General features: G+C 38.3%; 4 protein-coding genes and 1 non-coding gene across 12 annotated transcripts; 3 read left to right on the top strand and 2 right to left on the bottom strand.

Annotated features, from left to right (window-relative positions):
* Positions 1-6,175: 6,175 nt before the first annotated feature.
* On the bottom strand, positions 6,176-36,726 carry Gabpa (GA binding protein transcription factor subunit alpha). Of its 6 annotated transcripts, none has more exons than XM_042676720.1 (10): positions 36,667-36,726; positions 29,419-29,521; positions 27,206-27,350; positions 25,271-25,355; positions 22,799-23,044; positions 16,489-16,683; positions 12,514-12,567; positions 11,309-11,449; positions 10,867-11,059; positions 6,176-9,472 (listed from the first exon to the last, which is right to left on the bottom strand). In XM_042676720.1, exons 2-10 carry the CDS (start codon positions 29,493-29,495, stop codon positions 9,244-9,246), a joined length of 1,365 nt encoding a protein of 454 aa, XP_042532654.1. In that variant the 5' UTR covers positions 29,496-29,521; positions 36,667-36,726; the 3' UTR covers positions 6,176-9,243. The 6 variants fall into 6 exon arrangements, with proteins under 6 accessions (XP_042532654.1, XP_042532653.1, XP_042532651.1 ...); XM_042676719.1 differs by having other exon boundaries at positions 36,634-36,719; XM_042676717.1 differs by having other exon boundaries at positions 36,139-36,711.
* Positions 36,727-36,737: 11 nt separating this feature from the next.
* Atp5pf (ATP synthase peripheral stalk subunit F6) lies at positions 36,738-43,671 on the top strand. 3 transcript variants are annotated; one of them, XM_042676724.1, is made up of 4 exons: positions 36,738-36,845; positions 39,403-39,573; positions 42,728-42,852; positions 43,490-43,671. In XM_042676724.1, exons 2-4 carry the CDS (start codon positions 39,410-39,412, stop codon positions 43,525-43,527), a joined length of 327 nt encoding a protein of 108 aa, XP_042532658.1. In that variant the 5' UTR covers positions 36,738-36,845; positions 39,403-39,409; the 3' UTR covers positions 43,528-43,671. The 3 variants fall into 3 exon arrangements, with proteins under 3 accessions (XP_042532658.1, XP_042532659.1, XP_042532660.1); XM_042676725.1 differs by having other exon boundaries at positions 36,781-36,866; XM_042676726.1 differs by lacking the exon at positions 36,738-36,845 and adding an exon at positions 36,881-36,894 and having other exon boundaries at positions 39,394-39,573.
* A 3,725-nt stretch (positions 43,672-47,396) lies between these two features.
* Jam2 (junctional adhesion molecule 2) lies at positions 47,397-102,455 on the bottom strand. The gene is made up of 10 exons (XM_042677008.1): positions 102,327-102,455; positions 73,970-74,035; positions 66,839-66,946; positions 65,636-65,788; positions 63,028-63,230; positions 59,088-59,187; positions 54,443-54,550; positions 53,537-53,552; positions 51,355-51,397; positions 47,397-49,887 (listed from the first exon to the last, which is right to left on the bottom strand). Exons 1-10 carry the CDS (start codon positions 102,391-102,393, stop codon positions 49,855-49,857), a joined length of 897 nt encoding a protein of 298 aa, XP_042532942.1. The 5' UTR covers positions 102,394-102,455; the 3' UTR covers positions 47,397-49,854.
* Positions 102,456-122,692: 20,237 nt separating this feature from the next.
* On the top strand, positions 122,693-136,837 carry Mrpl39 (mitochondrial ribosomal protein L39). Its single transcript, XM_042676988.1, has 10 exons — positions 122,693-122,807; positions 124,554-124,760; positions 126,336-126,475; positions 128,917-129,016; positions 130,604-130,671; positions 132,272-132,384; positions 132,930-132,995; positions 134,135-134,288; positions 134,765-134,812; positions 136,730-136,837. Exons 1-10 carry the CDS (start codon positions 122,735-122,737, stop codon positions 136,775-136,777), a joined length of 1,017 nt encoding a protein of 338 aa, XP_042532922.1. The 5' UTR covers positions 122,693-122,734; the 3' UTR covers positions 136,778-136,837.
* Positions 136,190-136,312, top strand: LOC122105720. The gene has a single exon (XR_006147078.1). It is a non-coding gene; the product is annotated as a U11 spliceosomal RNA (small nuclear RNA).
* Positions 136,838-144,179: the final 7,342 nt, after the last annotated feature.

The following is a 144,179-nucleotide window of genomic DNA, read 5'->3' on the forward strand; positions in this document are numbered from 1 at the left end:
TTCTTTGTTGTTTTGTATGTCCCTCCCCCACAGTGTAACCCCTGCTTTCACTATATTTGATGTCAGTATAACATGTGGAGGAGACGGGGACAAACAAGTCGTTTAAGGATTCAGGTGGACCTGTTGCAACAATGAGAAGTACAAAATGTCATGTCAAAACCAGCTTTGGGTGGGGGGGAGGGGGGAGGCTGGGAAGGGAGGTGAAGGGTAAACAAAGGAGGAGGCTGCAATGCTTGGTAAGAAATGTATGCATTATCCTGCCCATGTAATTGTAACCCCTCTGTACAGTATGTTCTCAAATAAAATAAAATAAAATTAAAAAAAAAAAAAAAGAATTCTTGACTGCATTCTCCCCCATTCGCTTTATGCATCTACCCTCCTCCACTTACCCTATCTCATCCTTTTCAATGGTTCGTTTCCTGGGTTTTGTTTTATTGAACTTTGTCTTTCTAAGGAACTATGCTATTTGAGTTCCCTCTTGAATCTACCATATTTCAATTAATACATTTGAATACATTTCCATGCTACCAAGACATTCACTTACATGTTAACAAACTAATTTTAGCTTATGTGTTTATAAACGAATTGCACATATGGGGAAAGACATGTAATCTTTATCTCTCTGGGCCTGACTTACTTTATTTAACATAGTTTTTTCCTGCTCCTTCCATTGCTATTCAAATGATATCCTTCTTTCTATTGGACAAAATTCTACCATGTATGTATATCACATTTTCTTGATCCAATTGTCCAATGAAGGGCATCTGGGCTGATTCTATACCTTTGCTATGGTGAATGGTGCTTCGATGGATGTGATTGTGTTGGTGTAGCCAATAACAAATGCTGGATGTGGGCAAAAGCAAACTCTACTACACTGTTGGTGGAAATGTAGACTTATTCTGGAAAGCAGTATGGAGGGTCCTCAGAAAACTAAACATAGAACTACCCTATGACGCAGCAATTTCACTCCTGGACAAACCAAGATATTGGCTTCTGGTTGAAACCTGTTGGGATCTGAGAGCTCACTTTATATGACTTTTAACTTTGAAGGTTTTTAAAAAAACAACGCATTCCATGGTCCGTTGTGGAATACGTTCTACATAAACTTGGTGTCTATTCTGTGTAAGGACACTGTGAATTCTCATGTTTGGGATGAAGTAGTCCATAATCATCAGTTTGATTCAGTTCATTTATGCCATTAAGGCTAACTACATCCTTACTGACTATGCCTGCTTGAATTATAAAATTACTCGATCTATGTTAGTGGATTTGTCTATCCTTCCAGATCTATTAGTTTTTGCTATATATATTTTAACACCCTGTTGTTAGGTGCATAAAAGATTGCTTTGGAAATTTAGTCACTTTATCATTGTACAATGCCTATCCTTCTTTCTGATAATTTTCCTTGCTCTGAAGTTTAATAATTTTGCTTGAATGTCCCCAACAAAATTTTTGTTGAAATTAATCCCCATTTTGAGGTACTCAGAGGAATACTTCATTTTCTTTTTTTTCTTTCAGTAATCTACTTATGCATAGTTTAACTTTTGATATTATTTCAGAGGTGTTATAGGCTCTGCTTCATTTGATTATTATTTCCTTTTTGTGTTCTAACTTAGGAAATTTCTACTAACAAATCTTTCCTTGGTTATGTTTAGTCTATCGATAAGTTCATCAAAAGTATTGGCCTTTCTGTGTTTTTAATTCTAGAATTTATTTTGATTCCTTTCTTAGTTTCCAACTCTGTGCTTATACCCACCCAGTGTATGGTTTGAATTTCTCACTGGCTCATGTATTGAAGCCCTGAGCCCTAGCTGGTTTTGTTCTTTGTGGAGATGCTGGAAATGTCAGGAGGTGTGGCCTAACAAGAAGGTCTGTGAAGTTGTGTTTGGGGGAAACATATCTTGTCTTGCCCCTTTCTTGTATCTCTCCTCTCTGCTCCTGACTATCATGTGACAAATAGATCTTCGCTGCTATGTACTACTATATTCTATCATACTTAAGGTAAAGTAAAGCAATGGGCACAGAAATCATACCTAAACCTCTGACACTTATAGGCTAAAATAAATCTTTCCTGTTTGTTTCTGTCAGTTATCTGATACCATATAAAAAGCCACCTACTACAATCACCTGCTACTGACATTTATTTTTTCCATGACAAATTAATAATAGTTATGTTGGATGATTCCAAAATCTGTATCCTAATTAAACCTGGATCTGGTATGTTTTGCCTTTGAGCAAAGGCAAGAAAAAAAAATACATGTGTGTGTGTGTGATCATTATATTTATACATAAAAATTTATGTATATAAAGATATTTATATATTATACATAAATTATATTAAAATATATACTTATACAAATATATAAAATTTATATTTATACTTATATATTTAGTTTGATATTAGATAATTATAATTATAATTTGTTATATGTTATATAACACATATAATTATGAATTATAATTACATATATTATATATAATTTTATTATTCCCAGATATTGGAAAGTTTAATCCAGCCATGATGTTGTTAGGTTATAGGAGCTGAGATATTAGGGATTTCAGGTGGGTTTTTAGGTTGATCTGACTAGAAATTGGGCTATGTTTAGTGTTTACTATAATGTAGGTGCCAAAGGATGTGAATTCCCCTAGGGACCTCCATTTTTACCTCCCTGTCAGCTTTGAGTTGAGTAGAAGTATGTGGGAGGTTTTATGCAAATACCATCCACTTCACAGGAAGCTTAAACATCCTCAGTTTTCTACCTGTGGGAAAATCCTGAAATCAAACACTCTTTGTGTTAGTTTTATCATTGTTTTTACCAAATAGTTGAGAAAACAAATCTAAGGGAAGACAGCATCCTGATTACATCCTGATTCAGTCGATGATGGTGGGAGAGCGAGGTAGAGCTCACATCATGAAGGCTAGGAAGCAGAGAAAGTCAGAATGGGTCTTCCCCATTAGTCAATTCTCTCTGTAAATACCCTCATGGATGCACTCAGAGGTGTGTTTTACTAATCTCCTAGGTGCCCCAAATGCAATCAAGTCGACAAGATTATCCATCATACATACCTATGAATACCTACAAGAGTTTTACCTGTACGACCACTGAAAGATTTATTTTCTCCTCTTTCTGTCCAGCTCACACATAAGTGTCTTTCCTACACAGCCTTCTTCCCGCTTGCTGGCTGCTGTGTGCCTTACCTTACCAGCAGTCCGTCAGCATCCAAGCCCATAGATGTCGACGAAGGGATGGACAGAAGCACAATTCCAAATAAGTGTCCTCAGGCTGAGCATTAGTATTATTGGCACATAAGTTTAAAACAACATGGATTTTTAGCTGATGTGCTTTACAGTTAGAGCTTTCATACTGATTACTTCTCATAAGTCTTTCCTGGATTTCCCTTCACCTTTTTAACTATTTTCCTTTACTATATTTATCCAGTATTGTCAGAAGGAAAATTTAATTTTTAAACAAGATTCACTACTTTTAGGCAGGAATAAAAAGGTTAACCTGAAGTATAAATTATGTCAATTACAAAAATCATCTTGCATACAAATGTGATTTCTTGGTGACACCGAGAAACAATCTCAAATAAAATCCCTCCTTGAAAATCATGGCCTAGGACAGGCAGATTCCTAACAGGTAACATTTGTGGAATCTCAGCTCCAGAACCTTCCACTTACAAATAATCACAATATGCTCTGCAGGGAGTGTTAATGAACACATCTGTCTGTGCCTTGTGTCCTTGCGCAGCTCAATAATATCTGAAAACATGTTTTTCAAATGCAGACGAAATACTCAGGAGATCCTTGCTGATGAATAACAGTGTTTAGTTACCTAATTTGTTTTACCTTCCCACTTAAACTAACAGTGAAAGCAGGAGTTCTTAAGCAGCCAATGGAATTCAAGGACATCGTATTTACTTTGAGGCCATAAAGTGTCTAAGTAGCCATTTTTATCCTCACTCCTGTTACTGTTCAGACACTGTGAACCATTATTGTTCCTGGAAACGCATGGAAAGAAAAATGGTACATAAGCTGCTAGCCAGAAATTTCTACAGCAGAGCAACTTTTCAAGATCAAAGGCTGTAAGTAGTGCTGCAATGAATTACTGCAATGCAGAGGAGGAGGATTTACTTGCCAAGTCATTACAAAGATCAGCCATTTCACCAGCATCCCAAACCATCAGGACTTGGGTTATTTCACCAATTCTTATAAACTCGTGTGGATGTGTTCACTCAGCCACTGCTTGCACAGAATTCTGGTTTCACTGATCCCCTGCTTCCCCCCCCCCCCCCCCCAGCCCCATTCAGATTCCACTATTAGGCTTGCATCCCTGTCCTCCTACTGCTTTATGCCCGAAGAAGGTGTAGTGTATAATTCACAGAATACTTCTCCATTCATACTTTGTTCCCTGTTCATACAGATTAGACACCCATACAAATACCCACTGCATGTGTATCATATTCAGTTTGATCTGAGAAATTGCAATACAAATAACAAAAACTATCATTGTAAAAATGTATGTTAATGGATATGAGAAGCAACTGGTCCACATATTTTGTTCTTACTTTGGGAAATATACTGGCAATAATAATGCTGATCCTAACTTAGCTTTTGTATTTTTAAAAAGTGGTTTTATTGGGGCTGGGAAGGTGGCTCAGTGGTAGAGTGCTTGCCTTGCATGCATGCATGAAGCCCTGGGTTCAACTCCTCAGCATCACAGAAGCAAAGAAAGCAGGAAGTGGCGCTGTGGCTCAAGTGGTAGAGCACCAGCCTTGAGCTGAAAAGGTGAGGGACAGCACCCAGGCCCAGAGTTCAGGCACCATGACCAACAAAAATAAATAAATAAATAAAACTATGCAAGCAAATAGGCAACTCAACTTGAGAGTTCTCAAGTTGGTGGGGACAACTCTCCTCAGTCCTGTGTCCTCTCTGAAGATTCTTTCCTGGGCTCTTTCCAGAGATTATCCCACAGCTTTCTTCTCTGCTCTGAAAACTCCCACTGCTTTGGTCTCCCAGTGGTCTGTCTGTTACTACATCCTGGAGCCTCATTCTTGACAGTAAGCTGGGATGTAGCTGTTACCTCTTCTGTGTTTCCCTTGGGTTTCCTGTCTTGTACTGCTTGATGTCCAATGGTCCAAATGTTGGGAAAAAAATTATTTTTTTCTCAGTGCCATTGATACATGGCACTCACTGCTTCTTTGGATGAGATGTGCTCATTATTTCTTTTACACAAGAAAATTCAAGAAAATGCAACTCTAAATGTCAGGGAATCCCCCTTCACCCCCACTCCCACCTCAGAGAGCATGCAAGTTTATCAACTACATATCATGAAATATTTTAACCCTACGTCTACTTGGCTAATTTTACCTCTGAAATCTTTCCAACTTCCCCTTGAAAATTCTAAAGGATATGCCTCTCAAAAACTTTACTGGCAGACTTCAGTCCTAAAATCTCGACAAACTGGTCACTGAAAATTTTGCTCAGTAGTTTTGTTGAAACAAGAAATGGTAGCCAACATGGACGGGTGTGGTGGTGGCACACGTGTGGTGTTCCATCACTTGGACAGTGTAGGCAGGCGGATCACAAGTTTGCAGCCAACCAGACCAAGAAAGCACACTCTGGGACAGCGTGGAACACATAGCAAGACCCTGTTTCAGGAACCAAAAACAAAAGCAAAGCAAGGATCTGGCTTGTATTTTGACAAATCTTCAGTTTTCCTAGTCAACTTACTACTTTTTATGTTCAGTACGCAGTCTGGTTGTGTGGATGAGATTTCACTAATTTTCTTAAGAGACTGTCCTCTACCAACTAGTTTCAGTGCAGTGAATCTGTCCTTCCCAAACTCATAGGGTGTTTTGGCTTTTCAATTATTTGGGGAGGGGAGTGAATGTGTGCTCAGAATCACAGGGTTTTTAGGTAGAGAAATATATGAGAATCACATACACCACATCAGAAGTTCACTCAGAACTTCTTCCTCTCAAGTACTCTTGGAACTTGAGATGGTTTTCAGAAAAACAAACAAAAAAGAACTTCGACGCAGGAATATATTGTATAATAGTTTTATTTTTCTCATTTACTATTTTTACATTTTATGCACAAATATTTTTATCTGAGTAAAAATAGAAAATAACTGTTTTATGTAAAATTACAAAAACACAAAGAAATACATAATTGTTATTATGAGAGTAAAAGCGTCTTTATTTAAAGAGTAAAAATGTATGCAAAAATCCTCCTCCTTTTACAAAAGATTGAGAGTATTTTTTTTCCTGGAAAGTAATGAAATATTGAAGTATCCATATTTTTATAAGCTTTAGGTCTAAAGACATTAAGTTAGTATCAGGTTCATTTTGTAATTAAGAATTTTAAAACATTCTTGTGCTATTTCAAAGATACACTAGTTCTTTATAAAAGTAGCAAAAATGATGAATGCAGAAAAAAGCAGACCTCACCAAAAGTATCTGGAGGCACAGCCCTTTAAAAGAAATATCATACTTGAGTATCACTGTTCATTCAGGGAAAAACAACTAATTAGTTTTCCTAATTTTTGACATGGATTAATACCAAAACGAATGTGAACAGTTGATGTATGTGATGATCAACCACACATGGTAATTCTGTATATTTTGTTTGATTTTTCCAATGGTAACACAAATTTTCAAGCTAGCAAGACAGTATGGAAGTTTGTTAAATATAAATCTCACATGGAAAAAGATAGCTTTAAGACAAAAGTGAACATTTCATTATCTTGTACTCAGTACAAAAGATGATCAATAATATATGTCTTCTTTGAATGTATCATTCTACAGAAAAAGAAACAACTAAGCATGAATTACAGCTTCTTAACACAGTTATAGTTAATAGAAAACTGTAACCTCAATAAGGGCAACAGAATATTTTATTCATCTGTTGAGAAGCAGAAAAGCTTCTTGAATCAGTTGGAAAAATGAGACATGTCAGCTGTGGGTGAGATGGCGAGCTGGTGTGAGAGAAGCCAAGAAAAGAGCATCTGATCACGCTCTAAACTCCTCACACGAGAAAGAACATAACTCAAACTTCCCAATGGGGGAAACACAGAATACAGCTTAAAAAGAAGAAAAAAGCATTTGAGGAATGCTTAAAGGAGAAAAAAAACTTTGATTTTATTCCTTTCCTTCAAAACACATACATAAATTTAAGATATAAAAATCTGTTGTCTGCTTTGCTAAAATTTTAACATAATGTATCAAAAGAATTTCAAATCTAAAAGTCAAGATTCTTAAGCTCTTGAGATACCAGAAGATTATACTTTAGTATTTTTTAAAATGAGAAATGACTTATCAATTCCCTAGGACTTAAAAGGATGGCTTAAAACATTGTCAGCTACTTATATGTGACCAGATGCTAGGGTTTCTATATACTGTTACATAGCATAACACTCTATTTGGACATTCTTAAAGTCACAGTGCCCAAATGAGTGCTAATAATTTGTCAGTCTACTTTCTGTACTTATAAATGAAAGATACAGATTTTCTTTTTTTTTTTTTCAGGTATTTACTGCAGAATCTTAAAGGACTTATAAATGAACTAACAGTGCATGTTGAAGTCCTATAGCCAGTATTCAAAATGACTTCAGGTTACCGAAAAAGGAAATCAGACCTACCTTCTCTTCCTTGTCCCTAGGATCCTGAATGTGGTGTTCATTTAAGCCACCAATTAGTGCTAGTACCACCTGGCCCCTGCTAATCAACAGTAATAACCAACTTCTAAAGCTGTTCTGGGGATGAATTTAAAAGGAAATGATAAGGGAGGTTTAGAAAGGATTATTTGAGGATGAACTTTTTTCATAAAAGCTCCCTCCAGTCTTTCATTTGACTTGTGCATGACACCTTAGAAACAACAAAAGAAAGAAATGACAGATTGTTTTTTAAAGCTATCTCTGTATAGTGTTAGCTTGTAGTAAGGAATTTCACATACAAATTATTTAATTAAAAATAATTTAATAATCTTCCTTTTGAATATCTTTAAGCCTTCATATATATGTGTATATGTATAAAGTGGTCAAAGGACATATATTGATATTTGTACATACACATATGATTCAAAAGGAAAAAAAATAAGGAAGTGGGAAGTTTTTCTTTAAAGAGAAGACTGTCAATAATGGAGTCTAGGTTTCCCTTTGATGATCATTTGAAGTAACTTACTAGCATCTTGAAAGGGTACTGTTATCTGATCTAAAGTACTTACTTATCTTATCAGAATACATGAGTGGTGCTACATGAACTGGCTACAGAGTAGTTTTTTGTTTTTCTTTTTGGAAAAGGCATTATACCAAACTATACCAAACTTTTATTTTCTAGCTGAGGTATACTTCTTTTGGTTTTTACAATCTCTGATAGGAAAAACAGAGATAAATTCCTGTATGTATGTGTGTATGTATATATATATATATATATATATATATATATACATACACACATACATATGTATATACATATATATATATGTATATATATATATACATTTGCAATAGCTGGTTTATTGGAATGCCTCTCTCAAAATAATTTAAATTCTTGGTCTAACATGAGTCATCTACACAGGAAACAATTAGTAATGGCTTAAGCCAGACTTAAGCCTGGATCTCATTCTTCAGTACTGCTCTTTTGCCAGTCAACTTATTATGCTTTTCTTACAAATAGGTAAATTATTTTAATAACCTGATAATCTTAGTTGAGGAATTTGTTAATATAATTTTATCCTTTATGAACATCTTAACTCCGCTTGATTAGATGAAACAGGCACACATGCTTTAGCTTAGCAATTCCATTTTCTGATTCTATGTAAAGCAACATCTAAAGTAGCAGAGAAAGGAAACAGCAATATTTCAAAAAATAGATAAGCCAGGCTGTTTCCTGGAGACATGTTACTTTTTTTATCTTCAGATGCTACTGGCTATTTTTGGTAGGGCTAGGCATTAATACTGACCACTTTAGCTTTTCTGACTGTTAAACTATCCCACAAAGAACCTGCTTTCCCTGCAGATAATTGTGGCGATCCTTTAACATATGCATTTTGTAAAATATACGCTCAAAGTAAAAAGATCCAAATTCACAAGAGTATGAAATATTTATAAAAAAATCATGCATCGGATTGTACAACCTAGAAATAAAAGAAGATTCAAATTTTGAAATAAAGGTAAGAGCAACTGCTTGCTCTAAGTATGTAAGAAAGACCTTAGGCTCCCAGAAAGTCCTGGGCCTCACTCAATTATCCTTTTCTGTTTGTAGAGAAGCAGTAGCCAGGGCTACAGCTGTGACTGGCTGGGCAATTCCATGGAGCTGCATCTTTGCAAGTTTCTTCTGTTCACATTCTGTGACCAACCGGTTCAGTTCTGCTGCACTGTATCCGATAAGAGTCTTCAAGTCACAGACAAACTTGTACACAAACCTCTTGCCTTGAACTTTACAAATCATGTCCCCATCATAATAATACCTTTAAAAAGAGACAATCACGTTAGGACGATAGAAAAATGAAGAATTTGGACTCCTTACAGTTCAGACTATTCCATAAGCAGAAGCTTAACTAAGAACTGCACCCCAGAGCAACAGCAGTTCACACTGCAGTTACATTCAGTATTTAGTGTTTCCATCTAAGGAAACTCTCAAAATATTATGAACAGTACTCCAAAACCTTGTATATTAAACTTTCAAAACAACTATGCATAACACTGCTTTGAAAACAAATGTAATTATTAAAACAAGAAAAATACAAACCTTGGGAATAGCAGTAAAAATTACAAGAGCTTTTAAGTCAGAAAGGCAAGTCTCAAAGCTTAATGTATCTAGACTTACTACCACCTCTGTGACCACAGGAAAGGGGCATTTCCTCTAAGCTTTTATTTCTCATCCACAAAAAGCTTAAAAAAATATACTTACCCTCACAGAACTGCTGAGGACTAAAGAGATAAACTTTATATATATAAAGTGCTCAGCATATAGTGACTCATGGTGCTCTATAAAACATAAGTTGTTAATAAGGACCCAGATTTTTAAAAAAATTAAACATTCTAAGGCTGGGAAGGTGGCTCAGTGGTAGAGTCCTTGCCTTGCATGCATGAGGCCCTGGGTTCGATTCCACAGCATCACATAAGCAGAAAAAGCTGGAAGTGGCCCTGTGGCTCAAGTGGTACAGCACTAGCCAATGTAATAAAAAACTTTGTATTATTACTGTGTTAGGATGACAGAATGGAGTGTTTATATAGTGAAGAAGCTAAATCATAATTTCTCCATGTAAACTCCATGGAAAATAGTAGATGATAAAGAAGTAGTCAAAGTATATTACTTAGAAATAGAGGTATATTACAGAATTATATTGTATTCACTCTCCTAATAAATTACTATACATAATTCTATGACATCCCTACTATCCTCCCTCTCAGGTACAGATAAAGTAAATTTACATCTCAGTATTAAGTATAATTTCTTCTAGTAAGTTATGTAAAAAAATTTCACACTACTTGGAAAATTATAAATAATTTGGTTTCAATTTCTATCGTTAGCTATTCAGAGTTAGGCAGATATAAGAATATATATGATTTTTGTATATACTTACAAAAAAAAACGGAAAATGATACTGACAATGTCAAAAATGTATACTAACTCCATTTACCCATGCAAATGACATCATCTTTGTCTGGTATGCAAGTAATTAAAAAGCTCGAAGAGCAAGCATGTTGATTTTGAACAAGGAATTACACACCTTTAAATCTAATAACAATCTCCAAATTATCTTTTTAAAAGTCTGTTTAAATTTAAAAATCAATGTTTACATGAAGAGTAAGAAGCTGAAAGAGTGGATCTTAGGAAAAAGGAGTAATAAACGGTTACCTTAGTGCACGACTGAGTTTCTCATAGTTCATCGTAGGCTTATTTTTACGTTGTCCCCATTTCTGTGCAACCAGTTCAGGTTGATTTAGCTTAAACTCGCCTTCATCTCCAACCCAAGAAATACAGTCTCGAGCATCCTTATCGGTAAGAAGTTCTAGCAAAAACTGCCACAGTTGGATCTGACCATTGTTTCCTAAATTAACAAAAGAAACAATTATTAGCCAACATTGTTATAAATTAACACAGGGCAATGCAGCACACAGAATTCCTGGTATAGAGCTCAGCCATGGCAAAAAAAAAAAAAAAAAAACCACTTTGTTTTTATATACTGTTTAAACACAGCCAGAAGAGCAGTTTATATTCACATGTTATATGGTGAATGAAATGACAAAGCATACATAACTGGAAAATTTTTACAAATACAAGTTAATGCAAAAAATACCTGTTCTGTTCCCAGGTGAGCTTCTATCTTCTCCTGATATTCTTGGGGCTCTTTGTACTTTTGCTGCCTTTGTACTACTATTTATAACTTTAATGGTAGTTGGTGTAGCAGATTGCACTGATGCTGGAATAATTTGCACGGCTACATGAAAAGACAGGGAGAAAAGATATTTTTATTCCTAATACAAAGTGAAAAAATTCTTAAAAGGCATTTAAATGCTATCAATTTAACTGTTCCTCTGCATCACAAGTTCTGAATAAAAATGCCTCAATTTCTGATGATAAAAGTAAACTGTTTGTGTTGTAGTTTGTGAGTGTTAGCTTAGTAAAACTAATTTCCTTATTGATATAATAACAGTAGTGCATAAACACTTGACAAATAATTACAAGACAAACATGCAATCATATAAATGGCTTCCCAACCGTTTATTTCTTGTTTTTTTTTTTTTTTTTTGTCTTGTTTTTTAATAGCACTAGAGTTTGAATTCAGGCCCTCACACTTGCTCAGCTGGCACTCTACCATGTGAGCTATGATCCAGCTTGGCTTTTTGCTAATCATTTTGAAAGTAGGTCCTGGTGACCTTTTCTGCCGGAGCAGGTCTCAAACCCTAACTTGTCTGCTCTCATCTCCGTGAGTGACTAAGAGCCACTGGCACCCAGCAACTAAATTCTACTACAAAGGAGAATATGAACTCAATCATTTCAAGAAAAAACTTAGGCACTACCTAAAATTATTGAAAGGGTAGACACCCTGCAATGCCATCTCACACCTCAATGAATGAGGCTCATAGGACTTAAAAGAACTACTACTCAACAGTAGTTGAGAATAAAATTGAGTAACTAGTTCTTATGTTAAACATAAAAAACAAGCTATAAAAAAGTTATGCACATTATCATTGTACTACAAACCTCTGAACATATATAAAATAATGCTATGTTTATAGTTACACAGTTGGAAGATACAAAATATACAGAGACAACACATCCAGTTGAGATTAGTTCCCCAATCAGAAAGAGTACAACAGGATATACATAGGGAACCTGAAATTATAGTTTTATTTCTTATGATATACATGTAGTTGTCTGGATACTTTCTTTGTATATATAAAACCTATAATTAATACTTTTTATAGTTTTGCTTATAATATCAAATAAAAAAATTTCTTATCAGTTTTATGAGCAAATATTATAGCAATGACTACTCACGTTGATCAATTGTAACTATTTCATTCATCTGTTGTTCTTGGCTTGCCAACACATCTGAAGAACACATAAAAGATAGTTTTTATTTAAAACCAGAATTACAACCAGTAAAACAGCTTAATAAATATGAACTTTTTAGAGAAACCACAAAATTAAAGTAAAGCAAAAACAGCAAATTATTAAACTGAAACTTCCTGGGATAGAAATCTTTACAAAATACATGATGGTTACTTTATAAGGCAAAAATACCTTTAAGAGATGTAACATACAAAAAGTTCTTTCTTTTAGTGTTCAGAAACTATTTCAAAGCACCATGATTTTAAAAATATAATTACCTGTACCTATGTCTATTATCTGTCTACATACAGCCCTAATCAGATCAGACAAAGATTACACACCAGACTATTTACATACCTATATAACCCACAAAAAACTTCCTCTGAGATATTGTTAGTTTTGTGTGGGATGTTCATGTGTGCACACATGTGTGCTTGTACTAGGGGACATGAACTTAGGGTCTGGACCCTTAGCTTTTTTCAGACAAGATAGTGCTCCAGCACTTGAGCCACAGCCTCACTTCTTGCTTTTGCTGGTTAATGGGAAATCAAACTCTCACAAACTTTCTTTCTTGAGCTGGCTTTGAACCGTTATCCTTAGATTTCAAATCTCAACCTCCTGAATAGGTAGGATTACAGGTGTGAACCACTCTCACCTGGCTATAACATCCATTTTTAAAGAAAAGCTGCTCAGCTTTGCAATGCTCTTGTTTAAAGATAGCTAAATTTCTAATAAAACTTTACTAAATGTCACAATTAAACTAAGTACATTTCTATATCTCTAAATACAACTCTCAATTTGACTTATACTGTGTAATGTCTTCACATAACGCTTCACAGAACCATTCATTATTCATGTTACCATTCATCATTCATCTCCAACACTTTCACTTATTAAACCATAATTACACATAATTGTTGCCTAATAATTAAGCTCATTTAGTAGTTATCATAAACTATGTTTATGTCTTGAATCCTGTCTACTGGATCAAGTTTTCTTCATGTGATTATGAATTTGTCGACTTACTGTTATATGGGACTAGCTTCAGCTCAGACCCTAGGTCTATGATCTTAATAAATCATTTTACATCTCTAAACATTAATTTCCTCATGTCTAAATGAGATACCAACAACTACCACGTGAAAAAGTTGTGTGAGGATAAAAGGCATAGTAGGAAGTTAACTTAGTAGGCTGAAGATGTAAACTTCAGAACTGCTGTCTCCCTTGAAGAGCCATCAATTCCTTAGGTTCATCATATATTTTCATCAGAATTTTCAACATACTCCAGAGAATACTACTGAAACTGAAATTGTTCTATTTATGATTAAATAAATGGAGGTCCCCTAACCTCAAAAGAGACAAGTAAGAAAGTAACTATCACAAGAATGATCAGCCCATAAATCAGCTTTCAAGTCCTGATGTGTGGTTCCTGGAGAACTTTCAAAATAAAAGGAGAATATGAAAAGAGAGGAAATTTTAGTCCAAGAAAACACATGCACTCTGAATGTCATATTTTCCCCAGAAGTCCCCAAATACTGGCCATGCACAAAGGAAGCAGAGTCCTCAGAGGTAAAGTCCTGAAAAGCCATTAGGCACTAAATGTGTAAAGCAATTCTTTTTTCTTAAACAATACCGTCAACAAACTGAGACCTTTGCCTTTAGTGACAGAAGACAGACCTTCACATTAAGAAGCTTGCTGTACAACTGGTAGTACTGGCACGTTTCCTAATACTCTTCTCAAGTAAAGAACAACTTGGATAAAGTTTTGACATAAGGGGAAGGAATGCAAGTGGTGGCTCCAATGGGTATTGAAGAAGTTTATCTGCAAATGAAACTCTCTTCAGCATTACTTCTTGATAGATCACTAAGGATGAATAGATAAAGGTTGGGTCAATAACAGTTTTGTCCCAGGAATTAGTGCCTTTCAGATCTAGGTTGCAGACTTGGCTCTATAGAAGGGACCAGAGTATCAAACTGCCCAAATAACCCCATTCAGTTGTGAGGCTTTATCCTTTTTATCCCATAAAAGCTGAACTGAGTCTTTCACCCTCAAATCAAATGGGACTTCCCCTCGGGGCAGGGCAAAGAAACACAGCTAGACATGCAAGGAATTCTGTGGAGTGTTTATCTAGAAGGATGTGGGACTTCGTTGCTTTTGAAAACCAAGCAGCAATTTCAGAACAGAGCTTTTCTGTGGAATAATCTCTCTACTACATGGAAATGGGAAGACAGAGAGGAATCTTTGGCTTGAGTAGGGAAAGTGTATGAATGAGTACACTTTACAGTTTGAGAAGCATTAGTAGAACCAGACAGAGATACAACAAAGAGTTAATCTGGCAATTTGGGAAAAACTAGATTCTGTCATCATCCTTAGTGTATTCTTGAGAATTTCTACAAGAAAATGTCCTACTAAGATGAGATTCAATGCAAAAGCCTGAAACAACCCATAATTTACCTTATTCAATTGAAATACTCTGCAGAGAAAATGTAAAAACAACGAAAAAATTTCAAATGAGACATCTGAATTATTTATCTGTAAGAACTGAAACTGGAAATGAAATCTAAATGAGTGTTTCTTTTATCTTTTTTTTTTTGCTGGTAAGAGAGTTTGAACTCAGGGCTTGTTGGATCAACTGGCACTCTACCACTTGTGTAACACCTCCAGACTAGAGTTCTGTTGGTTATTTTAGAAATGGGGTCTCAAAAAATTTATTATTATTATTTTTTTGTGTGTGTGTGAGGGCTGGCTTCAAACTGCAATCTTCTAGTCTCAGCCTCCTGAGTTGCTAGGATTGTAGATGTGAGCTAGCAGTGTCTAGCTTTGTAGTCAGCCTTTAGTGATATTTATATAAAGGCTCAAAAAAAAAAAAAAAACATTGAGGAGTACAACTATGGATAAATGCTGAATAAAAGCCTCTTAGCAAAACTCTTACATTCAACAGCAGTGAAAACATGTTGGGTAAAAATGCTAAACATGAAGTTACTGTGAAAGATTCTCCACCCGAGTTTTCCCTCACTGAGTATACAGTTTAACAAAATCTAGACAGACCATTACACTAGCATTCGTAACTGCTACAAAAGTAGAGTCAGTCTGTCCTACTATTAGGCTGTAAACTATGGGGATCAGGTTAGCATCTCTACAAAATATTTCTACAAATCACTGCTATGGAAATGGCTTGCAGTGAAGATGTCTAGTCACGAAAATTTAAGATAAATTAAAATTCAAATAAATTTACATTTATTTGAACTTTTTAGGCAGCCAAGCTCTTCTAATTTTCCTACAAGGTCACTTGATCATATTGTCTGTCACAAGTTATAAGCGGAAAGACTTAGAACCAGTATGTTTAAATTAGAGATGTTGGGTACATACTTAAGCTTCTTTCTCTAAATATCCTATAGAAGTCATTTGTGAACAAATCATCTCAATGTTCTAGAAGAGCATTAAATGGAAGGACTGATGATACATGGAATATTTTAAAAGGGCCATGAGTAGGCCACAGAACCTGATTTAAACAGTTGATTCTAGCTAGTGTTGGTGTTGTACACTTGTAATCCCCACTACTTAAGTCTGAGCCAGGACGATTCTTTGAGGACAGCCTAAACAACACATAGCAAGACCTGGGAGTCTAGTGTGAATTTTGGGTTAGAATCCCATCTTCATCACACCCTACTTCGGTCACTCTGTGGCGATCCTAAAGCTTCAATTCCCTATCTAAAATTATGTAAAGTAATGATGTGTGGATTACAGGAACTAATGAGGTAATACAGAGTTCTCAGAATGCTTTATATAGTAAATTATTATTGCTTAACTGATTATTAACTGCTTGTTATTACTTTTAGCAATGAACAAGATGATAAAGTTGTAAGGAAATGAAATTAATCTTAAGTTACAATGAAAATAGATAATAACTATTTTTATACATTTTCGAAGTAGCTCCAGATGACTCCAAAGAATTTCTCCCCGAGGAACCCGCTGAAAAAAATCTTCTTGGCTGAGACTACATAATTCTCTTCCCGAAATGTTGAGTGTGGTGAGGTCTATATCAGTCATGCTGAACTCCTTCATTACCCAAACCACCCAATGCAGGACTTGGTCTGTGGACCACTGAATAGGATCTAGAAAGAAAAATATTACCTTTAGCCTAGGTCCATGTTAGATATTTGTACTTACATTTAACTTGTCAATACATAGATACACAAGTAAAACCCACACAGATTTTTTACCCCCAAGTGAAGTGAACTCATAGGAAGTATGTTTTAATAAGTACATGTTTTCCTCAACTCCTTTTCAATTTCTCTGACTAAATTTTTGATGGAGTCAGTTGGTTCTATATAAGTTGGTCTGGAATTTTATCAAGAAAACAAAAGGGTTAACAAAGGAGGAGGCTGCAATGCTTGATAAGAAACGTACGCATTATCCTGCCCATGTAATTGTAACCCCTCTGTACAGTATGTTCACAAAAAAATAATAATAAAATTAAAAATTAAAAAAAAAGGCAAAATAATTCTTCAGGGGGTAAATTGGAAGAAATACATAACCATCTTGGAGCTACTGGAGTAAATATCCCACTCAAAATACTATTTTGTAGCCTTCTCTGATTAGGTACATTGAAAAAAAACTGTAATAGGAATCTAGGGAACTAAGCTTATTCTCAGAAATTGTGATCAATGTACATTTTTTTTTCTTTTCCTTCTACAAAAGGTTAGTTGCGCCTACACTTAACTTGTATGGTGGCACTTAAAAGCTAACTTACTTACTACCTGTTTATTCAGCCTTTACTATAAGGATTGTGATTGGAAACTACCTTCTGAGTCCATCACAATGCCTTGCACATATATCTGTTAACTTTACAAAAAGGCATACCCCAATAATTTCATATGCCCCATCATTATTTACTATTTAATTGAATTCACAATTCTAATTGAAACAGATGGCTAGCTGTATAAATATTACTTCACTGCTTGCCTGGCACTCTTATGAACACATTATTTGTATTTAATAAATTCTAGCTGAAACAGCTATAGCAAAAGAACTTTTCTTTTAAGATAGAAGTATACCCAATAATTGAATGCTATTTAATTAAATAAGTTGAAAAATAACAGTCAGGTATTTATGTAGTGACATTTTATAGAGTAAAAGTAAATTAAATATATCAATATAGGGTAGGTCACCGGATTTTTTTTTTACTTAAATGTTTCCACAAAGAATGGGAAGAAGCATTCTAGAAAGATGGTAGTAAAATTTCATAAAGAGAAAAAAAAAGCAACTAAATAGCAAAATAACAATAAAAACCATGCATGTTTATAACAAAAGTAGGTAAAATAAGATATACTCACAGACTCACAATATACATAGGTGAAAACAAAAAAAGTTTTAAGAAAATGGATATAGGACTCACACCTGCAATCCCAGCTACTCAGGAGGTCAGTGTAGGTAGATCCAAACCTTGAGGCCAATGTGGGCAACATAAAAAGAACACACACACAAAGTACAAGACCTCCATCTTTGTGCAAAAGAAAGCAAAAGGACATCTGATCTAGTCTAAGCATAGTTTAAAAACACCAAACACAGCCAAGAAAAGTAGTCACTGACAGCACAAAAGATCAAATAAAAAAACCAAAAGCTAAAATATAGTTTTCCTCAAGCAGTCCAGAGTAAGAGAATGGATATTATATAGAAGTAGGAATAACAAAATAGTAAAGGAAAAAGCTAACCAAAAATACATTCAGGAAAAAGAAACAAAAATAATCAATTCTGTAATACTAACTTGAAAACATTAGAAGAATGGTTAAAGTTACAAAATCTATCCTGAAGCCTCTTTTAAGAGTCTAAGAGCTCAAAATGGACAAATAATTAAGTTCAAATAAGCCAGGAAAATATAGTAACCTATTTATTTTCATAAGTAATATCAGGACAGACCTACTTGGTTTGTTAAACCAAGTGAAATGAATACTAAAAGAGTTATTAAGAGATAAAATTATAGGAGACCATTCATGAATAAAGTGACAGACACAGGTAGATTTCAATTAGCTTTCTGAAAACAGCAAAGGGATGATGAATTTAGGAGAAGAGAAACTGACCCGATATATCTACTCAGAGAATAACAATAAGAAGTGATAGAATTCTTCCCTGTAGAACCCCTTGCATTGACAGTGGTCATTTAAGATAAAAGAAATTGAAAGATAAAAATGAAGGGATTAAAAGTGAACTCATTCAGCAGTGATATTCACTAGACACTATGTTGGATATGAACTGATAACTTGGGGAGACAGGGAGGGTGGGAGGAAAAAACCTGGGAGAAAATGAGGGGGTGACATTGTTCCAAAAGAAATGTATTTATCACCTCACATATATAACGTAATCTCTCTGTACATCACCTTTACAATAAAACAATAAGCATAAAAAAAGAAAGGACTTATTTAAAGTAATGATATGGTTATTCATTTAAACCGTATTATAGTAAATACATATATAATAAAACATGAATAATAAACACCATCACTAAACCAAAATAAAAGCCAGACAAAAAGGGTAAACAGAGAAAAGAGCTATACATAAAAACTAGAATCAAGATTCTCATGGCTAGCACTCTAACACTTGAGCCACACCACCGGTCCAGCTTTTTGCTGATCAATAATTAGAGAGTCTCACAGACTTTCCTGTCCAGGTGGCTTTGAAACATGATCTTCAAGCTCTTAGCCTCCTGAGTATCCAGGATTAAAAGTGTGAGCCACTGGTACTTGGCTAACAGTTTATTAAAAATTATTCAAACAGGAAGAAAAATTAAAAATAACTTAAGCATTGCTATCTTTTTCATTATTTTTATTTAATACAGGGCAAGAATAAATGTTTTGACTCTGATTTTACTTTTAGTTAAGATGTGTGTGTGTGTGTGTGTGTGTGTGTGTGTGTGTGTGTGTGTGTGTGTGTGTGTGTGTGTGTGTGTGTGTGTGTGTGTGTGTGTGTGTGTGTATTACTGGGGATTGACTCAGGACTTCACATGCTTAGATTTGCTTGCTTGGCTGGAGCTCTACCATTTGAACCATGCCTCTATCTCTTGTGATCAGTTTTAGCACTTCATATAGCCTCTTTGACAGACTATACATTATTATGTATTTATTATCAGTAATTTCATCTTCATCCTAATGTTTGATATAAAACACTGAAAAATTAGCAAGAAAAAACACTATATAGTTATATATTAAATATATGTACATGTGTATCCATGTATTTACAGGAGTTTTCTATACCTATAGAAAACCTACACACACACACACACACACACACACACACACACACACACACACACACACACACACACACACACACACACACACACACACACACACACACACACATATATACTGCTGATATATATATCAGTATATCAGCATATCACACACACACACACACACACACATACTGCTGACAAAAAGCAGTAGGAAAAAATACATAAGTATTATATGTGCATGTAGTTATATATGCATACACATGAAACATTATATACATATATGTACCGTCAAACATATATGTATATAGTTATTTGTATTTGTATGTACCGCCACACATAAATGAAGTGGCTCTATCCTGCTGCCAAGATGTAAGACTATGTGTGAAGTTAATTTTAGAAGATTTTCAAATGCAGACCAATATTTTAAAGAGACTAAGAAAAATAGAAGACTAAAATTAATCGTATTTCAATGTTGCTCAGAGTTAAGAAATCAGTTATGGAATCAACTAGGCAAGAGAAAAATAAAGTATTAATCACATGTAAATCTTTCTGGCAAGTAACACTTTCATACCAAAAAAAACAAAATAAAACAACAAATCAATGCCAAATTTCAAGTTTTTACCATGAACGTTTCTTAATAATATAGTTGGTAGGAACTTTAAATCAAAGTTACAATCTTGCTACTTACAATTTATTTTTATTATTTTCCATAAATGATTCTACTACTAGGAAGTTCTTGTGAAAAATACAGTACAGCAATCTCTGTAAGACTGTTTCAAACTGTATGCTCCCTTCTAACAATTCCCCACTCAAAAGATGATTCTTAACTTGCTAACAAAAGGCAAATGCTAGTGTTTGCATAAAATCTATATACATTATTCCATGTAATTTAAATCAACTCTAAGTTACTTAATGTAAACACTATGCAACAGCTGTCATAATATGCTGTTAAGGGCATAAAAAAAAATGACAGGACAAGGTCTGCATATGCTTACTATGGATGTAATCCCTCCCATCCCTGGAAACACATTTCTGGAGTGGAAGAATACAAGAGTATACAATAATCAGAACTTATTGACATGACCAACTGTCCTCGCAATCATTTTATCTTTTCTTCTCTCATATCTTTCTGGCTATATATCATCCTCAGAATGCATTCTTTTACCTTATTTAATTCAATTAACAACTGAATAAACAATACTTTATCTATAAATAAATTCAAGTGTCTACCAACTCTTAGAATCCTGAGTATAATGTTTATTATTATTATTCTAGCACTTTTATCAACTTCCACCTTCCCCTCACAAAGTTTATAATAAATGTTCTCCATTTCTAAAACGGTTATTGTCTCTATCTCTCCCCCACCCTCCCTTGGTGTACCAGGGCTTGACCTCAGGGCCTTCCACTCTCACTCAGCTTTCTTGCTAATAACTAGTTCTCTACCACTTAAGCCATATCTCCAGTCCAGCATTTTCCTAACTGGAAATGAAGTGAGCCTGGACTGACTTTAAACCACAATTCCCTAGGTCTTAGCCTCCTGAGAAGCTAGGATGATAGGCATAAACCACTGATGCTTGGCTCTACAGCAACTTTTATCTAACTTTAACAATGACTCTGATTCTACTCAATATGCTTTGAGTAGAGGCAGTATCTGAGTCTGAAACACTATACCTAGTTTTTTCATTTTCTTTCTCTCTCTTCAGCTTTTTCTCATCTCCCCTTCCCTATCCTTCCCCCTACAGGTATGCAGACTTAAAACTAGTGCCCCTTTCCATTTCCTTTCTCTCCATTCACTATATATACATTTTACTTTAAATACAAATTCAGTATGAATGAATCCTATATAATATCTCCAGCCCAAATTTCGTAGATTGAAACTATTCTGAGCTTATGCGCTTTCTTTCACTTTAATATCAAGTGTTATCAACACTTTGACTTGAGGAATCTTTCACATAGCAGGCTTCCCTCCTTTCCCCAGTAAAGTTTTCGAAGTCACGCTCTGTTCTTCTCTCCACCTAAGTCCCGCATTTAACAAGATGTCTGGAATATGACACTGTATACTACACAGCCAACCATTTTTGTGAAGATTATTACCTAAAACTTGCAAAGTTAGATCAGTATTTTAATTTGCCTTCTCTTGCCTCACAATCTGCCAATCAATTTTCTTAGTCCTGTGACTGACTTCAACCACCTCATCCTTTTCACTTCCAAAGAAATGACTTAGTGAAAGCCAGCCTGAACATTATCGCTATTGCATAGATTATAGTAACATGCTCCTTTCCTTTCCAACCAGTCTTTAACTGTTCCAACTTATGAGATATACCATGGTTACATTCATTTACCACTTCTGTTGATCAAAAACAGTTCTATAAGCTATAGAATCATTTTATCCACTAAATCTTCTCATTATTCATGCATGCTTACACTTACTTCAGTTACTCCAAATATTTCCTACTTAAAATGTTCTCTGCACTGTATTTTCTTGTGTATAATAAACTTTCCCTTCATTTTCTCTTAGACAACTATAATCCCTTCAAGATTCCTTTTTTGTTGAAATGGTCTTGCTATATTAGCTGAGGCTAGATCAACTATTTCATCTTAGCTTCCTAAATGCTGGAATTACCAGTATGTGCCACCATATAGTCTGAACCCTTCAACATTCAGCATGTTTCTTTTGTGAGTTACTGATAGCTTCAATGTTACCCTTTTTTGACAATTTTGTTTTTATTGATCTTCTCTTTAACTATACTATAAACACCTTAAGGGCAGTATTGTTTTGTTTTTTTCAATGTTTAGCTATATTCCTAGCACCCAGGACAGTACTCATTCATCTTTTAAATGTTTAAATGTGTTGCAGTTCAAAAAACAAAATCAGAGGAAAAAAAAAAAAACACTAAAAAATTAACATTTAAAGCAGATTTTAACTTACTCATCCTAGTGTTTTCTAAGTCAAGCTTAATTCTTAGTCTACCTAACAAATGTTTGTATATTTTTATTACCATACGGTATCCCGAGGCGTTCTTGTTCCTTTCTATAACCTTCCAGTGCAGCAGCCCATCTTGTCACTTGTTCTGAGGTTTCATCGGTAATTGTTGTGATGTGTTTTGTGCCATCAAGGGTTATCACTTGGGCTTCTTCAACAAGATGGGCTTCTGCTTCAGCCTGGTGTTCATCTGGATCGATAACGACTTCAACTGTTTCCGCAGTTTTAACAATTTCAAGGATATTTAGCTTTGGCTCAATTCCTTAACAGTGCATAAAAAAAATATAAATGTAAATGAAAAGACACAAAAAAATAAAATTTAGTTTATGTTCTCAAATGGTAGGAAAAAACTCTATGTTTTAAGTGTTTTTAACCAGTATATCTAATGATTTTAACAAATAACAATAAATATAATTCAGTACAACTTCTGTAGGAACAATACTGACTTAATACTAATTTCCCAATTCTGAAAATTGTACTGTGGTCCTATTAAGGAATCTTTGTGGTAGCTTTCTCCTTTTGTGTGTGTATGTGTGTGTGTTACTGGAGAATGAGCCAAGGGTCTTGTACATGCTTATTCAAGAGTTTTATGCTATATCTCCAGTCTAGGATCCTTATTCTGAAGGAAACACACACAATGATTATATATTTAACAGAAAGGGATTATGTCTGCAAATCTACCCTTATGCAGTCATAATAAAAGTAACACCTGAGATAGCTGGGATCATAGCTTAGTTATAGAACACTGTCCCAAGTTTGATCCCTACTTCGCCGGGAAAAAAAAAAAGTTAACATCTGAGAAATACAAGTGAAAGATATCCAAGAAATCATTCACCAGCTGCCAACTATGTAAAATGATTCATACACACACGTACACACATTCACGTGCACATACCCCACAAAACTTATTGTAAACATCATTAGAAAAAAGGTACCAGTTCTTAAACAGTAAAGCCAATATGGAATGAAAATAAAAATTATGTTAGGGGAAGCAAAAATTTAGTTAACTATCTTAGGAACTATAAGCATATTGAAGTTACAAACTGTATTTATTAAAGAACAAAGTACATGTGCTCAAAATGATGACTTCGTTACAAATTAAATTTCTATCATCCAACTCAAGTTCTGGAGATGATCAAACACTAGTTAAAACTTACTAAGAATTGTAATTCCTATGGAAAAGGTAAATATAAAGATGATTCAGATGATTTATTAATACAGCCTCCTTAATATTTACCCAGGAAAATTAAAACTTTCAGAAACTAGAATTCAGCTAAGAAATACCATAAAAGCAAGCTGTAGATTCTATTTATTCAAATTGGAATCAAGTAGCCCTTTATGAAATAATCTGATAATTATGTTAAGAAAATAGATTATCATTTATTGGTGGCATTAAAAAAACCCTCACTTTTTTCAAATTTACATGACAAAAATGAGAATTGAAAAAATATTGATACTATTTCTTAATCTCCAATGCAATTTTCATATTTCATGGCTTCAGGTCAATTCTTTTTAGAACTCGCAGTGAGAGGTCATAGGACTTATAGGAGGAGCTGGGTGCTGGTGGCTCACACCTGTAATCCTAGCTACTCAGGAGGCTGTGATCTGAGGATCATGGTTCAAAGCCAGCCCGGGCAACAAAGTCCGCGAGACTCTTATCTCCAATAAACCACCAGAAAACCGAAAGTGGCGCTGTGGCTCAAGTGGTAGAGTGATCACCTTGAGCTGAAGAGCTGAGGGACAGCCTCCAGACCCATGACCAACAACAACAAAAAATTATAGGGAAGTAGAATGACTCTGATGAAGGGAGAGTGAAGGAGGGTGAGTTTAATAGGATATATTATACATACATAAATACATACGTGTATAGAAATGCTACAATTAAACAATTCTTATACTAATGTGTGTTAATTTTAAGAAACCCAACAACAAAACCAACAAATTTCTTTCCATATTTGGAATGATTAATCCTGGGGAGAATTAAAGACCAGAGTAAGTAATTTTTATTTGTAAAATCCAAAGGGAACTTTTTATTTACAGAACACAATTATGAGCATTTAATACCTTCATCTAATTCAAGTCCAAAATCACACTTTTAGAAACTAAAATACTGTGGTGCATGTAGCTGGTGACAGCTGTACTGAAGCTCCAGGGGAAGCTTTCAGATCACGACAGAACAGCAGCTTTCTTAGTGGTAGAGTGTTGTACTGTAGCTCAAGGTAGCTAGAATTCTCTAACATTCCTGCCATCTTATCATTCTATTTACTACAGTGAGACATAATCCCTTCATTTAAGTAAGTTAGGTGGAATGTGTTATATTATCTACTTCACCCTGATAGAGACAACTGAACCCAACGACGAATATCTGGCTATACCACCACATTATATCATTAATACAACCATCTAAAAAACAACATTAAAAAAGTGAGTTAGTCTATCCGGAGACATGTGCTAGACTTTTAAGTAACTGTCACTACAAGTAACTTACCTTGATAAGAAATTACCTGTACACTAAGCTGTACAGTTCCATCTGTCTTTACTCCCTGGTCAAATAAGCTTCGTTCTGGATCCAGCTAAACACAGTAAAATGAGTACAATTATTTTAACTAAATACTTAGATGAAGTTCACTGCCTCTGATTTAGCATAAATGGATATGCTAAAGAAGACTTAATTGCTGACCATATTAAATTATGACACATTTTCTTAGCTAAGTTGTCTAATTATTTCTTTGTAAAATTAAAAATATTCTGATTGAGAGTTAAACCACCAAATTATTTTAAAAAGTAGTTTTCTCTCAGAGATAAGGAATCTTGGTTGAGATCTTAAATAATGCCAAAAAGCAATTTTCCATTCTTAGAATATATTTAAAATAGAAGATAATACAGTATATGCTATATATTATCAAGAATAATTATTAGAAAAAACTATATATCTAAATTTATTCATGTTATGTTACAGTTCTCCCTCTAATGTGACATATATGGAGATTAGAGTTCATTGCAAATCTCTGATCACAAAAGTGGTAAAATAAAAGCATTTTTGACATTACTACTATATCTTTAATCATAGTACCCCTTGAACATTGGTGCTTTTTTCCCTTCACATTAACTTATAGTGAATACATTTCACACAATGGTAAATTGGTGAGAAAAAAAATCACATATGTAAAACATAGAATCTTAAATGATTACACATCTAACTTGAACAGGGATAATACAAACCAGGAAATCCAGGAAACCCATGAGAAGTGCAATTTTATTCTTATAATAGTGTCTGCCTGACATTTTCTTACAAATTCTTGTAACAACAAGTTTTTCCCCCTTGTTTACAGAAACTAGTGTTAGCAACTAGAAGGTATGGCATGTACAGCTCCCAACATTAAGACTGCAGGTACAGAGAATATACTACTGTAGTAGAAGCTGGCACAAAGTCAGAACTCAAGCATATTAGGTACATGGGCAGATGGAATAAGGGCAACAGAGAACTGGAAAAAGCAATCATCTAAAAGATGACAGCAATACATTTATATAAGTTTATATTAAAAACAACACGACTCTAGTAGACTGATTTTATTAAAGAAAGATCCCAGAGAAACTATATGAGCAATCTTATTTACACTACTAATTTTCATACACATGAAACATAAATGTGAATATGGTTCAAGCATAATATATTATTATAATACTATACTGGATAAATTCCAAGAAATATCAGATAGTATTTAAATCTTATTCAAAATTTACCACCAAAGGGGGGGGAGAAGGGGAGCGGGAAGGATTGGGTGGGCAGGGGGAGGATGAGAAGGGATGGGAAGGGGAAACAAAGGAAGAGGCTACAATGCTTGATAAGAAATGTACTCATTATCTTGCCCATGTAATTGTAACCCCTTTGTACAGTATTTTCACAATAAAAATAAATAAAATAAAAATTTACCACTAAAGAAATGGAAAGAGTTGAGAAAACTCATTTCACCAAATGATGTCATTTTAGAGGTAAGAAAACTGACGCACAAAAATGTCAAAGTAAGTGAGAAATATACTTCTTCAGTTCAGGGTGAATGTGCTTCCAAGCACTCTTTTTTTTTTTTTTTTCAAAGATTTAATGAGAATTCTTTTTTTTTTTTATTGTGGTAAAAATACTGTACAGAGGGGTTACAATTACATGAGCAAGGTAATGAGTACATTTTCTATCAAGCTTAATCTCTGATTTATTTAAACTTCCCATTTTATACTAGTGAAAGGGAGTATCTGATTTAGTACTCAGTCTTTGACATATACAGGAAGTTGGTTAAAAGTATTCTTTTTATTTCTCAATGCTTAATTTAATCACAGTACTGGTCAAATCTATGTACAGAGATGAGACTAACAAAAATATTTCTATGCAGTGAAATGCTAAAATTCAAATCTAAAAAAAAAAAAATACCTGGATATCTTGAAGGCAAATTTCATGAGCATCCAACGAACATTGTAATCGTGGCTCTAGTAATTTCTTTAAGTTACCTATTGGCTCATTGATGTCTATAGCCTGGCTTATACATTCAGCTGGCGTGTAGGTTTGTTCCACAATGCTAAATGTTAAAGAATATAAAAGTTAATGATGATTAGTTTGGATATTAAAGTAACATTATGCTCTAAGCAAACTACAATACAAAAATACATTTCTAGTCTTTGAGAACCCATTTCAAGTAAACTAATGTTTTCAAAATAAATCAACTAATGTTTTTCAAATAAATACTTTTATGCATACATTTATGCATATACTTATGTATGCATATGTGTATATAAATATTACATATAGAGTATTTAAGGAAAAATACTTGCACTGACACATATCCAAGTTATTTTGAAGAACTTCTGGCCCAGAGAGGACACTACCTTCTCAAATTGTATGTCATCTCTACTAGACATCTCCTATTCCCAAAATAAACAATCTAATATATGTAAAATAAGATATAAAAATGAAAATATTTTATGCATTAAAACAGTAAACAGTATTTCTCCTTAACTTTCTTAGGGCTCTTTTTAAAAATTATTTCATATTCTGGGTTTAAAAGGGTTAAAATCTTTGGTATAAGTTCTACTTAATTATATTATTGTATTTTTATTTGCTTATATTTTATTATATTACACTGGATACATTGTATATGTATTTTAGTTATATATTAATTATAATTAATAAATTCTACTACTACACATACTTATATAAGGCTGAATGGAAAACAGAAACCAAATAAGTATTACTTGCTGAATTGATGAATGTAGAATTAAATTAGGTTTCACCACACATTTAAATATGATTTAAACATCAGTTGTAATAGTCAAAAGCAATTATGTACTAAAAAGTTTGCCAAGTTCCATTTTACATAAATTCCAAGTAAAAGAAAATATACATGATATTTAACAAATGTATATAGCACAAAATTTTCCTAAACCATTTAAAATGCATAAGACTAGACCGTTCCTAGTTGAAAACATAGCACGTTTTAAAATATTCACTATTATTATGTGTTAAAGTAAAAAAAAAAAACTTTACGCTAAGTGAATCATTTTTTCTTGAAAGCTCTTTCACTAATGAACACAGTTGGCTATGATTTTTAAAAGATTCAAATACCATTATAAAACATTGTTTGTAACAGTTGCACCCATCAACCCCTGTACTGGGTTTTGAATCTAGAGCCTTGCACCTGCTAGGCTATCACTAAGCCATGGTTATTTTTTACCCTGGTTATTCTTCTTATTTTTTTAAATGCCAGTCCTGAGGCTTGAACTTAGGGCTTAGGTGATGTCCTTGAGCTTTTTTGCTCAAGATTGTGCTTCACAACTTGAGCCACAGTTCTACTTCCAGGTTTTTGGTGGCTAATTGGAGTAAAGATTACAGGTGTGAGCTACTGTTACCCCAGTTATTTTTGAGATAGGTAGGTCCTTGTTCCTTGCCCTGGGGGAAATACCTGGGCTGTGATGTTCTCTTTTTATCTTTCCCCCCCATAGCTATGTGTTGACAGACAGGTGCCACTATTTCATTCAAATAATCTCATTTTATTCATTTAATCCAAACAATTACTAGTTTATGGTAATTGCTCATAAATAAGTATGTGCTAAATTTGTTCAGGATGAATTTAAACTCTAAGAAATAAAAGTAGCCAACACTAAGCTAAAGTATAAAGCATCACATCAAATAATGTATTAAAGAGGTAAAATATTACTGCTTGGTGATTATCAGTTAAGCTAACTGCCACTTTTAAGAATGTCTGCAAGGCGGCTGGGAAGGTGGCTCAGTGGTAGAGCGCTTGCCTTGCATGCATGAGGCCCTGGGTTCGATTCCTCAGCATCACATAAGCAAAAAGAAAAAAGCTGGAAGTGGCGCTGTGGCTCAAGTGATAGAGCTCTAGCCTTGAGCTGAAGAGCTGAGGGACAGCGCCCAGGCCCAGAGTTCAGGCCCCACGACTGGATGCGCCCCTCCCCCCCAAAAAAAGAATGTGTCAGCTACAAATCTATTAAGTCAGAGGCAAAAAAACTACAATACAATACCTCCTAAAATGCTGAGGTAAGTTAGCAAACCCATTTGAACTATAGGTTGATTTAGGATTTTAAGTAGGCATATTGATAATATAAAAGTGTTAAATTCAGAATACTAACCTTTCCTCTGTACATTCTGTTTTCTCAGTTCCATCAATCTCAATCTCAATCAGCTCCTCTGCTTCTCTTTTAGTCATGGTTGAAGTATTTCAAATACTTAGTTCTATAAGAGTTAAAATTTTAAGAGATTGTGAAATTGTACACATAAAGAAAAATGATATGACCAAATCCAATAAAAGCAGAGAACAAGCAGAAGAGGCAAAAAGTAATCAAAGTTATTTCAGAATCAAATGAATGTTAGATTAACTATATTAAAGCAATTCAGACCAAAGCCTAAAGGTAAAAAGTTCTTATTAGGAATAATCACTATAAAATGCTCTATTGGAGATAATATAAATACCTCCAATTTCTGTTATAACTGCATACCCAACAGATACAAGTACAATATTCCAAAATAGCAAAAAAAAAACAAAAAAGTTAACAAATTATAGATTGTATAATATACAATCTATAGTTTAGTTTTCAGTTATTTCATGTACAATTATCTACTCCTTAACACTGTAATTAAGAAATATTAAGTACTGCATAATATTATCTACATTGATATTTCTTTGTACTTACTTTCAGGTATTAATGCTGTAAGTTCTGTTACAAACTACCTCATTTAGATGCTTATTTTTGGACTCATTACCTCAGTCCACAGCAACTTCAGAGTACAGTTTTCAGTTTACTCCTACATCTAAAAAGACATCTTGGATTTATAAGGAATGCTTCCCCAGGTCTGATACTCTAACATTTGCAAAAGAATCTGTGCCCTCACAGATCTGAGGTAGCAAATTCAAATATTCGTATTATTGACTATCATTCAGTGAGTGCCAGGCATGGCACTCAAATGCTTAAGACAATCTCCCCCGCCCCCCGCCTCCCCACCCCCCTGCCTCCCCACCCCCCCCCACCCCCGCCTCCCCACCCCCGCCCCCTGCAGACAAATCTTACTATGTAGTCAAGACTGGCCCTGAACTCAAGCTCCTCCTGCTTCTAACTCTCAAGTGTTGGGAATACAGGAATGCACCAGCACACCTCACTCTGAGCAATTTTATTTTAAACCCACCACAATGTGAAAATTATCCAAAGATTAGTCTAAACTGCCTGTATTGTCACTTTAGATGGGTCAATCTAATAATATTCCAGTTGTGGTCAAACTGTAGTTTTGCTCAAAAGCAGTCTCCATAATGAAAATACTAGTGCAAAAGTTACTTTTACTTGAAACACGACAACAGCACTATTAAAGGGTTCTATGAGGGCTGATGGTGCGCCACAGTGGTAAAAGCACCTGCCTAGTAAGCAAGAAGCCTTGAGTTCAAATCCTATACTGCCCAAAGAAAAAACACATTTCTATCTATTCTCAGTCAATTCAACAGCTAAAATGTGATTTTTTTTAAAAGTGAAATTAGATCATAGTACTTTCTTCATGGATACATACTGCTCATAGTAAAATCCAAAGCCTTCTCAATGTTCAAAGATTCCACAAGATCTCACACCCCATTCCTATAACAGCCTCCAAACATCTTCCTGTTAGGTGTGCTTTTCTCAACTGTTCATACTGCTTGGAATCTGCCCAAAATGTCACCTTAAATCTCATCTTCTCAGCAACACACTGACAAATCCCTACAAATTCTGTCTTTTTTTAAACCTTTTCCACAGCACTTGTCTTTTAGCATACTATTTTTATTTATTGTTTACTGCCCTATGCTGTGAGATCTTCATGAAGTGCAAAGATCAAAATTTTCCAACGATTTTGTCTATACTAATAACATCCCCTAGCTTCTTGAAGTAGGAGGCGGCTCACCAGGTCTTAAATTCTCAAGAAAAAGGCCTCTGGCATAGGAGAAAGACTCAGAACCTATGAATCTATTCAGTTACACAGCAAGGAAAATAAAGATGGCATGTGGACCTGAAGTTATTAATCAGCTTGTGGTGCCACATGCCTATGATCCTAGCAGCCAGGAAGATGAGGCAGAAGGGTCATGAGTTTTGAGGTTAGCCTGGGCTACAAAGTAGGGAGCTATTTCAGAAAACAAAAGCAAATTAAACTCTCCAGAGAGTATACTGGTTTAGCAAGATGGGACCAATAAAATCACCTTAAAAGATAACAGAGAGAGGGAGCTGGAGTTATCTGTGAGAAGGACTCTGTCATTATGATTGCCTTTGAGGATAGAAAGAACCACAAGCCAAGGAATGTAGGCAGTATCTAAAAGCTAGGAAAGGAAAGAACAGATTCTTCCTCAGAAGTTCTACCAGAAACGAAGCCTTGAAAACACCTAATTTAAACTTGAGACCACTTTCATCTGTTAGAGTAGCAGTAGGAAGCGAATACAATCATCTTCTATGCTTTCCACTTAAGAGCAGTAACTTTCAAATCCCAACAGCTGCAACTGCTAAAGAGGTGGTTTTCCAATCACTTAAACAGAACACAGTTGGCATCTCAATCTAGAATGCTCAGTATAAGAATGACCTGATCCCTTTCATCATTGTTAAAAGTTGCTACCAAAACTGTTCCAAAAGACAAACAAAGTCGGGCACCAGTGGCTTACGCCTGTAATCCTAGCTGCTCAGGAGGCTGAGATCTGAGGATCACAGTTCAAAGCCAGCCTGGACAGGTGAGACTCTTATCTCCAATTAACCACCAGAAAACTGGAAGTGGCGCTGTGGCTCAGGGGTAGAGTATGAGCACTGAGCTGAAGAGCTCAGGGACAGTACCTAAGCCCAGAGTTCAAGCCCCTCTCATCTGCAATAAAGGATGAGCAATAAGCGGGTAGAGTTCTCTCAGTTATCATACATGTCCAACAAACTAGATAAGCTCCAGCTGGATTCTCTTTCAGATGATGAAAGGATGAAGAATATTTTCTCTTCTGGCTGATACTGCTTTAGAAAGTGTTCCTTTCCCCCCTTTCAGGAAAAAGAGAGGGAGGGAGGGAGGGGAAGAGGGAGAGAGGGAGGGATGAACAAGAGAATGAGAGAGGGGGGGGGAGGGAGGGAAAAAGGAAGAAAGAAAAACTATTCTTTAAACAGTACTATGAAAATCTGTGGAATTCACCTTCAGCAAAACAGGTGGTGATCCAGTAGAGACCACCCTCAAAGAACAACATACACTTTACACGGGGACAGATTTACTCAGAGATATGTATTTCAGTGTCTCAATCACAGCAGACAATACATTAATCTATGATTATTAGTCAATGATTATTAGTCAATGATTATTAGGGCTTTCTCAAACCATCATCTGGACTCCAGATGCCTTAAAGGCTTATGTGAAGGGCAAACAAAAGCAACTTTTCTTGTGGTCTAAGGTTAGAAAATTTTTAAAATTCCTCAGACATAAGTCATAAAGAGAAAAACTAATGGATCTGATCATATAAAGATTAGGATATGGGCTGAGTGTTGTGGTGAAGCCTAAGGAGGTAGAGATATGAGAATTCTTCTTCTTCAATCAAAGCCAGCCCAGGTTAAAATTAGCAGAATAATCTATCTGAAAAATTAAAAAAAGACTAAGGAAGTAGTGCCCTTAGTTCAATCCTCAGTTAAGGTGGGGGGCCGGGGAGAGACCCTTTGATTTATGTTTGATGCACAAGCTATAGACTGGGAAAACATAAAAATTATAAGGGACTAATATTTTCCATACCTGTCTCCCCAGAAAAAAAAAAAAGGTCAGTACAAATAAGAAAAGCATAGGAAAGGGACAGCATCCAGGCCTAGAATTCAAGCCCCAAGAACATAAAAAAGCATACAAAAAGGATTAGGGAAAGCAAAAGGTTTCTCGGTATCAAGAAATGATCAAATATAAATCCTTTATCCAAGCAATTTGAAATGTACCACCTGATACTGATACTATATCTATGGCCAATGTCTGACTGCTGAATAACAGGAAGAGTTAACAAGGACATCAGGGGCATAAAACTCTTGTCTTCAGTTTACAAGGTACAAAAGGGACTAGATACTCTGGAGATTACCCAGTAAATCTCAAACTTTCATTCACTTATCACAGTTTTACTCTTAGATAAGCATTCCAAAGAAACTGGTAAGATGTTTGGGGAAGCAATCCAAGTCATAAGAAAGTAATATAGGAGAAATGGGAAAGGACATACTTTCCTTATTAGAAACAAGGAAAGAATATTCACACAAAATGTTTGTTGTTGTTCTGAGATAAGATTTCACTATTGTTCCCAGGCTGATCTGGAACTCTGGATCCTCATGTATCACTCCAGGTAAATAAATCTCATATAAGATATAAGGCTAAACAGCACTCAAATAAGTTAATTTGCTTTTATTTTAGGGCTTATAAAGAGGTCCACTCCCACCTCCATAACAACTCAGGAAACTGAAGTGGAGCTGTGGCTCAAGTAGTAGAGCACTTGCCTTGAGTTAACGAGCTGAGGGACAGGACCAGGGCCTAGAGTTCAAGTCCCATGACTGACAAAAAAAGAAGAAGAAAAAAAAAAGATACACTTGGAGTGCATATAAAGGAGTTTAAAAAAAAATTCTACGATCTTCCAAAAATGTTACATAGATCACTCCTTCCCTAAAAGGTGACAAATAGGGGGAGGGAGGAGTCTTACACACTTTTGTACAAATTGTATTATTCATAGCCTCTGAATCAATATTTCTAATACAAACTAGAAAAGCACTGTCCACGGTTTCTGTGTTTGAGATTGCTAGACAGGTGCTCTTGCCCAAGACCCATGTCTCCAGCTCTGATTTTCCTCTTTTTTGAGATGGGTCTCACTTCCTGCCATGGAATCCTTGGTAGCCACCCACCTATGTTAGGTTTCAGAGTAGCTACAGTAACAGGCACACCCCTATGTCCGGCTCAGAAGACGCCTTGAGGACTTTATTTCTGACAAGGCTGGCCTTGATCTGAGATGTCCACTATCTCAGCCTCACAAGTTGCTAGAATTGCATGTGAACACCAGTACCCAGATGTGCAAATTTTTATTATCAGTTCTTAAGAGGGTTCTTAGCTCTTTTTCTGGAACAAATTACCCAGTGATTCTATATTTGTAAGAAAACAGAACTGATATCACATAATGGTAACTCTCCAACTCAAAAGCTGGTCCTCTGTCACACTGCATAAAACAACTTCATATACTTTCACCAACACCTCAATTCTTCTAGATTAATCCAAACTTCAGAACATTTCACAAAATGGATACAAACTAAGTTCTAGTTTCATTAAAAATTCTGGACAAGGCTAGTGTTGTTTTGTTTGCTTTACAATTCATATATATTTAAGATTCCTTTTTTGGTACTACAGATAAATTTGAGGATGGTTTTTCTGCACTGGAATTCAATTGCTTTATAGAGTTTAGAACATTTTTTTCAAGGAATACAATCAGGAAGTCCTTGCATATTTTCTCAACCTAAATCGATGTTCATTGTGTGATTTTTTTAAAAAAAAATTAATTTTCCTCTAATTCTGAAGTTCATAGTTGGGTCCAAGACTAAAATGAAGTTTTAATTTGGTCCATGGCCTCATCTGGTCTCATAGCTTGTTTCAACTTAAAATCTACTCATTACTTTCATTACTTCACAGCTATGACATATGCTCTTATATAAGCCATCCAAGTAAAACTAAGTCCGCTAGCATCAGCAATTGCATAGAAGTTTGAAAGTCTAGATAAAATCCTGATAGCAGCTAATCCCTTCAAAGTAAGTGATGTGCACTTTTAATCCCAATTAAACAGGTGGCAGAGATGGGAGGACCTCTGTTTGAAGTATAACTAAGTTAGCAGGACTGTATCTCCTGTGCTTATAATCCCAGCTATGTAGGGAGAGGCGGTAGACTGCAGTCTTCAAGGCCCTGCTTCAGGCAGAGTTCTAGATCCTATCTGAAAAATAAACCATGAAGGGTTAAAGAGTGACTCAACTGGTTACCAATGCAAAGCCCTCATTTCAAAGCCCTGCTACTGCCAAATATATGTATGTATATACATATATATGTATATATATGTGTGTGTATATATTTTAAGTTATGACAAGGGAACTCCCTAAAGTTTCTGCTCCTCCCACTAGCTAAAACTACTTGATTTTATTTCTAAACCAGTATGATCATCTTACAATACAACACTGGGTACTGTCCACCTTATGCCTTATGACACTAAGCACGTACACAGGGACACACATACACACACACGCCCTCTAGTCCAGCGAGTTACGTAAACCCCCTTTCCGCGTTTCCTGGGTTAAGCCAAGCGCTCCAGGCTTGTGAATGGCTTTAGTGCCAACTGTGAGGCAGTTCTGGCGTGAGTGGATCGATGGCCGGAGTGCCGCCGACCGGGCGGTTCCGCAGCGTCCCCACAAGTCCTGGGGGCGTTCGGCCCGGCGGGCCGGGCTGGGTACAGGGGCGGGAGGGCCGGGGCGGGAGGGCCGGGCCGGGCCGGGCCGGGGGAGCGGCGCGGGGGCCGGGCCCGGCCGGGGGAGCGGCGCGGGGGCGCCCGGCGGCGAGCGCGGCCCCGCCGCGGCGGCGCGCCGTCCCGGGCCCCGCGCCGCTCGCCCCCCGCCCTTCCCTCCGCTCCCCGCAGCCTCTCCCGCCCCTCCCCACCCGGCTCCCTCAAGTCTCCACGAACGGAAATGGGAGTCGCAGCGTCGGGGACCAGCGGAAACAAAACACAGAGGCGGCCGCGGGGGGGCTGCCGTGGGGGACAGGCCCCGGAACGAGGCCGGAACGAGGCCGGCCCGCGCGGGCCCGCGCTCCGCGCCGCGCCGCGCCGCGCCCGCACTCACCCTCTCTGGGATCGGCCCGGTAGCCGGCTGGCAACGGCAGCGGCGCGGGCTCCACGTGCGGCGTCTCTGCGGGTGAGACCTGCAGCTCCCACGACGCCAAGCGGGAGGCCCCCGGACCCGGCCCGCCGAACAGGCTCCGAGAAACCCCGGCCCCTCTCCCGCCTCCCAGGCTCCCCCGGTCAAGGACTACAACTCCCAGCAGGCAGCGCGAAACGAACGCTCGGAACAACGGGGGCCCACAAGGGTCAACACGCCAATCCGCTTTGTTTTACTCTCGCTTTCCCTTCACAATTGACACCACAACCCCGAGGAGCAGGACGCTGACTTATTCGGATAAGAGTTTGAACGAGAGGTGGGGGAGGCTACGCATAGCGCACATGCGCACAAAGCAAGTTGTCAAGAGGAAAAATAAATAAAACATTAAAAAAAGAGAGCGGTCAAAGCAAGAGAAGGGAAAATGGCGGAGTCTACGCAAGAAGACCCGGAAGCACTTACCCACTACTTCCTCCTGTTGGGCTTCTGTCTCACCTAGAGCGGTCCGATCACAGACAGTCTGGGAGGCGCTTCCTGTCCGGTGAGCGTAGAACGATTGAAATGGAGGCCCACAATGCACTGCGCTGGCGGGTAGCCGCGCGGGGGCGGGGCCAGGGCCGGAAGTAGGACGGCGGTAGCGGTGCTAACTCTGGCGGCTCGGGACTGAGTGCGAGGTGACCGGGGAGGGTTGCTAGGTCAGCCCGGCCTCTGGGGACCAGAATCTGGGTTTCTCCGTAGGAGTTGGGCGGCCTCTCACCCCTACCCTACTGGGAGGAGAGGGCGGCCTTGTGTCCCTGGCACCTTCACGGCCTTGGCGCGCGGTCGCCGCTGACCTCGGCGCTTCTCGGCCTTGAAGTGGGCCTGGTTCCCAGTAGATGGGGGCCGCTGGCAGCCTCTGCGGAGGGCGCCCCCGGGGCGGCGGGTGGCGGCCTACCGGAGCGGGGCGCGGACCCGGGCACCCGGGTCTGCTGTCGGCCGGGGGCAGCTCAAGGTCAAGCGCTTAGCACAGGGTTTGCGGCCTCGCCTGCCCACGCTGGCAAGCGAGGGACGCTGGTGAGCGAGGCTTGGGGCGGGTGGCGTGTGCACTCGGAAGACGGGACGAGGGCCGTCGTCAGTGCTGAAAGTGCATATCCACCCCCCCCCCCCCCCCAAACACTTCGTTAGGCATCCTTGTGGGTTGACTTTAGACACAGCCAACCGTCTGACCCACTTGGGTAGCCAGCCCTCATTATAAACAGGACTCTGCCCCAGTGGACAAGACCTCTGTCGGACTGTATCCTTCTCTTAATAATTAATCCACCTTTTGGGGTCCAGTCCCTGACGTTAGCCCCTGATAGTACCTGAGCGAGGCATCTATCATCAGTGGTATTCATGACTGTTTGTATACTGACATGTGTCTTCTGCATGACGGGGCTTCACACAGAAGCAAAGGGTTTTTAGAATTTAAAGTATGCATATGTAGCTGTGTAAATATATATATGTATATATATACACACACACTATATGTATTTGTGTTGAATTCTTGGGTTACGTATTGAACCTCTAGGCCTCGGTTTCCTATGGGAGCGTTAATACATGACCTCTTAGAAGGTTATTTGTTGTTTGCTTGTAGTCTCTTCCCAAGCATTTTTCTCTGGTGCAGTTTAAGAGTGACATAGCAATTCTTTTAGTTTCCTCACATGCCTTGTTTTTCATCCTGTTCAGTAATTATCCCATGTGTGACTGCATGAGCACTTTGGGTAGTGTTTGTCAACATTGGCACTATTGTACTGTTGTGAGGAGTTGTTCACTTTTGATTAACATCCTCTAAGATATTTAGTGGCATCTCTGGTGTCAGGCCAAGAACTTTCAAACAATCAGACACTAACAAAAGTGTCCCAGAAGATTACCCCCTCCTAATACCTCTCAAACTCTGGGTAGAAAAGACCATTCCTCCCCTCTTTATGAACACTTTTGAAGAAATGCAGTCAAGTTAGCAGAAAAATGAAACTAAAAGGCGGCCCAGAAAATACAAATTAATTTTTTTTATTAAATCCAAGACATAAATTACTTTGTTGAGTTGCTAAAGAAGTTTCTAAAACCTTGGTCACAATTTCTCTTAGTACTATAGATGGGTGCAGTTTGTATTCTTCCACTGGTTCTATCTATTTAAGCTTGGTAGCAGTCTCTTGTCAGTGATGGTGGTGGCAGTGGTGGTAATGATTAAATACTCTGGGGATGGACATGGGAAGCATATTAGTATGTCAGATTTTACCTTTTAAGTTTCAGAAATGTTGCTAGGCTGTATGTCCAGCTGTGTATCTTCTATTGCCATTCCAGTTTAGGGCTTGATAAACCCTTTGGATTTATGAACTTAAGTACTAATTGTAGCAAAATTGTCTTCTAATTGTTTATGACTTGTTTATTCCCCCCCCCCCCCATCTAGAATTCTGTGCATGCATTTATTGCAATATGAAATACTTTTATCTTCAAGTCACCAAACTCAGGTCTCTAAAGGAATTATCCATTATTAAGTTGTTTTAACTTGAAAAAATATTTCACCTAATTATTTTAAAACTTGGATTTTAGTCTGATTATTTTTAAAACTTGTACTTCACTGATTAGAGTATATTGTTTAATCTTCTCTGTTATTGTAAGCCTCACTTCTGTGATTACTGTTTTCATTTATTATTTTGGTTGTTGATTTGGTTATGACAGTGTTCTTGAATGGCCAGAATACTGCAGTTGTAACAGGCAAAGCAGTTTCTCCCCGATAGGCCTATAAAATAGAAACTTCCAGCCTCATTATCTTGGCAGAAGCAACTATCTCCTCTCTTTGCCCAGCTCCCTTTTAACCTTTTGAGGGGTCAGGGAAGCCTGGCACTTTTGAAGAAATGGTCTTTTCCTGCTGGCAATGGGCAGGGTTCCAATGGCCTTGTCTCCTCTTTTCTCTGTCCACTTTAAATTCATAGAAGAGAAAAATTTCAGTTGTGTGCTTTCTTTTGGCTCTAACCCTAATGGAGCCTAAGGCTTGAATCATTCCTAATTGCTCTTAAGTCCCTAGGGCCTTAAAAGGGTTAAAAGCAAAGGACTTGTAAGCAGGAGTGAGATAGAGACTATGGTCACATAGAGTGCAATTTGATAGGATTTAGTTCCGTAGCAATTAGTAGAGTTAGATTTCTGCCATGATATATGTAGAGGTATGTTAAAGAAAGTACACTAATGTTCCTGTGCTGCCTCTCTGTACCTTAGAACCACCATGATTCTTCAGAGACTCTTCAGATTCTCCTCTGTCATTCGGTCAGCAGTCTCTGTCCACTTGCGGAGGAACATTGGTGTTACAGCCGTGGCATTTAATAAGGAACTTGATCCTATACAGAAACTCTTTGTGGACAAGATTAGAGAGTACAAAGCAAAGCGACAGTAAGTAAATAATTAAACCACAGTACAAATATATATATATATATATATGCATTATATATATATAATATATAATTATATATGTATTTATATATATATAATATATATGTGTATATATAATATACACACATATATATATATCAATTCAAGATACCAGTCCCAAACTGTATCTTCTTTGAGGAAGACATTCCATTAAATCAATTGTTACTTAAAATCTATTTTTATTATAATGTCATCATGAACTAAGTCATAACCTGATATGTAGACTCTTAGCATCATTTAGCAGCTATATTTGAGAAAATTAAGGTAGCCTAAGTTTATAAAATTAATTGTGATAAAACATCAGAGTACTCTCATTTTGTGCCCTCTGGTGACTTGACTTGGGTAATTACATAAAGGTAGTGATGATTTTTGTTTATTTTCTTTATTAAAGACTGATTTCCTACTTTGGGAATATTAGAGAACAAATAACTCTGAAGTGGCATGAAGGAAGCTGGGGAAGACAGAGTTATAAAATCCTGTCTTTTGGAGATAGGTGCTATTGTCCATCAAGTGCAAACTCCAAGTCTTAGGAAAAAGTGGTGTACATTTACTTCCATTCTCTTGTTTAGTTGTCTGCTGTGTATAAAGCACTAGACTTTTCGCTGTGGTGGACACACTTTTATGAATTGCAGATGATGAAAATCTGATAGAGGTGAAACACTTACATGCCAATACAGTATACAATAATTGGCAGTAGGTGCTAAGTGACAAGTTCAGTATTTTGAGAATTCCTAACTACTTCCTAGCTGTGCCATTTTGGAAGGCATCTTGGTAAAGTAATGTTTAATTGTGGCTTTGAAAACATTATTTGGGATCTTTTTTTTTTTTTTCTCAAGAATTTTATGAACAGCAGTAGATCATCTTCCCTGTGTAAAAAGAAAAAAAAATAATTTACTCACTGCTTATTTTGCTTGAGCTTGAAAGGTAGGACACTCATACCCAGGGTTCAACCCCAGGTTAAGACCCATTTGGGTTCGCGTAGGAGGAGAATGAATGTATTTTAGGATGGAAGAACAGTGTGAAAGCTAGAAAGCACAACATAGAAGTCTGTTTCCCTGGAATAGCAGGCATATGAGGAGTCCAATGAATGGTTTAGACAGATTCATCTTGATTATAGGAGTAAAGATACTATATGATATGTTTTAGTAGGAAATTGAAAGTGTTTAAAGCAGTATATATAAGGATATAATAATACTACTCTTAAGTGGGGAAAGTAGTTCAAATTGGTATTGTTGGAGTATTGCAATAAGAAGAAATAAAGAGACTCTGTGAAGATTGAATAATCAAAACATTCCTTAGTGATAACCTCTATAGAAAGAGGAATGTAAAAGTGACAGTGTTGAAACAGAACTGGTCTCAGTGACCTGGTAAAGAGCCTGAAGGAACATTAAAAAATTTTTTTAGAAAGCTGAGTGTAGTGACTAATGTCTAGAGTCTCAGCTACTCAGGGGGTAAAGATAGGTTTGTGGTTTGAGAACAGACCAAGCAAAATGTTACAAAGAACCCATCTTGACGAACAAGGTGGGTATTGTGGTGCATATCTGTAATCCCAGGTACATGGAAGGCAGAGGTAGTAGAATCTCAGTCTGATGCTGCCCTGAGCAAAAAAGCATGAGACCCTAGCTGAGAAAATAAAGGGAAAGGGCTCAGTGTACAGCTCAAGTGGTAAAGTACTTGTTGAGAAAGCACAAAGTTCTGAGTTCAAACCCTAGTACCATTGCTACTGCCGCCCCCCCCCCCCCCCAAAAAATAAAACAGACTTTTGAGACTTGATAGCTTACTAGTGTTACTACCTGTGAGGAGAAATAGTGAAGAGATTAAAATGTATTGCCTTACCTTGTACTTTATTTTATTTTTATTTTTGTCGGTCGTGGGGCTTGAACTCTGGGCCTGGGCGCTGTCCCTCAACTCTTCAGCTCAAGGCGAGCGCTCTACCACTTGAGCTACAGCGCCACTTCCGGTTTTCTGGTAGTTTATTGGAGATAGGAGTCTCACGGTCTCTCCTGCCAGGGCTGGCTTTGAACCGCGATCCTCAGATCTCAGCCTCCTGAGTAGCTAGGATTACAGGCGTGAGCCACCAGCGCCCAGCTTTCCTTGTACTTTATTATATACAAATATTAGAACATTTTATATAAGAAAACTAATGTTGGAATTTTAGAAAGTATCCTGTTTAGTAAGTGTGTATACAACTTTTTAGGAAATTTGTCCTCTGCACACAGATGTTATAAATGTCTCTGTGTTAAGGCTGTTTGTATTGTAACTTGTCTTACAAGCACTTAACTAAACAATCTAAGGAGTGTGAAATTTTACCTTATAAGTCTAGCCAAAGAGTCTTTCCTCAACTTGAGTAGCTTTCTGTTAAGCCATATGTCACACATATGAGTGCTGTGTACACCCACTGGTAAAGCATGTGTTTGGAACATAATGATTTAATTCTCTTAAACATAGGTAAGGATCATTTTGCTTATGAATTTTTGCAAAATTGCTGAGAGTTTGAAATAATTTACTTCTTTTGATAGGTCCCTATTCTAGGGACTTTGAATTACCAGGATTTTTATTTTTATATTTAAAAAATAATTTGCTGTTGAGGATAGAACCCAGGACTTCACACATGCTGAGCATGTGCTGCTCTGTCACTGAGTTCTTAACTCCCACCCTAATACCTTTTAAGAGTCATTTAGTGATGGCTGATTTAAAGTAGGTGATAAGAATGGATAGCATTTACTAGTCCTAACTATGTTAATTGTCTTTAATTCTCTTAAGATCTCTGCTTGATAGAACCTTTATTTTTAGATATAGAAAGTAAAGTTTAAGGGTGATTCTTGCCTTGCCATGATCTATGAATTTGCTAAATGGCACAGCTGACATTCCAAAGGAACTCATCTTTGAGTCTTTAATGTTAGAGATTTCCTTGAAATTAACCCATTGGTATGAAATCATGTGCTGATATAGTGTGGCTTGAAGTTCAAGTGCACAGACTTGTTCTCTTATTTTAAAAAGTCAACTTTTCCCAACATGAGTAATTTAAAAAATTTAGTGAAACTTGATAGTGAAGAGAGATATGGCTTTTTGAAACTAGTGTATAACAGTTTTTATTTGCTCATTTGCACAATAGGTCATCTCAAGGACCTGTTGATACTGGCCCAGAGTATCAGCAAGAGCTGGAGAGAGAGATTTTTAAACTTCAACAAATGTATGGGAAAGGAGACATGACAACGTTCCCCACCTTCAAATTTGAAGGTAAGTCTCTAATCACAGATTTTTTTCTGTAGGGTATTATTTTAGATGGAGGATATTAATTTTTTGTGTGTATAGTGTGATGGTGCTAAGGATGAAACCTAGGGCTTTGAGGATAGTAGGCAAACTTACCAGTGAGCCAAACTTAATATTCTTTTTTGATTTTTGAGGCTTAAATAACAGGTACATGTAAATTCATTGGGACTATGACATGTACATGGGAAGATCTCAGAATATTGATTGCCATTAGCATAGGAGACTGTATGACATACAAATTAAATGATGGGAATCTGATTTCTTAACTGCTCGATCTCAAATCTTGACAGGGTTCACTTACTAGCTATGTGATCTTGGACAGTTCACTGGCACCTATTTCCTCATCTGGCATTTGGGGCAAATTAGAGTTATCTTTTTCCATAAGGCACTTGTAGTTAAATGGCATAGGATACTTGACACTAATTAATAGAGAAGCTTGCTCAGGGAAACTGTGGAATAAATAGCAATTTTTGTGTTTCTGTATAGATTTTTAAAAACACGTGTTCACTGAGAAATGAGAAGATTGATCAATTAAGTTTTTAAGCATTCTAGCTAATCCATTTGTTGCAGTCTGGCTAACTTTAAACCTTTTTATTCTTCTCAGATCCCAAATTTGAAGTCTTGGAAAAACCCTCATCCTAAAGAAATAACATGAAGTGAATCTGGTAACTTGTCATGGATTTGTTGTATAACTACTTAGAAATATAATAAACATACGCTTCACAACTGTCAAATGCTCTATTAAATTCAGATTACAAATAAATTGGTAATATTGCCCATATGTTGGAATGTAGTAAATCCTGTTGTAGGATTCTTCCATTTGGGTATAATGCAGCAGGCCATGTGGATAAATTGGATACTGCTTACCCATAGTCCAGTCAGACTCTTCTCAATATGCGGGGATCGCTTTAGTAATACAGACATAGTGTCCTCAGAAAGATAATGCTATGAAAGCATGTTAGATTTTTTTCTCCCAGAATATGAAGAAATGGTTTATAAATCCTTTGTTATACCTTTCTTAGGGAACTCAGCATCATTTTTAATATTGTGTCTTCTCTACTGTAAGCCCAGGTCCCTTGTCTTCACTTGCAGATCATAGCCTATTATTGTTCAGTATGGACTAAGGAGGAAGAACTAGCAGCAGACTGAGAAGAGAGTTCTGTAAAAGAACATACTTTAAACAATCCAACTAAGCCTGGCACTGGTGGCTCACTCCTGTAATCTTAAGCTACTTAGCATGCTGAGAAGTATAGATCAAGGTTCGAAGGTAGCCTTGCCAGAAATGTTCCCATGAGAGTCTTATTTTTCACTAACTATCCAAAAACCAGAAGTGGTGCTGTGGCTCAAGTGGTAAAGTGCTAGCCTTGAGCACAAAGAGGCTCAAAATTTCAGTAACTGTACATGCCTCTCAATTAGCTAAAAAATACTTTTAAGGGAAAAACAGCCATGCCATTTTACACCTGACAATATGGCATGTCAGTGCATATAAGTCTTTAACCTTTGGTTAACATAGAGGATAATACTGTTCATAACATCGACAAAACTATTATAAAATTAGGACAGATTAGTTCTCTTCTGTCTCATGGTCTTTTCTCCATCTCTCCTCTCATTCCTTCCCATCCTTAATCCATACATAAATATTTAAGCTTATATGCGATAGGATAAAGGGCACCAGGGGAGTGTTGAGCTGAATAATTTCAGAGTAGTACTCTCTCTTCATGAATAGTGAACAGTATTCTTTAGAAAATGGCATATTTGCTGGAAACAGTGGTTCACACTTGTAATTCTGCCACTCAGAAGCCTGAGGTAGGACTTGTTGCAGTTCAAGGCCAGCCCAGGCAAAATATTTGTAAGAAACCATTACTAAACTTATAAAAATCTGGGCACAGTGGTTTATACACGTCATCTCAGTTGTGTGAGACATGCAAATAGAAGTATGGCATTAGCCAGGCCAAGAAAAACGCAAAATCCTACTGGGAAAAAACAACTAAATCTTACAATTACAAGAATTAGTATTCTAGATAGAATAAATGTAAGTAAATCTGTAAAAGAGAGTTGGGTATGTGGACATTGAATGGAGAGTGTGTGAAAATGAAATGTCCCACTGTGGCATTTAGATAGGAGAGAAAGGAAAGATGAAGGTATTATAGGACAAATGGATGGGCTGGAGATGACTGAGAACAAAGGGCAAGTATGAGAACAATAAAATTTGAAAGAAAGGAATTTTTAAAAATTTTGTTGTAAACACAACTATGTTTATTGTAGCATTATTTACCATAGCTAAGATCTGGAACCAACCCAGATGCCCTTCAGTAGATGAATGGATCAAGAAAATGTGGTATATATACACAATGGAATTCTATGCCTCCATCAGAAAGAATGATATTGCCCCATTTGTTAGGAAATGGAAAGACTTGGAAAAAATTAAGTGAAGTAAGCCAAGCCCAAAGAAACATAGGTCCCATGATTTCCCTTATTTGCAATATCTAGTATATGTATGAGTCAAGCAGAAAAGGTCAGATAAGGTGATGTTAGGAAAATGAACCCTAAGATATGTATTTTTTTTTTCTTTCATGCATTTGTTTCTAACGCAATTATAAGATTATTTCTTTGTTGCTTTGTATGTCCCTCTCCCACAGTATAACCCCTGCTTTCACTGTATTTGATGTCCATATAATTTGTGGAGGGGAAGGGGAAAAACAAGTTGTTTAAATAAGAATACAGGTGGACCTTTTGCAACAATGAGAAGTACAAGTTGTCATGTTGAAAACAAACTTCAAACTTTACAACTTGGGGCGGGGAGGGAGGATGGGAAGGGTAAACAAAGGAGGAGGCTACAATGCTTGATAAGAAATGTACTCACTATCTTGCCCATGTAATTGTAACCCCTCTGTACAGTATTTTCACAATAAAAAAAAATTTTTTGTAAAGATGCTGTACAGAGAGGATAGAATTATATCAGTAAGGTAATGAGTATATTTCTTGCTGAACATTGTTACCCCCTCCTAAGGGGGGAAGAAAAAAGGCCTGAAGGCCTACAAAACATACTGGATCAGCTGGACCTGGGTCTATGAAGATGCTAACTTCACGTCTTAAAACTTTCCAAGTCATTGTGAGTCTGTCTGTTTTGTGGTCTATAAATTTTTTTTTTTCCAAGAATGACAGTTTTGTTTTGTTTTGTTTTTGTCAGTTGTGGGGCTTAAATTTGGTGCCTGGATGCTGTCCCTGAGCTCTTTTGCTCAAGGCACTTTGAGCCATGGTGCCACCTCGAGTTTTCTGGTGGTTAGTTGGAGATAAAGAGTCTCATAGACTTTCCTGCCTGGGTTGGCTTTGAACCGTGATCCTCAGATCTCAGCCTCCTGAGTAGCTAGGATTACAGGTGTGAGCCACCAGTGCCCAGCTAAGAATGAAATTTTATACACCTTCACATCCATCCACTACCACCTCAGTTTGACATGTATAAACTGTTCAGTGGTTTCTTTGTCTAGTTCTGTGGTCACCCCTGTAATCCCAGTGCCAGGGAGGCAGAGGCAGGAGGATTATGAGTTCCATGTCAGGCGGGGCTGCATAGTGACACAATGTCTTTAAAAAAGAAATCCTGGGGCTGGGAAGATGGCTCAGTGGTAGAGCGCTTGCCTTGCATGCATGAGGCCCTGGGTTTGATTCCTCAGCACCACATAAGCAAAAAGAAAAAAGCTGGAAGTGGCGCTGTGGCTCAAGTGGTAGAGTGCTAGCCTTGAGCTGAAGAGCTGAGGGACAGCGCCCAGACCTAGAGTTCAGGCCCCACGACCAGACCCTCCCCCCCCAAAAAAAAAAAAAATCCTTTTTATTTTCAGAACTATTTATTTTGGTCAACAGTTGAGAAGTTGGCAGATATCCAAACTTTGAGATGATGAGATTCTAATCTGAAACTACTAAAGAACTAGCCTTGTAGCTGCAGATGGTAGAGGGTGCAGATTCCTGGGTTTTACTGAACAAGATGTGGGTGATTCTTCCCCTGAACTATTAAATAGGACTAAAAAGTTCGGCTGTTTTATTAATATATGATCAAACAAATCCAACTGTAGGATGAAGGAAGTTCTTTGTAATGTATTAAAAAAAATCAATCATTCCAGATTTAGTTGGACTAAATCCCTCAACTAAAAATAAATCTTGATATAACAGCAACAGTATTAAAACCTCCTTATTAAAAAAGGGGGGGGGCATGATGTAATATGCCCGTAATTCTAGCACTAGGGATACTGAGGCAGGAAGGATCATGACTTCAAGGCTAGCCTGAGCTGGAGAAAAAAAAATGAAAATATTGCTAAGGATTCTAGAGTCCTGATATGTTACAAACACAAAACCAAACTGCACCAAGAACTATTGGGATTTTTACCCAATTATTAGTATACAAGTCTCTCAAATCAAGAACAAATGAAAAGACTGGACACCAATTATCCACAGAGAAAACTTTAATCAGAAAGTTACTGTGCATGGTACATCCTTGCTGGAGATGAAAGCATTCTTTACAGGATGGTCTTCGCTTAGTTGCATACAATATTTTAAGATAATGTATAATACAGATTTGGGGCAAAGGCAGTGTTAGGTGTTTACACTGAATATAATGAATTCTGTAGTCTTTGATGGCTTAAAAGAGTTTCTTCTATCAGTGAAGTTAAGGCACTATATACTCTTGATTTCACAGTAAGAATTTGTGTCCTTTATATTGAAGTGGCTAAGCCAGTGATGGTGTGTCTAAAGATGCATTTTTGGTGGTCATAAATCCCCTTGCACTTCACAATATGAGATGAAGCATTCCTTAAACCAAAGCACATCTTTGTGTTAAAGCATAGGCAACATATAGCCTGACTTCTTCCAAGGTGGAAAACTTACGTGTGAGGGCTAACTCCTATTCCCAGAGAACTGGAATACAGACCCACTCTGGTCTTCTTTGTTGTCCACTGCTGTTTTGATGGGACAATGACAGTTGAGTGGCCGCAGCAGGATCCATGTGGGTTAAAAGACCTACTATCTTGCCCTTTCTAGAAATGATTTGTTGCAAGGTGTGGGACCTCATAGCTAATCCCAGTTACTGGGGAGCTGGCAATTGTAGGCCTCGTGGTTTGAGACCAACCTGGGCAAAAAGTTAGTATCTGAACCACGGTGGTGTGTACCTGTGTTTCCAGCTACAAGGGAAGCTGAATGCCATCCCAGGCTAGTCTCCAGTCAAAAGCAAAACTTTCCCTCCAAAAAATAAGTTTGCATGTGGTTCAAGTGGTAGAGTGTATGCCTAGCAAGTGCACAAGCTTTGGGTTTAAACCCAGAATCACCAAAAGAAAAACATTTGCTGACCCCTCACTAATGGGATGATAATTTGCTTTTGGGGACAGCCATATCACAGAAGCTAGCCTGCCAGGAATGAGAGGTGAGTCTGATGCCATAGATAAGACAAAGGGGAGCAAGTTGATAACAGGCATCCACCCAGTGAGCTGGGGGCTAGGCACTGAGTGTGCCAACCATTTGCTCAGGAATTAGGGAGATTGGTATTGACTACTGAGTAGAAAGCAGATTCCTTTGAAAGCAACTTGTCTATGTTCAGACTTTGCAAAGGTAGAGCTGTACTATGGCCATTTATTCTTTTGGGGGGCGTGCCGGTCCTGGGGCTTGAACTCAGGATCTGGGCACTGATCCCGGAGTTTTACTCAAGGCTAGCACTCTCCCACCTGAACCACAGCTCTACTGCCAGATTTTTGGTGGTTGAATGGAAGTAAGAATATCATGCACTTCCCTGTCTGGTGGGCTTTGAACCATGATCCTCAGATCTCAGCTTCCAGAGTAGTAGGGATTATAGGCGTGAGCCACCAGCACCTGGCAAGTAAGTGGTCTTTTTATCCAGATTTGTCCAGAAGAACATGACAAGCACTAGCTTATATTTTATCTTTAATAAGAGTCAAATAATCCATTCTAAAAGCTGAAACTTTATAACAGGCTATTTCTTTTCCATAGAAGATCAGACCATTTTTTATTTCACCCATAGTATCTTATTTGCCTTCTCTGTATCAAGATGTAGTTGCACATTCTTGCTTTGTTATATGCAGAACTGGCAACCTCCTGGCTCTTTAATGGTGAGGGGCTTGACCCAGCTGAGAATTTAATTGCACAGCTGTGAAACTATTGCAGGCAGGGAAAGGTAGCTGCTTAATTGTATAGGCTCTAGTGACAAGCTGTAATGGTCAGGCATTGGAGTCTTTTCAAAGGAGTTTCAGAGAATAGAAATGGCAGCAATAGCAGTCACCAATGAGGCCACTATGGTTTGTGTTTGACTCAGATTTTTGTCATCAGTGACACACCAGGTGAGTGCTACATTGTATGCCTGAGTTCTGGCCTTTAGCTATTTCTCTTTGTGTTTGGTTCTCAGAAAGGAAAGTAAACACAAAGTGTACATCCCTGATTATAAGACCCAGTGCTGTGGCCCGCCTTGAATGGATTTGCTAGTGATAAATGAACAGTGTAACAAGGATTATATTTGGGGACAAAAGAGGATTCTGGTAGGAACAAGACCAGAGATTCCTTTTGCATCTGTCACAGAGCATTTTTTGAACACCCTGAAATCAGACTTGCACAGAAGATGTGTGCAGTTTTACTTGCACTCTGTGGATTAGCTTCACAGTCAAGATGATTTATTATGATAACTTTCTTCAGAAGTTAAGACATTTGTTAGCATTTCACAAAACGCAGAGTGTAACAGTATTTTGATTCTCTAGTTCGATCGGACAAAGGAAGCCAGGTTGTATTTTAGACAATGACATTTTTTTTCTCACAAAAATAACAATTTCAGGTGAGCTAGAGGTTATCAAAGTTGTAAGGAGGTTCCAAGTTCATTTCCTAGCCCTCCTCTTCACAAATGTAAGTCAAAGCAGAGGCTTATAATACTTTAATAACTTGAATAACAACTGTGGTTTTGGTGTATCTCAAAACTGGGTTCTTTTAAATTATGAAGGATTTTGTGTGTTTGAAATCCTAGGAAAAGAAAGAAAAAGCAAGTTGAATGATGTAAATTCATGTTTAAAGAAATACACATACATCTGTTGAGAGTCAAACTATATTCACTGTAGGAACGAGCATAAGTCTAAAGAGGTTGAACCTTACAGGGAATTAAGCAAGTAAATTTTAGAAAACAAGATACTTGCAACTTTGCTGAGAGAGGAAAGAAATGAGAGGGATATAAGAGCAAGAGAAATCTTTGTTATGAGCAGGATATAAGCCGCGTGCAGGGTAGCACACGTGTCAGCTTCCCATCCACCAACAGGGAATAATATGGCTCAAAGTTGTCAGGCTGAGTAACTCTGATGTAGGATAAACAGAATTGAGATTAGCTCAGAAGTATTAGGGCAACTGAAAAATACAAGACAAGAATTTAAAAGACCTGTTTTCCTTTCGACTGAGACACATGGTACTTATTGTTCGGAGGGATGGGTTTATTTTTCTTTTCACACTCAAGCAGTTCTTTCCATAAATTATGTAAATAGATATGAAATTACACATTGCTTGTCTTCTAATTAAAGAATAGTATGCTTCAGTGTAGTAAACTATAAAACAAGAATTTTTGTGATAAAAAGATTATGGAGTTAGTTCAAGAAACCAAATTTTTACAGGAAAAAAATACTTTTATGAAACAGTAAATAGCTGTTAAATATTAGTGTCTTCAAATCACTGAAATGTTTAAAATAAAAATGGTGTCATTTCTCTACCTTAAGCACAACTGACAAATAGAAGAATCACTGTACAGTTTAGAGTCTGGACTGCCAGACTCTAAATCCAGTTATTCATTCCCTCACCGCATCACTTTTTTAAAACTTCTAGAAAATTGAATCATTCAACAAACTGAAAGCTCAGCAGTGACAGTATTTACTGTTTCATTTTGTGTTTGTGTGTGTATGTGTGTGTTATGTATGAGTACATAAAGAAGAAAATGTCTAGATTATGTTCCCTACACTGAATTGGATGGTTTTTTATTTATGCTTTTCAAGGATTTGAAACATTCCTTTGAGCAACAACCGAGGATATTTCATATTAAATTTTCCAAATGCCTTGACTAATCAAAGGAAAGTTCTAGAACCACAGATCTGCTGGAAGCACTTCACTTGTTAAAGTTGCCAGGAAGTCCCTGGGTTCTTTAGTAAGAACGGACATCTCAGTTTTCTTATGTATTAGAGCTGAGAACACACGGCCTACTGATGGTAAGGAAGCAAACTTAGAATACTCGATGAGAAAAAATAATGGTATGGTAAAGTAAAGATGGCTTCCTCCAAAAGCTCTACAGATGCACTTTTATTAGGCCATTCCAGGCAGGGGAAGGAAGTGAGCATTAATTTAGGTCCCTATAAAAACCAGTGGTAGCATAATACAATATGTATTAAAAGTGAAATTACTTCCCTTTCCTATTCCCTAAACACACCCACTCTTTAATTATATTTTAATACTCACGTTTTCACTCACTGCAGTGTCTTTAGGTGCAGAACTACCCTTCCTGTTTGTGGAAAGTGAAAAATAGAATTTACTACATGATTTCACACTCAATTCTGATAGGCATACCCTCATTTAAGTGAAAATAATATTTTAGTCAAACAGCAATAATCCTAACATAATTTCTTGTATTTATAAACATCACTCACAGAGAAAGCCATGCAACCAAGTTACCAATTTATGTGAAACCCTGTGCGCCTAACCCTGGGTAACCTAAGTCAATATATTATAGATTTTTGCAGAATACACATAGTAGAGACAATAACATTAACATTAATTATTTTAAAAGTTTGGTGATTACGTCTCAAGGTTCATTTTTGTTCATAGAAAGTTTTGTGTAGTCTCTGGAGTTTGGAAGAAGTTTAGTACATTTTAGCAGGGTGCATGTTTAATAAATGAGAGGAGAAGTTTCAAGGAATAAAGACACCCTTTGCCTGATAACTAATACTGGGCTTAAGAAGACATTGGTGGAAGGAAATGTAAGCCCCACTGTTTACATAAGATGATATCTCATCACTGCTCAGATTTCTCTATTTTCTATTCACTAAAAATGAAAATTCTCATAATTGCCTTGGGCACGGAGGTGGAGTAAGATGGTGCTACCCATTAGGCTGCCCTACTTTTCTGAACCCGTCTCCCCGTTGGCATACTAGTTTGGATAAACTTGGACTTCATCATCCTGTATTTGTGAGAATGAGAAATTAAGATTGAGGCAGGCATCTGGGAATGAAATGAAGTGCAGCTAAGTCTTCAAAAGACTAGAAGATAACAATATAACCACAGCAGCTCCCAAAGGGGTCTGCTACAGCCTTATGAATAAAAAGGGCAGCCATAGATCAAATGCACAAACAAGAACTTTTCTGAATCTACATCCAATGTACCAGTGACTGCTATATTTCTATCTGCAGCCAAGATAGTTCCCAAACTCCACATTCATATATATGGTCACTTACTGATCATTTCTACTTGAGAGTCTTAAGCAGCTTAAGGAATATTGAAGTTTCAAATAGACCTTGCCAACCTCCTCATCCCCACTTTTCTCATACTTTCCACATTCTATAAGTGGTAACACCGTCCTGTATAACCTCAACTCCACTTTCTATGTCTTTCTGTTTCTCACAGCCCACACCAGCAGATCAGCAAATCCTTGCAACTGTAATCAGAACCCTATTGCATCTCTGTTGAATCCCGCACTCCACCATTGGGATACCAGCCACCATCTTTCCTTGTTTTGGTTGTTGCAGTAGTTTCCTGATTGGCATATGAGCTTCTAACCTTTGCACCTTCCGATGGTCTCCAACAACTTCCTTTCTTGCTTACATACAGTTAAAGTCAGACTCATCTGTCTCTGTACAAACCTGTGCACACTGCTTTTGTTCACTTGTCTCCTCTCTTTCCCACATTCCGTTCTAGTCACATTGATTCCCTCGCTGTCCCTTTGATGCTCTGTGCTCCTGGCCTTGAGCTCTGTTTGTTCTCTGCCCCCCTCCATGTCATGCCCCTTGTAGGAGCTCTCTATTGAGGAACACCACTTCCTCACTCCAGGCCCTTCTCAACTGTTACCTGTTTGGTTCAAGCACTTCCTGACCTTCCATTTCAAACATGAACCTCCACTCCTACTCTTCTTATGCTGTATTCTCTTACTTGCTTTATTTTCTCCATAATACCTTCTATAGTGTTTGTTTACTTTCTGCCTTTGTCTACTAGACTATAAGCTCTAAAAAGCAGAATTTTGTGGAGGTGTGGACATACTTTTCTCCCTGCTGCCTTACAGTCTTGCCAGTCCCTCATACTGTATTAAAAACAAAACCTGATATTTAAGTGTGAAAAAAAAAGACTAAACTTGGAGTTGAAAATTTTTAATGTAGCAAAATATGGTAAGGACATTTTTTGAAAGTACTATAGAAATACCTACAAAGTGAAATTAGTGTCAGTGTTTCTTCTCATTCATTGATGAATGAGATTTAATTATTAAGTTCAGGAAATGAGGGTTGAGGCAGGATGTATTTCTCGATGATTTTCAGTAACTCTCCATAGGACTAAATCTATACACACTGATATCCCACTTTTAACTTTTAACACATGATTGACAAAATATAAGCTGATGTTAGGGGGGAAAAGGCATTTAAGAAAATATACTTACTGGAAAGAAGTTTCTTCTAGAAAAGAATAAGTATATATCATTAATGTGAGAAATAATATGGTACAACAGAGTCATTTAATTCTTAATTTCTTTCTCATCTTTGTCCTCACTTGTTACTTTGTGTACCCTGTAAATCAAGAGCTAACAAACCTATTCTGTGCAGGGCCATTTAGCAAATATTTTAGGCTCTCTGGGCCCAGAGACAAAATTCAAAATTTCAAAAACTTAATAAAATTCAAAATATAACTATCAAAACTCACAATAGGCTTTCTAATTAGAAGAACAGAACTCTTGGAGTGGGTGGAACATTTTATTGTTAGCTAATGAATTCCTAATATCCAAGTCAACTCTAATTTAGAATTTAAGAAAATATGTTTAATGACTCCTCATTAAGAATAAACAAGTGTTCTTTACAAGTACAAAAACAAAATGCTGTTATTTTGAATGAGAATTTTAGCTGTCTGTAATTACACTGGTGAACCAGCAGGGGGACACAGCTAGACTCCATTCAGAAAGTTACATTACAGTAAACTAAACTGAAACACTATATATTCAGAGTTTCCTTGAGTCTATGTTCATGGAAATATTCTCTGAAATGTGAGGTATATGTATAGCTATTGGAAATCCTTTTCCAATTTAGGTACAAATAATTTTTTAAATCTACAACCTAAAATTAATATATATTATTAAAATCTGCTCAGGAGGTTGCAACAGGCAGCTCTCTTTTCTTCCTCTATTGTTGTCATGATATTTCATAATATACTTCCAGTGGACATTTCTTATAGCAGAAAAACATTGAAAAATATTCTCCAAAGTTTGTTAGAGTTTCTTAGAGAGAACAAGATCCTATGAGAAAACTCTGTCTTGACATAAAATCATTATGAAAGAATGGTAAAATTCACTTACTTGAAAAATAGCCTTTTCTCTGAGCATAGCACACACCAAGGCCACATACAGAAATCACTAAGGCCACAACTACTACAGCTGCTATGATGCCACTTATATTGAGATCATCTGCAATGTAAAATAAACCATGCATCAACTCACATGAACTAAATGGACAGATGCATCTTTAGATCAAGGGCCTCAAACAAGCTCCCCTTGCCAAGTAAAGTACAGTTTCATGCTTTTAAAACCTGCTCAACAAACTCAATTCCAGGATGTGACAATACTGATGGAAAATAGTAACAGCTTTGTAAGAATCTCAAATTTTAAAAAGTTCCACAATCTGGAAACAAAATGGTGTTGCCTTGTGCTTATTTGGAGATGTAAGAATTCACAGAATTAAGTATCAGGTGGGAAGCAATCGTTGCAGTACAATGAGTTTAGATATTCTACTGCCACCTCTCAAATTTTGCTTGAAGTTTTTCTACATCATTATTTGGTCAGTGTCACAAAGAACAGCCTCAAAGAAAGCGTATGCCATTGTTATTCTGTAATACTCCTAGAGAAATCCCCTCTTGAATTTATGAGTTTCCTGTGTGGATATGTATGCACAAATATATCCTCATACATGCAGATCACTAAGCCATTACCACACTGAGTTTAAAATTAAGTGAGGGGCTGAGAAGGTGGCTGGGAAGGCAAGGAGAGTGCTTGTCTTGCATGCATGAGGCCCTGGGTTTGATTCCTCAGCACCACATAAGCAGAAAAAGCCAGAAGTGGTGCTAGCCTTGAGCTGAAGAGCTGAGGGACAGTACCCAAACCCAAGTTCAGGCCCCATGACTGACAAAAAAAAATTAAGTGAAATGAATTAAACAAGCTTTTTCTTGTTGCTATTAAGTCATATCTTGTCTAGTATAACATAATATGTGTTTTGGACCCAAGTTTGGATTGACTACTGTGTTCTCAACTTACAGTTTTTAAAAATTTATTCTGTATCCTTGATGCCAAAATCACACTCATCCCCAAACCAGGCAAAGACCCACCAAAAAAAGAGAACTACAGACCAATCTCCTTGATGAACAAAGATGCAAAGATCCTTAACAGAATTCTAGCCAACAGAATCCAGAAACACATCAAAAAAATCATACATTATGACCAAGTAGGCTTCATCCCAGAGATGCAGGGATGGTTTAACATACATAAATCAATAAATGTAATCTAACACATCAACAGAGCCAAGGTCAAGAATCACATGATTATCTCCACAGATGCAGAAAAGGTTTTTTATAAAATACAACATTCATGCATGTTAAAAGCTCTGGAGAAAATAGGAATAGAAGCAACATTCCTTAAAACGATAAAAGCCATATATGACAGACCAATAGCCAATATTATACTTAATGGGGAAAAAACTACAACTAGTTCTAAAATCAGGAACAAGGCAAGGATGCCCACTCTTAACACTCCTCTTCAGTATAGTTCTGGAATCCTTAGCCAGAGCAATAAGGCAAGAAAAAGACATTAAAGGGATCCATATAGGGAAGGAAGAAGTTAAACCATCCCTTTTTGCAGATGACATGATACTATACCTCCATGATCTTAAAAACTCCACCCCAAACTCTTAGAACTTATAAACCACTTTGGCAAAGTAGCAGGATACAAAAGTAACCCACAAAAATCAGTTGCCTTTCTGTACACCAACAATGTACAAGCAGAAGGGGAAATCAAGGAAACAAACCCATTCACAATAACCCCCCCCAAAAAAATATTTAGGAATTAGCCTAACCAAAGATGTAAAAGAACTATATAATGAAATTATAGAGAACACCAGGAAATAGAAAGTCCTTCCATGTTCTTGGATAGGCAGACAATATAGTGAAAATGGCCATTCTGCCAAAATTGATACACAAATTCAACACAATTCTTATTAAAACCCCAATGATTTTCATTACTGAAATACAGGAAACAGTCCAAAAATTCATATGGAACAACAAAAGACCTACAATAGCCAAAACAATTCTAGGTAAAAAAGACAACATGGGTGGGATCTTGATGCTGGACTTCAAACTCTACTACAGAGCCATAATAACAAAGACAGCTTGGTACTGGCACAAAAACAGACCCGAAGACCAATGGAATAGAATAGAAGATCCAGAAATAAAACCACATGCCTACAGTCAGCTATATTTGACAAAGGAGCCAAAGACAAACAGTGGAAGAAGCACAGCCTCTTCAACTACTGGTGCTGGGAAAACTGGGCGGTCATATGCAGAAAACTAAAAGTGGACCCCAGCCTATCACCATGCACCAACATCAACTCAAAATGGATTAAAGACCTTAACATCAAACCTGAAACTCTGAAACTATTGCAGGACAGAGTAGGAGAGACACTTGACCTTATAGGCAAGGCAAGAACTTCCTGAACAGAGTTCCAAGGTCACAACAATTTGGAGAGAGACTCAACAAATGGGACTACCTTAAAATACAAAGCTTCTACATAGCTAAAGACATAGCAACCAAGCTAGAAAGACAACCAACTAACTTGGAAAAATATTTACCAGCAATATATCAGACAAGGGGCTAATATACAGTATATACAGGGAACTCAAAAAACTAATCCCTCCCAAACCTAACAAACCAATTACTAAATGGGCAAGGGAACTAAAGAGAGACTTCTCAGAAGAAGAGATAAGAATCGCAAAGAAACACATGAGGAAATGTTCACCATCCCTGGTGATAAAGGAAATGCAAATAAAGACAACCCTGAGATACCTTACCCCAGTCAGAATGTCCCACATCCTAAAGTCAGCCAACGACAAATGCTGGAAGGGATGCGGAGAAAGGGGATCTCTATTGCACTGCTGGTAGGAATGTACATTAATACAACCACTTTGGAAAGCAGTTCTGGGGGTCCTCAGAAAGCTAAATATTGACCTCCCCTATGACCCATACCACTTGTAGGCATCTATCCTGAACAACCGGAACCAGGATACTAGGACACATGCACCTCCATGTTTATTGCAGCACTGTTCACAATAGCCAGGATATGGAAACAACCCAGATGTCCCACCACAGATGAATGGAGCCAAAAATTGCGGTATCTATACACAGTGGAATATTATGCAGCCATTAGAAATGACAAAATAATGGCATTTGCAGGGAAATAGATGGAACTAGAAGAAATCATGTTGAGTGAGGTAAGCCAAGAGCAAAGAGACAAACGGCACATGGTCTCTCTGATAAATGGGTTAAATCCAAAATGTAAGATGATACCATAAAGTAAACAAGACTCAAGACTCAAGGACCTCCCCTCATCTGGTCGAATCATTCCTAAATGACCCCATGCTGTGGACTACACATATGGTATATATGTGCACACTGGAAGAAAACTAGGAGGAGGAGGCAGAAACTGAAGGAAATGGGGAAAACCATACAACAGCGGGACCCATCAGCTGCACTGGACATTGATCAAAATGAACTAAGCACCTCAATGGCAAGGATGGGAGGGAAGGAATAAGCGGGAAAAGCTGGCACTAAGCAAAAGGAAAGAAATGTACATATCACCCAATGTGTAAGAAATAACTGTATTGTCAAAGCTCATAGAACTCATAAACTTTATTAACCATGATAAATACAATTTGCCCCATAAAAATGTATTCTTTATCCCAATAATTTTATTATTAACTAAGCAAGTTAATTTTTCTGATTTTTTTCTTTGTTGGTCTTCTGGTTTTTGTTTGTTGGTTTATTTGAAGCAGTCTCTCAAACTCACTTTGCAGCCTAGGCTGACTTTGCACACTGAGAAGTAAGTTTTGGAGCCCACAAAGCTAGAACAAGCTCCTGTTACCAGGACCCCCTCAGTATTCTGTTTCAGGGCTCAGTCTTCCATAATGACCCACAGATGATCCTCAGTATGATTTCAGCATATTCCTTCCTATTGCACAATTAATTGCAATAAGAAATGTGTAGTGAAAAACCTATACATTTCACTACATAGAAGAAACAAATCTAATTACTAAGATACTTGTCATAATTTTATTGACTCTGAAAAGCTTATTTTATACACTATACTCTATGACAGCTATGTTTTGTAGTAACTTAGACCCATTACTAACCTATGCCACTTCTTAGAAGGCACTCTGCAAGTAGTATGAGCTCAGCATTTTAGGATGTCGAAAAATCGCCAACAACTTGGTTCATATAATGTTCACAGTATGCCAACCAATGCTGTCTGTTCTGACCCTTTCAAATATTGCTTATTCTATTCTTCATAGCCACTCTGTGAGGAGAGTATATTGCTATTTTCCGGGGGGGGGGGGGGGGAGAACTGAGGCATGGAGGTAGAATAACTGGCTTAAGGGGCTGTAGCTAGTAAAATAGCAGGGCATAAATGAAACTCCCAATACAGACTCTGGACTCTAAGCAGTTTACAAACCATGAGATGATTAGCTTTTGTTTGAAAGATTACTCAGAAAATAGTAATTAGCTAAATATTTTTGGCTTCCTTGGAAGATGGGTTAAAAACAGCATGGTGGCTTCTTCCTAACATCCCTTACTAAATACCTCATATTTATCCTTCAACTTATTCAACTCTCTCCTACCCCCTTGCCCTTTGCACCCCCAAGTATTGGCACATCATTCATTCCTCCCAATCTTTCATGCTTACCTACTTGCATTCGCTTTCCCAGACACCGGCGATATCCAACAGAATTACGGGCTTCACAGGAATATTCTCCACTATCCAGTTTAGAAACAGTATTAAATTGCTATTGGGGGAAAGAAAAATAAACCACAAAACCATAAGTAGCCTCTTCAAACAACCCTTGAATTTTACTATTCAATTCTTCTTAATGACTCAGGATGTTACATCTTTATTATAAATTCAAAAGATAGGTGCTGGGAAGGTGGCTCAGTGGTAGAGTACTTGCCTTCCATGCAGAGGCCCTGGGTTTGATTCCTCAGCACCACATAAGCAGAAAAAGACGGAAGTGGTGCTGTGGCTCAAGTGGTAGCACTAGCCTTGAGCTGAAGAGCTGTGGGACAGCATCCAGGATCAAGAATTCAAGCCTCACAACCAACAAAAAACAAAACAAAAACAAAACAAAAAAATATATACTTGGAATTCAAGGAGTAATAGCAAGGCCTCTTGTTTTTATTCGGCAGCAAAGATTTCCATGTTTTGTTCTGTTTTAATTTGGTTTTTTATTTTTATTTTTGTTTATATTGGAGTTTGCACTAGGAATTCCATCCTCCTACTCCACACCTCCCATATAGCTGGGGGTGATAGTCATGACTGACCATGGCTGGCCAGAGAGACTTCTTTTCTGTCTTTTCTGTTTCTTGTTTGTTTGTTTGGGTGGCATTTTGAGACAAGGTCTTATTATGTAGACTAGGCTGGTTTCAAGCTTGCAATCTTACTTCCGCAGTCTCTTGAGTACTGAAGCCTATACTGCCGCCACAGCACCTTTTTATTTCTTTCTACCTTTATTTCCTTCTGATTGTTCTCCTCTCTCTCTCTCTCTCTCTCTCTCTCTCTCTCTCTCTCTCTCTCTCTCTCTCTCTCTGTGTGTGTGTCTCTCTCTTCAAGAAAACTAGTATAGTAGGAAGACATTAGGCATTAAAAATGTTTAGCACCTGACAGTATTAAAATACCATAGATACTTTTAATTCCTAGGACAAACACATATACCTTTGCAAAAGGGTTAACGTGCTTTTAGGTTTTAAAAAAAAATACTAGCATAAATTAGTCACACTAAGAAGTTTTGTTGTGACACTTATATACATGCATATTATATACTTTGATCATTCACCCCTCTATAAAACTCTTCTGTAACCCTTTTCTCTCCTCCCCCTTCTTTTTAAAGAATTTTTAGTGGGTTTCATCATGTTGTTTTCATGTATATGGGTAATGTACTTCCTTCATATTTATCCCCATCATACTCTCCTGTCCCCTCCTCCACCCACTAGTTCTATTCCCCTGAGTCTGCCTTTCATAAACATGTCATTGTTTCCCCTTACTTCTAGGGTCTGCATATGAGCAATATCATTGCAACATTTGTGCTTCTCTGCTTGGCTCATCTCACTTTACATGATGATTCCCAGTTCCATCCATTTTCCTAGAAATGGTTAATGCACTCTCTAAGCCACAGCAAGTTCACTGTAGCAGTGACTAATGAATACCTTTTCTACAGAGCGAGAGTTAACCACGAAGAAGGAGGCTAGGGCCTTAATTGGTGGTGTTTATAGGATTGCAACCTCTATCACTTCCAGAATGTTAATGAAAGGTTGAGCCCTTGCTCATTCTACTCCCTGACAAGCAATCGAAAAGAGATATTGTTATTAAAAGAACTAATTTACATCAGTGGTTTTAGACCCTTGGAGAATTTCTGTAAAGAATGAAGACCGAAGGTAAGGAAACAAGAAAAAGAGAGAGAGAAAGAAAGGGGGAGACGGAGGGAGGGAGATGAGGAAGAGGAGGGATAAGGGGTTCTAGAGAAAGGGAAGGAGGCAGATGCAATCTCTGGCACCTGAAGGATCCTGCAGGGCCAGCAGAGGTTGGGAGAGGGTTGCTGCGAACCACGCCCCCACTACTCTCCATTCAGTCTCCAGTACTTGGGTGAGGAGTCAGCTTTGGTGTGACTAGACACTTCTCTTGCACTATATGTTGTTCCCCCAGTGGCCAGGACTTAGAACTTTGCTCCTTTCTATCTTTCACTTTTCTTCCTCTAATTTCCCACAGCCCCCTCTTTCTATAGACTTCACTAGCTACATGCTTTCCCTGGCTTGTTTTGACTCTAGGGAATCATTTTCACCTACCCTGAAAGCCAGAATACTTTCAGATTACTCACCATAAACTCCAGGCCAAGGTTATATATAAATAATAAGGTAGAGTAAAACCCCAAATGATCTTCCAAGTGCATTATGACTGGTAATTAAAAGAATGTCCCTGGCATCCATACACTGGAGTCTTTGTTCACATCCTAGAACCCACCCTAGTTCAACCTAGCGTGATGCACTCATATGGCCTCACCAGAAACTTCAAGGGCCGAGGTTCCCTGAGGAAAGTAGATCTCGATTTTTTTTTTCAGACTTGCCTTGGGGCTTTTTATCACCACTTGGAGAAAAAATAAATTCGACAAACAAACATAGCAGAGGGTGATGGCAGGTTTTCTGCCCAATTTCTCAGTGTAAAATCACTAGGACCTGCTGACTTCTCCTCTGACAGCCAAAAAGCCAGAGCATGCCTTATTCAAAGGACATTCTCCTCCGCTGCTCTTCTGTATTACTCACTGAAGGAAGCAATGTGCTTTGCTGTATGTCAGACCTAGTTTGGAGGCCAGGCATGGTGGTCGTACCTCTAGTCCCTCCTATATCAGGAGTCATGGATAAGAAGAGGATCACCTTCTGAGGCATGGGCAAAAGTAAGAGTTTCTCTAAAATAAAAAAAATAACTAAAGCAAAAAAGGACCATGGGTATGGCTCAAGTGCTTACCTAGCAAGCATCAGTGCCTTAAGTTCTATTGTCAGTGCTGGCCCCCTCAAAAATCTAGTTTTTAAATGTTAATGATAGAAGAAATTAAAAGACACAAGATTACTCTCAACATTCATAAAAACTGTTATTATCATTACCTCTCTTTTAAGATGTTTTTTAGTTAATGATTATGATAGTGATCTGTATTGCTAGAAATTAGACATTTAAAAACTGACCTGTAATATTATTTTCATTGGAAAATATTCTCATGTCAAGTAACCTTTTAAAAATTAGTCCTTCTAACTTAAAAAGTCCCAGATGAAAACTTAAAAAATAAATACCTTTTTCTTTCAAATGTCATTAACTGTAAAGAGATTGTTTATTGGTTTGTGGAGGAAACAGTCAGAGAGACAAAGACTGAGTTTAAACTTACGTCACAGAGACAATTGATGATCTAGAGTCATGGAAACAATGACACAGGTACCCTGCCATGCCTTTACTATGGTCACTATTTTCTTGTGGTAAAACACTGGAATCAGGGAATCTCCAAGTGAGCTGTTATGCATTTACGTAATGTTAGAAACTGAGATAGTACTTAGTAGTTTTCTAGATCAGTAAGGTAGCTGTAGAGAACTGCCATTACTCTGGACGGTGAGCAGTCAGCAGCACGCAGACCCGTGTGCTCTGTGCTGTCTTGATCCTTCCCATGTCTTCTCAATGCAGGTACCATCATCTTCCTGCTCCCCTCTCTTCACTTAACAAGCAATGACAGACAGTATGTCTTTTCCTCTCCACTATTATTATTATTATTACTATTGTTTTACTAATTCTGGGGATGAACTCAAGACCTGGGGACTTTCCCTGAACATCCATCTATTTATTTATTTATTTATTTTTGCACAAGGCTAGTGCTCTACCATTTGAGCCATAGCTCCACTATATATTTTTTTAATCTTTTGGTAGCTTATTGGAAAACAGAGTCTCAAAGACTTTCCTGCCTTGGCTGGCTTTGAACCACAATCTTCAGATCTCAGACTCCTGAATAGCTAGGATTATAGGCATGAGCCACCACGGGCACCCAGCTCAAATTATCCACATGCCATAGTTATTAGGCCAATACTTGAAATGATCTCACCAGAGTTCCAGATTTTGTATTCATTGTGTATGAGCTGTTGGATCTTTGGGAGCCAAGTTTTGGATTCCCCAGCAAACGGATGCCATCCTTAAACCATGTATATTCAGGAGCTGGATTCCCTTCTTTGTCTTGACATCGTAGCTCTACCACAGTCCCACTCAAAGCAGAAGTGGGCACTTCACATGATGGCACTGCTGGAGCCACTGAACAACAGAAGACAAATGTCTCTGGTTACTCACAAGCTAAACACGGGTAAATAAAAGTAATAGGCAATAAAGATGGGTGACTGCTGCTGAGACTGGCTACTTCTTCAATGGGCCCATTTCCTTTCTTCTTGGGAACACAGGAGTCTGCATTTGCCAGTGCTTTCTGCTAAGAGGTCAGATGCATGGAATGTGAGATAGAGTGGTATAGCCATTTCTAGGCCTGACCTATAATAGTTTCCTGCATGATTTTCAAGCATTCACTCCCCTTGTCTTCTCCCACTCATGAGGACCTTATAGAGCATATATCAGACCTGTTTTAGGCTGTGCCTCTATTTCATGATGTAGAATGATATCTTCAGCACCCCTACACACACATATGGTACCTAACTGTCTATGCTTTACTTACGTGAGAAAGAAACTACTGATGGTTCAAGGTTTACTCATAGTAGCCAGCATTTCCTTAGCTAATAAAACACCCATTATTTTTTTAGATACTGTCTACTGTTTTCTTTTCCAGTGGTTCTAATGTTTATTTACAACACTATTAAAAGAAAATAAATCTGAGGATACTTTTCAGGCCTGGTACTTAATTTAAAAAAATCTTATATAGTTATAACTGGGCAAGTTAGCAACTAAGAATAACCTTTAAGAAACAGGACTATCTGGTCTCAGAGATTCAGAATATAAAGCAGATTGTAATAGGTGATTGAATATACAGAAGACAGAAGTACCTATTGTTAGCAGAATTTTAAGGTGTCTCTCTAAAAACCTCCATTTTTGTATTGATACACATTCTCTCAGTTACTTAGACTCTAATCTATATATTACCATCAAAGAATTTTGAAGATACAATGAAGAGCCTGTAGTTGTACTGAAGATGAAAAGGGCCAAATGATAATTGTGGGTGATCTTTTAAGAATTCAGTGTGATCCCAGCTAGCAGCAAGTAGAAAATGAGATCTTTCAGTCCTGCCAATCACAAAGAAAATCTAACAACACCAAGAATGAACTTGGAAATGGATTTTTTCCCCAGAATCTTGAGACAAGACTTCAAATCAAGGCAGACCCCAGTGGCTCACACCTGTAATGCCAGTGGCTCATGCCTGTAATCCTAGCTACTCAGGAGGCTGAGATCTGAGAATCATGGTTCAAAGCCAGCTCAGACAGGAAAGTCCATGAGACTCTTATCTCCAATAAACCACCAGAGGACCAAAAGTGGCACTGTGGCTCAAGTGGTAGAGTACTAGCCTTAAGCTGAATTGCTGAGGGACAGCACCCGGGCCTATAGTTGAAGTCCCATGACAAACAAACAAACAAAAAAAGAAAAGAATTCAGTCCATCCAACATCTTGATTTTAGTTTTGTTATTGATAGGATCAAACAGGACCAAATTTTGTTGTTGGACTTATGATCTATAGAATGATGAGCTGATAAATGGTGTCCTTTAAAACTGCTGAGTTGGTGAAGAGTTTCCTGATTTAAGTGCTATCACATCCCGGATGATATACTAAAAAGAAAAAGTTGCCATCATGTTCATATTGATACCTTATACTTACACCAATAAGGAGAAGCTGCCACCTGCCATTATGAGTTGTTGTTTTTTTCAAGTCAGGGTATGCTTTGATATGTCAGGATATATGTAGCCTCAAACTCAACATCCTACTGCCTCAACTGACATTACAAAAGCATTTCAACATGCCCAACTGTGGTTCTTATACTAACTTAGTATATAAACTTTGCGTTTAACCCTATCTAGATTCAAATACTCATGCAGACATTTTTTAATTGTGTGGTCCTGAGGAAATAATTGAACTTCAACTTCTTCACCTGTAAGACTCAGATTATCAGTAAAGATATCAGTAAAGAGGAAATAATTGAACTTCAACTTCTTCACCTGTAAGACTCAGATTATCAGTAAAGATAAAATCACATATCTGAAAGGGCCCTGGACATATTTGCTGCAAAATAGATGCTAATTTTTCTACACTAAACAATTTCTAATCCTTCCATTAGCCTATATATGTTTTTTGGGGGTGGGGAGGTATATTTATTTTTTGCTTTTCTATCAATTCATGTGATACCATTCTAGATGAGAGGAAGAAAAAATAGAGGCTATGCTGAAAGTTATTGATAAATAAAATCTTGAGAAATTTACTCATGTAGAGAGTAAAGACTACTTCAATCTTAAATAAGAGAGTTTGGGGATAATGAGTTTGTAATAGTGAAATTTCAGCAGCCAATGAGATGATGGCAAGAAATAAGATCCTGCTGGGAAAGCTGTACTTGTGGTTTCTGCAATATTAGTGGTTGTGGCCCAATATTAGTGTTCTGTCCGGTGCCTCTTTGCACTAGGCCTGTGAGGAGGAGAAAAGCGATGAGTGACACTAGTTATACATACACATACCTAATACTTCTAGAGTGACCGTATCCTCTTCCAGGTTTTGGCCTTGCTCTGATGGGGCACTAACTTCACAACGGTATTTCCCAGCATCCTTTCTTGTAACATTTTTGATCCGTATACTGAAATCTATCATTTCAGCTCGATCTTTAAAATCACCTTCAGAAAAAAAGAAGACAATAATGCTAGGAATAATGCTCTATGCCAGCACTATTCTATAGAGTATCTTTCTCAAATCACTTCATTCAATAACCAAAGCATTCATTTTCCATCACTCAATTTTAAACTTAAAAATAGTATGTCCATATGATTGTATAAAATGTTTTTTTAAGACAGATGTATTTTAGACTCCAAAAAAGAATAGTTTCACATTCCTATAATTTATTTCAGAGAACTCAACCCAAATGCCTGCCTTATTCCTATTATAGTACCCTTATAAAAATATCCCCCTTTAAAGAAACTACACCACTGGAGATGCTAGTTTAATTGGTCAGAACATTAACTTTATGTGTGGTGGCCCAAATAATTATACCACAGAAGAAAAGGTGGTAAGCCAGAGACATGTCTGAAGTCATTTTGTAGGTTAGTTTTTCACAGAAATATGTATGAAATTAAAACATGGTTTTATGTAATATGTAGGTGTCAAACCTGGCAACTACAGAAAATTCAAATGAAGTCAGTACTTTGTAGCCAACAGTCTTGACAGATAAGAATCAGAGGGAATACTTTGTGTTCTATGAATTCCAAGCATTTTCCTATTTGAATCCATAACCTTAAAGGATAGCCCAGAAAGAAATGTATAAGAAATAAAAAGTACGGCCATTGTAATTGACTGTAAATCCTAACTCCCTGAAGGGAGATGAAGAAAGAGGTGAAGGCATTTAGTACTGAGCAATGACCCTGCACACCAAACCCACATCATTACATGTTTACCTTCTCACAAAAGTTTAATCTGCTGAGCCAGAAAGACCAAATTTTGTATCCTCTGAAACTAAGCTTAGAAATCAAGGTCCAGGGATTGAAAAGAATTTTCCTATAGCTTCTGTGACTATTGTGTTTTAGGTCTAGCACTGTAGGCTTCATCTCACACTTAGAAAAACACATTTTCAGTAATCAGGCATGTCCTGTTTTCATTTGTAAATCAAAGGAATCTGGTTGTACTTTGTTTTCTCTTGCTCTGGGCTCATCAAGCCTACAGCTTTTTCTTACCTTGGAAAGTCTGCTGGTAGTAGACAAAGGAGACACTCCGCCCCAGTTTCTTCCACTCTAATCTCGATGACATGGTCTTCTTTGGGCTTTTACAGGCTAAAATAACCTCTAGGAATAAAAAAAAAAAAACTAACTTCTGGTTGTCACTGTGAATTTATATTTTACTGAGTTGTTTGTATACTTTCTTACTCTTTTACATTTCCATCCATCCACCCATCCATCCATCCATCCATCCATCCATCCATCCATCCATCCATTCATAAAGTACATAATCAAGTATCATGCTATCTTAGCCCAAAAGTAAAATTAGAAGCATTATATCTCATTCATATAATAATTATGTAGGTAAGCCATGGTGGGTCACACATGTAGTCCTAGCTACTTAGGAAGCTAAGAGGAAGAGGCTTGAGGTTAGAGTATAGCTATTGAGCCTGAGTTCCCCTCTCTGCAGTAAAATGGGATCATGACTTACGGAGTTGTTGTAAGTTTTCAAATGCAATAATATATGCAAGCACACAAGCTTACATACAGTTAAATCCCTACCAACAGCATCTATGATTAGTTATCTTATTATTCCCTATTTCTGTGTTCACGGAGTCTACAGCTTAGTAGAAGAGGCAAGTAAGATAATGTCATTTGAGTCCAACATTGATGAGTGTCAGGATGGAGGTATGGAGAGGATGCTTCAGACCTTCTACCTTGGAAAGGCATTTAGTTCAGTCCTGGAAATGCTGGGGAACCCCAACCCTCCTCCAACTGGCTACATTCTCATTGAGATCCTTTATTAATGGACTCTACAAATACTTTAATATAAGACTCAAGTTGTCCTTTAATGAGTTGATTCTTTACTGCAAAATGCCTCAATCAAGATCAACTATGAGCCGGGCACCTGCTGAGATCACGGTTCAAAGCCAGCCCAGGCAGGAAGGTCAGTGAGGCTAGCTACAATAAACCACCAGAGGACGGGAAGTACCACTGTGGCTCAAGTGGTAGAGCTCTAGCCTTCAGCTGAAGAACTGAGGGACACCGCCCAGGCCCAGAGTTCAAGCCCCACAACCACCACCACCAACAACAAAAGGATCAACTATGAGAAGATTTATCTTGGCGTGAACTTTATCACAGTGTTGTTCACTTTAAGGCAGCCAACTTATTGCAGCTGCAACATTAAAGAATTCCAGGAACCTCCAAGTAGCCACTTCTTTTGGCTGTCCAAGCAAGATGATTGAAGAGAGGGAAACCAGTTGTAGTTTGCACACTGTTTTATTTTACCAAATAGAGCCCTCCAATTATAAACAGATTTAAAGTATGTTTCAAATAGGCATCTAGAATGTCAATTTCATTTTTCTAAGATGTGATTTCCCAAAAGGATAGTGATTTGACCTACAAAAGCACAGTATCCCTAATCAGAACACAAATTAAAGTTCTTTCCATACCTAAGATTTTGAGGCTAAGCAAATTCACTACATTTAAAAATATTTCCCATTTTATTGAAAAAATACACACATGGATGCAAGCAGAAAGTCTATAACCAATGTGTAAATATTATAATCTAGTGCTGATTTCTGTGTGTGATCCTTGTGTTACAGTCCTGTTACTAGAAATAGAGAAATAGAATAAAAGGTAAAGGAAAACATAGCAGAGCAAACAGAAGTTAGGGAAAAAATTGCTTTCAAGAGGCTTAAAGATTTTCAAGCAAGTTTTACACCCCAGAGAGATAGTGTTTCACAGAGATGTTTAAAACAAAATACAAGGACAAATGTGTGCTAAGGGACCTGTCTGAGGAAACAGCACTGTTCTGTTGATTAAGGAGAATGGGTGGTGATCTTCCGGAGTCTTGAGTTTTAGATAGGTTTCCTTCCCGTATTTTGTTGAGTTTTCCAACAATTAAGTACACACCCACACTCATTACTCATCTACTTTCCATGTCTTACTCCCACATCTTAGAAACTATTTTACATTCCATCACATTGTTTTGTATATTTAACTACACACAAACACACACACACACACACACACACACACACACACACACACACACGTGTTAGTGAATTCTTCCTGATTTCTGTCTTCACTGCTCTGTGGATAAATCTGTATGGAAATTATAGCTTAGAGGGTGGCGCAGGAATGGAGGGAGGAAGGGTGAGCAAATGTAATCATTATAGTCAATGTACATTATGTAAAAAAATGATCTACCTAACTTGAAGGAAGGGATGGTAGGGAGGAAAAGAGGGGAATAGACTAGAATGAAGGAAGGGGTGACATTAACCAAGAAGCATTGTACTCCTAACCTGATTTATGGAATTGTATCCCCTTTGTACCAATATTTAATAACAATAAAAGAAAGAAATTATAGTTTTAAAATGTGACCAGTGGTTTTCTTAATTCACTCCAGCCTCTCTCACTGACTGTGCAATATGGAGAGAAGTAGTTTATCCAGTTCGTCCAAAGTCTAGTGAGCATACCGTGTGTGTCCAGCATTGTTCCTAAGCTGCATCAGTGAACAGAACAAGGTCAGACCCCCTGCTCTACAGGAAGTAGGCAAACAAGCAACATCAAAGTCCAATGTATAATGTGAATTCTGTGATACATTAGAAGGTGATGAATGCTATGGAGATCTAGGAGAGGACAGTGCAGGAGGTTTGGGAGGTTTGATAGTACTGGATATGTCGATATCATTAGATGTCATTTTTATAAGCAAGGTGGTCCAAGTTCACTTTAGAAGGTGGCATTTGATCACAGATTTAGAAGACAGATAGGCTTTGTCATATGGTTCTTTGAAGAAGTATATTGAGCAAGAGACAGTCACTGTCTAGATGCTAGGGTGCCAACAGTTTGATCTTGACTGACCAGACTACACAACTGTGAAAGACTCTGAAAAACTGCTATTTTAAGCCACATGTTTCACGGGATATTGTGGCAATCCTAGGAAACAAGTAGACAGTAAAAATAGAATCATGGGGTCAACATCTGAGGGAAACTCTCTCTCTATAGTAAAAATCAAAACATGGCCAGCATAATTTTTTGTATCTAGCTTCAGGGCTACTGAAATATAATATAGTAATTCATAGACTTTTGAGTTATAGCTCTACCACAGACAAGGTATGTGATATGAGAAAATTGCTTAAGTTTTTTTCAGAACGTTATATCTATATCAATAAAATGATAAAAGATGAGATAATGGTTTATGTAACTGGTGGATGTTGTACCTTGCACATAGTATGTGCTCCAGATTGGTAATTATTATTTGAATCCATGAGAACTAACTTCCCTTTAGTTGTAGTCTCAACCTTCTTTGCATCTATATGTTTTAAGCCCATACTTTATCCAATGACAAATTCACTTTTTTTGGTGATGGGGTCAAGGGACAACATTGAATTCAGGTTTTGAGGTTTGAATTAGCAGAAACTGCTACTTGAGTCACACCCTCATTCCTTTTCACTTCAGTTATTATTATTTTCTTGCATAAACTCAAATCCTGGGCACTGTCCCTTGGCTCCTTTTGCTTAAGTCTAGTGCTTTACCACTTGAGCCACAGCTTCACTTCTAGTTTTTTTGGTAGTTAATTGGGAGATAAGAGACTCACGGCCTTTCCTGCTTGGGGCTGGCTTTAAACCTCCATCATCAAATCTCAGCCTCTCAAGTAGCTAGGATTGCAGGTATGAGCCACCAGTTTGCTTTAGTTATTTTTTTAGAAAACTACTTGTGTTTCTGCCTAGGATGACCTGAACAGTGATCCTCCTATATTTGCTTCTTCTGTGGGTGGGATCACAGGCATGCACGGCTACTAATTGAAACAGAATCTTGCTATATTTTTGCTTAGTCCCTTCTGGAATTACAAACCTCTAGTCAGTACCTTACAAGGAGCTAGGATTACAAGCATAAACCACCATATTTGGCCTACAAATTTCCCTTTAAATTACTCAAACCAGAACTAAAATGTTACCTCTGTTTCAGACAGCAAAAAAACAGCATCAACATAAATCTTATTTTGCTTAACACAAAGATATGAAAAAAGAAATATGTGACAAGGTTTTCTATTAAAGTGATCATTTTATTGCTAAAACATCTGTTTCATTTAGATCAAGAGAAGATAATCATTTAAGAAAATGCTTGCTACTAAACTGATTAACAGCTTTCAGAGCTGGACACTGCAAGAGGCTGTTCCTATAATTTATGTTCCTGGGAAAGCTGCCCTGATTTCTGTCTCATTCAGCTTCTGGCACCTCCATGGGAAATGATACAGAACAGAATCCCTGCAAAGCAGGAATTCAATTACATCAGAGAAAGAAGAGAAAAAAATAATGAGCTGGAATGCACACACAGGTATAAGTAAATCACAAATTATTATAGACTTAAGTTGCTGCATAAAATAGACCAAAACTAAATATAGGAGTCTGAAGATAGAAATCTAGTTTCATGGAGAGTCGCATTGGCATAACTGAGTGCATATAAAATAGAATTATGATATCATTATTAATTTAATAGAGCAGAGGTAAAGTAAGAAAAAAATTTAAAAGTAATTATTCTGGAGTAAGAGTGGGTTTTGGGGGGGAGGGGAGTAATGGGGATTAAACCAAGAATGTCAGACATGCTTAGCATGGTCTCTACTACTGAACTACAGTGACCTGCACAGCCATTCCTGAGACTAACATTTAATAAATCATGGAAGGATTTTCTATGTTAAAAATAAAACATGCATTAAAAAGTAACATAAATGGGCACTGGGTTTCATTTTGGAGTGATGGAATATTCTGGAACCAGAGGTGGCACATGCACCAAAAGTTGTTGAGTTGACTGTTTATTTTATTATTAATTAATCTTTAGAATAACTTTATGTATTTATTGTCACTACTGGGGTTTGAGCTCAGAGTCTCATGCTTGTCAGGCTGCTACCCTATCACTTGAGCCACACCTGTAGATAGATTTATTATTTTTAAAGGATGGATTTTACAGTTATATAAATTTTGCTTCAGTAATTTTCTTAAAACAGTAAATGATTAGAGAATATAATTGTTATATACTAATTCAGATATCATGGCAATTAGGGTAGAGATGTATGTTTACCACAGTCAGGTGAACCCAGACACAGGAACCTGGAGGAAAGTAAGTGATTAGGCAGCGGAGGAGGAAGGGGCAGGGAGAGGATGGTGAGGAAGAGTGAACTTCAGTTCCTGTGTCCCTGAGGGAAATCTTACACCACGTTTTCTTTCCCCTGTGATTATTCTTTGGGCTCTTCAGTTCACCCTCTTAGTTTCTTATCTCATTTATAGGTTCTCCATGGTCCAAATTATTCCCAATCATTCATTTCCTCTTCCCCTCATTTGAAACTAGCCCACAAGAAAAGGTGTCTTATTAGTTTGTGTAATGTATTAGCCCTTAAAAAGATCTAATTAACCTAAGAAATTGTCTGTGACATTCTTACCTTTCCCTAATCTTGTCATAATCTGGGTGTCCTACCTGAATTTCTGCCCCACTTTAATCTTGGTTATCTTTAAAAGTCAGATAGGTGTAGTTCCTCTCCATGCGGGGTTGTGGAAAAGCTAGTTGGATCTAAGATGGCTGCCAGAATGATCACCATACAACCCATAAATCCTTATGCAGAAAGTCTGCCCTACACCTGGATTTGTTATGTAGTTTTGACCAAGAAAGTAAAAATGGACCTATAAGTAATAAGAAATGAATTGCATCTCTAAATAAAGAAATGCAAATTAAAACAACATGGGGAGCTGGTGGCGCACACCTGTAATTCTAGCTTATTTAGGAGGCTGAGATCTGAGAGTCACCATTCCAAGCCAGGCCAGGCAGGAAAATCTGTGAGACTCTCGTCTCCACTAAACTACTATACCAAATAAAAACAAAAACATGAAAGTGGAGCTGTGGCTCCAGTGGTAGAGTACATTTCAGGGAAATGTATGAACCTAAAAAAATTAAACCATATCAAGCAATATAAATTAGGTTTAGGTCACACCTTCTCTCTTGTATGTGGGAGCTGCAAATATATGTGTCATCATATCCATGTATGATCAATCTATCTAAAACATGGTATTTGCAGGTATGAGGTAGCATAGTAAAATCACTTTGAACAATTAACAGGTAGTGTAACAAAAGGCAATCAGGAAGTTGAGCCAGTTCTAGACTGGGATGTGGGTAGTAGTGGGAGGGAGTGGGTAAATGCAGAGGGCCAAAAAGAGATTTGAAGGGGTAACAAACCAAGATGCATTTTATCCATAAATAGACATGTCAAAAATGAATCCCCACTTTTACAACTCGTCAATGCTATAGCTGGGCGCTGGTTGCTCATGCCTGTAATGCTAGCTACTCAGGAGGCTGAGATCCGAGGATCAAGGATCAAAGCTAGTCTGGGCAGGAAAGTCTATAAGACTCTTATCTCCAATAAACCACTCAGAAAACCAGAAGAGCTGAGGGACAGTGGTCAGGCCCAGAGTTCAAGACTCATGACCAAAAAAAAAAAAAAAATCACTGCAGGAGGAAAAAACCTGGGAGACAGTGAGGGAAGGGATGACACTGTACAAAATGAAATTTACTCTTTACCTGATGTATGTAACAGTAACCCCCCTGTACATTACCTTTATAAAAACAATATTCCAAAATCCCCAAACCAAGAAAGAAAAAGAAAAAAAGTAAGAAAGAAGCTGACGTGTGTCTGAGCGGCAGAGTACCTGTTTAGCAAGGGAGAGGCCCTGAGTTCAAATCTCAGTATCGCAAAAAAAAAAATGTTGCAATAATTAAGAATAAGCTAACTTAAAAGAGTCTATATCAATACTATCTTAAAATGTATAGGGTAGGTTTTAAGGTATTGATTTCCACTGGCTACCTCTAACTGGGTAGAAACTCTAAAAGATTTATGATTCTTTTTCAAAAATTTGATTGTCCTTCTTGCTGGTAATTTATGTAATAGGAAATCTATGTCCATTCTTTTTTCATTAATTGTCCAAAATCTCCACTGAGGAGGTTTCCCTTTGAAGGTAAGAACACTATGAAGCATTTCTGGCAAGAGAATTCATGTGGGGTAGGGCAGAGGTCCTAACCAATAGAAAAACAATATGAGATGCATTATCCTTGTGAGGTATGTAAACAACACAGCTCATAAAAATCTGAAAGATACTATACCTTGGTACTCTATTGCTGTGACTACTTGATTGTCTTTGGGGGCAGATAATCCATATGCCTTATGATCTGAAACATTAAAAGAGACAGATAATTCAAATGGTACATTTTCAAATGCTTGAATAGAATGCAATAGCTAAAAAAATTGGTATACATTTGATTATAATCTCACATAATTTTACACATTAATTTTAAGGCATCAAATTAAAAAAAAAAACAAATAACCCTATACATGTCACTTTTATTTTCTGTATAATAATTTTGGCTTCTATACTTTCCCCAAACTAGAAGTCCTGGATGTCAAACTTCATGTCCTAAATACTAATCTCTCTTCTGAAGTCAAAGTTGTAAGTCTCCCTTTCTCCTGGGCATCTCTTTCTCCTTTTCCTACATGCACTGCAAGTTCATGGATAGGGATGAACTCCATAGCTTGCTTCCAAATTTTGTCACATTTCTTTAAATCACATCACAGGAAAAGACATCACAAACTGCATGGTCACTTGTGCCAAAATCATAGTTACTGCCATGATACATCCCCTCTCATCCACAGACTGAAAGCTAGATTTTGCCTGGTACCATGTCTTCAAATATTTATCCTCTATCTCTTTTCCTCTTCTAATCTGATGAGTGCTTTTAGCTTCAAGGAGAAGATGCAGATACTGAAAACCAGACATTAGAAAAATAAAAAAATTAAAACTGTGATAGCTTGGGCAAACATTTAAGAAAATAAATAATGACCAAAATATATGTGCTGCCAGAGAGAGAAAATCAATTTCAAAATAATCTTAGCAGGCTATTGAAAAAAGGATGAACGATGAGAACTAACATTTATTAAGCAAGTAGGTGTCGTCGTATCCCTAATCCTTTGTAAATCTTAACTCATTAGTTGGCCTAAGGATTATGTAAAATAGGTCATTGTGTGTGTGTGTGTGTGTGTGTGTGTGTGTGTGTACGCATGTGCACATGCGCACGCGTGTTGTTAGACTGTGGCTTGAACTCAGGGCTTTGAGCTCTTACACAGCTTTCTTGCTTTAGGCTAGTACTCTATCACTTGAACCACATCTCAATTTCTGGCCTTTTGCTGTTTATTTATAGATATGAATCTTTTGGATTTGCTGCCAAGGCTGGGATTTGAACCATGATTTTCAGATCTGTCTCCTAAGTAGCTAGGATTATTGCCATGAACTACCAACATCCAACTTGGGATACCATTTTATTTGTGCCGCAGGTCCTCAGCACTGTCCCTGAGCTTTCATACTCAAGGCTAGCACTCTACCACTTGAGCCACAGCTCTCTTTCCAGCTTTTTGATGCTTAATTAGAGATAACAGTCTCACAGACTTTCCTGCCCAGGCTGGAATTAAACAACAATCCTCAGATCTTAGCCTCCTGAGTAGCTAGGATAATAGGCATAAGCCACTGGTGCCTGGCATATGGTACCATTTTTATCCACCTTTTTTTTTTCTCCAAGCTGGACTTTGTCAAGGAATGCATGTTGATTCATGAAGATGCTAATAGACATTTCCTTTGCTCTCTGAAAGATAGCATAATCTGGGAGATTCGTTACAATAAAAGCAAAGCACTGACCATGACAAAGCTGTGATTAGGGATCAGTATGGAGATCACAGAGGGGGAAGCCCCAGACCACCACAGGCTTGGCTCATTCTTGTAGGAAGCTGTTCCCTGCTTCATCCTTGGTTCTTACCCACCACATGATGAGGCACTACCTAGCCCCAAGTCATAACAACTGAAATGCTCTTCAGACAATTCCAAACAGATGTGCCTTAAGGGTGGAGTACAGACATCAATGCTGCTTGAGAACCACTACTCCAGACTTAAAATTAGACTTGCTTGAAGTAGCAAGTCCAGAAACAAATCAACAGCTCTTTAGAAAAGAACCATAAATTGAAAAATTTCATAACTATAAAAGGTAGCTGTTATATTTCTGAGAATGGGTGAACTCTTTCATCTGAGGTGGCATTTTTTCTTTGACCTAGTCTTTTATAGGGGCACCAGTACATAAATTAGACTTCCTAAGGAACCTATCAAACTCCAGAAAAATGTTCTCTTTTTCTTCCTGTCTCCTTTAGGAGCCTGGATAGCAAATCTAGCTGTGAGAGAAAAACTCTGAAAATTCTACAGGACTCATAGGTCTAGCTCCGCTGGCTAACAATTCAAGTTCTGTATCTTTAAACTGCAGATATCTTCCGAGGGAAGTGGGTAACCCCGGTTCCATGCTCTTTGTGATTGACAGCTGCAAATCCATCTGTGTAAGGCAGTGGCCCCCTGGGGCTCAGTCTTAAGAGAAGTGTCAGGGCTATCAAACTGCAATTTCAAAATAACTCATTTGCTACTACATTTCAAGGACCATGAAGGGATCAAGTCTTCTTTAAAATACCCTTTTCCTCCTTTTCCATACATTGTGTGGTCTACCACTTGAGGCCATGCCTCCGCTCTGGCATTTTGCTAGTTAATTAGAGATGGAGTCTTGTGGATTTTTCTGTTTTGAACTTCAACTCTCCAAATCTCAGCCTTAAGAGTAAGATAACAGACTTGAGCCACCATCACCCAGCTCCCTTTTCTATAGATCTTTTCAAATGTCAATTCTTTATCTTTTTCTTCCCAGTTTTCTTTGAAACTCCCATCCCTCCTGCCTGTGTGCCGGTCTTTCCCATTTCTTTCCTCCTCTAGTTATATTTTCTAGCATTCAAAGGCAGAGTCTGGATCTTTAGAGAGAAGAAGAGGAGTAAAAACTAAGGCAACCAAGTCAGAATCCTAAAAAAAATGTACTGAGGGAAAGATAGGACCATGTATATTCTTCTTGTGTTATTCTCTGTTTAATGACAAAAATCTCTGGAAATTTTTCAATGGTTATCCTTCTGAGCTATTATTTTGTAAAATTTTCTAAGGATACTTTTGGGGGTGGGAATGTCTCACCTTTTGACAATGTATAATCAAAACTAGTTCCCCCTTACAGAAGCTCTAATTATGACTGACAATTCTTATGATTGTTTTTAAGTATTTTAACACACTTAACTAGACAAAACATTAAAGACTTGTGCCCCCTGGAAATGAACAGAGGGGAATCTGGAGAGAATAGGAAGATACAATCTTTGTCCCCTCCATCTTTGAACCTTTCAAATACTGAATTGCCTACTGACAATGTTTATTTTCTTCAGAGGTTCTGGCTGTTCTCATTTGAGGAACACTTCAATATAATCTGAAGTTGAGAAAATGTCTCAAAAGTCTGAGAAAGTATACTTTTTCCTCAAATCTAGTTGTCTTCTTTATAAACCTACTTTGTGCAAATATCTTACTAAAAAAAAAAACTACCTTGCTAAAACAACCTTGTAGAAATATCTTTACATTTTTCCTGTTGGGGGGGGAGGGCGGGCACCAATCCTGGGTCTTGAATTTAGGGAACGAGTGCTGTCCCTAGTTCTTAAATTTTTTTTCTCAATATCAGTGCTCTACCACTTGCGCTACAGCTCCACTTCTTCTTTTATACTAAAAGTATAGTTACTCAGGCTTACCAATTAAATAATAATAATACCCAGAATTAGGATTTATATGGATAACTATATGGATAGAAAGTAACCCAATGATGTGGGAATCAGAAGATATATATATATATATATACATATATATATATATACATATAGATATAGATATATAGATATAGATATAGATATATAGTTATCTATTCCCAATCATTCACCTATGCTAGATCTATGGGGTAGGGAAGAAGAAGAGAGGAATAGACACCAATAGACTACAGAAACCCTTTGGTCTCTCAAACTAGACATTCTAAACCTTCCTCTTAATGAGACATCCAAATTCTGTTTTCAGAGAAGAGGAGCCATACTTAAGTACAAAGAGAAAGAAAAGTCCATGAGACTCTCATCTCCAATTACCCACCAGAAAACTAGAAGTGGTGCTGTGATTAAAGTGGTAGAGTGCTATACTTAAGGGAAAGAGCTCAGGGATAGCACCCAGGCCTTGAGTTCAAGCCCCATGACCAACAAACACCAACAAAATCTAAACAATTCAAGGGTGGGAGTGATTCTGAATATGAATAAAGTTCCCCTTAAGAACTTAACTTCTAGGCAAGAAATGTATCTGTCCCTTTAATATTCTTAGTTGACAGATGTAACAATTGAGTCAAGATGTTTGTCTAATTAGTGTGCCTCAAACAAAAGGCATTGTAAAAAAAATGCAGCAAATATCATATAACCTAGTCATTGTGATTGGCTTCATATACACTATCAACTTTCTGAAAGATATTCAGAATATTCTTAATATCTGAAAGCTATTCAGAAAGTATGTTACAAATTGTCATTTACAATGACAGCATTAATGGATATTAACATTACAAATGAATTTAATAGATTTATTATATATTACATATAAAAATATAATATATTTATTACATACTGGACAAAAGTTGCATAATTCCCCCCTTTTTATGTCTTTAACAATATGAATACAAGAAAAACTACCGTTTAAGTTTTCATAGGCGTTAAATGCATTGGATATTCAAAAAAACCTTCAGGGTATTCCATTGAGAAAACAAGCTGACTTCTCAAAGTAATATAAATTCTAAAACCTTCCAAGGAAGCATTATTTGGCATATCTTCATGTGTTTAATGGTGGACATGGGCATAAGAAAGCCATGGGTGACTGAATTTCTCACCGGGAAAGAAGCCATTTTATGGTTCTATAATCTTTCTTTTATGCCCTTCAGGTAACAATCTTAGCCAAACATAATTTGTTTCCCTGTCACATTATCTGTATTCTATGTAGATAAGCTCCAGTCAAATCCAGCAGACTTGCAACACAAAATGAAGAAATGTCATCTTCCAAAATGATGCTATTACAAATGACATGCTCAATGGAGCCACTGTTGTTTACTACTCTTTTGATTTATTTATTTTTTTCCTGGAAGTACTGGGCTTGAACTCATATGGTGTTGCTCTTCCTATTCAGACTTGACGCACACCTCCAGCCCTTTTGGCTTTGTTTTTCTGATAAGGTCTCACATGTTTTGCCTGGGCTGACCTTCAATCTCAGTTCTCCTACCTACAGCTTCATGTGTATACCACATCTGGCTTGAGACTGGATCTCACTGTGACCTCCCAATGCACCAGGCTGGCTTTGAATCTCCATCCTCCTACCTAGGCCTCCCAAGTTGCGGGGATTTCAGGCGTAAGTCACTATGCCCAGCTCCAACTGTTGATCATCCTATGTTCTACTTGGCTCTTCCTAAGATTAAGTGCCAGAAAATCAATGCAACACTGAAAGACAGGAAGTTACTAAAAATGTCAAATAAGAAAACAGACCTGTGATTATGATATAGAGATAACAAATAAAAATTCCATGTGTCATTGCCAAAAGCATGGGTGGTCTAGGGTGTGCACACTTCTTCAGGAGGAATGCCACATCAGTCTTTGAGAGCTACATGAACTTAAGATTACTCATTGTCCTTTAATCGATAATTATAACTACCTAATTCTTACACTTTGATATGGCTCTTAAAGGCTTAAACTCTAAAACAAACCCAAACACTGGGTAGTTACATTTCTCAGTAGAAATTAGTTTACCACAGTAATTGCTAAAATATTATGTTTAGGTCAATACTTGATCACTTCTTAAGATTAAGATGAGCTCTAGGCAAATGCCTGAAACATATTTCCTGAATCTGAGTTTCCAGAATCTGATTTTGAACCACCAATTCCAATTCTGATATCCTTTGAGAATCTGAGACTCTGCACAAAATGTCCTAAAAGCAGATTCACATAGTCTCTACAGATAGTATTTGGATAGGAAGACAGGAGAACAGTTGTTCCACAACTATTTGATATTTTTAAAGTTACTTAAGCAACAGATGTGAGCAATAACACTTGACTATCCATTAACCTCTTTTCACCACCCCCCACATTGATGCTTCATCTTATTGTAAACATTCTTTTACCCTCAAGTTGTTTTTTGGCTTACTGAGTTGATTTGGGGAATCATTAGTAACAGTTTAGTATTTAAAATGTTTTCATTTTACAAAAGTGGTTATTATAAATGAGAATTTTGTTTTGCAAGACTTATTATAAAGAAGTATCCATCTTCCTTTGAAATAGAAGACTGATAAAGTGTAATGAATGGGCACATCAAGCGAGACTAAGTGTGACCTTAACAAAGCTTCAGTGTGTGGAGGCAACTTTGGAGTGGGCATTGTCCAGTGGTTTGGCACGCATGTGGACAGGGCCTCACAATGTGTGCACATTTTACAAAATTTGCAAAACTGAGATTATTCTTAGTCTATTTTTCTTACATAGAATAGTATTAGTCCACCATAGCATAGAATTAGAGGCAGCTTCTCATTAATGAGTCTATTTAACTTACTGAATTTGACAATCCCAAGCTTTGATTTTTTTAAAAAGTAGTCTTTGAGAATAATGGTAGTAGTCTTTGATAATGGTAGTAGTCTTTAAAACACTAAAGGTTTTATAAGATCCCCTGGGGTAGTGCATGTGGCTGCCATGCATGAGACCCTGTGTTTACAAAAACAAAAACAAGGAAAAAAGATTTTACAGGAACAATGACTTAGCATGTTACATTTCCTTCTACTAAACTTCAAGTCTGCAAATGTGAGATTTGTATAGAGTTTATTTTTCAAATGTGCTGGATGATGAGTCAAAAATCTCAACTCTTGTATTTCAAACATGTGTTATTAATTGTATTCTATTACTACAAATGCTTACAGAAACATTCTGCAAACCAAGGGGAATATCCCAGCTTATTGTTGCTTCATGTTTCCTTTGATTAGTCTTCAGGAAGCCAAAAGAAAAAAAAAAACCACTATTTATTTTGAAGTCCAAAACATGGAAACAATGGCTTGGCATTGCTCTACTGTCAAGTTTGCATCTGTCAGGCAAGACATCTCAGAATTAGACACCCTGAGAGCCGTGTGGTCTGAATCTAAGGGCTGTCATTTTCCTTATCTTTTGGTAAGGACATTCTCTGAGGTGTTCTCTTATTTCAGAGCTGGTCCTATACACCCAGCTGTGAGCTTATACAAACACGAACTCAGTCAACCAGACTGATGAAAAAAAATCGTTTGATGAATATCCGTGCACATCCAAATCAGCAGGACTTTTGGCACTGTCTGCTGGAATAGTCAGGAAATGAGTTCAGTATGTGCTATTCAAAAAAAAAAAGAGCCCATTTTTAAAACTCATTTGATGGAGTATTAAAAGCAGTGAGAAAGGGCTTACTTGTGTCCAAATATAATATATAAAAGTCTAGTTGTCATGATAGAATTCAGGTGAAACAGCTGCTTGAGATCCAGTATAACATCAGAATGACTCAATGGATTTATGAAAGTCAACCAGACATTGTGAAATTTTATACAGCAAGCCTTAGCACTTCAGTTTTTGGTGATGTGTTGGAGTTCACTTCACATCCACAGAGAACTGAGCAGTGTTCTGCTACCACCATTTTCAATAGTGTAGCTCTTTGACAAAATATTATCTGACATCCAATTAAAAGCATTATGGAAGTCCTGATGGGTAAAAAATATAAGCTTGTTACAAATATGATCCAAGTCTTCATTATACATGAAAATAGAATCCATTTAGTTTGAGGTAGGGTTTCTCTGTATAATATAACCCAGGCTAATATTAAACTTGAAATCCTCCTGCCTCAGACTTTCAAGCTGTGATTCCAAGCATGTGCTATTGTACCCGGCTCTCTTCACAATCATTCTTTGCCTTCAGAAAGTCATAACTAATAGGGAAGTAACAAGACCACACTGGGTTAGAAACATGACACTGGATTCCTATCACATGGGCCAAGGTACAGCCTTGGTTCCTTAATAAAGTAAAATGAATCTCAGAATATCTTCCTTCACTGGTGGTATAAATTAAACAAATCACACAAATGCTTAGCCTAGATCCTGACACATGGAAGATTCTCAATAAATACCTGTTTCTGGCCCTCCTCTCCTCTCTGCCTGTTTTTTTTTTTTTTTTACAATGTAAGAATGTACATTTAATGTTTCATAAATGACTCCACAGCAATCATATATTAGGCTGGACTATAAAAATAAAGAATTATGCTATAAAGTTATAATATGTATGTTTACAATGATAACTTTAATATCACTTTTGGTGGTGAATGGAAATTATACATGAATACGTAGCAATCTGCTAATTAATAAATGTCTAGAAGTGAAATTCCTAAGGTATAGGAACCATGTTTTAGCCAGCCTAAACCAAATTCTAGGCACAATTATTTCTACAGCTACAAAAATACAGATTTTCTATTATTGCCTATGGTAGTAATCCTTTTCACTAAACCCATTGACACAGCTATTATGTTGGAACTGTGCTCCTGGGTTGCCATATATCTTACTATAGGTTTCATTCACTATGTGCTTTAGCTATTTTCCTCTGATGATTTTGAAATTGTATTTTTATAAATGAATGTTTTTGCCCTCAAAAATAAATTATTAAGGGCTGGGAAGGTGGCTCCGTGGTAGAGCGCTTGCCTTGCATGCATGAGGCCCTGGGTTTGATTCCTCAGCAACACATAAGCAAAAAAAGAAAAAAGCCGGAAGTGGTGATGTGGCTCAAGTGTAGAGCGCTAGCTTTGAGCTGAAGAGCTGAGGGACAGCGCCCAGGCTCAGAGTTCAGGCCCCATGACCGGACCCCCCCCCCAAAAAAAATAAATTATTAAGACTATACATTTTTCCTGTTTAAAAATAACTAGATGACGTCTTTGTTTCAGCAGCCTCTGAAACAAAGCAGCAGGAAGTCTGGGATTTAGATTTTACCACCTTTTACTGTGACAAGTGTGTTTCATTGTGTGTCAGACATAATTTATGAGCTTGAACGCCTATCATCATTACGTTAATTGACACAATTCATCACATCGTCTTCTTAACACACTTAGCACACACTTTCCTAGTTTTCCCCTCATGCTACCTGTCCTTAGTCAACTCTTCCATCCACACTTCTTTCCCAGATATAATCCAGATTCCTATATTAACAGTGTCAGATGCTAACAACTCCCAAATATTTATTTCCAGCCTAGACAACCTTGCTGAACTCTGGACAAAGACACAAATGTGTACTCAACCTTGGCACATCGAGGTTTAACATGCTTCAAATTCTATGTCCAAGTCTCATCTTCTAAACCTGCTCTGATTTCCCACTTCAGATGAGCTGCTGCTCAATTATTTCAGTTGTGGTTGAAAACTTGGCAGCTATCCTCGATGATTCCTGTTATCGTAGCCCAAATCCAATTCATCAGTAAACTCTGTCCAATCTCCTTTTAGAACACAACCAGAATCTGTCCACATCCCTCCTACTTCTGCTGTCACCTCTGTGGTCTGAGCACCAGCACCTCTTGCCTGGATTGGCCTTCTGCTTCTATTCTGCCCTCTAGAATCCAATCTCAGCCCATCTGCTCGTGTGACCCTTTCACATGTCAAGGTGCATCTTGGAAGTCTTTTCATCAGTCCATTGAATCTATTTTCCATTTCCCCACAGCAGGCTAGCCTATTGCCTTTAGAATTTTTCTGTACTCTCCCTTCTCTTGGCTCTAGGAACAATGACCTTCCTTATTCTCCTAAAGCAGAATGAGGTCTGGTTGCTTCCTTTGCCTGAAAGGCTAATCCTTCAGATGGCTATAACTCCCTTACCTCAAGTCTTTACTTAAGGATGCTTCCTTGATGACAGCTACTCTGAGCACTCTATGTCATTTCAGCATGCCACCTTCCCCCCTTCCACATCCCTGACCCTCTTTTTCTAGCTTTAGCTGTTTTCATTTCTATCACAGCCATCTCCTTACATCTTCTCTAATATATTTATACACTGAGAACCTGGGATTCTTTCCTGCAAGTGCAAGTAACAATATGGAAAGATAGTTAACATTTACTGAATGTTAAGAATAAAATTAATTATGGAGATGAACCCAAATGTGAAGAGTGCAGTTTTAATGAAAACTGCTTTGTCAGGAGGAGGGTGGTAGATGAACGGAGAGAAGAAAAGTGTGTGAATATAGTCACTATGTTCAATGCACACATGTGAAAGTAGAAGTATGGAACGTGAGGGTATGAGTAGGGTTGGGAAAGATGAGCAAACAATGACCGGGTGGATTGACCAAGATGCATTGCACTTATAAACTGATTAATTAAATCAAAATCCCCTTTACAACCACTTCAAGATCATTTTTGGGGGGGGGGGGAAGTCCGGTCGTGGGGCCTGAACTCTGGGCCTGGGCGCTATCCCTCAGTGCTTCAGCTCAAGGCTAGCGCTCTAACACTTGAGCCACAACGCCACTTCCGGCTTTTTTCTTTTTGCTTATGTGGTGCTGAGGAATCGAACCCGGGGCCTCAGGCATGCAAGTCAAGCACTTTGCCACTGAGACACCTTCCCAGCCCCTGAGATCATTTTTATTAAGCAATCAAAAGAGTATACAACTTTATGTTTTTTAGATTAAGGGATGAACTATATAAGATTAAGCAATAACCTGAAGTAGTCAATTTTTGAAACTGAAAATACTTAGTGTATTGTATTACTATTCAGAATAGTTTTATATGAGTTGCAATGGAAGGATAAACATATGAGTATATTTGACACTAAACATTAGGAGTCTACTCTTAAAATATCTTCCAGAAACAAGACAAGGATGTCCACTCTCTCCACTTCTCTTCAATGTAGTATTAGAATGCCTAGCTACAGCAATAAGACAAGATGCAAACATAAAGGGGATCCAAATAGGCAAAGAAGAAGTAAAACTCTCCCTCTTTGCAGATGACAAGATCTTGTATTTAAAGACTCCCATAGACTCCACTCCCAAATTACTCAAGCTGTTTCAAAACTTTGGCAAAGTAGCAGGGTATAAAATTAACCCCCCAAAATCAATGGCTTTTCTGTATGCCAACAATGAGAAAAGTGTGGCTGAAATTAGGAAAGCAACTCCATTTGTAATAGCCCCACAAAAAATAAAATGCCTAGGAATTAACTTAACCAAAGAAGTGAAGGACCTCTATAACGAAAACTTTAAAAACTTGAAAAAGGAAATCAAAACAGAACTTAGAAAGTGGCAAAAACTCCCATGCTCCTGGACTGGAAAGATCAACATCGTGAAAATGGCAATACTTCCCAAGGCTATCTACAAATTCAATGTGATACCTATCAATATTCCAACCTCATTCTTCAAGGAAATAGAAGAGGCAATCCAAAAATTCATATGGAACAATAAAAGACCCCGAATAGCAAAAACGATCCTCAACAGAAAGAACAGTGCTGGAGGAATATCAATACCAAATTTCAAACTCTACTATAAAGCCATAGTAATCAAAACAGCTTGGTACTGGCACATGGACAGACCTCAGGACAAATGGAATAGAATTGAAAACCCAGAAATGAACCTACAGACCTATAGCCATCTAATCTTCAATAAGGGAGCTAAAAAAATAGAAAGAAGAAAGACAGCCTCTTCAGTAAATGGTGCTGGCAAAACTGGTTAACTACTTGTAGAAAACTAAAGCTAGATCCTTATATATCACCCTGCACCAGAATCAACTCCAAATGGATCAAAGACCTCGAAGTCAAAGCAGACACTCTGAAAACATTACAGGATGTAATAGGAGAAACCGTAGGTCTCCTTGGCACAGGCCGAAATTTGGACAGATGGGATTGCATGAAATTGCAAAGCTTCTGCATGGCAAAGGACATAGTTAGCAAGATCACTAAAAGCCCACGGATTGGGAGAAGATCTTCACTAGCCATACAACAGACAAGGGTCTCATATCTAAAATATACCTGGAACTCAAAAAATTACATCCCCCAACAACAAATCTTCAAGGAAACAACTGCCCAAAAAATAAATGGCCTAAAGACTTAAAGAGAAACTTCTCTGAAGAGGAAAGAAGGATGGCCAATAGACACATGAAGAAATGCTCAACCTCCCTAGCCATAAAAGAAATGCAAATCAAAACAACATTAAGATACAACCTCACTCCAGTTAGAATAGCTAAAATCAAGAACTCTAATAACAACAGATGCTGGAGGGGATGTGGACAGAAGGGGACCTTACTTCATTGTTGGTGGGAGTGTAAACTTATTCAACCACTTTGGAAAGCAGTATGGAGGTTCCTGAAAAGACTCCACATAGAACTCCCCTATGACCCAGCAATACCACTTTTGGGCATGTACCTAAATGTTCACAAACAAGACCACACTAAAGCTACCAGCACAACTATGTTTATTGCAGCATTATTTACCATAGCTAAGATATGGAACCAACCCAGATGCCCCTCAGTAGATGAATGGATCAAGAAAATGTGGTATATATACACAATGGAATTCTATGCCTCCATCAGAAAGAATGACATTGCCCCATTTGTTAGGAAATGGAAAGACTTGGAAAAAACTATATTAAGTGAAGTAAGCCAGGCCCAAAGAAACATAGGTCCCATGGTTTCCCTTATTTGCAATATCTAGTATATGTATGAGTCAATCAGAAAAGGTCAGATAAGTTGATGTTAGGGAAATGAACCCTAAGATATGTATTCAAATGGTTTTTTTTCTTTCATGAGATTGTTTCTAACACATTTATAAGATGATTTCTTTGTTGCTGTGTATGCCTCTCCCCCACGGTATAACCCCTGTTTTCACTGTATTTGATGTCAGTATAATTGGTGGAGGGGAAGGGGGAAAAACAAATCGTTTAAATAGGGATACACCCCTTGCACCAATGAGATGTACGAGTCGTTATGTCGAAAACGAACTTTACAACTTTGGTGCGGGGGGAGGGGGGGGGGTTGATGTGAGGAGGTAGGAAGGGGGCGGGGAGGATGGTGGGGGAGGATGGGAAGGGATGGGAAGGGGAAACAAAGGAGGAGGCTACAATGTTTGATAAGAAGTGTACTCATTATCTTGCCCATGTAATTGTAACCCCTCTGTACAGTTTTTTCACAATAATAATAATAATAAATAAATAAAAAATATCTTCTACTGGGAAGGGAGGTGAAGGGTAAACAAAGGAGGAGGCTGCAATGCTTGGTAGGAAATGTATGCATTGTCCTGCCCATGTAGTTGTAACCCCTCTGTACAGTATGTTCTCAAATAGAATAAAATGGAATTAAAAAAAAATATCTTCTAGAGTAGTAACCTAAATTGTGAGCCACAAAGCAGTGCTCATGTTTTTAATACATCAGTTTAATATATCATAATGTTATGACACAATTGAAAATATGCTTAATAAAAGATTGTCTGGTGCACCACAAGATATTAAGAGCCCTGGTTTCCATCCAGTAAATAAATGTTCAGTATCAACCCATCACTCTAATGATCAAATAAGTCCCACAGGCTTGTACCTCATGCCTGTGTCGCATGCATGTGTCTCATGCCTGTAATCTTAGCTCTCAAGAGGCTGAGAGCTGAAAGAATCTCTTCTAGAGTCTGTCTCCAGTTAACTAGCAAAACAAAACAAAAATAAACAAAAATGAACTCTAAATTCAATTGAATTGGAAGCATAGCTGAAGTGGTAGAACAAGAAAGCCGAGCAAGAGCACAAGGTCCTGAGTTCAAGCCTCGTATCGCACACTCAGGTGTCACAAAATAAAAATACCCTCAATTTCCTCCAGTTTTTATTACCATCAATTAGTCGGACAAGTGTATTTACTTGTGACATGCCCATACATACATACGATGTACCTTGATAAAGTTCATTCCCTCCATCATTCGCCTTCATTTGCCCACCCTTTTCTAAGACAATCTCTATGATCTTTTTGGTCCCATTTTAAACATGTATTGGGCCTATTCACCCACTCTTCTTCAACTAGTACACTCACCTCCACAGGACAAGTTTTACATTACTCTGTGTACGTGTGGTGGAGGGGGGAGGGGGCATATGCTTATTGTTCCAAGAGGTTTTACCACAGTATTTCAGACTTTCATCTACAGTATTTTCATCAAATTGACTCCACACATACTACCTACTCTAATTTCCCCAGCACACACTCTCTTATTCATAGTTCATGACTTAATTGATTGAACGTAGTCTCACTTAACAGAATTTGAAAGCTTTGTTCTATAACTTGCTTCTTTCCACTTATATAGCTAATGTAACATGACTATCAAGTTCTTTTTTTCTTTTTTCTTTTTTATGTCGGTCATGGGGCTTGAACTCTGGGCCTGGGTATGGTCCCTCAGCTCTTTAGCTCAAGACAAGCACTCTACCACTTCAACCACAGCACCACTTCTGGTTTTCTGGTGGTTAATTGGAGATAAGAGTCTCACAGACTTTCTTGCGTGGGCTGGCTTTGAACTGTGATCCTCAGATCTCAGCCTCCTGAGTAGCTAGGATTACAGGCATGAGCCACCAGTGCCCAGCTAAAGTTCAATTTTTTTTTTAAAGAACTTTATGATCTACCTTATGACCCATTTGCTATACTTGTTCTCACAACTACAATAGAAGTATTGGACAGGACACACAACTTATTCAGGGCCTTTTTGTACAGTTTGAGGCTTTTCAACTCTTGTTATTTTCTATCTGACCTCTCTAGACTTCTAATTACTCCCTGTTCCTAATCCAAGCTCAATATAATTCTCCTATTCACAGCAAAATGAATTTGAAAGACTACCTTCTCGCTAAGAAAAACTTAAACTAGTTTTGATATGTTTAATTAATACTTGTCTTGAGTATACTATCTTGAGTCTTCTTCCTTATCAAGTTTAGTATGCCTAAAATATTTTAAATCATCTTGAAGCAACCTGACCCAATCCTTTTAACAATAAAAAAAATCTATGAAATTACAAACATATCATGGAATAGTTAACCTGACTTTCTCAAAGATATAACACAAAAAGAGACATATTTTTTAAACTACAAATGACTGAACCCAAATTAGAAATACAAGACCATATTTAAAAGAGTTCCAAATACTTTCTCATTGATCCAGTAACCATAGAAACTAAAGTTGGACGGGTATACAAGACAAAAGAAATTGCAAAGTAGTGCCAAGGAAATTAACTAAAAGAGTTATATTTTATTTCAGAGAAAAATGCCATGTCCTGTTGTCAGACAACATAAAGCAATTTAATGAAATCACACATACAATTAAGAAAGTTTAGGACATAAAAGTACTTATCTTTGTTTATATTTTCTTTTAAAATTAATTTTTAAATAAGATGCCTTTTGAACAACCTGTGATGCTCTTAAGGGTAATGAAATTGGATGGTAACTCCTTCACAATAATAAATGTAATTATATTTAGGTAACCTATCCACTTTGTGTGTGTGTGTGTGTGTGTGTGTGTGTGTGTGTGTGTGTGTGTGTGTTCGTGTGTGCCAGTCCTGAACTCATGGCCAGGGCTATGTCCCTGAGCTTTTTGCTTAAGGCTAATGCTCTACTACTTGAGTCCCAGCTCCACTTCTGGTTTTCTTTTTCTTTTTGGTGGTTATTAGAAAAAAGTCTTATGGACCTTCCTGCCAGAGATGGCTTTGAGCTGTGATCTTTGGTTCTCAGCCTCCTGAGTAGCTAAGATTACAAGCGTGTGCCAGCGGTGTCCAGCTCAATTTGTCACATTTTTTTTTTCAGATCATGAAATATTTATTTATTACAAGCTAATAGCTTATGCTTCAGATCAATGCTGCTTTGAATTTTGAGTTGTGAATGTGGAAGGCATTTATTCATGTTAATAGGGGCAGTTATGCTTCCAACCTAACAAATGGTCAACAGTATTTTAAGAACACATAAAGATCTTTAAGCCTTTCACCACTTTCTAAATGCAGTATTTAAATTATTCTCTTATTATGAAAGAAATAATTGTCATCCTTACAAAGTCGTGCAGGATGCTGTCTGCTGACTGAAAATCCATATGCAACAAGACAGAGGTAGTGACTTCTTTCTTCCCAACTAGTGCCTTTACATTGCGGAATGAACACCAGAAAGAACATTTTCATTGGCCCTGAAACCTCTTCAGCAGTCTACTATGCCTTACAGTTCCCAGCATAGTTCCCAGCATAGTCCTCATGCCACGTTTTCTAACGTGGGATTAGGACTCAGCAGCTCAAATCCTGCCTCTGGTTACCCCTCAAGAGTTTGAAATGCTGGTCTATACTCTGACCCTCTAATGTTTTTTTTTAAGTTAGAGGATTGATGAGAGAGGTTTGAGCAAACTGGTCTCTATTAAATAAATACAAGGAGACATTTTACATTTTTTTTTTTTTTTTTGGTCAGTCGTGGGGCTTGAACTCTGGGCCTGGGCGCTGTCCCTCAGCTCTTCAGCTAAAGGCAAGCACTCTACCACTTGAGCTACAGCGCCACTTCTGGTTTTCTCGTGGTTTATTGGAGATAGGAGTCTCACGGTCTCTCCTGCCCGGGCTGGCTTTGAACCGCGATCCTCAGATCTCAGCCTCCTGAGTAGCTAGGATTACAGGCGTGAGCCACCAGCGCCCGGCACATTTTACATTTTTTTACAAATTTACCCAACTCTTTTTATAGTTATCTGTTCTTGCTTTCCAGTCTATGTAGGTGACATGCACTATCTGGCAGATATATTTATCTGGTGGATTACATTTTAGAAGATAAAATATTCAAATCCCTTTCAGAAGAAATGTACTGGAAAGGCCACTGACATGCAAAGAAAAATGCAGCTGCTGTAGATTGAACTTACTGATAGCCTTTGCTGTATTACCCCAGACCTTGCAGTTCTAGTTGATGATAAGGTTTTGTTGTTTGAAATGAAGCTTATTCTTCTGTATGAAATTGATTAGCTGAAACTGACTAAACACAATTTAAACACACTTTGTGTTTATTATACAAGTCACCTTGGTTAAGACAAATAGTTTAAGAGAACATAGATTTCATATATTTCCAGGAAACTTGCTGACTTAATCCATTCTTGGTGCTATTATAAATGAGCATAGTCTGGGTAGTTTATAAACAGCAAAAAAAAATGTATTGCTTTCAGTCTGGAGGCGGGGAAGTTCCAGGAGGGCTGGCAGACTTGGTGTCTGGTGAGGGCCAGCTCCTCATAGATGGAGGGAGCAAGCTCCCTCAGGCCTCTTCTTTCTTTAATTCTTGAGGTTCTCTACAAAGGTTAATCTTAATTCCAAGAGAATTTTATGTGGATTCCTCAGTCCCTGAGATATAATCTCATTTGTCTTTGTTGCTTTCTAGTGCAACTAAAATATCTTGTATAAGCTTTAAGAATGGCTGGTCAAGGCCGGGCACCAGTGGCTGGTGCCTGTAATCCTAGCTACTCAGGAGGCTGAGATCTGAGGAGTGCAGTTCAAAGCCAGCCCAGGCAGGAAAGTCTGTGAGATTCTTATCTCCAAATAACCATCAGAAAAACAGAAGTAGTGCTGTGGCTCAAGCAGTAGAACACTTGCCTTGAGCTGAAAAGCTGAGGGACCATGCCCAGGCCTAGAGTTCAAGCCCCACAACCAACAAAAATAAAATAAAATAAATAAAATAAAATAGAATGGCTGGTCATTTGGAAACACCTGTAATTTCACTTCACTTGAAAGTCTGAGGCAAGAGGACATAGTTGGAGAGCAGCCTGGACCACACAGCAAGATTTTGTTTCAAACAAAACAAAATAAATCAACAAAACAAAACTCTCATTACATGGTTTAGCTCTATCACTCACTGTTCCCAAACAATGTCACTCATTCAGTCTGGACCCTAAAATAAGAAGGCAAAAACTTAGCAGCAGACCTGAAGTCACCAAAATGAACACAAGCAAAATACTGCTGCTGCTGTTGCTGTTACTACTACTATTAATAATAATAATATACTGATGATGATGATGATGATGATGATGATGATGATGATGATGATGATGTGGCAAACTACTATGATTTTCTTTTTTGCCAGGTCTGGGGCTTGAACTCAGAGCCTGTGCACTGTCCCTGAGCTTCTTTTTGCTCAAGGCTAGCACTACCACTTGAACCACAGCGCCACTTCTGTCTTTTTCTGTTTATGTGGTGCTGAGGCATGGAAGCCAGGGCTTCATGCACGCTAGGCAAGCAAGCACTCTACCACTGAACCACAGTCCCAGCCCAATTACCAAGGTTTTGTTTTTTTTAAAGCTGTTACTTAATCGAATCTGACTAATACAAGTTGCTATGGCTTCTTCTAAATTTCTTTAGTGGTCAGAGATAGGAAGGGAAGTGCAAAGAGGAAATTAAGAGCCAGGCTCTGGTGTCTAAGGTCAGTGAATCACAGTTCAAAGTCAACCTAGGTAGGAAAGCCTGTGGGATTTTTACTCCAATTAACCACCAAAACACTGGAAGTAGAGCTGTGGCTTAAGTGCTTGTTTTGAGCAAAAAGGCTGAGGCAGCATCCAGGCCCTGAATTCAAGCTCCACGACCAGTTCAGAATAAATATAAGCAAATAAATAAATATAAATAACTAAATACAGGATTATGACCTTTACTGATATTTCTAATTCAAACTCAGCATTGTAGGACTCTCACTTAACTCTGTAAAACTTTATTCATATATCTTTTCTTGCACTATAATCTACTACTGTGGGCATTAGTATACTTAATTGTTTACATTATCTTGCAACATACTGATGTCATTTCACAATAACAAAACTACTATTTTAAATTACTAAAGTTCTGGAGCTGGAGCATGACTCAAGTGGTAAAACACCTGACAGACAAACGTAAGGTCCTGAGTTCACATCCCAATGCTGTCAAAAATAAGTTACTAAATTTCAGTATATCTTTACAATTATATCTGTCCTTAAAACATATTCTGGTATATAACAGAATATTATGTTTCCAACTCAAACTGGCATATATCCCTGGTTATATCACTCATTTGACTTACACTAAATTCATTTGGTTTTCAAGCTTTAGAGAAAGCTGCTTTTCTGATTCTAAAAAATTCTTTGAAGTAAAATATTTAAATTTTCAAAACTGAATCTGTGTATTGAATAATAGGAAGAATAGTGTTTTCCATTTGTCCCCTCCACCCAATGTTGATAGTTTTCATTTAGCCTTTCAATATTCTTTTCTTTATTACACAAGATGTTGTGTTCTGCATTTGACTGTTCTTCACCTTGTTCACTCTCCCCAGAGATCCTGGTACATAGCTCACCTTCATTCCTTCAAGGCTACATAATTCACCACTGGATTATTTATTCTGCCTTTATGTTTTCCAATGCAGATGCTCACGAATGTGTGTGTGTGTGTGTGTGTGTGTGTGTGTGTGTGTGTGTGTGTGTGTGTGTGTGTTAGATAACTGTGGACAAAGCCTCACAAACTTTTCTGCCTACGCTGGCCTTCAATCATGATGGCCAGATCTCAGCTTCCTCAGTAGCTAGGTTTATAAGCATGAGCCTGGTATCTAGCTCAGGTTATTTTCTCATATTTATAGTTCACAAGAATTCTTCCCTTAATTATTTTGTTTGTGTTTTTGGAGGGAGGGAATGCGATTTTATTCATATATTTACTAGTAGTTAGATCTCCAGTCTATTTGGAACTTATTTTCAAGGACACTGCCAACTTCACATCTATTTTTTCCTCAAACAGATATAACTGTAACTATACCAATCTTAAACATCTTCCTTGATTTCAGATACAACTAGATAGGCATATGTGTACACGTGAATTTCCAAGAGAAGTTGGGCTAAGTCCTATCCATTAGTTATCTATTCATGTGACATCCTACAGTGTCTTAATTCTACAAGTTACACAGTAATGTAGTTCTGGGCTATTATCATTTCATATTTTCCCCTACCAAGGTTATTATTGTTTGTTTATTTTTCAGTTTTCCCATTAATTTGACATTTATTCTGTGCAGGTTTTATAATTACTGCAATGAGTTATTACAGAAATGAATATATATACACATATTTCTAACCAAAAGCTTATATTGTGGCTGTACTTTTCGTAAAAGAAGTAGAATATGTCTTTAAAAAAAAGTTTGCAGATGCTACTCCAGACATGATTTTCCAAACATTCCAACACATTCCCACAGTTTCTCTGAGACAGGAGAACAGGCTGCAATTCTCAGGCTAGATCTCATCTAACACTGATCTGGTAGATGACACCTTGGGTCTGAGGAGATGAGTCCTCTAGATCCAGAACAAGTGTTCCTCCATGTTAAGCAGCAGTTACCAAGAGCTCACAAGGAGATACTGGAAATATCTGACAGAATGCCTAAGAGAAGTAAGTGCCTTTGGTTTAAAAATAAAGATCACTTTATCAGGCTTTATCTTCTCATCACTCTTAATAAACTTTAGCCTATTATGGGTCATGGATTGCTTTGATCTCAACTGAGAGATGTGACCATGAGAGGAGGGTCTGGAGCACCATTCTAGAGAATGATTTTTACAATTCCCCCATGTCTATAGGTAATCTTGAGCCTGAATGCTGTCTCATAGTTTTTTCACTGAAGGCTGGTGCTCTCCCACTTGAGCAACTGCACCACTTCCATCTAGCTTTTTGCTGGTTAATTGAAGCCACCCTGCTCAGGCTGGCTTCAAACAGCAATCCTCGTATCTCAGCCTCCCAGCTTCCTCAGAGTTTTTGGTCAGTTTTTAGCCATTCAAGAGGAGTTTATATGTTTTAACAATAGAAGCATTGAGCTATGAGCATAATTTCTTAAAAATATTAAGACACACCAATCAATCTATGTCTTGTAACTCCAGGGAGGCCAGAGTTAATAAGGGGAAACAAGAGCTCTAGAGAGAGTAGTTACGCACTCAACATAGATTATTAAGTTTATCTATGTCTATTTACTATCTCTGTACTATTTATTATTAAATAGTAATGTAATTATGTGATGCTAACAAGTAATCTCCATGTTTCCTGATTTTATTTAACTAATTATTAAACAACCACTATGTGCCAGGCCTGAGGCTAGGTAAGAAGGCCCAAGGATGTCTTTAGATTCAAAAATCCCACAATTCAAAGAGAAGGAGAAGCATTATAACTATATAGCCTTGTATGAGCCTTAGGAGAACAGAAATACACCAAGAACGCTGGCATATAACAGATTGTAGACTTCTGCTTTGAGGAATTGGATGAGATGGAAAGTCAAAGAGAAGCTTCAAAGATTTTAAAATGTGACCTTCAAGGGATAAATTGGATCTGGCCATGTGAAGAACGTTAATGATGATAATAATAACAGAGAACAATGCAGGTTGTAAAGTAGAGACACTGTATTGAGGTCAAGTGGCATGAACACACACACACATACTTACACACACACACACACACACAAACACACACACACACACACTCAAGGTACAAAAGAAGCTGACTTGTTCTGGTACAAAAATCACCTTATGGACCAAAATGATCTCACACTTCCTATGGAATTATGTAGATGTAAATAGTTTTGTAATATATAGCTGTGTGTTTGTTATTAGACAAATAAGGTGCTTGAGTCATAGTTTGTTCTGTGATGGTGTCAGTTCTGCTAATCAGCATCCATTTCTATTTTAAGGTGCCTCTAGAGCATTTTAAAAACATAAACACCCTTCTCTCTTTTCAAAATTAGCACTTTCCCAGTAGCTCACCATGTTCTTTTTTATTTGTGGTCATTATTCCTTTGATCTCCTTTAAAATTAGCGCCCATTTGCACTTCTCTGTAATTCTTAGCTAGTGCTAGTGTCCCTGTCTTCTCTGAGTTTAGTTGTATACTAAAAAGTGTGAGGTACAGAGAGGGGAAGGAAGGGATAAAGATAGAAAGATAAAAGAACAAAGGAAGGGAAGGAAGGAAGCAAGAAAGGAAAGAAGGAAGGAAGGAAGGAAAGAAGGAAGGAAGGAAGGAAGGAAGGAAGGAAGGAAGGAAGGAAGGAAGGAAGGAAGGAAGGAAGGAAGGAAGCAAGGAAGGAAGGAAAGAAGGAAGGAAGGAAGGAAGGAAGGAAGGAAGGAAGGAAATGAGAGAAAGAGAGAGAGAGACAGAGACAGAGATAGAGACAGAGAGAGAAACAGAGAGAGACTGACTCAGTCCTCCCCTCTTTTCCAGTGAAGAACCAAAATTGCTGTCTCAAACCCATGAGGATTCTTGCACAGGGTATTTTGAGCCAAGACAGTGGACAGTGGACTAGATCCAGTACAGTTCTTGGCTTCTTTGCTCATAAACTGAAGGAACAATTCAAACTGGAGAACACTGACTACCCACTCATTCACTGGCCTGAAGATCCAAAGATTAGGGTTTTATGGTTCTGCCAGCAACAATAATGTAAGCAAATCCCTCTTCCTTTCCCCCACACACACTTGATAGCAGGAAAAAATCACTGCAACCCATCAAACTGTCCTAAGGATGTCAACCCAGGAAATGTCTGGAAACATTTAACCTGATGTTGAAAGAAGATAACCCCAGGCATAGAAAAGGGAATAATACTAAAAGGAGATGATTAGCAACTAAAAGAACTAACATTTCTTTTTGCTTTTCACTCCCTTTGCTTTTGGAGATACTAGGAGTTTGAATTCAGGACCTTGCTTGCTAGACAGGACTCTGCCACTTAAGCCATACATCCCAGCCCATTTAAAGAAATGTATACTGCAGTACTTTTTAAATGTCTGCTCAGAAGTCAGCACTAACAAAAAGGAAATGAAAAATCCTTAGCGGATGGGAGAACTCAGTGGTAGAGTAAGCACATGCTGCCAGGTTCTGGTTTTCATACCATGGAGGAGAGACAGAAAAAAATAGGTGGAAGAAGGGAGAGAGGAGGGGAGAGGGAGAAAGATTCTCTAAGCACAAATTTTCAAGATCCTATTTTGCAAATAGGAGACAATTCTCTGTGAGTAATGAATATGTATAGTTACACAATTGTGCAATAACTGCAATAAGCTATATAAATGCTTATACAGATAATTGCTAACTCCTCAGTCACTCCAACCTGTCCATTCTTCTACTTAACTCAATGGGTTCTCTTGGAAAAGCAAATCTGACTGACCACATCCTCTGTTTTCCAAGTGTGGTGTACATATCAGCATGTTTAATCCAACACTATCATGGGTGGTATCCCAATCCAGATGAGAAGAGTGCACAGAAGTTAAATAACTGGTACAAGACCACACCACTGGTCTCACTCAGAGTTTGTGTTCTTTTCCACTGCACTGTGTAGTCTGAAATACAAAACAATAGTTCTTTTTCACTGTGAACTTGAATCTAAGGGTGAAAGGTATAGTTGCCATATACCCTCGAAATTAATCTTGGCCATGACACTGATTACACTGTGGCTATGCATCTATATCTATACCCCATTCCCCAGAGTCTAAAATACCTTTAATTTATACAACCAATAGAACTAAGGCTATGTAGATGTAATTAACGTTGTCAACTGGTTGACCTTGAAATGGGTAAATTATACCCAGGTAGACTACATGGAATTTCAAGTGAAAGAATGAGAACCAGAGATGGTATCTGGGCATCACTGGCTTTGAAGGTGAAGGAATGGGCCATGAAGGAATGGGTGGACTCTAGAAGATGGATGGACAAGGCCCAATAACTTGATTTTAGCCCAGTGAGACTATTTCAGACTTCTGACCTCCAGAACCTCAATACATTTCTATTGTACTGTGTGTGACCTTTTGTTTTTAAAGTGATAGAAATCTAGTGGGGTTATCTGAGATCCAGCCTTCTTGACAAGTAAGGCCATCCATGAAAATAGTGCTTAAGTTTTAAGAGTTCTTTGTCATCCTTTGCAAAAACAAGTGCCTGGTTCAGATTCCCATTTCTCTTTCCATCCTCTCTCTCAGCTTCCTCTAACTATCAGCCTGGCAGTCAGGATATCTTAATGTGTCATGGTGAGATGAAGGGATGCAAATAAATGTTATTTTAAATCACAACCTGGACAAGTTTCTGGTGATGAAACAGGAAGTGAAGTTTTCATTGAAGACTCTTTCCTATAGTCTTACACATAACCTATACCAAGGCTGAGCATGTGTGATGAACATCTGTGAACATCTGTAAACCCTCATGGGCTCCTCCTCCTCCACCCCTCAGGTGGAAGGATAAAGGATATTCTCAGCCACATAGCACTCACTGTTCTTTTCAGGCTGAAGTTTTGTTTGGATTACTTTTAAAAAAAAAACCCATAACCTCTATCATAGTGTTAAAATGGCTATCAGGCCTACCAACAAGCCCATTTTGACCTTTATGTACATCAGACAATTGAGACTCTGCCAGGCTGGAACCTGTTCTATTCTGCAAGTTGACTATGGTGCTTTGTTCTTAATAATGTTTACAGAAGGCAGGATTTTCCTGGCTTTGGTCTCCTGGGGTGCTATTTTGCGTCATTTCTACTTTGTGATTTTTACAAAAGATCCAGAAGACCTCTCTTTCCTCTTACAGTCCTGATCCATTTGTGAGAGATTAGAGTCAGGCCAAATATCTGGCTTGTGTTCTGGTCCATAACTGAAGATGTTAGCTGCTACCAAACAGAACTGCTTTCACTCATGCTCAACTCTTTGCCCAGATCATGACAGCCTACCGCTGTCACTGAATACTCATCCTTAGTATTTTGAGCTATCACTTTAGCTCCAACTTCAACATGAAGTTGGTGCGTAGTGATTTACATTGCAATCGTTAATTCCATGCATACATTTTGTCTTTCTACCTTACTTTTTGTATCAATTTATGTTCTCAAAAGTTGAAACCCTATTACTGATGGGATGATATTGTGATGTAGGGAGTTGAGAGGTGATTAGGTCATGAGGGTGAAGTCCTCAAGAATGGGATTAGTGCCCTTCTTAGACAGGCCCCAAAGAGCTGCACCAATCCTTCTACTACATAAGATGCAATGAAAAAGAGACATTTATGAACCTGAAGTGGGTTCAGACATTGAACCTCTTCAGACCTTGAAACTGTCTTTTCTTTTCCGGTGGACTTCCATCCTCCACAACTTGGAGAAACAATTTTTTATTGCTTATAATCTAACCAGTTTGTTGTTGTTGTTGTTATAGTAGTCTGATGGAATAAGATACAATCTAACCAACAAGTTAGATGCTCAGATGTGCTATCAACCAGATACTTTGCTCTCTGGACAGAATGGGAGCGAACAAAGCTCGAGAAGTTTCTTCCTCAGTGGAGAAGGAAATAAAAATGCAATTTAATTGTTATGGTTTGAATTAAGTGTCCCCCAAAGCCCTACGTGCTAAAAGCCTGGTCCCCAACCTGTAGCACTACAGGAAGGTAGCAAAACCTTGAACAGGTGGAACACAGTGGGCGTTCTTCCAGCCGTTAGGGCATGCCCTTGAAGCACATGGTGGACTTGCTCTTTTCTCTCTCTTTTGTGTCCCAGTCACATGAGGAACTTTACTGCTCCGCCCATGCCTCCTATCATGATATGCTGCAGCACTGCAGGCCCCAAAGAATGAGACCAGCTCACTGTGAACCACAACCTCCAAAACTGTACCCTAAAACAGACCTTTTGTAAGTTGTCTCAGATACTTTGGTACAGTAAAAAAAAAAAAAAAGCTGGCAGAAAATAAATATCAATATATCAACAGATACTGCACTCACACTCAAAATGACAGGATAACTAACAAAAAACCCTCTAGATTAATAAGAGTATTTAACATGTTGACCAATAGTACAAATAATGGAATAGCCCTCTACTGTAATTATAAATGATAGTTTAGGGATGAAAAGAATATTTGAGAGGAATTCTGAAAAGATGAGCATGGAATCGCAACATAACAAACCTTATGCCATTAGTAACTAAAATAGGCCAGGAGCCAAGGACTCACCCCTGTAATCCTCAGTACTCAGGAGGCTGAGACCTGAGAATTGAAGTTTTAAGGCAACCCAGGTAAAGTCCATGAGATTCTCGATCTCCAGTTAACACCCAAAAAAATGCTGAAAGAAAAGTGGCTCAAGTGGTAGAGTGCTGGTCTTCAGCACAAAAACCCAGGGACAGCATTCAGGTCCTGAGGCCAAACCCCAGGACTGGCACAAAAAAATAAAGTAATAAAGTAAGTAAATAATGGATTATTAACCAAATTATAAAATTGTATGAGCCCATGTTGATATGAAAGTAAGTGACTAAGCAGATAACTAAGCAAGAGTGGCTCTCCCATGCATAAGAATTCCAAATCATTCACAGAGATATTCCATCTTCAAGTGGTTTTGCCCATTTTCCTTCTATCAAGTCTAGTCTGGACATGAGGGCAGAGTGGGAGGTGATCTGTGGACAAAGCTGACATACCCTACCTCAGCCACATGATCAAGGCTTTAACACCCATTGTGGTAAGTCAATATGAAAGGATTAAAATGGTACTTTGCCTCCATGATTGCCCCCCCCTCCAGCCAACACACACACACACACACACACACACACACACACACACACACACACACACAAAATCATGAGTAAAGGATCAGTTAAGGGATAGTCTACAAAATGCTTAGCCAGAGCTCTTTAAGTGTACCAAGATAACAAAACAAATCTGGAAAGGTGCCACAACTCAGAGTTGCCCAGGGAGACCAGACAATTAAGTAGAGTCCGGTATCCTGGATGGAATAGATTCTTGGAACAGAAAAGGGTATTAGGTGAGAATGAGAAAAATCTGAGCCAAGTGCTGGGCGTGAGGACTATATTCCATTTGCAATTTTTGAAAAATGAATTTTTAACTTAATCTAGTACAATACTATGTGACTCTATTATTTCTACTATTGGTCAGCATTTTAAATCTTACCCAAGAATAATAGTACTAAAGCAATATGTTTTAATATTAAAGAGGAAAGGAAAAATGAGAAAACATTCTGACAATGTTAGTCTTTTTGGCATCCCAGAAGCAATATGGAGCTGCTTCTAAAATAATAATCCCTTATAAGAATCAGGATTGGAAATAGCAGCATCGGCCCATCATGGAAGCTTTTGTTTTCCTCCTGGCTGTTTTCTTGGTCTCAACTTCGAACTTAACCATGCATTGTTTCTATTTTGAGGCTAGAACAGGAATAACAGAGAAAATTAATTTCCTAGAGTAAAGCCAAGGTGTTTGTTTTTAAATGTGAAATAGGAGATTTCAACGAACACACAACTGTCCTTACCAGTTTCTATTACAATTCCCCCAGCCTGCCTGTCAGTCTGAACTCGCTTCTTTCTGTGTGCTCAGAGAAAGAAATGAGCCTAATGATGCCAATGAGTGTTTCAAAATCGCCTAAATGTTTCACTGGGGAACTTTGCCTTTCTGATTTGGCACATTCCTTTATGACCCTTGCACCCTTGCGCCCATCCCCTGAGCAGTGATAACTTGTGTCATGAGCAGGTGAGGAAAAATCGTGGCATTGTGACCGATGATGTTCATCTGGAAGGTTAAGTCTTATAAGTATGAAATCACCAGAACCTAAATATCAAGTGTAAGTCACTTTAGAGGGGGAAAAAAGTGTGAGAGATGGAAAGGAAGAACAAAAGGGGCGGGGAGGAGAAAAAAAATGAAAGGAAAAGCAAAAGCCAGACGTTGAGACTTTGTCATTGAAGGATCGACTGTAATCTCCTGCATTTTCTTAAAAAAAAAAAAAAAAAAAAGTGTAACGCTAAGAAACGCATGTTAAGGCATCCATGAGTTTGGGCTGCGGGGAAAGCCTGCTGGAAACCCTCCGGCCAGCCTGGCTTCGGGACTCCGCTGTGCTGTCCCCCTCCCGCCCCGGCCAGCTCGGCGTCCCGGGTGCAGGTGGAGGGGGGCAAAGCAATTCTGGCCCCACAGCTCGACCTTGATCCCCACCCCCACCCCCGCCCGGCCTCACGAGTGCCCCGCGCGTCCCCCCACCCCTGCCCGGCCTCACGAGTGCCCCGCGCGCCCCCAGCTCACTCGGGACCCTGGGGAGCCAGAATCCCTCTTCCCGCCCCCCACCAGCCCCCCTCCGCCCGCGGGCCCCGGGCGATGCCATCTTTCCAGAGTTCCCCGCATCTTCAGGAGTAGGTGGCGACCTTTGCATTCGCATCACGTCCCTGAGTCTTTCAAACTTCCCCCAACTTTACGAGAGAGAGAGAGAGAGAGAGAGAGAGAGAGAGAGAGAGAGGAGACAGACAGACAGACAGACAGACAGAGACAGAGAGAGACAGAGACAGAGAGAGACAGAGACAGAGAGACAGAGAGAGAGTCCGCTAAGTGGGGAGCCCTTGATTTTCTCGAACTAGAACGATCAAACAAGCAAACGACCACGTAGGAGAACCCCGGGACCCCGGCCCCTCCAGCCCGCGCCCGCTGCGCTCCAAACACCCAGCGCTGCCCCGAGCCGCGCGGGGAGCCGTCGGGGAGCACCGCGTCGTGGGCTGGGGGGGGGGGGGAGGGACAAAGATGGGGGGGTGGAGAGAGACTGACCCAAGCCGGGGGTGGGGGTGGGAGAGGGGTGTAGGAGGTACCCGAGCAACTTACAGCCCAGGGCGACCACCAGGTAGCGAAGGAGCAGCAGGAGGAGGCGGCGGCGGCTCCCCCTCGCCATCTTCCCGGGAAGGCTGCAGGCTCCACGCGGAGGTCGAGGGGTTCGGGGCGGCTGGAGTACCGGAGGCCGGGCGGGAGTGGGGTGGGGTGGGGGCGATGCTGAACTCTTGGGGAGTGGGGGGGTGGGGTGGATAGAGGCGGGTCTTGCTGGGATGTCAGTTTCCCTGGCTGGGCTGCTGGCTCAGCTGGTCTTCCAGCCCTGGGATGGGAAGTGGGAAGTAGGGGTGTGGTGGGGGGGGAGCGGCGATCTGGGGCGATCTTCTTAAGAGTGGAGGGGCTGGGGCGTGGAAGCGGGAGCAGGTGTCCGCAGGGTCCTAAGTGAGGGGGCAGCAGGAGGCCAGCGGCGGGAGGGAACGCGCAGCGGGCCCCCCCCCCCCCCGCCCCGGCCCCGCGCCGCCGCCGGGATTGATCGGCTTTGTGTCTGGTCCCGCGCGGGGCAGCCAGCTGTCCCCGGGGCGCGGAGCCCGGGGGCGATTGGTGGCGGGGAGGGGGCGGTGGGGTGCGCGCGCCAGTGGGAGAGTTTCCCTTGCCCTGTGTCCCTCTCCTTCCCCCTCGCCTCCATCTCCCCCCCCCCCAAAAAAGGGGGGACAAGCCCCCACAAAACTTCCTTTTCCAGCCTAGGAGATGTTTGGGGTTGTTTTGTTTTTGAAATGTAGTGTCTGGTGGATGAAACCGAGGAGGGAAAACCTGCTGGATGGAGATGAACTTCGCCAGGAGACAAAAAATAAGTTTGGCCCTTTTAAAAAATAAAAGGCAATTTTTGTCTCCAGCTGGAAGTCAGGTCTCAGAGTTTTAGCCCCAGCGCTGGCCTCTTCTTTGGCTACACTTTGTGCTCGGGGAGCGTTAAAGGTGTCCTGTGTCTCCCCCCCCACTCCCACCCCCAAGTCAGAGATGGAAGTTCAGGGAACGGTGTGAAATATTTATCGTGTTTCTCTCCAGTTACATAACTGCTACCCGTGGAGTTTTCCACATGTTAAAACTCCACAGCTGCCCTTTGTCAGGTTTATTTTTGGTCTACTGTGCTTTTAAAAAGGAAACCCATTATGAACGCTCTGTCGCGTCGCGTGCTTTAAAATTGACGGCCGCTGGTGTTCGCTGCCTTACAATGGCTAAACAAAGGCGATTTCCCCCCATTTACTCGTAGGGACCAAAAAGAAGAAGAAAAAAGTCTGGTCCCTTCAAAAGAATTGACAGATCTAGGTAAAGGCCATTCCCAGGAGAAGGACTTGTTACAAACCAGTGCGTTAGTGTAGAATAATGCGTGAAGTCCTGGATTGAGGAGAGGTGATTTAGTGGTCCACACATAAAGAATTCAGCCGGCCCTGCGGACAAAGGCAACCGGAGTTTAGACGTGCGGAACAGCGAGGAATGAGGCATCCTTACCGTTGCCTTGGCAACAGCAAGGAAAGCCCAGTCCCCTTGGGCAGGGGCAAGGGTGCCAAGGCCTCAGGAAGTCCTGAAAAGAAAGTCAAAAATGGCAAAAGATGGAGTGCCAGCTAGAGACCGGGGCGGCGGGGGGAGGGGGGGGGGGCGTAGACTTCAGGACAAGCTAATGCCGGTTACTCCAGGAGGTCACCAAAAAGCTGTAACACTTTAAAAGTTGTTGGTGTCTTGTGTGTGTGTGTGTGTGTGTGTGTGTGTGAGAGAGAGAGAGAGAGAGAGAGAGAGAGAGAGAGAGAGAGAGCGTGTTTCTTTTCCTTTCCTTTTCTTTCTCTCCTTCTTTTCTTTTTTGTTTTTTGGTCTTCCCTAAAGACACAGGGTGGGGGTGGGGGTGGGGCGGGAAGCATACTTTAAAACAAAATTACTCTGTGACATTTTTTGAGCAATTGGCTCTTTCATTTATTTACCACCCACCCATGGCTACAGTGACTCATTTGGGACAATAAGTAATGAAACTGGAGCTCTGCCATTGATAATATCACAGTCTGCCTCACCCCCCCCCCCCCAATTCCCTCCCACCACCTTTTCTGTCTTTTGAGATAGGGTCTCACTATGTAACCTAGACTGGGCTTGAATTTACTACGTGGTTCAAACTGGCCTCCAACTCCAACTTGCCTCCCAAGTACAAAACTCACAGTGATAAACAGGCCAAAAAAAAAAAGAGAGAGAGAGAGAAGGAGAGAGAGAGGAAGAAGGGAAAGGGGAGGAATCTAATCTAGAAAAAAAGTATATCATGTGTTAGAGGAAGACAGAATAGAACAACTTTTTCTTTTGTGTTTCTCAGTGGTAGAATTTTTTAAAGGTAATATTTAATTCCCCAAGGAAGTGGAGCTGTGGCTAAATGGTAAAGGGCTAGTTTTGAGCAGGCCCAGAGTTCAAGCGCCACAACTGACAATAAAAAAGGGAAAAATCTTGTGAAAATCCAGGCATGGGTGGCTTATGCCTGTAAGCTATTCAGGAGGCTTGAATTCTGGAAGTTTCAAGTCCAGTGTTGTGAAATTGTATTTACAGCAAGGATTCCGATTGAATGGGACCATTTAAAGGCACTGAATAATTACAGAGGCAGAAGAAGCAGAGAAAGTAAAGGAGATCAATCATGGGGAAAAGGTGAATATTTATCTGTGAATAAATCAAAAGACATAACTGACATAAGAGCTAGAAAAAAAACACAAAACAGTAAGCAAACAAGTAGGGAAGGGATGGGGAATGAAGCAGCAGCTCAAGAAGTATTTTCCAGTGCTTGAGGGGAGAGGGGAGGATTGAAAATGTTCTCCCCAACTGAATAATTATGGGGATACTGAAAACTTGGATTCTAGAGAAAATAAACCTCCAAAAACTTGTAGTAAAATAGACATGTTCTATACTTGGTGAAGCAACCAATGCTTATGGTAAAGAAAACAGAAGATTATTGACACTTGCTAAAGATGGTAAGGCAGACTCTATTCAACAGGGGAGGCAATGACAATAGGTGTGGAGACCACTGTATTGGGTCTTGCAGTGAGGAGAGAAATTGGAATTAATTCTGACTCTAACAAAGGCAAGAAGGGTTTTACCACGCAGGAGCAGGATGATGAGACAGGGCATGGAAAGTTGCCAAGAGGAAACATGAAAGAGAAAGGCTTTCTCACTAAACTGACTTGGCAGATTTATTGCTGAAAAATCAGCCAGGGTGTTGGAAGATCAGGGTGGTCAGATACCAAGGGTGGGGCATTTCTGTTAAACTGGGCTCATCAGAATGCTGCCAAGTTCTACCAGAACAAAGAAAGAAGCCCACAGCCAAGTTTGGCCTAGTGAAGGAGAAGCCTCAGGAAATCCAGGAAAGTTTTGGACTGACCCAGTCTTTGTCCTAACAACATAATGCTTAAGAATCTTTAGCGACAGGGTGGTGAAAGGACTAACAGTCATTGATGTTGCTTTATTAATGAATGGGTAAGAGTTAGTTTCATAGTTGTTTTGGCATTAAGGGAGCCTTGGGCAGCATCTGGGGAGAAATATCACAGAAGTCCCTTGAAACTCTGTGCTCAGTGGTCTTACTGTTCCCACCACCACCTGCCACTAGGTTGTTTCTCTCCCCTCCAGAAAACATAAGTAAGGGTTTTGGAATACATTACCACTTTTTATTCTTTGCACCCACTCTAATTCTCAATTCAAAATAACATTGAGGAGGTGTGGAGGCACCTCTCCTAAAACAAGTATCTAAAGAGAGGGCTGGGTTTAACCTGACTTCTCACAGCATCTCAGATCTGGTGGATCTGTGTTGGCTGGGTTATTTTCCCTCGTGGGTGTGGAGAAGGTTCTGCCAAGTGCACCCACATGCTGCCATTCAGGGAAGGGAGAGGAAAAAAAACCTTCTATTTCCAGAAGCACAAAAAGTCTCAATTGTTCTACAATAAATGTTCAACTCCTGTGGATAAAATGTAAAGGCTTTAATGAATTTCTCTTTATTTAGTTTGGCTTGCTTTTTGTTATTATTTCCTCACATCCTTTTCTGGAACCTTCCTGATTTCAGCAGCATCCATCCATCATGATGGGTCCATCGGCACATTCATGTTCATGTTCCCTCCTGGGGTCTGGAAGTTTTAAGGTCCTGCAAAGGTTAATGCATAAGTGCTTGTTCCTAACCCTTCCCCCCAAGATAATGCCTTGAGCTTTAAGAGGTGGGACTTAATGGAAGGTCTCTAGGTCATTGGGGGTAGACTCATAATGGGGGAATTCTCTCTGTCTCTTTGTGTCTGTGTCTGTTTCTTGCTCCCCCCTCTCTTTCCTCTTTCTCTTTCTCTCTGTCTCTCACTCAATGTAACCACTAACTTTCTCTAAACATATGCTCCTGACAGGAATCTGGCCACCATAAGGTGATACAGACAAGGAACAGCCACCAAGCCAACACTATATTGTCTAGATGGTCAGCATAAAAAATGGTGAACTAAACAAAACTTTTCTTTCTATAATTTAGCAGCCTCACGTATTTTACTATAATAATGCATACTAGTCCACATCCCAATGCTCTTTTCCAGGCAAATACATCTGTTCAGAGAAGCTCATAGTATCTCAGGCATGAAGTTTCTGTTATTCTCCTAACCTTTCTTTTGGTACATTGTAACAATACAGTACTCAAAATGTATCATGTGGAGGAGGGGAACAACTTACTTGCCTTACTTGGTTCTAATTACTATAAGTAGTAACATTCTTTCCTGTTCTCTGCTGTTAAAGTGCTTAACATCATGAATCCTACCTTCCAATTAAGTGAGCTTCACTATCAACCAGTGACTAAGCCATCCAAACTTTCTTTCTTTCTTTTTTCTTTCTTTCTTTTCTTTTCTTTTTTAAAGTCATTTACCTTGAATGAATAGCTGGATTCTTCACTGAGGGATAATTATCAATCTTATAGGGAGTAGTCATGAAAAATATTTTTAGTAGAATTTCCTTAGGGGATGAACTTATATATGGCAAATATTAGCCAGTGTGAAAGAAAGGTAGACAGCATCCATTAGTCCACAGGTATGGAATCTTAACAGCTACAATTCAGAGAAAACAGGAATAATCCCCATCCCCTCTACCTATCTAGCATTATCCTCTCTATCAGGAAAATAAAGCCCAAACTTGATCAATCCCAAAAGTCATTAAGCTTAAAAAATGATTAGTATTTTCTTGGTAGACAGAGCCTAACAGACCTTTCTGCTTAGGCAGGTCTCAAACCATGATTCTCCAGATCTCAGACTCCTGAGTAGTTAGAATTGCAGATGGAAGCCACAAGCACTCAGCTTACAACTTTTTTTTAAAAAAAGAATCTTCTGTGCTTTAAAATTTTTCCTTAGGAAGGAAGAAAGGAAGGAAGAGAGAGAGAGGGAGGGAGGAAGGGAGGGAGGGAGAGAGAAAAAAGGAAGGGAGGGAGGGAGAAAGAGGGAGAGAGGGAAGAAGAGATGGAGGGAGGAAGAAACAAAGAGGGGAAAAAGGAAGAAAGGAAGCAAAGAAAGAGAGAAAGAAAGATAAGGTGGAATCTTTTCCCCTGAACCTAGGCTTCAAGGCATCCTTTTTGTTTTTTATTTATTTTTAATGCATAATTTTATTATTATTAAGGTTTCTGTAGAGAAGTTACCATTTTATTAGTCAAGTAATGAGAACATTTCTCTTTTTGACAGTGATCTCTTCCTTTGCTTTACCCAAGCTTCCCCCTCCCATCCCCTCCCACAAGTTACACAGTGCATAAATAGCATAATTGCATTTGTTCACCCTCCCTCCCTCCCTTTCTGCGCCCCACCTTTGCCCTCCCCTAAAAGAGAAACCCAAAACAAATACCACCAACAGCAACAACAACAAAAATCTCACGTTTCAGTTTCCTGGAATTTGTTTCAATAAATAGTATTTTAAACGTTCGGAGAAGTGACACCTTTGAGTTCCTCCCCGATGAGTATTCTCCTTTAGTCTGACTGTATAAGAATGTCTTGAGTCCTGTATAGGTTATCATGTCCAGTCATATTTTAGATCTAGCTTCCACATATGAAAGAATAAATAAACCATTTGTCTCTTGGCTTACCTTATTCAGGATGATTTGTTCTAGGTCCATCCATTTTCCTGCAAATGACATAATCTTATTCTTTCTAATAGATGAGTAAAATTCCATTGTACTGATCCACTTATCTGTTGTGAGACACCTGGGCTGTTTCTATAATTTAGCTATTGTGAATAGTGCAGCAATGAACACAAAGTGTAAGTGTCTTTACTGGATCCTGACTTCCAATGATCTGGGTAGATGCCCAAGAGTGGTAGGGTTGTGTCATAGAGAACTTGTATGTATAGTTTTTTTGAGGAACCTCCAAAACGCCTTCCAGAGTGGTTGTACCAGTTTACATTCCCATCAACAGGACAATAGTGTTCATTTTTCCCACATCCTTGCCAGCATTTGATGTTTTTTGATTTTTTTAAATTATTGTCAAGGTGAGTACAGAGGCTTTACAGTTATATAAGTAAGGCAATAAGTACATTTCTTGTCAAATTGTTACCCCCTTCCCTCATTTTTCTCCTGTGTTCCCTCCCTTCACTTCCCAAACGTTGTACAGATCATTTCCAACACATTGTCTTGTGTATATTGCTGTTGCATTGGTTTCTCCCTTGTCCTTCGTCTTGCCATTTTGTTGTGTTCATCAGTCTAACTGGGGTGAGGTCCAATCTCAAGGTTGTTTTGATTTGTATTCCCTCTATGGCCAGGGATGTTGCACATTTCCTCATGTGCCTATTTGCCATTCTTCCTTCTTCTGAGAAGTCTCTCTTAAGCTCCATTGTCATTTATTGATCTGTTTATTAGTTTGGGGGATCTTATATTTTTGAGTTCTTCATATATTTTAGATATTGAGCTTTTGTCAGACATATTAGTGGTAAAGATTTTCTGTTGGCTATCTTTCAAGTTGAGTAATGCTATCCTTTTCTGTACAGAAACCTTTACTTTTGATATAATCCCATTTGTCAAGTCTATCTCCTGTATGTTAAAGATACTCTTTAAAGACATAATTTAGTGTGCCCCCAAATTTAAGGCAGATACTTAGGAGGACATGCAGGAAAAATTAGAGTCTTGTGATTTATTTCTTATATATTTTAAACACATTTTACTCTATCTCTGTAAGTCTTTCTACTTGGTCAGATTTTTGATTGCTGGTGATGATTTACCAGCATCTCAACGGAATTATTTCTTTCATGCTGAGACATCTTTGGTAAGACATCAAAGAACAAAGATAAATTTGACCTAGTGGCTGTTCTGGGCAGAGGGGACAGGGATAGTGGGCAGAATGACACTTTTTCATTCCCAAAGATTTAGGCATGGGCTAGGAAGGTGGCTCAGTGGTAGAACGCTTGCCTTGCATGCATGAGGCCCTGGGTTCAATTCCTCAGCACCACAGAAGCAAAAAGAAAAAAGCCGGAAGTGGCGCTGTGGCTCAAAGTGGTAGAGCGCAAGCCTTGTGCTGAAGAGCTGAGGGACAGTGCCCAGGCCCAGAGTTCAGGCCCCATGACTTCCCCCCCCCCACCCCGATTTAGGCAGTCCACTGTGTACTTGGATCTATCCACACTAAACCAGGTGGATAGTGTTAGTTGTTTTGTAATACTCTTTTTGGCTCTGAAAGTAGCTGACTAGAGTAGCAGCAGATAATGAATGAACATTTAGTTTCACAGTTAACGTGAATAATGCTGTTAAATGACAATATACTAGCCAAGATTTCTGTTTCTTGGGAGATGTCAAATGGGATATTTTCTTATAGCATAGACTTTAAAACTTCCATTGTTTATTTGCTTTGTGCCTTGTAGACATGATCAATCTTAGGAATTAGACCAATTCTATTCTTTTTCTTGGCTGGGTAATAGGATAAAGAAAGCCACCATCTGCTGATTCCTGAAATGACAAGAATCATCCCCTGTTTAAATGCTTGTCTGCTGTCTTGGAACCAGGGGACATGATTGAGACTTACCTTTAAATATAGATGTTGTTCAACAAGCAGGATGTTGGGTTAGAGCCTGTGGCAGAAGTAGCCATCCTTGTCATTCCTTCCTAAGATAGAGGCTAAACATCCTGGAGCATCAAGAAGCAATTGTCCAAATATTTTCTGGCCATTCCCAAAGCAGCTGTTTTGGGATTTTCCTTTTTTACATAGCATTAGATGGGATTTTGATTGGTTTCTTCATCATATGATGGAGATGGGGAATTTCAGAGCCATTTTCGACTGCAGAACTATACAGTTCCTCTATTTGAGTCTTTAAATTCAGAAGTGAAGAATAAGAAATTCTTCTTTTAACAAAATCATATTATGCTGGAAAGTGGTCAATATGATGAATGACTTGTATTCAATGACTAGAAATCCACCCCCTCCTTCTTAACAACATGCACTATTTAAAAATCACTTAATTGTGTCTTACTAAGTCGTAAGGTTTAGAAAATTTATGAGCTATAGAGCACTAGAATAAAAAGATGCCTTGGTAATGACAGGGAAGTTGGGGTTTATAAGACCATCTTGGTCTTCTCTCTTCCGGTCATTCTATCATCGGTTTTGCCTTCTACACTCCCTTCCCTTCCTTCAGCATTCAGAGTTGTACCATGTTCCCAGATACCTTCAGAGTCAGGTGTGGTGATCCAGGTGTGCACCAGCATGGGAGGTGGAGGCAGAAAGATTCCAAGATCCAGAGCAGTGCAAGATGCTCAAAATAACAACAACAACAAAAATACCTGGGGATGTAGCTTAGTGATAGAATGCCTGCCTGACATGTGCAAGGACCCGAGTTTGATCCCCAGCACTGAAAAAACAAAACCAAAAAAGCAACAAAGTTTCCAGAATTGAGCCAGTTCTTCCAAAGTATTTTCCAGTGAGAGTTTTATTTTGCTGTTGGCCTAACTAGACAACAGCCTTTGGTATCTTCAGTCAGCTGGTCTCTCAGCACTCAGCTGTTTTTGAACTTAGTTTAACAAATCCAAATTTCTGCGTTTTTTTTTTTTTTCATGCATTGCTAATAAAGAAGAAAGTGACAGAAATAATAATGGAAGCTTTTTTTTTTTTTTTGGATACAGGAAATGTCTCATTTTCATGTCAATGGTTTTATTTAACTGACACTCATCTCTTAGGGAAGGACATATTTTTTGAAAGATACGTACACCCAAGAGGCTGGAGCCATGGCTCAGTAGGAGAGTGCTTGCCTAGCAAGCACAAGGCTCTAAGGGTCTAACTGTAGTACCTAAATAAATGGTTCCTAAATAAATAAATATCTGAGGTGACTTAGAATCTGTAAAATATGAGTACCTTATGAATAACAGAAATTTGTTTCTTATAGTTAGGGAGTTTGGGGATCTACAATCAAGGCAAGCACAGTTTTAGTGTCTGATGAGATTCTTGGGCAGTGCTGTGGGGAAAGTGTGGTCCCAAATTCTTGGTGTCTTGAACAAAGAAGTGAGAAAAATGCACATGAGGAATGAGAGAAGCATAGGCTTATTAAAGGGGGAGTAAAGTGGGAATACCTTCAAGGTATGGGCCAGACTTGCTCCAAGGGTATGGGGCCTGGAATAGTTCAAGGTCAATTTGGGTTGGGGGGAAGGTCAGAGGGCACCTCCTACAGGAAGGGCCTTTTGTGATGAACAGTTTTGAGTGGCAGGTGCTGGTTATATAACTTTTCAAAAAATATACTTCATGTTCATTTCCACAGTTGATTCTGTCATAATGCTACTCAGTGTATACACATGAAGTCTTAATTAGGTATTTTTCCTGAAAGTTCATGAAAGCACAGCTAAGCGCAGCACTTTACTTGTACCATTTAGGGGAATTTCATTTTGCTGAATGAGTGTCCCTGTTGTCAGGATGCTCATTTGTCTGCCCCAAAGAGGTGATCATGAGGGGGATAGGATGGGTCTAGCAGTGGCCTTTAGGCAGAGGTGGATTGATGGGCTGGTCTCAACCTGTAGCGATGTCAACCATGGACCTTGTTTGATCTGCTTGCTTTGCTGAGAGTCCATATTCTAATGCAGATGGACACTTCTTACAGAATCATTACTTGTGAAGCAAGGTGGCTCTCTGGGGCTTCTTTTATAAAAGCACTAATCCCATTCTTGAGGCCTGCACTCTCTTGACCTGATCACCTTCTACTGACCCTGACTCAACACTACCACACTATGGGTTAATGTAGTATAGGCCTTAGATGAAGACTTCCATTTTGAATCTTAATCTCACATTTCTTGTGTGAGAAAGAGGAAATATTTCTCTCTTCCATTCTTCTCTACTTTATTCTGTTATATGAAAATAAATTCTTGCTAAACTTTGTTTTTAATTAGGCAGCAGTGGCTCACACATATAATCCTAACTACTTAATAATAGGCTGAGACCTAGAGGATTGAGGTTCCAAGAAAGGCCAGGTGGAAAAGTCTGTATCACTCCAATTAACCAGCAGAAAGCAGGACTGGAGGTGTGGCTTATGTAGGAAAGCACTAGCTATAAGTCTATAAGAATGCCTAGAGAGTGTACATGGTCCTGAGTTCAAGCCTGAGTACTAGCATACACATACATAAAGTGTCCAACTTAACATTTTCATGACTATTAGGCCAACTTGTGGGAATGTATGAGTAACTTAGCAGACTTCTAGCCTCACCCAACCATAAAACTAAGATTGATATCTTCCCACACAGCAATTTGTATCACTGTGTTTAATTTTAATCACCTAATCCCAATTCTTTGCTGTATCTAATTATATATCTTCTACTTCTATCTAATTGCACCCCTGACACCAACATATTTGTTAAATGTTTTGTTCTTTGGCTATAAAAGTTTGTGTAACCTCACTTACTGAAACATGCCATTCAGCGATTTGAATCTGAATTCTTGGTCCATGTTTAGTCACATTTGGCTCAGAATAAACTATTTTCACATTATTTTAAACAAGCAGAGTTGTTATTTTACATCAAAGAAATAAACTGTCTTTACCACATTCTTGGCACCATTTATTGACTTGACCCAAAAGAAAGGGTCATTATCAAAACAACTATAATAGTATAGCAGTCTTGACAGGGGGTTAGAAGGCCATTTGGGGAGAAAAACAGGAACTTTTGTTCTTCATTCTTTTTATCTTGCTCTTTGCAACTAAGTCTAGTGCCTTTGTTCTTTGGGAGAGAAGAGAACAGGGAGGGAGGAACACTAAGGCCAGTAGCAATCTAGTTGATGTCCAGACTTCCGATCCATGGCCCAGACTGGACAGTAAGAAAATACTCAAATGTAACATGATAAGAGAAAATTTCTGCTATGACCTCAATTTAATTACAAGGGTCAAGGATTGAAGGGAGGAGACATAGGAGATGTTAGTTTGTTTAGAAAGTTACAAAAAAAATGTTACAGGCAGAGAACAAAAGACTACTTCATATTCCTTTTTTTTTTTTTTTAAATTGGTCGTGGGTCTTGAACTCTGGGCATGGGCGCTGTCCCTCAGCTCTTCAGCTCAAGGCCAGCTGTCTACCACTTGAGCCACAGCACCACTTCTGGTTTCTGGCGGTTAATTGGAGATAAGAATCTCGCAGACTTTCCTACTCGGGCTAGCTTTGAACTCAGATCGTCAGATCTCAGCCTCTTGAGTAGCTAGAATTATAGGTGTGAGCCACTGGCACCTGGCTTACTTCATATTCTTGAATGTGAAATCAAGACCCATATCCCATGACACACTTAGGTGCCAGCAGATTCTGCTTACACCCCCACCCAATCAAAAGGCAACATTACTCTTACTCCTGTCCTTCAGCTTTCTCCTATTTGCATAATGTTCTGCTTCTTATCTATAGTTATGCAGGTTCAGTGTAAACTATTTATGCTTCCTTCTCCCAATAGATACTTTTAAAAAGTGCTTTTCATTTGGCCAAGATATGATGGTTTTTAAGGGAACTTCATTTCCATTTTGCTCCCAAGAGCAAAATAATTAATTAAAGAAAGTTTATTCTTTTTACTTATATTGCACAGATGTAAGCATAGTACATAAAGAGATGTATTAAAATGCTCAGGGGAGGGTTGAGGATGGAGGCTCGGTGGGAGAGGGCTTGCTTAACTTGTGCAATTTGCAGTTCAATTTGCAGCATCACCAAAAAAGAAGTTATGATGTTGAATGCAACTCCTTTGTACAACTACTTAAAGATAATAAAAAAAACCACCTTTTAAAAGAAGGGATTGAAACTATGTGAAAAGTGTTGAGCATCACACCTCTCAACTACTATAAAATCTTAAAACTGGGACAAATATAAATCAACCTTCCAGCCTATTTAACAATAAAGAGCTCAGTTATCCATATTTGGGGGCATCTGCTAAATTGTTGCCATCTCAAATTCTTATTCCAAAACCTGATAAACATGTTTTATTTATGTGAGAGGATGCTAGGTTGAATTTTTCAAGCATCTGAACAGAATAGATTGCAAAGAAAAGAGATGAAAATAGAATAGACCATGATGATCAGAGATTATAGCAACAGGGGAACTAAATTGAACATAAAGCAATCAGATTATACGTAAGGGCAAAGCCAAAAACTGAAATTGCAAAAGCGTATTTTTTTTTCAGTATTTATGGAACTGCTGGCAGCCTCATATAGATGACTCACAGAGCCCACTCACCAGAATCAACCTATCCATCATCATTATTTAGTGCATAAACCTCCAGCAGCAATGACCAAGTCAGAACCTACTATTTCCCAGGATGCTCAGCCAAGCACCTGTATGCAGGTTGATATCCATTGCATTACTTTTATCATGGAGATGAAGGATTTTATTTTCTTACTGGAAGAAACACTCTGGATATAGATTTGTCTGCTCCATCCTATGCTTTTGCCAACACTTCCACCAGTGGATTTATAGGATGCCTTTTCCATTGTCATGGCATTTTGCATAGGATCGCTCCCTTCACAACAAAGAAATGTGGCAATGTGCCTGTGCAGATAATAGAACTCACTTATCTTACTGAGTTCTCCACTATCCTGAAGCATGGAGATACACTGAATCGAGGGATGACTTCTGTTTTGATTTTTGGAGTCAAGATTAGGCTGGCTTCAAAGTCATGGTCCTCTTACACCAGCACTAAGACACACATCAGTGGTAAAATGACAGGTATACAACACCACCATGGTTAGTTTATGTTGGTAGGTGTGAAATAATCACTTTCTAAAGTCTTCAAGGTATTTTAATCATGTTTTGTAGTTTTTTAGTGTACAAGTCTAATACTTCTTTTGGTAAATTATGGCTGAGTGATTTATGCTTTATGATGTTGTTTTGTCCTTTGAGTTTTTTATTGCTCCTCCATAGAAGTGCAATTGATGTTTTTCTGTCTTGGTTTTGCATACTGCAACCTTGCTACACTCTTACTGGTTCTAATAGGATTTTAGTGGATTCCTTGGATTTTTCTCTGTAGAAAATCATGCCATTGACAAATAGGTAGTCTTCATATTTCCTTTGTAATCAATAAGCTTTTTATTTTTTCTTGGTTAATTTCTAGATTTCTAGAAAAACGTTAAGCAACAGTGGTTAGAGTAAATATCCTTTTCTTTCTTGTTCCTAATTAAGATAAAGTATTCCACCTTTAACCTTTGTCTCTGATGTCAGCTGATAGCTGACAGTTTTTCATATAATAACCAAAAGTCTCTCTGCTTTCCTTAGTTTACTTAGCATTTTTTAATCATGAAAGGGTATTGGATTTTGTTAAATATCTGTGCTGTATCTATTAAGACGATCATATTTTTGTCCTTTATTCTCTTACAGCAAATATTAAACTATCCTTTCATCCCTGAGAGAAATTATATTTGGCATGATATAAAATATTTTTGTTTTGCTGGATGCAGTTTGTTAGTATTTTGGAAGAGTCTATGTCTATCTGTCTCTGTCATCTACATTTGTCTATTTAACTATCTCTCTATATACATGTATATATATTCACATATAAAGGGTTGGCTTCTGTTTTGAGTTGATATGATAAACATATATGTACATGTGTATATATGTATGTATACATGCACATACATATACACATTGGCTTAGTTATATAGTATATGGAGATTTCATTGTTATATCTCTCCACATCACACTGTAGTCAGAGTAATTACACCTTGTTTATTGTGCTTCCTGGCTACATCTATATTCTTAGAGGACATTGGTATTAGATATTTATGCATGCATGTATGTTTGTACATACACACACACACACACACACACACACACACACCCTGTGATGTCTTTGATTTTGATATCAAGATAGTACTGGCATCAAAAAATGAGTTTAAAAATATTTTCTGCCTTTGAAATAGTGAAGAGTCAGTGTAAATTCCCCTTTCAATGTTCAGGAGACCTACACAGGAAAGCATCTAGACATGAAGTTTATCTGTAGACCACTTAATAATTACTAAGTTGATGTCATTATGTCTTAGAGGCTTACCTATATTTTCTTGTATTTTCTAGAAATCTGCCTATTTAACAAAGTTCTCTAATTTTTAAGTATTCAGCTGTTCAGTTTCCTTATAATCATTCTAATTTCTATCAGATTTGTAATGTGACCTCATTGATTCCTGATTTTAGTAATTTGTATTCTTTCTTCTTTGTCAAGTTAGCTAACCACTTGTCAAAACTTCTGTTCAATTTTTAAAAATGTTTTATCTTTTTTAAAAAATTTTTATTTTATTGTAAAGATGCTGTACAGAGGGGTTACAGTTACATGAGTAAGGCAATGAGTACATTACTTGTTGATCATTGTTACCCCTTCTGTTTATCTTTTCAAATAAATGATTTTTCCTTTTACTCATTTTCTGTATTGTTTATCAAGTCTCCATTTCATTGATTTCTGCTTATGTCTTCATATTTCCTTCCTTGGGTTTAGTTGCTCTTTGTATTTTGGGACCTTGAGGTATCATGTTAGACATTGAAATATTTTTACAAGTAGGTATTTACAGTGGTATATTTAGGAGAAAATCAGGCCAGTTTTTGTCCCAAGATTTAACTGTCTGATTGACATCTACTTCCTGGTAAGACTGAATTACACAACAATTTACTTGGATCGTAGGCTAGCTTCTGATTGTATGGTGCAGTATCCAAAACACACAAGTTACATTCATGAACTCCAACACATCTCTTGTTTTAGTCACAACAATTATTCCAAACGCCCATGGAATTTTTAAATTGAAAGGATAAGTTATTTGGTGACAATTGTAAAACGTTCTCAAACCTGTCACATGAAGCTACTTTGCCGTCTGAGAAATTGTTCCTGGCATTTGCAAGCATGAGAGAAATGTAATAAACGGTTGCCAGACCATTTGCTTGTTTGAATGCCAAGCTTTCCTTCCCCCCATCACATGCAGTGTCCTGCTGCCAAGAGTTATCAAAATACTCCCACAGTTGTCACAGACAGGAGTTGTTCAGGGAGCTATGATTTCTTCATTTTTGTTGTCGGGACAGTTCACTGTCTTGCCACTTCTTGGACATGTATTGAAGAACATAAATAATGTTGGAGCAGTTAGATACTAAATCACAGGTTGAAAAAATATTATCTGAGACACATATTGATTTTTAAGTTGCAGTGAAGTGAGATTGGGGAAATCAAGAACAAAGGGACTAATAAAGCTCAACTAAACCAACTCATTCTAATAAAGAGTATGTCACTGTGTGGTACAATAAGGGTTTGAGACAAAAATCTATCTCTGAATCTGAGACGGAAAAGCGGTTGACATGATTGTTTCTGAATTCTCAATTTCCGCGATGACCCCTCTTCCAACAAAATTCTCTCATATGAATAGAAAAGAACATTGGAGAGTGTGATCTTGGACCTCAATCACAAATTCATAAATGTACAAAAGATTGGTCGTTTTTTTCATTAGAAGCAATTCCCCTGCTAGGAACCTCTTACAAAGAAACCCGCAAGCACACACAGATATTGGATAGATAGATGTTTACACCAAGTAAAATATTTCAAATATTCTAAGTAAGTAACAGTTCAGTTTGTACAAGGTCAGGGGGCTAAGATGTGGAAGGCAGGTGTTTACCTGTCACCGTGGATTTCATGCAGTAGTGGGTGTGGGTGGCTGTTGGGTGGTCAAGTCCCACCATCTGTTACTCTCAGGCTAGGGCTAGATTTCATGGTGTGGGAGGAGGAAGTGCGGACAAATGTGATTAGCCAAAGGACTTAGAATAAGGCAAGGAGGTGAGGAATTTAAAACAATGAAGAAAAAAATAATGTAAATTAAGAGAAGACAATTCTGGAGGAAAAGTGCTTTCTTTCTCTAAAAAAACCCCCGAACAAGAATTCACATCCTAAAAGACTCAAAATAAGCTTTTAACCTAATAGCCTTTCTCTGCAATAGGTTGGGGTGCGGGGTGGAGAGGCTGGAGGAGGAAGTTACTTCTAGGGACCATTCATTCTCATCAAAGAAAATCCTTATTAGCATGTGTTTGAGGGATTAGTACAGTTTTGAGATCTTCAACAAATGGAGGGGAAATTCTTGCAATGTTCCCCAAACTATGAAATGAAGAATCTGGCTTAGCTGTGTGGGGTGGGAAGATTCACAACATTTTAAGGACTACATGCCAGTTTCGGGAGTCCTGGCATTTTCTGCGTGCCGTGGTATTTCCAAGAATCACAGATGCTACTTTAGCATGCTGGTTGACCATCAGACAAATCCTTGTTCTTCTGTGATTCCTTTTCTCAACCTACTAAATGAGTGAGAGTCACAGAATTAGTGACCTGTGCTATCTCTCCAGCTTCTGATTCAACTTAGAATTTAGAATTCTCAACACTTACTGACTTATCAGCATTTAAGTGATTATTTGATGCTTGAGGATTAGAAACATAACATTTACCTTTTTAATTCAAAAAGATATATATGCATGCATAACTATTTATGTAAAAATGAAATATATTATCTACAAAAAACTCTAAATCTTGATGATCTACATCTTTGTTTCTCAGTTTATTATTAGGAAAGCAGTTGTACAATTTTCTGATAGTTTTAAGGAAGAAAGGAAGGAATGAGAGTTGAGGAAGTAGAATATATTGTTTTATTTTATTCATTTTCCTTTATCTTGTCTTATTGTAGTTTATCTTTATTTATAGTGTTGGAGATCAAATCCAAGGCCATATATGCATGCTAGGCAAACATCCTACCACCGAGTGAAGTTCCAGTCCTTGTGTACATCCTTCTTTCATCATGCTCAGAGTGCTCCACACACATATGTGCTCCAAGGCCAAATCAGCTCATGAAAGTGTAGATTAGCAAAGACACTGAAGTAAAGGTATCATTTCGTTTCATGGTGTCACACATCATTAAAACAATTTTAAAAAAAACATAGTTTACACCCATTATATTTCTCCTTGTTATTTCAAAGCAGTATGTGTGACTATATTCAGGTGGAAATGCAGCTCTAACACAGATAAATGATAAAAATGTGTGTGCACGCACGTGCGCACACACGCTCCTGCTGATACCCGGGCTTAAACTCAGGGCCTTGCACTCTCACTTGGCTTTATTGCTCACAGCTGGCATTCTACCACCTGAGACACACATTCAGCCCTGCTTTTCACTGGTTAGAGATAGAATCTTGAGGACTTTTTTGCCTGGAAAGATTTCTGCTTGGGAAGATTATAGGCATGCGCCACTTGTGCCTGCCTCAAATTTGTATGAGAATAATTTTTCTTTTCCCTCCTGATCTGAGATCCATATGAGATCATAAATTAGATGTATGCCTCTTTAGTCTCCTTTAATTAATTCTGGTCTATCTTTATACAACTGATATTTTTGAGTGTTTCAGGCTAGTTGTTTGGTAGAATATGTAACTTCTGGGGTACATCTGATTTATTAACCTCAAATTTTTTTTAGATTCAGATTAAATGTCTATGGTAGGTGGGGTACTAAAAAGGTTATTTATAATATAGTAAGTAAAATGTTATTTATAATACAAAGGAAGAAACAATGTCCAAGTGTCCCATTTTGGGTGATGCTAAGTTTGATCACAGTGTTAAGGTGGTATCCAACATGTTTTTGTCAGCTTTTTGTTACTGTGTCAAGATACCTGAGATCATAAAGTTATAGGGAGAAAAGCTTACTTTGGCTCATGATTTCAGAGTTATCAGTTCATAGTCACTTGGCACTATTGGTTTGGGCCTGTGGTGGCACAGTATCTCATGGTGGGAACACAGGGTAGAGGGCAGTACACTTTATTGGAATCCAGAAAGTAAGGCTAGAAACAGGAAGGGCCAAGGTCCCAATGTCCCTGTCAAGGGCATTCCCAAACAACTTCACTTTCACTCTGGCCAACCTTCTAAAGGTTCCACTACTTCTCAAAAGCACCACAAGCTGGCAGCAATCCTTCAGCACATAGGCTTTTTCTTTTTTAAAAAGATTTAAAATTATCTTTAAGCTGTACAAAAGAGTTTCCATTAAACAAAGAAGCTTATGAATACAATACATCTTGATCAAGGCTTTTCAAGGACATTCAAGATCCAAATACCAAATACACCACATTTCTCCACTAAAAAGGCTCACTTATTCTTCCATCTGTTTACTTAAGAGACTATGTGAGTATCTTGATTCCCACCAGGCTTTCCACACTTAAGCAGTGCAGTGCCTGCCTAGCAGTACTGGAATATACTGATAATATCTTGCTGAGGTAATTATACTGGCAGCTGCAGAAGAGGATTTTTTTCTCTATTCTGTTTCCCTAGTACATTTATTATCTGCATTCTTCACAAAGAAAACTTTTCTTCAACTCTCCACTGCAATTTCTTTTTGGGCATCAGTATGTACTCATGGCTTTTTAATATGTCTAATGACATAATCTCTCATTAGAATTTGTTGCTTTTCTTGTCTTAAACTTTGACGAGACCCCTTTAAACTGGGTCCTTTGCCATTTTAACATGTTTCTGTTGGAAGGATTTCAATCTTGAAGGATCAAGAATGTTCCAGGTTCACCTTGGTTTTTGTTTCCACACGTTGGTTTTTGTTTCTTTTCTTCGGGAGAGACATTGACAGTGCAAGATTAAGATCTGAGGAGAGAGTTTATAAAGGGAATTTAGGAGAAGAAAATATTTAGAGGGAATTCTTGGTCAAGGATCTACCTACCCTAAACAGGCAGGCTTCTCTAGCTCACCAAATTTGAATTTTTTTCCCTGAAAAATTATGTTATTATTATTGTGCGAACAGTTCTATAATTGGCATATGTGTAATATTATGTTACACATATTGATACATTATAAATATTACTGTTGGCAATGGTTATCAGTAGTGACTTCCTTTCAACCAGGTTATTTTGTCTGATTCTAGGAGGTCTGAATCATTTGCCTACAAGCTGAAGTTCATGTTCAGAATCTTAGTGTCAATATTGTCATAATGTGCTCTAACAGCAACTATAGTGTTTCAAGATTCGGTTACAAGGTATTGCTTCTAAAAGGCTTGTGAAACAGAAACAAAACAAAACAAAACCAACAAAACCTCTCAAGAGAATCATTGTGATTTTAAGAAGGAAGCAAATACTCCCTCCCCAGGGCTGTGCTGACTTAGGATCTTACAGGATATTGGGTGGGCTGCCTCCAGGCTCGGCCACTCTGGCTTCTCACTTCCCCCAGCGGTGGAGCAGGTCCGCGTGGAGCCCAGCGGACAGCAGAGGACGCCGCACCCGCGTGTGAGCCGGCGCTTCCCCCTGGCGGCGGCGTCTTCGATTGCAAGTCCCGAGCTGGGGAGGGCGACCGCGGGTCTTTCAAATTTGCAAAGCTCGGCTGCTTTCGAGAGGCCTCAGTGCAATCGACTTCGAGTAAGCAAGGAGTGCTTGGCTTGCTTCAAATAACGGTAACCTTCCGGACACCCATGGGCGGTTTTGCAAGGGCACCGATGCATGCATGCGAGCACACGAGGCACGCCTCAGAGGGAAGGAGACGGGCGCGCGCCCAGGGCGCTGTTCCCTCCGCTTTCCCTACGCTGCAGACACCACGTAACCAATGCAGTTTACAGATTTCCCACCCACCCTCCAACCTCCCCCCCGGGGGGGGGGTGCAAGCCCGACGTTAGGAACGGAGGCCCGGGGAGGCCTCAGCATCCACCCCGACGAAACCCGGGGCCGGCCCCCAGCTGGCCGAGGGCCCTGCCGCGGCGAGCCGGCCTGACACACACAGAACCGGCCCCTGCGGCAAGGAGGGGGGGAAGCGACATCTTCCCCGGGCGGGCAAACGGTGCGGCCCCCGGGGTGACGCCTCGCGCCCCAGGGCCTTGGCCCCTCGGAAGGACTCACCCCTTCCGCGGCCGATCCAGGGGGTGCCGCCACCGCCTGCACCGCCGCGGCCGCGCGCCCGGGCCGGAACGGAAGTGACTCACGGAACCTTCGCCGCGCGTCCCGAGTTTCCGGCGGGGCGGAGGGCGGAAGGGCCCGGCGCGCGGAGCTTCCCTGGACCGCCATGGAGGCGCTGGGCGCGACCGGCCGGGCGCTGCGGCTGTGGCGGGCCGCTCCCCGCGGCGCGGCCGGCTGCCGTGAGTCTCCGGGCCCCGGGTGGGGGAGCGGAGCGCAGCGAGGGGGGTTCCCGACGTCCCGGGCCGGGAGGGGAGGCGTGTCCGCCCCGTGGTGGGGTCGCCGCTTCCCGGGCTGCGGGCGCCGCTGCCGGGCGCTGGCGCCGCTCGGGGGAGGCTGAGCACGGAGGCCGCGGGGCCGACTGCAGCCGCGGCTCGGCCCCCCGCAGACTCACGGCCTTCCGGCCAAAGCCCCTGTTCGGGGTTGGGAATAATAGCATTTCCCACCCTAGTACTGACCGTGTGTGTGTGCGCGCGTGCTGACTGTGTGTGTGCTGACTGTGTGCTGACTGTGTGTGTGTGTGCTGTGTGTGTGTGCTGACTTTGTGTGTGTGTGCTGTGTGTGTGTGTGTGCAGACTGTGTGTGTGCTGACTGTGCTGACTGTGTGTGTGCTGACTGTGTGCTGTGTGTGTGTGCTGACTGTGTGTGCTGTGTGTGTGTGCTGACTTTGTGTGTGTGTGCTGACTGTGCTGTGTGTGTGTGCTGACTGTGTGCTGTGTGTGTGTGCTGGCTGTGTGTGCTGTGTGTGTGTGCTGACTTTGTGTGTGTGTGCTGTGTGTGTGTGTGTGTGTGCTGTGTGTGTGTGGTAAACCCCAGTGTGTGTGTGTGTTTGTGTGTGCTGACTGTGCGTGTGCTGGCTCTGTGTGTGTGTGTGTGTGTGTGTGTGCTGACTGTGCGTGTGCTGGCTCTGTGTGTGTGTGTGTGTGTGTGTATGCATGCGTGCTGACTGTGTGTGTGTGTGTGTGTGTGTGTGGTCCTCAGCTTCCTGTTGACTCTGGTCTAGTGTGTGTTTGTTTCTGTGTGTGTGTGTGTACTGACTGTGTGGTAAACCCCAGCTTTTCTCATCCTCCCGTTGACTCTGGTATAGTGGTGTGTGTGTGTGTGTGGGGGGTAAACCCCAGCTTTTCTCATCTTCCCGTTGACTGGTTTTGTGTGTTGTGTGTGTGTGTCCGTGTCCATCTTCTCATCCTCCTGTTGACTCTGGTGTAGTGGTGTGTGTGTGTGTGTGTGTGTGTGTGTGTGTGTGTGTGTGTGTGTGGTAAACCCCAGCTTTTCTCATCTTCCCGTTGACTGGTTTTGTGTGTTTTGTGTGTGTGTGTCCGTGTCCGTCCCTGTTCTATGGTTAGAACTTAGGGCCTGGGCCCTGAGCTTTGGTTCTCAAGGCTAGTGCTCTACCACCTAAGGCACAGCTCCATTTCTGGCTTTTTTGGGGGTGCTTAATTGGAAATGTCAATAGGTCGTATGGACTTTCCAGCCAGGGCTGGCTTTTTAACGCCAGCCTCAGATTGTCCAGCCTCCTGAGTACCGGGATCACAGTCCTGGGCCACTGACTTCCACTCCTGTCTAGCTTTGATTCAGCTTCCTGGATACTTTGGCCCTTCCTTGTAAAGCACTGATTGCATTAATACCCCGGAAAATTGGTAGGAGACAGATATGATGTGAAAGAACAAAGTTGCAATAGAGACTCGGATCTGGGCTGGCAGTGGCTTTCTTCCTCTGGTGTTTTAATTAATAGAAAGTCGTTTAAGTTTGCCTCTGAGCACATTTAAAAAAAAACGGTGTTTAGTTGCCTTCAATACTTCATTATAACCCAGTTGCCTTCTATGTTTCCCTGCCATAGTAATGGTGGGAGTGGAGCCTGGGGAGTGGGGGGTTACCCAGCAGTAATTTACTCATTACTTACAGTATTTAAATATAACTTTCTGCAGGATTTATAGCAACTTCTCCGGCTGCTCAGCTGTCACCTACGGAACTGACAGAAATGCGGAATGAGCTGTTTAATAAAGAGAAAAACAGGCAGTTATCATTAACTCCCCGAACTGAAAAGATTGAAGTTAAATATGTTGGGAAAACCAACCCGGGTACCATCTTTGTGATGAATAAAAACATTTCAACTCCTTACAGTTGTGCCATGCGTAAGTAGCAGAATTGGGGTACAGTTTTGGCCATTTCTCAGGAGCCCCGTGGAAGAGCTGGTGTAGAGGACACAAGATGCTGTAACTACTTCTCTAAGTCTCAGAAGTTGTCCTTTTTATGATACCTTATTGTGCACTCACTGTCTGTTTAGCTGTGGAGGGAACTGTGGGTATTCAACATTGTCAGTGTCTTAGATCTGTTGTCCTTGGACTTGATTGAATCTGGCAATGCTGAGGGTACGTTTTTTTCTGGCAGAAGGCCAGACCTGAATGCATGGTTACTGGTCGATCTCTCCCTTTTGATGTCATGGGAGCAGTTACCATGCAGGTCACCAAAGGACTTCAGTATAAGGACTTCTGTGCTGCAGGTGACTGGCTTGCTTCTCTATTTTTTTAACCACTTTTTCTATTATATCTCATTCTAGCCTGTTAAATCTTTTTTTCCACTTTCCTCTTTCTTAGTTTTGCATATACTTGCATGCACATATAAATATGTGAATAGAAAAGTGCACATAATGAATGTACCAAGGATAAAAATACTTGTTTCTGGTTAGAGGGCAATTGTAGCTCAGGTATGATTTGATAAGGAAATCAAGAGAAAAGTCTCTAAACATTTTTGATCAAAAACATTGAGATGGAGCTGTAATAGAAATGATCATGTTTAAATGTAGATGTTCTCCAAATACTTCCACATAGGCACGATTGGCTGCATTGTTTAGATGTATAGAAAATTCAGGAGTGGTCCTATTTAAATAATTAACATTACTTAAGCTGCTTTAAGGAATTGTAGACTCTAACTTCCTTTTCTCTGGCACTTGAATTAGTAATTGTGATAATTATTTCCTTAGTTGGTTTTCAAATATTTCTTGAATCTCTTCTATGTAACAGGATTACAAAGTGAGACAAACCTGAGGCCCTATGGTACTTTATGCAAGGCATATGTACAGGTGAAGTTTGTCATCCATACCTTCAGTCATTCAGGAAACTGTCATTGAGCACCTACAGTGTTTAGCATTAGTGCTGGTCATGCATATACTGATGAGTGAGGATAGATACAATCCTGCCTTTATGGGGCTTATGTAGTAGTTGATAAATTTGCTCTTACAGTTGGTCTCCTTTTGTATATGTGTACTTTCAAAATAATCAGAATTACAGTTGTATTTTAGGGTTTTAGAGCAGACTAGGGCTGATTGGCTTACGTGTGAATTTATACTCATAATTTAAAAAACAACTACAGAATTTAAATTGGAAGAGCCTGTGATATGGATGGAAGTAAAAGTTTTTTTTAGAGTAAGGCTCAAGATTATGTAGGTCTGAATTCATTTTCATGTAAGTATAGATCTTAGATTATTTTATTAATTGACAAATTAATTTCCAACTAGACTTAAATGATTTAGGAAATTTTGTTAATTTATTCAGTATGTTAATTGATTGCAGATATTTGTACTTTTTTTTTTTTTTTAAAACAATCCACAATCTTTCCATTGTTTTGTTTTATAACATAGCTCTTAAACATGTAACTTTTCCCTTTGGATTTTGTTAGATTTAGATCATCAATCAGTTTTAAATTCCTAGATTTAAGTGAGTGGTACTGCAAGAAATCCATTCTGGCTCTTGTGGATGGACAACCTTGGGACATGTATAAACCTTTGACCAAGTCCTGTGAAATTAAGTTTCTTACTTTCAAAGATCATGATCCGCAAGAAGTGAATAAGGTATTTCCATTTCTATATTCCCCCCTCTCCCTGCCAACCTCAACATTTTTTTTTCCTTCTTTGTAGTTAAACCCAAACTTTGTGTGCAATATAAGATTTAAAAATGTGCTTAAGGTCTTAGGTTGTACTAGTGTTTTACAGTGTTAAATGAGGTGTGTTTATAGTTCAAAAATACTAGTAATACCTATTTCTCTCTTATTTTGTATTGAGAAAACTATATGATAGGTCTTTGACATGTGTATGTGACTTTGTTCAGTTAATGTTTGGATTCACCCTTTGAACATCGTCTTTGGATGAATTTAGTAGCTTTAAAAAAAAACAAACTTTTGCACTCTATACTACCCCTGATGTCCTGTGGTATTAAGGTTTGAAATCAAAGCTCATGCACATGTTAGGTTGATCTTTTACCCCTTCAGCTATGCTCCCATCCTTGCTGTTTGCTGGTTATTTTGATGATAGAGTCTCATGGATTCTGTCCTCCAGATCTCAGCCCTCCAAGTAGCATGGATCAGTAGCACCCAACTCTTTGCCCCATGCCTTTTTTTTTTTTTGTACTTAGAAGTCTTCTTTCACAGTTTGCCTCTTTTTGTAGTTAAAATAATCCATCCTATTAGGCTGTATTAATAATACAGTAGCAGTGGGAAAATGTCTATTGAATATCAATTGCATAGACTTACAAATCACAGTGCTTATTGTTTTTTCCAGCATAAGTCTTTATTTCTAAATTGAATGTGTAGAGGAAGAAATGGGGTCTAAAGTTTTGATGATACTCTTACCATAGTTAAAAACCTTGAGGTTTAAACTAAAGCCTTGGTACTTGCTAGACATTCACTCTAGCCCACTTGAGTCACTCTACCAAGTTACTCAAGTAAGGATCATGTCAGTTAGTCCTTAAGCTCTTGGTTAGCTGACAATATGTGTGTGATTTTTAAGATCATGTGTAATTAGCCTCCATCCTTAATCTCCCACTGCATCTGTTCACCTCTTCTTTAAATTGGCTGTACTAGCAGTCTTGGTCACTAATAGTTGAGCTGTATTATTTTACTTGCTTTTGCTAATGTGTTTCTTTCAATGCTGAGCCTTTACTTTCTTCTGCTAAAATTCTGTTCATGCGCTGTGGTTCATTTTAATGAATGCCCTCTGCTCTGCAAAACCTTCTAGGTTTCTGTTTTTCAGAATTCTATAGGATCCAGCAATAGCTGACTAATGTCTCTAGTTGTAGTGTTTCATTTTTGTCTTGTAACAGAAATTGCTGAGTGCATGGGATTCTTAGTTTTGTGAATATAGGGACAGTTTTCTTATAGGATCTAGTCCTTGTCTATGTAGATGTTTAAGAAATATTTGTTGAAATACTTGAGCAAGAAAATGTTAGAAATGTCAACACTGTTATGTATTAGGAATTGTTGTAGGTGATGTACAGATGTACAAACTTACTTCATTTTCATACACACCCTCCAGAGTGTGGTATTCTCTTATTTTTCAAATGAAAAACTAAGAGTGATTGCACAGCTTGACCAAGGTCACTAGTTTAAGAAATGCTGGAGCTTGGATTTGACTGTAGATGTTCAGACTGAAGCTTAACAAACATCTGAAAACACGTAGTGTAGATGGAGAAGTATATTTTGCCCCTTTGCTCTAAAGCCTAGATGTGTGCTTATTTGTAGTATAACATGGTAGAGAATTTATAACAGGGTGAATCTTTGCAACACAATCAAGTGACCCTACTCTTATAAGCCTTAGAAGGCAAAGCTAATGAAAGTAAAAAATGCTAGTGAAAGGAATGGTGTAGGGTGCATGCTTATCCTGTGGACAGTGCCTTCTGAGAAGAGCATTTCCGTATACCATATCAGGCATGTCCATACATCAGAATGTGCTAGTACAGTGAAGTCTAGTTAGTGGCAATGTGGCTTCATTACAAATATGAAAAGCTCGAGTGATGGGTTATGTTTATATGAACAGCCATAAGTAGTTCTTAAAAGTTGGGGTTTTCTTACTATAGTTAAAAGTATAGTATAAACAGCTATAGTATAAATACCTATAATTTAATGCCTTTATTTTATTTTGTATAAATTTGCCAAGAATTTAATTTTACCCTAAGTGAAAAATAAATACTGTGAAACATTAAAATTGACCTGTTGTTTGATAACCATGTGGTTGTGGTTTCTTGCACAGAAACACTGCTCAGCGTTTGAAGTTAGCGTGTTGTTCTTTGTTATTTTTGCTGAGTAAAAGGAGGAAGTTACCTGATGGTAACTTACTACATGGCTAATGAAGCCATCATTCTTATGGCTGAGAATGGACAGCATTTGAGAAATATCCTCAGGCCAATTTGACTTATACTATTAGTAAATACTATGAATTTCACATTAAATCTTAATATTTCAATTTTGGTATTCTAGTATTCAATTTCAGTGAATTTTATTGTGTATTTCTTATTCTAGGCCTATTGGCGTTCTTGTGCCATGATAATGGGCTGTGTAATAGAAAGGGCATTCAAAGATGAGTATGTGGTCAGCTTGGTCAGAGCCCCGGAAGTTCCTGGTATGTATTCATATTTATGTAGTTTTGTAATCTGCATATTTTGGTCTCTAGTTTTGGTAATGTATAGAATTCATTCCTAGTTGATGTAGTGAATCATCATGCTTATGCTTCTTTTCGTAGGTAAAACAATTCATCCTATTATGCTTTATTAATAATATAGTAGCAGTGGGAAAATATCTATTGAATATGAATTTCATGGACACATATCACAGTGCTTATATTTTTCCAATATAAGCCTTTATTTCTAAAGTGAATGTGTAGAAGAGGAAATGGGAGTATAAATAAAGTTTTAGAGCTGTGCATAGATGATGTTCTTTCACCAGAAATTACCCTAACTCTGAGAGGGATACCATGTTTCTGAGGTGGAGGGTAATACTAACCATACTGACATTTCTTTTTTTGGGGGGGTGGGGGTAGGGTCTGCTCGTGGAGCCTGAACTCTGGGCCTGGGTGCTGTCCCTCAGCTCTTCAGCTCAAGGCTAGCACTCTACCACTTGAGCCACAGTGCCACTTACAACTTTTTTTCTTTTTGCTTATGTGGTGCTGAGGAATCGAACCCAGGGCCTCATGCATGCAAGGCAAGCACTCGACCACTGAGCCACCTTCCCAGCCCCCATACTGACATTTCTCAACATTATGTGTAATACAACCATATGTGTTATTTCTTTTAAAAAAAGAATATATGGGGCTGGAAAGGTGGCTCAGTGGTAGAGCGATTGCCTTGCATGCATGAGGCCCTGGGTTCGATTCCTCAGCACCACATAAGCAAAAAGAAAAAAAAAAAGCTGGAAGTGGTGCTGTGGCTCAAGTGGTAGAGTGCTAGCCTTGAGCTGAAGAGCTGAGGGATAGTGCCCAGGCCCAGAATTCAGGCCCCATGACCGGACCCAAAAAGAATATATGTTTGTATGTGTGTGTGTGTGTGTGTGTTTATATGTGTGTATATATATTTATATATACATAATATATATAAATATTTGGTCTGGTGCTGATGCCTCATACTTGTAAATCCTAGTTAATCAGGAGGCTGAGATTTAAGGATCATGGTTCAAAGCTAGTCCAGGCAAGAAAGGCTGTGAGACTCACATCTCCAGTTAACCACCTGAACACCAGAAGTGGCTCTGTGGCTCAAAGTGGTAGAGCACCTTGAGCAAGAGAACTTGGGGACAGCACCCAGGCCACTAGTTCAAGCCCCATGACCAACCAAAAAAAAAAAAAAAAAAAAAAAAATATATATATATATATATATATATATTATATATATTTGAAAGAAGCCTAGGAAATCATTCAAAGTTTGGCAATAATAAAAGAAGATATATAGAAGATATTATGAACCAAACATGTCATGTCCACATAGACTTCATTTACTTATTTGAATGTTTAATAGTGAGTTTAGATTAACAAAGATAAGTTTAATTTTCTTATCAAGGGAAATTGGTAGAGGTGGAATACAATTAGAATAATGGCAGTGGTTTTACAGTTTGTAAAGTTGAGAATTCTGACTTTTCATTGTTAAATGTTTAATTGTTGCAAATTAGTGACCTGCCTTAAGAGATTTGACTTTGCTTTTTATTTTGGTTGGATTTACAGTAATTGCTGGTGCCTTCTGCTATGATGTAGTTTTGGATAAGAAACTGGATGAGTGGATACCAACCAAAGTAAGCATGTTTTATTGGAAATTTACTCTATGCTTTCCTTTGTTGAAATGATTCCCGTTGGGGTTGTTGAATATTACTATATATTAAGGACTCTTACAGAATTAGAATCTGCTTATCTGTGTCTTATAGCTTTTTCAGCATACATATGACAAAGAGGTATGAATGGGGATTACCTTTAATCAGGTGAGTATGTGTGTATGTATGTATGTATATATAAATTATTAACTAAAATTAACTTAATTCATTATCTATGAAACCTGTTTTTTTTTTTTTTTAAAGATGAAACTTAAATGCTAGCTGAGGTAGGTGTCATACTGTTGGATGGATGACATAGAATATTTACATTAAACTAGGAATGTTTTTTATGTTATCTCTAAGAATAAAAGCCACTTTTTGTAAAAATGTCTAGTAAGAAATTTATGGATAAAAAAAATTATGAAATGGTCTTGCTAAGTCGCCCAGGCTGGCCTTGATCTTTGTGTTCTCCTGCCTCAGCCTGAGTGCCAGGTGGAGAGAGTTTTGTTGTAAAGTTATTTGTGTGGTAGTGCTTGATCTTTCCTATATTAATAATGATTTATAGCATGAAAGTTTCATTGTAGGTTTTATATTAAAAATATGATAAATATTGTAAATAGGTTGACATGCTAAATAGTGTTAAAATGTTTATTTGCATAAAATTAACATTTCACTAAATAGCAATTTAAAATATTAGAACATACATTATATTGTTTTCTTTTTTCATGCATTATATTTTGTACACAGCCAGCACTGTCTAGTAAAAATTTGAATTATGAATTTTTTCCTATGAATTTAATAAACTTAGTTGTATAATGTAAACACATGTATGTATGTGTGTGTGCTAGTCCTAAGGCTTGAACTCTGGGCTTGGGCTCTGTCCCTCAGCGCTTCAGCTCAAGGCGAGTGCTCTGCCACTTGAGCCACAACCGCACTTCTGGTTTTTTGGTGGTTAATTGGAGATAAGAGTCTGAGACTTTCCTGCCCCGGCTGTGATCTTCAGATCTCAGCCTCCTGAGTAGCTAGTATTACAGGCGTGAGCCACCAGTGCCTGGCTCCTTGAGCTTTTTTGTTCAAGACTAGCTCTCTACCATTTGAGCCAGAACTGCACTTCTGGCTTTTTGGTGGATAATTGGAGATAAGAATTTCATGGACTTCACTGTCTGAGCTGGCTTCGGACTGTGGTCCTCAAGATTTAAGCCTCCTAGGAAGCTAGGGTTACAAGCATAAGCCACTGGTGCCTGATTGTAAACATGTCTTGCTGTTTATTAGCATTTTGTTTTGGTAAACATTTATAAGACTGTATAATAGTTTGAATGAAAAGCTTACAAAAATTTCTTTGTAGGCTTATCTTTGTTATTAATTCAGAATAACAGTTATAAGTAAATTACACTTACGTAGTTTGTAGAGTTGGGAGAATATATGTGGTGTAAAATTGAGTTGTTGCATATTAAAAAACTTACCTAAAGAATTTTCTTTTTCTTTTAGTTAGATTCATAGTACTAAAATTAGTTTTACTTTGTCTGACTTATGGAGAAAATCTTTTTGGTAAATTGTTACTAAAGGTTCATACTTCAATTTTTAGGAGAACCTACGTTCCTTCACAAAAGATGCATATACTTTAATATATAAAGATCTCCCATTTGAAACTCTGGAAGTTGAAGCAAAAGTGGCATTGGAAATATTTCAACACAACAAGTAGGTGCTGATTTTATTTAAAGCAAGGTTATACCTCCCCAAGCTATGTGTATATTGAAGTGCAGCTTTAAGAACATCTAGGAGGTCCTAACTTCAAACTCCAATATTGCCTTTGCCAAAAGAACTTTTATATGTGATGTACAGATGACATCATTTTCTGTTCTGAAAGCTCTTTTTCTGTACCAGTTTCATTGTTGATATCACTGAGAAAAAGGTTCCTAATGTCTCCTGGTAACTTTTTTGTTTCTTTTCTGTCTCTTCAGCCAGTTTTTCTCTCCATATCAACATGGTAGTATAGTTCCTTTTTTCCATCCAATCTTGAGGTGATAACATAAGTTAAGCAACTGTGTTATTTTGTGTCCTTGAAAGCCCTTCCATCTCACTCTCTCACACTAAGAGAAAGAGTGTAAGATCGAAGGCACTCCGGAGGAGATGACACCGAAGTCAAGTGCTCATTACTCTTTCTGCTTTTGTTTTTTTGTTAAGATGTTGTACAGAGGGGTTACATGAATAAGGCAATGAGTACTACTCTTTCTGCTTTTCAGGTACAAAATAGACTTCATAGAAGAGAAGGCATCTGAGAACCCTGAGAGAATAGTCAAGCTGCACAGGTAGGTACAAGTCTAAATGCTGACTACTGTGCTCAATACAGCGCAGCTTTGCTGTTCTGATAGATGAATAGACAGATGAATTTTGCACCATATTTTGAGATGTATTTTGTACCGTATATTTTGCCATTTTTATTGCCTTATTTTCTATTGCTTTGTAGTAAACAGCAAATGAAAGCTTTAAATTATCTTTAAGGGACAACTGTGTTCCTCATTTTATTGTTTGTTTTTATTCATTCCCAGAATTTAAAAATATTATTTCTGAGTTAATTTTGAATTAGGCAGATGTTTATTTGTTCTGAATTGAACAGTACTCCTAGTTCACATACAGTCTGAATACTAGTTAGTTATTATTTAGTTACATGTAAGCAAGTTAAAATGGAATGTGCTCTCTACATGAATGAGGACAGTCCACTGCTTATGTTGATGTTTTCCTTGGACAGCAAGCCTACACTGCAGGCTTTGTGGCCTGCATCTACTTCTCAACACATTTTCTTGATTGGGGTTTAGCCTTTTTTCTTCTCAACATATTTGTTTCTGGACCCAGTCTGTCCTGCATGCTGCATTATAAGCTCTGTTGCAATGGGTTACTACCAGGTTTTGGTTGACCAGGTTTAGACAATTGTATGAACTTGAAACCTGTTGTGTTCTATGATTCTTAAAAGACCTTTAACTTAAAATGAATACAAATTAAGAGAAAGAGTCACTTGGTTTAATTTTTACTTTATGGATTGTATGTCATGGATTATGTTAGGTGGAATCAAAAGTTCCTTAATTTTTCACTTTTTAAAATCATCTGTAAATAGTTGTACAAGTTATAAAATTATTTTTAAATATTTGTACAAAGTTTACTAGCTGTAAATAGTCATATAGTTTTGAGATACTTATGTATACAATGCATCCTGATCATTATCACCCCTTCTGTCATTTTCCCCCGTTTCCTCCACCTTCACCCATCTCCTCAAATTACCTAATTTTGTTTTCACGTATGTTCGTTTACTATTATGACTGTGTTTGCCATGTAGAGCCATGTAGATTGTTTTTTGAAGAGAAGTGTAGCAGCAAATAGAGTGAATAGACTTCAGTTTTTAAGTTATAAATGATTTCATGTGAGGTTTTGTTTACTTTGTGCATCAAATCAGAATTGGCGACTTCATTGATGTGAGTGAGGGCCCTCTTATTCCAAGAACAAGCACTTGTTTCCAGTATGAAGTGTCTGCAGTTCACAATCTTCAGCACTCTCAGTCACCTCTTATACGAAGGTTCCAGGGTCTGTCTTTACCCACCCACTTAAGAGTAAGCAATTCTTTATTTTCCAGCCCTTGCATTCTGAATGACTTGATTCTAGACTTAATTTATCTATAGTTTTAAAGACATAGACTTGAATTTTCCTTAAATTATGTGCTACAAATACCAGTATTTTGTAAACTTCTTTTTGAGTAAAAATCAGGTTTTCGCAGGATATATAAGTTAACTCATAAAAAAATTGTTGAAAAAATTAAAAGAGATAGTAGTTTTAATTTTCTACAGTAGCAAAAACAAAGATGCAGTGAGGCAGTATGGAATGCATATTAATAATACACATTAATAATATTCTGGCATGCTTTTGGCCTTACATTTTTGATTGCTTATGATTTATGCCACTACCAGGGCCTTGTGCTCTCATTCAGGCTTTTTTGCTCACTATCGGTGCTCTATTTGAGCCTGATTCCTTGTGATTTAAATAATAATCTCTAGCACATTGAAATTCATAGCAAATGTTTGCTTTTCAGGTACAGTTTACAATATGGTCTAAATTATTGGAAAGATCTCGGAAAGTGGTAAGCTTTTTAAGAAGATTATTGTTATTATTAAGGTATTACACAGAAATGCTACTATTTCATAACTTAGGCAATGAGTACATTTCTTTTTGGGGCTTTTGTACACAGCTCAAGCTTCTTTCTATAAAAAAATGTACTTTGAAATTAAATAACAACAACCAAAAAGAGGATGGAAGAATAACAGCAAACCAAGTAATGTCTTTTTTTTCTTTTTTGGTTGTAGGGCTTGAATGAACTCAGACCCTGGGCCTGTTTGTGCTCAAGGCTAGTGCTCTGTCACTTGAGCCACATCACCACTTCTGGTTTTTGAGTGGTTAATTGGAGATAAGAGGCTCCCGGATTTTTCTGTCTGGGCTGGCTTTGAACAGCAATCCTCAGATCTCTGCCTCCTGAGTAGCTAGGGTTAGTGAGTGTCTTATTATCCACATCAGCGTTTTGATGATATACCTTAGTAGTAGTTGGTAGGAGTAAGGCTCTAACTGGCTTTGAAAGCAATCCTCAGATCTCCACCTCCTGAGTATTTAGGGTTAGTGAGTGTCTTATTAGCCACATCAGTGTTTTGATGATATACCTTAGTAGTATTTGGTAGGAATAAAGGTCTGAGTTGTCAATTCTCATATGATTTTTGTTAGTAATGCTGAAATAATACTGTAGAACTTCAAAAGAAATGAGAACATTACAGTATGATAGTAATTATTCTTAATAGCTGTACTGACATTAATTATTGTCTTAGAATTTGTTTTTGTAAACTTCAGAAGTATTTAAAGAGTAAAGACTTACCAGATACATTTTAAAGCCAACTTGACTCATGACACTGAATGTGAAATATCCTAAAAGCCAGATTTAAATGTGTCTTTAACATTTAATTTTCACAAGTAATAGTGAGTAATTATATTTTGTGAGTTACTTGACCACTTGAGCTTTTCCTCTTGTCCCTTATTTTCTATTACTCTATGAATACTGCACTCCCGTGCGCCGAGGCTACAGGAGGCAGAGATCTGAGAGTTGTAGTTCAAAGCTAGCTTGGGCAAGAAAAGTCCGTAAGACTCTCCAATTAATGACCAGAAAACTGGAAGTGGCGCTGTGGCTCAAGTGGTAGAACACTTGCCTTGAGCTAGGAGCTGAGGGACAGCGCCCAGGCCCAGAGTTGAAGCCCCACAACCGACCAAAACAAAAAGAGAAAAACAGAAATCATGGACAATGAATTGTTGTGCTGATCATCATCTTATATTTGGCAACCATTCACTTAAAAAAAAAATACTGGGCTCAAGCTTGTAGGCAAATGCACTGATTAGTACACATGAAACTTCAAATTTGGTTTCTTCAGAACAGTTTGTCTGGTTTTTTTCTGAATACTTCTCACGGAATACAAATAGGAATAAGAGCTTCTGCTGTGAGTGGTGTTCACGTGGCAGTGAGACTGCTTGCTGTGCAGAATCCACTTGAAGAGATTTTGGAAGCATAAGTTTCTGTGTGTGGGGAGCAGGTCCCTGTGCCCTCTCTCAAAAACAAACCAAAAAGGAAGAGAGGAAGGAAAAGAGGGAGAGAAGGGAAGATGGGAAAGAAGAAAGGAAAAAAGGAAAATTGTACTACAGGCATCTATTTATGCTGTTCTAAATCCAGTTATACCACACCATATAATGAATTCAAAATACCTTGTATGAGAATCTTGGTACTTTTTCTCTTATACCAATGTTTATTTTATAGATGAAGAATAAAATGATAAACCGGGGTGATTTTGAATAGAAATATACTTTGCTTGATAATTTGTATTCGTAATTTAGCTTTTATATCTTTCTAATTTTTCCATTAAACTTTTTATAATCATAGTGAAGGGAGGTGGACTGTGGATGGACTTAAAACAGGGTCAGACAAAAGTATTTTATTGGAGAAGTAAAGCTATTCATGTTTTTACAGGTTACTGAAGATCGAACTAAACCAACAGAGGGCATTGCATCTACCTAATAACTTGCCAAAATTTAAATATATATAGTAAATTAAAATAAAAGCTTTTAATACAATGTTTGTATGTGCTTTTAAAAGTTAACTGTTCTTTTTTTCCCCTTAGATTTGTTTTTTCTAAAGGCTAAAACAACCTTGTTCATGGTAAAAATTTCACACAGAAATAACTCTTTCCCTTCCTTCTCCATGTACATTAGCAGGTTTTTTCCTTTTGCTGTGTACATATACACAAATGTACAAATATGCTTGTCTTGTTTTCACTTTTCAAGCAATGGTGCAGTAAATGTCCTTGTGCAAAATGGCAGTTGTTTGTAAATCAAGACCCATGTTAATGACATTCATTTAATCCTTATAATAACCCATGGAAATAGTGTTTCCATTTCAAAATGATAACTGAGAGAGTTTGGGAGTTGTACATTTGGAATGTAAACAAAGGCAGTTCCACTGCCATTTTATAGGTGTAGTTTCTGGTAGTAAAATTATGGCACATGATAGAGGATACCTACCTGGAAGTCTTCCCAGCATCAGTGACTAATAAGTCTGTTTACACTCTGAACAAACATCTACTATTGTTCCTTTTGAGTATTTTGCCAAAAAATTCCTGCTCTAGTCTAAATAGCCTTTTTGAAACTGGTGTACCAGCTTAAAAGATCTTAGTGTATGGAATCTTCTTCCTAGAGTTCATTTGTTTTTGTATTTCTTCTTTGGTAGTATTGGGATTTGCACTCAAGGCCTTATGCTTGGTAAGCAAGCTTTGGCTCTGCCACTGTGGCCACACGCTGCCCTTTTTGCTCTTGCTTTTCAGATATCCTCTTGATCTCTACAACTCAAGTAGATCATCTCCCACTCTAATCTTCTATTTCTTGATTAACTCTCATTGTGCTTCTGGAGTTCATCCTCTTTTATTTTTTTCCCTCCAATGTTTGGTTACTGAGAGTTTGAACTCAGGAGTTTGTGCTTGTTCGGTAAGAACTCCCTCACCTCTTCCACTTGAACCCACATATCTGGGATCATCTGTACATTTCTAGACCGTGCTGTTTTTGTGTGTGGTAGTACACATATCCAATCCCAGCTATTCAGGAAGCAGAAGTAGAAGGATTGTCATACAGGGTCAGTCCCAGGTAAAGGTAGGACCTCTCTGACAAAATCAAGAGAGCTAGAGGCATGGCTCAAGTTGTAGAGTGTTTGCCTGGTGAGCATGAGGCCCTGAGTTCAAATCCTTTATCAGCCATCACTCCAATAATAATTTTATAAAAGGCTTCCCATGGTGCCCTCACCTCGTTAACCAGGCTGCTAAGTGACTGTCTCCACAGATCTCCCAACGTCAAGAAGTAGAGGGAGCAAGACTCCTGGGAAGAGGGGAGGGAGGCACAAAGGCTAGTACAGGACCCACTGCTGCTAAGACCCAGCACAGACCAAAAGCAAAGACCAGAGCTTGCAGATCTCTGTAGCTGATTTCTTGATCTAAAGAATTGAGAACAAAATTGATTCTTGATCCAGAGAATCAATTAGAATAAAATTAATTCTTGAGCTACCTATAATGAATCCATACAAGTCAACTTGAAAAATAGATGCTGAGTGCAGTCTACAGCAAAAGAACACGTTGAAGTTCCAATGTCAGTGAAGACTAGGATGTAATTCCTGATTCAGTACACTTGTGAGTGAGGCCCTGAGCTGAGTGCAACTTGGAAAAGTTAAAAAGGATAATCCTTTTCTCCAGGAACTTAGTATAGAGAAGAAAGCATTTCACAGACTACAGATTGCAGATTGGCCACAACATGGGGCAATTTACTGGGGCTATTTGGGGGAGAGCAGAGGAGAAAGTTCAATTTGTGTAATCCTTCTTAGAGTTCTTTTATGGATATGCATCACATAGGTTAAAGGATGAAATTGTTGAGCTTCTGGAATTTGAGGAAGGATAAGATATTCTGTATGTGCCCTGGATTTGGTTATAATGGTTGCTGATGTTTTGACAACCCAGGTGTGAGGGGAAATGGTATAGCAATGACATAGTGACCATGCCATTGTTTAGTTCACTCTGCAATGCAGGAACAAGTACCCAGCTCTTTGGCCTTCTATCTATTAGACAACAGTACAGAGTCACTGATTGGTGGCAGCTGGTTGTAGAACACCAGTTGATTTCATTGGAGAAATTGAAGTCAGGTGGATTTTGTTGAGGTGATTAGGATGTTTTTAGAGGAGAAGGATGCTGAAATTCTGAGTTTAATTGCAGTCTATCATGAAAGAAGTGAAGACAGGACATGTCTTACCATTTTGTCTACTGTGTAGCTGCTTCTCATTACATAGAGTGAACAGTGTCTACCCACAGATACATATGTTGTAGAAGTTCTGCTGAGCACGTTCTAATTACCACCTCAGCAGTAGTATTGAATGTGAACTACTGTTTCTAGAGGTGGTTTGTGAACCACCAGAATCTAGATCACCTGGCTTCCTAGTAAGAAAGGAATGTCAGCCCCAGTAGAGGATCTAGAGGATCAGAATCCCTACTAGGAGACTGTATGTGGACCAGCTACTTAGGTAAGAATCACTGCTCTTACTTGGTATTTTTAAGTTACTTGGTTTAGTGATTTTTATTGATCAAAAGTCACTCCTTTAACCTGGTGTTATTATTTGTTTTATTTTGGCAGTACTGGGGATGAAACTTGGGGCCTCATGGTTATGTGGCTTTCTTGTTTGGCTGGTGTTCTTACCCCTTGAACCGCACCTTCAGCTTTGCTTTTTTGCTGGTTATTTTGGAGATGCAGTCTCATGACTTTTCTGCCTGGGTTAGCTTCAAATTACGATCCTCTGGATCTTAGACCCGTGAATAGCTAGGATGACAGGCATAAGCCACCAGTGCCCAGCCCAGTATTCACTATATTAAAACACATTTCTGTTTTTAGAATTGAACTTGAATAATAATGTGGTGATTAAGTTAGTAGGCATTTGAGAGGCTCAGAAATGTGAAAGATACTGGTTCAGTTCTTACGGATATTACTTCCTCCAGTACAGGTAGGCATTAAATCATGATACTGTGAGTTAAGTGTGCCTGAACTGGGAAATCCCTGAGCATTTCAGGGAAGGGTGGAAGGATGACTGAAGACAAAACATTGTTGTGATGGCATTTACAGAATCTTCCAATATTTACAAGTATATGTTTGACAGGTGAGCATGCATCCGGAACATCTAGATTTGTTACAAATACAGCAATGATAGGGAAAAAGAGTCCTTGTGTAAACATTATTTCCTTATCCTTATTTCTGTGGGAAAATTTGAAACCCAAAGTGAAAAGCTGAACTCCAGTGGGCAGGTTCTTTCCAGTCTTTGTTAGTAGAGAAGCGCATATTCTTTCTTTAGCTCTTCATGTCGGTGCTTGGTGCTTTCATTTATGGATTTTGAGTATTTTTCTCAAACTTCCTTTTCTCTAAAAGCTACCCACTTTCTTTGGGGTCCTGGCCATGATTTATTTGCAGGAAATGGCTAATATCTTGTGTCTTCTATAAATCAGTTCTCCTACTTTTAATTAATTTGCCACATGGTCACATATGGGACAGTTGTCTTGATATTATTAATATTAAAAAGATGTAAATAATTTAATGTGTCAGTCAATTCAATCTTATGGGTACAGTCTTGTGTGTACAAAATTGGATCATGTGTTGCTATTACATTTTCCAAAACCCCCAGACAACTCTCTTATGTTTAACCATTCTTAGCTTGTCACTTTAAACACACACAGTGCATGCATGAGCGCACGTGTATACACACACACACACACACACACACACACACACGTTACCCTGTTTTGAGTCCAAACACACACCCAGTCTTACTCATACTACAAGAGTTTTTGGAATGACTGGATGTGTTGTCAAGAGGAATCCATCTTAAGATCAGGCCATCAGCAAACAAAGCCTAGGAAAGTTGGACCTCAGAGAAAAACCCAGTGCCTCTGGTCAAATATCTAGATTCTTTCACTGGTTATAATGGTCAAATAAGTTGCCTGAGTTCCAAATGCTCTGCAAACAAGAGATGTTGCAATAGCTTTCCTTAGAACTCCTTTGTGATGCCCATCTATAACTTCATACTAGGACAGCAGTAAGATAATTCTAATCCTAATATTCTGTGAGTCTGTGGCTGTAGGCAGTAAGAAAGGTTTTGAGAAATAGGGAGTTTCTTTTGAAGATACAACACACAGATTAAATAGCCCAAAGAATCAGCCTTGAATGTGATGTTCATACCTGGGTGCAAGTTCACTGCAGGGATTAGAAGGAGAAATTTATCTTGGCAGCACACATAGTTTCAGCAGAAAGGTATGACTGAGGTTAAGCAGCATACTCACGAGAGTATGCTATGATTCAAGAACATTACCTTCACTGTCCTTATTATTTTTCCATTGGTTTCTTTTAGTGTAAATATTTTCTGAAATTACAACTGTACTTTGAAAATTAAAAAAGGCCACAGCAAAAAAAGTTCTATATCACTTCACGAAATTTACTTGGTTACCATGAGTAAACGGTTGTACAAAACATTCAGAATTAGTAAAATAAATATACATTAAACATGCTAACAATTACATGTGGCTGTGCATTTGTGATAGTTATGGAAAATGGTTACATAGAAATCCAAGTCTTTATACTTCAGTAAAGTATTTCTTCATTTAATTTCATGACATTAATATAGCATTTTATCAATTTACAAAATAGTTCTGAATCTCAAGCCTTACAGCAACCTTTTACTTATTCAGATAAGGCAAGCTCTCAAATCCAAATATCTTGTTTTCACTTATGTGGAATACAGTCCTGAAATGATGGTGATTATGATGATAATGGACACATTGTAAAGTGAGGGTTTTTTTGTGGGTACCAACAGTAGTTGGAGGAGGAAAGAAGAGGGTATTAGGTAGTGAATAGGATCAAAGACTATTACACATGCCTGTAATCCTAGCTACTCAGTAGGTTGAGAGCTGAAGATGATGATTCAAGGCCAGCCTGTGTAGGAAAGTCTGTGAGACTAATTAGTTACCAAAAATCTGGAAGTGGAACTGTAGCTCAAAAAAGCTCAGGGATAGCACCTAGATCCTAACTTCATGCCCCAAGACCTGCTCACCTACACACAAAAGAACATTACATATGTATATGTAGGATAGCATATATGTGAAGATAGTATAATGCACCCCACTAAATACTGTTTGAATAGTGAGGGTTACGGGAACGTGATAGAAGAGGTGAACTTGTTCAAAGAGTGCTATGCAGTTATGGATTTGTCACAATGAAAGTCCTTGCTAATTGTCAAAAAGTCTGAAAAAAATATTACTCTGAGTGCATGAAGAAAATGTGGATTTTCTGCCTTCATTGTTATGTGGCTGAGATACTGAATTTGGACCTAGATTTGGGACTTAATGTCAAAAATGAAATTTTTAAGTTAAATCTTTGTTTCTTGTAAGGAACATACAGGCAGGTAGCTCTAAAATGTCATGTGCCATGCATGGTAATTGTCAACTTTTCATTTAAAAAAATGTCATTTTGCTTTTTCTTAAGATAGAAATGTAAGTATTTTAAATTGCATATTATTAAATAGGAAATAGTTACATGGGGGAAAATGGCACCGTCTAAATCTTTAAAAAAAAAGTTTCCAGACAATCCCCGATGTAAGGGAAAAGTGGTAGTCAGTGTATTTACAAAGAAAGCTATTATATATATATATATATATATATATATATATATATATATATATATATATATATATATATATATGCTTTATGGTGTGTTTAACCTGTATTCTAGTTAGTCATCAAAAGTGTTTATGGGCAGTTATAATGTCCATAACAAACCTAAAAGGTGATGTAAATACATTTTCTATGAAAGATAAAAATAAGTGCGTGGGCTTGAATATGAAAATGTCTGCATTTATGATACTACCGATAAATCATATGGTCTTATTCTTAAAACTTAAGGTGGAACATCCTGGTAACCAGAGTATAATGAGCAAATGAACACATGGTAAAGTCTGAAGTCTAAGCTTGCCCAGCAGTGAGTGACTCATGCTTCTTGGTCATCCTCCCCAGGCAGCTTTGTTCCATGTGAGTGCTGGTAACAGGCATCATACCCTGTTAATGCTAACATGTAGGAGTCAGTCTGAGGTAAAAACCCCTATCACGATTAGCATTAACAGCATACAGCCTCCAGCAAGTCTCCAGCATTCAGAGGGTGAGAACGAAAGAACTGAAACCACAGATTTCCCCTTCCTGGTGTGTGCCACCTGCAAGGGGGGGGGGAGGAGAGAGGTGAGGGAGAGAGAAATGATTGTATATGCACATACAGTAATGAACATGGAGCAATGGGGTATAAATCTGAACACAAAAGTATTTACTTCTTGTGAAAGGGGAGAGCCCATTCAATCTTAAGAAATAATTTGTTGAGAAAGGTAGATTGGTAATTAAAAAGGTGTTATTGTTACCTTTAAACATATTTGAAGACTTTTTAAAATCGTATTTTGAATTCTATAGTTGTGAATATTTTATGCACATATATCATCTTGTTTAAAACAAAACAAAGCCACTTCTCCAAATTCCCAAATGCTAAAATGTTTAATGTTAGAACTTGAGTTCTGATTTATCTTTTTTGACTTAATATCCTAGACAATCTAAGTAAAAGATCCAGGTGTTTAAAATGGTATTTTATGATTGATGAAAATTAGAGTTAGTCTGTTTTACAAAGGTAAGACTACATTTTAATTTTTGAAGAAGTATATAGTTGATGTTTTTCCTTTATTCCTTCAAGAAATATGGTTATAGGCAATGCAAGTCTTACTTACAAATGAATGCATCTGAAAAGGTTCCTATCTGTTATTGGGAGATTCCTTTAGGGAAGTATGACCCAGGGGATTTGGTTTTGATCTGCATAAAGAGTATGGCTTAAAGAGTGTTTAGAGCCTTAAATTACTTGTCATAGTCCAACATTGATTAAAAAAAAAAAAAAGAAACAGATGAATTTGCTATTTCCTGTTAAAGGCCGATTTTACTCTCTCAGATAAAGTGACATTTCTCCCATAAGTTTCTGGTTTCGGTGTTACTGTAGCCTAACCTAGAAGTTGGAGTATCATTCAAGTATGTGGTCTCCCCAGCACTGTGGGGGAATCACCTTTTCTTTTATTCAATAATGAAACCAGCTAGATGTAGCTATGTGATTAAGTTCAAAAGAAATGCATAATATTAAAAAAAATCCCCAATGAATATATTTTTGACAGGGCAGAATATCGTGGTTTGGAAATTTCCAAACCAAGGAAATACATCATACTTACCAATAGTATTTTTTTTACATAAACTTTGCTGTTTTCTGAAAGGAATTCATTTCATGACTTAAAACTGTTCAGGATTTTAGTTCATTTTGTCGAATTTTAGTCATAA

The sequence above is a fragment of the Dipodomys spectabilis genome, unplaced genomic scaffold (assembly GCF_019054845.1).
Source record: "Dipodomys spectabilis isolate Male_0828 unplaced genomic scaffold, ASM1905484v1 ptg000032l, whole genome shotgun sequence".
In the NCBI taxonomy this organism is placed as follows: domain Eukaryota; kingdom Metazoa; phylum Chordata; class Mammalia; order Rodentia; family Heteromyidae; genus Dipodomys; species Dipodomys spectabilis.

Excerpts from the sequence above, each read along its gene's own strand:
- Gabpa (XM_042676720.1), bottom strand. The coding sequence starts at position 29,495 with ATGACTAAAAGAGAAGCAGAGGAGCTGATTGAGATTGAGATTGATGGA. Across the intron at positions 27,351-29,418 it reads ACAGAATGTACAGAGGAAAG|CATTGTGGAACAAACCTACA; the intron begins GTTAGTATTCTG and ends TTTAACATTTAG. Across the intron at positions 11,450-12,513 it reads AATAGTTACAATTGATCAAC|CCGTGCAAATTATTCCAGCA; the intron begins GTGAGTAGTCAT and ends CTTTTCATGTAG.
- Atp5pf (XM_042676724.1), top strand. The coding sequence starts at position 39,410 with ATGATTCTTCAGAGACTCTTCAGATTCTCCTCTGTCATTCGGTCAGCA. Across the intron at positions 39,574-42,727 it reads GAGTACAAAGCAAAGCGACA|GTCATCTCAAGGACCTGTTG; the intron begins GTAAGTAAATAA and ends TTTGCACAATAG. Across the intron at positions 42,853-43,489 it reads CCCCACCTTCAAATTTGAAG|ATCCCAAATTTGAAGTCTTG; the intron begins GTAAGTCTCTAA and ends TATTCTTCTCAG.
- Jam2 (XM_042677008.1), bottom strand. The coding sequence starts at position 102,393 with ATGGCGAGGGGGAGCCGCCGCCGCCTCCTCCTGCTGCTCCTTCGCTAC. Across the intron at positions 54,551-59,087 it reads GGGAAAGCGAATGCAAGTAG|ATGATCTCAATATAAGTGGC; the intron begins GTAAGCATGAAA and ends TTTACATTGCAG. Across the intron at positions 49,888-51,354 it reads ACACTGCAGTGAGTGAAAAC|GATTTCAAACACACAAAATC; the intron begins GTGAGTATTAAA and ends TTCTTTTCCTAG.
- Mrpl39 (XM_042676988.1), top strand. The coding sequence starts at position 122,735 with ATGGAGGCGCTGGGCGCGACCGGCCGGGCGCTGCGGCTGTGGCGGGCC. Across the intron at positions 129,017-130,603 it reads CAGAGCCCCGGAAGTTCCTG|TAATTGCTGGTGCCTTCTGC; the intron begins GTATGTATTCAT and ends TTGGATTTACAG. Across the intron at positions 132,996-134,134 it reads AGAATAGTCAAGCTGCACAG|AATTGGCGACTTCATTGATG; the intron begins GTAGGTACAAGT and ends GCATCAAATCAG.